Raw genomic sequence first — 144179 nt, forward strand, 5'->3', positions numbered from 1 at the left:
CTTTCTACACGAACTGCTGTGCAATTCTGCTAATTGCTTTACGACCTGCAGAGGAGTGCAGGGAGCGTGCCGGACAAGAGTAAAGCAATAAATCTTACTTAACAGGCTAGGCATCTTCCTGCCTGTGTGCTGAGTTTGTCTTAACTGACGGGGCTACTTTATGTTGGTTCTTGGGAGTTACATTGTATGTGTATTGAGTTAATTTCTTGCCTCCGTGGCTCTCTAACAGAGGGAGGTTTTAAATCCTCCATTTGAATTAAAGTGTCTAGTGCATTGCTGTAAGTGGCTGACTCATAAAGTGCTGAATGCGTAAAGAGAACGCTCTTATTGAAGTAAAAGCTGGGGATTGCTAATTTATAATTTAAAGTGCAGTCATTAGCTGCAGTTCAATTATCTCTCCTCATTTTAAAAGACTTAGCTTTCGGAGTGCAGGCTGTTAATTATAACTTGATGCTTTGGAAATACCCTGGGAATACAGTTTGGGGTTTTTTTGGGGGGGGGTTGGGGGGGGGTTGAGGCCAATTCTCTTATAATCCCTCTTGAAGGAGGGCTTTAAACCTCTGTTTTGAATTATTTTGGAGTGCATCGTGCATAAGTGTGTAGTAATTTATTTGGTAAAGTCTGACGTGCATGAGCAGAAGGAGTGCAGGGGTTTGAATTTTGTGCATGCTGCTTTGAAATTCAAAGTGCTCCTGTTTAACGCCTTGCCCATAAGGGCTTAGCATCTTATCAGGATAGTACCAGCTCTCTGGGGCACATAACATGCTCAGCGAATTTAATTACTGTGCTTTGTGGCCTAGATTTATAGTGTTTTTACTCATAAAGTGCATAGTACAGCATTAGGAAAGGTGCATGGTGGCATGAAATAAAGTGCTTGTGGCAATTAGTTAAATTCTGTTAGGTTTGAGTTAGAGTAACAAGACACGAACCCCAACAAGTAAATTTAGGTGAACCTTGAGCTGTTTTAAGGTTGGTGTGGTAAATACTGAGCTATAGTGTACCACTAGGGCATTAACTGATTTGAGTGGCAGCACACATAATTTCTGTGGTAACATGGCTAACAGGGGTAACCCACAAGCACCCTTTCCCAAAGGAGGTGGGTTTGGTGCGCAGGGCGGTTCGCAAACCCCTGCCATGCCTTGCAACCCACAGGCCTTTGCTCAATTCTTTTCCGCTTTTGAAACATTCTATCAACAATGCAGGCCAAGGGTCACAGGGTCCTCCCCACCAATGATAGGTATGCAGAATTGCATTCCAGACACCCTCCCTAACAATCAGGAGTGCCCGGGTACATCAGCCTCCTGTTTGAGTGCTGCGCAGCCTGGCAGCAGCACAGGTAGTCGCCCTCACACGCGCTCTCAGTCTTCGCGCTCCCAAAAGTCTATGCCCAGTTCCGCGGGTGGCAGGACACATTCCGCTAGGTCTAATCGCTCTATTCCACAGCAGCAGGTTACAGATGTTCCTAGTATATTCCAGGAGCCACCATCTTAGCCTACACCCACAGAAGGCAGATCAGAATCATCATCAGAGGAGGAGGCGCAGGCACAACAAGTAACACCCACAACCGCTGAGCCGACCCCGGATGTCAGTGAAGTGCAGGGGGGAAAGAGAAAGGCAAAGAAGAAACACACAGTGAAGAAGAGTAAGAAAAGTAAGCCTTCCGACACTGAGGATGAATCAGGTACTTCCTCATCAGATTCTTGTTGGGTTGAAATCACGACAGACGAATGGTGGGTGTCAAAGGAGAGGCGTCTGCCGGGGCAAGCCCCGGGAACTCTCTTTTATTGAATATTACAAACATTGCCACAGGTGTGCTTGTGGCTGATTGGTTGATACAAACACAAAGCATCTTGTTGCTGATTGGTTAACATAGGTACAAGGCGGGAATAACATATTACATTAATCACTGATAGTTCAAAGACTGGGAACGGAGCTGGAACTAGACAGGCATGAATCCTCCTAATTAAATTATAACTAAAGATTGATATTGAGAGAACATAACATGAAGGAATACAACAATCACGTCCCGTAAATGTGGTCAGCAATGCATTAAGAACAGGTCAGGATACACTGTTTCATGAACTCAATGGGAACTGTTCAGAACATTCTCAGACTTATGTGCAGAGGCAAAAACTTCCCAGAATGTAAGAGAGAAAAGAAGCAATAGTGCTAAAAGCAAGACTTTCCCAAAATGCCACAGTTATGTGCAGTAAGAGAAACTGCAGAAAGAAAACTTCCCTTCAGATTCTGACAGCGACGCCCCCTTGGATGGGTAATGGGGTCTGGGGGTGGAAATTTCCGGGCTTCTGTTATGGGTTCATGAGAGGAGGGCTAACTCCCATCGTAAAACTTTTAATGGGTCCTTGGAATAGAAGGGAGGTGCTTTAGTGGAGGACGTGAAAACCTCCACTAATGTATCCACTGATTTCATTTTGGGGAAAAATCTGTCCAAAAGGAAAAGAGCCAAGATTCTTAATGGGGATTATGGGGATATTTTTACCCTGCTTCCACCAGCTAAGGTGTCAGGGAAGGGGGAAAAGAAGCGTACTTCTGGGAAAAGAAGGTATAGGACACCACGGGCAGAACGCAATTTTGAGAACTGGCTGGACGGGTTTCAGGTCTTCATGGGCGTGATATGCGCATGTTACCCCAAATGCGCCATGCATCTATTAGCTTACATGGGCCACGTAAGAAGGGCCTTTGCTCTGGCTGGGGAGACAGCCGCCTTAACGTATGATGAAGATTTCCGCAGAAATGCTTCTTTACTGCTCACTACCCGCTGGGACCTGAGAGACCATAACTATTGGATGGAGCATGTGGGTCCATATGTGGAAAAGAAACCACAGGACCCATATAAGTCTGGGAAGGTCGAGCCAAAATGTCGTAGGCAGTGCTGGGAGTATAACAGAGGGACGTGTATGCGACCAAACTGTAAGTGCCTGCACGAATGTGAAAAGTGCCTAGGCAACCAGCCGGCCACATCTTGCTTTCAAAGGTTAGCAGCCCTTTCGGGGTGGCAGGGAGCACTTCCACCAGGGAAATCGAGGTGACCCCGGACCCTCCCAGGGTACGGCCGGAAACCGGTATTAATACAACCCTTCTCACTGATTAAACTCCAACCTCTAAAAATCCTCTTTGATTTATACCCAAACAAACTATCCACTAAGTACCTTTGGGAGGGGTTTTCCCGCGGTTTTAGAATCCCTGTTTCATTCACACCTAACTCCGGGAACATCCCAACCAGAAATCTGTAAAGGACATGCCAGATATAGCTAAAAAGAAAATACATAAGGAAATTATAGCTGGGGGGGTAGCTGGCCCCTTCATGGAACCTCCTTTCGAGGGTTTACACATTTCACCATTAGGTATTCTTTAAGAAGGCCCCGGGCGAATACCGCATGATACACAACCTTTCCGATCCAAGGGGGAGTTCAGTTAACGATGCAATACCACAGGAACTTTGTTCCGTGAAGTATGCCTCCTTTGACCAAGCGGTAAAGTTTATTCGTAGATTCGGTAGAGGAGCCCTGTTAGCTAAGTGTGACATCGAGTCTGCCTTTCGCCTCCTCCCAGTTCACCCGGACGACTTCCGTTGGCTGCGTTTTAAATTTGATGGAGCATATTTCATAGATAAAGCCATGCCCATGGGATGCTCGGTAGCATGTGCAGCCTTTGAGGCCTTTAGAACATTTCTGGACTGGGCTCTTTGCTTTAAAACTGGTTCCAAAGGGGTGGCACATTACCTTGATGACTTTAGTCTCGTTGCAAGTAATAGGCCCAAGTGCGCTGCATTGCTACAAGCATTTACATCCCTGGCAGAGGAGCTCGGCGTCCCTTTGGCTACGGATAAAATCGAAGGTCCAGTCACAACCATGACCTATTTGGGCATAGAGCTGGACACAGTCGTGCAGACATCTCGCCTACCGAAAGAAAAGCTAACTGCCCTTAAGGAATTAATTTTACAGCTGCTGCCCCTTAAGAAGGTCATTCTCAGGCAGATTCAATCGCTCCTGGGTCATCTTAACTTTGCTTGCCGGGTTGTGTCCCCTGGTCGCCCCTTTTGTGGGCGTTTGGCAAGGTTGTCAGCAGGACTGCGGGCTCCCCAACACAGGGAGTGCCTCTCAAAAGCGGTCAAGTCTGACTTGGACGTTTGGCTAAAGTTTTTGGACATGTACAATGGCATTTCTTTATGGCAGGATAATCTGTTTCTTCAGGCTGACTTTCAGGTACAGTCTGACGCGGCAGGTTCCTTAGGGTTCGGCGTCTATTTTAAAGGGCAGTGGTGTGCGCAACCTTGGCTGTCAGGGAGAGGAAAATGGGGAAAGATCTAAGGGGAGAAACCAGCACTTATAGAGAGCCGAAAGAGATCATTAGTAGTCTGTCGTCTGACAGCGAGCCAGAGGCAGGGAGGGGGGAGGATGAGCCCGGAACCAGTCATTCTGTAAACAGAGGAAGTCAGAGGCGTGGTTTCCGCAGATTTGCATGTTGGGCAAAAAAAAAGTAAAAAGAAATCAGACGCGGCAACTGTGCCGACAGGGTCAGACATGATTTGAAGCACTGGCGATGTACTTTTGAACTTTGTCAAGAAATCAAAGAGATTGTAACTGGCAGTGAGCCCGGAGTTTTATCTACGCCGGCTTGGCAGCACAAAGCCTCTGACAGCTTGCCGCGTCTCATTTTTTGCTGCTGGAAGGCTGGTGGAATAAGGAATAAGCCTCAGAATGGAAAAGGAGGTCTTGGAGCTGAAAAAGCGAAATGTCGCTCTGGAACAAAGAAGAAGCTAGGGCTGCTCAGAGAGGACCCACAGGTGGGCTATCGGCAGATGGGGGCAAGCCAGTGTGGGTGGAACGGTTCCATGGCGATCCGGAAAGTTACTTGGATTTCAAAACCAAGATGCGATATTTTTTAGAGCTTGAATCAGCCAAGTTTGGGAACGATGCCCAGAAAGTTGCTCACATAATTAGACACCTGGCGGGAGGGGCTAGAAGTTGGATCAGGCCGTTAATAGGCTCGGGGAATGAAGCCCTCCGAAATGAGGCCAAATTTTGGCAAGCTATGGACTTTATCTATGCAGATAAAAGTTTAATTGACAAGACGCAGGAGGAGCTGCTGGCGTTGAAACAAGGCAAATCCACGGTATGCAGTTACTGGTCAGAATTTGCTATGCTTGTGCAGAAACTGGGTTGGGATTTAGAGGTAGACCCTGTACAAGCTTTGTTTAAAAATGGACTTAACCCAGAAATTAAGGACGAGCTGGCAAGGGGTCCCCGACCTAAAAATATGGACGAATTAACGAAGGCTGCTCTTGGGGTGGGTTTGAGACAGGAAGCCAGGTGGTGGGAAAGGAAGCAAGGCAGAGAGCGGAGTTTCCATGGTGACCGCATTCTTGAGATGCCTGCAGCTGCCTCAGAACATCAACAAGAGCAGGAGCCCATGGAGATAGGCACAGCCCGGGCACGGGAGAGTTTGAAAGCCCAACGGTCGGGCGGGAAGGAGAAAAAAGACTGGCAAGCGGCAAAAAGATGTTTTGTGTGTCAGAAGACTGGGCACTTTGCCAGAGTGTGTCCAGAGCGTCGTAACTGGCAGGGAATGGTGGGGGCCACCCAGCAGACAGAGGCAGAGGAGCCCCAGCCTTCGGGAAACGAAGAAGCCTGGCTGGTGGTGAACCGGGGCAACAGCCAGGCGGGAGCAACACAGAAAGTCCTCGGCTTGGGCACCCCAAAGCAAGCATAGTGTTGAAGGTGGTGCTAGAACTCCCAAATGGCCAGGCAGTGGAGGAGTTGGCGCTCCTTGATTCTGGTGCGTCAGCATCCTTTTTTATCAAGGAGTTTGCAGCGCAGCACCAACTGAACCTGAGGCCTTTGGATTTTCTGCTGCAAGTGACCACAATTGATGGAAGAGAACTGCTGGGAGGTGAAGTGACGCATAGAACACCTCCAATGCGAATGCGGGTGGCTACCCACTCAGAGGTCATCACCTTTCACGTGGCCACACTGGCGGGGCCGCCTATCATATTGGGCATGAGCTGGTTGGCGTTGCACGATCCGATGGTTTCCTGGCAACAACGGTCCCTGACGTTCGGTTCGACGCACTGCATGGAGAACTGCCTGGCTCAAGGGCAACCTCGACAAAGTGAGGGCAGGAGGGCAGCAGCATGCAGAGCGGGGACGAGCGAGATTCCGTTGTGTTACAGGGATCTACAGGAGGTGTTCAGCAAGAAAGAGGCTGACGCGTTGCCGCCACATCGACCATATGACTGTCAGATCAACCTGGTCCCGGGGGCCACGTTGCCGGTGGGGAAGACCTATTCCATGTCGGAGGGAGAGCTCAAGGACCTAAAGGAGTTTATTGAGAAAAATCTAAGAAGGGGCTTCATCCAGGAGTCCAAGGCGGCAGGGGGGAGCCCAGTGTTCTTCGTGGACAAGAAGTCGACTAAAGAGAGGAGGCTTGTGGTGGACTTTAGAACCTTTAACAGCCTGACGGAACCGGTGGCTTTCCCTTTTTTTAAAAAAAAGATATTTATTAAGAGTTTACAAATTACAGAAAAAGAGAACAGGAAAAGAAAACAATAAAGAATTAGACAAAACAAAAAAATACCTTACAATACATCAAAGAAAAAATAAAACAATACAATAAAACAACAAAGAAAAATAGAACAAAAACATTTAAAAACACATCCAACCTTTCCATATCTTTACCTTTCATATACTTGTTTCATCGACCTCCTCACACCTCCCTTTTTTGTATTCTAGTTCAATTAGCTATTTCAGCAAGTCCTTTCCATCTTTCTCGATTTTCATTCTAAAATTTAACTTAAGACACTCTAACCTTAAATTTTCCACTTCGGTCCATTAACGATCTATTTTTACTTAGTTCTTTATAACATTTCTGCTAAAACCATATAACTTCATTCCAGCATCCTTCTAACATTCATTAATTTTGCAATATTTCTGTAAATATACTTTAATTTTTTTCCAATCTTCTTCCACCGACTCTTCTCCCTGGTCTCGAATTCTGCCAGTCATTTCCGCCAGTTCCATGTAGTCCATCAGCTTCATCTGCCATTCTTCCCTGGTGGGTAGATCTTGTGTCTTCCAATACTTTGCAATAAGTATTCTTGCTGCTGTTGTAGCGTACATAAAGAAAGTTCTATCTTTCTTTGGCACCAATTGGCTGACCATGCCCAGGAGAAAGGCCTGTGGTTTCTTCAGAAAGGTATATTTATATACCTTTTTCATTTCGTTATAGATCATCTCCCAGAATGCCTTAATCTTTGGGCATGTCCACCAAAGGTGAAAGAATGTACCTTCAGTTTCATTACATTTCCAACATTTATTATCAGGCAAATGATAGATTTTTGCAAGCTTGACTGGTGTTATGTACCACCTGTAAATCATTTTCATTAAATTCTCTTTTAAGGCATTGCATGCCGTAAACTTCATACCAGTGGTCCATAACTGTTCCCAGTCAGCCATCATAATATTATGTCCAACATCTTGTGCCCATTTAATCATAGCAGATTTCACCATTTCATCTTGAGTATTCCATTTCAACAGCAAGTTATACATTCTTGACAAATTCTTAACGTTAGGGTCTAACAATTCTGTTTCCAAGTTTGATTTTTCCATCTGAAAGCCAATTTTTTTATCCAAATTATACACCTCCATTATTTGATAATAATGGAGCCAATCTCGTACTCTATTTTTTAATTTATCAAAACTCTGCAGTTTTAATCTGTCACCCTCGTGTTCCAAAATTTCCCAATACTTCGGCCATTTGGCCTCCATATTGAGTTATTTCTGAGCCTTTGCTTCCATTGGTGACAACCATCTTGGGGTTTTATTTTCTAACAAATCCTTATATCTTATCCAGACATTAAACAGTGCTCTTCTTACTATATGGTTTTTAAACGCTTTATGTGCTTTAACCTTATCATACCACAAATATGCATGCCAACCAAATACATTATTGAAACCTTCCAAATCCAAAACATCCATGTTTTCAAGAAGCATCCATTCTCTCAGCCAGCAAAAAGTGGCTGATTCATAATAAAGTTTTAAGTCTGGCAGGGCAAATCCACCTCTTTCTTTAGCATCAGTTAATACCTTAAATTTTATACGAGGCTTCTTGCCCTGCCAGACAAATCTGGAGAACCGGTGGCTTTCCCAATGCCGAGGATCGACGACGTTCTGGCCCGGGTGCGGAAAGGGAAGATTTTCACCAAACTGGACCTCTGGGGGGCATACAACCTCATCCAAGTGCGAGAGGGGGATGAGTGGAAGACCACCATGTTCACCCCGATGGGGGCGTTTGAGTATTTAGTCATGCCCTTCGGTTTACAGTGCAGAAGTCACTGTTTCCAAGCCTTCATGCACCACGTACTAGGACCTTTGCTGTACAAGAACTATGTTTGCTTTTTGGACGACTTGCTCGTGTACTCAGAAGACGAGAAACAGCACGTGAAGGACGTACGTCAGGTACTGAGCAAACTTAAGGAGCATCGCTTGTGGGTCAAGCTGGAGAAATGTCAGTTCCACGCAAAGGAAGTCGAATTCCTGGGGTACCGGCTGTTGGACCAGGGGTTGGCCATGGATCCGGAGAAAGTGAAGGCGGTGGTGGAATGGGAGAGTCCCAAGACCAGGAAAGATGTTCAGCGTTTCCTGGGTTTCAGCAATTTCTACAGGAAATTCATCAAGAATTTCGCTAAATTGACGGCGCTCATAACGGACTGTCTCAGTGTCAAGAAGAGGTTTCAGTGGACGCAGGCAGCCCAAGAGGGGTTTGAGAAGCTTAAGAGGGCTTTCGCTTCGGAGGAGCAACTGATCCACGTCGAACCTGCTCAACCACTACGGGTGGAGACAGATGCGTCAGATCAGGCGATAGGGGCGGTGCTGCTGCAGCCAGATCGAAATGGGGAGTGGCGGCCGTGTGCTTTTTTTCCGCGGAAACTGAACAAATCAGAGCAGAACTACACTATCTATGATAAGGAATTGCTTTCGATCGTTGCTGCTTTCAAACAATGGAGGCACTTCCTGGTTGGGGCAAAGCACCAAATTTTGGTGTGCACTGACCACAAAAATTTGGAGTACTGGCGTACGGCACGGGTGTTGTGCCAGAGACAGATAAGATGGGTAGAGTTCTTTGCCAACTTCAACTTTAAGATCCAATATGCGCCGGGAGAGCAGAATGTAAGGGCGTATGCGCTTTCCCGGAAACCCGAGTATATGATGGGGGAAGGTCTGCCGGTGGCAAAACTGATGTTCCCTGAGAGCAAATGGATGTGCAGGGGACGTTAGTCAAGGACAACGCACTGATGCAACTGCTCAGAGACGATGACTTTGCCAGGCAAAAGATGGGGGAGTTAAGAGAAAAAGGGGGTGCCGAGGGGGGGTTTGAAGTGAAAGGGGGGTTACTGTAACATAAGGGGGCCTTGTATGTTCCAGGAGAAAACCTTCGGGGCAGAATTCTCAAGCAACTCCACGACAGCTGCACGGCAGGGCATTTTGGACAGCATAAGACCATGCTACTGGTCACACGGGAATTTTGGTGGCCAAGGGTGATAGAGGATGTAAAGGAATATGTGCGAGGGTGCAACACATGCCAGAGGGCCAAAGGGGAAAGGGCGGCACTAGCGGGGTTGCTGGAACCGTTGCCCACACCAGGAAAGCCATGGGAGGTGGTAGGGGTGGATTTTATCACTGATCTGCCCAGATGTAAGGGTAAGACCGCGATCATGGTGGTGGTGGATCACCTGACCAAAATGTGCCATTTCGTGCCCTGTTCGCACGCCATGACAGCGGAAGAAACAGCCAAGCTGTTCGTAGAGCATGTGTTTAGGTTGCATGGGGTACCTGCACAGGTGGTTTCGGACCGGGGGGCTCAATTCACCTCACGATTTTGGCGGAAACTCATGGGGCTGCTCCAGGTGGAAGTGAGCTTTACTACGGCTAGGCACCCCGAAACCAATGGGCAAGCGGAGAGGGCGAATGCTGTTTTACAACAGTATTTGCGGTGTTATGTAAGTCAGAAACAGAACGATTGGGTGGACAAACTAGCCCTGGCAGAGTTTGCTTACAATAACGCGGAGAATGTATCCACTGGGATGACTCCGTTCTTTGCCAATCATGGGCGGCATCCAAGGGCTTTCCCCGGGAGGGGGGAGGAGTCGTGGAGTGTCCCCGCAGCCGAACAGTTTGTGGAGGAGATGGAAGCGATCCACAGACAGCTGCAGTTGAACTTGGAAAGGGCTAAGGAGTCATACAAGAAGGAAGCCGACAAACATCGGCGACAGGGGGAGGTCATCAGGGTTGGGGACAAGGTGTGGTTGTCCACGCAAGGATTGCCTTGGAAAGGGGGCTGCAAGAAGCTCAAGCCCAGGAAGGTGGGGCCTTTTGAGGTTATCCAACAAATAAATCCGGTGGCGTTTAAGCTCAGGTTGCCAGAGAGCATGAGAATCCATCCGCTGTTCCATAGGTCACTGCTGTTCCCCTACAGGGAGGGGGGAAGGAGGCAGGGTAGTGGGGAAGGGGAAGGCCCACCACCCGAAATGGAGGAAAGGGAGCAGTGCAACGAGGTAATGGAAATACTGGACTCTCGTTGGAGAGGGGGGAATTTGGAATATTTGGTGGCTTGGGAAGGGACCCCGACATCAGAGAATACCTGGGTCCCAGAAGACAGTATCTCCGACAAGGGCCTGGTGGAGGAGTTCCACGGTTTTCCCCCTGACAAACCCCAAACCAGCGGTAGGTCCTTTCAGCAGGTGTTCGAAACAACAGACGACGAAGAGGAATTCGAAGGTTTCCCAGCATCGGACGAGGAGGAGGAAGAAGATGAAGTCGTAGACTGGGGAACACCAGGAATTGGGGGTTGGAGGGGGGTGTTCGAAGAGACGGATGAGGAAGAGGGTAATTTTGCTGGCTTCTCCCCTACCACACCAGAGGAAAGAGATATGGGTACAGTCGGGTCTCCTGAGCGGGAGGGGGCCTTTGAGGAGGGGGTGGATGTCAGGGAGAGGCAAACAATTTGAAGCACTGGAGATGTACTTTTGAACTTTGACAATAAATCAAAGAGATTGTAACTGGCAGTGAGCCCGGAGTTTTATCTACGCCGGCTTGGCAGCACAAAGCCTCTGACATTGGCCCTCTACCTGGCATGGAAAGCCTATAATGTGTGACCTCACCTTCCTATATATTTTTTTCGATCGTGGTCGCGGTGCACTTGTGGGCTGGGGAATTAAAAAATCACCGGGTATGCTTTTGGACAGATAATCAAGCTGTTGTCTCCATCCTATCTAAACAATCTTCGCGTTCCCCTGGGGTGGCAGCCCTGCTCCGATCCTTTGTCCTTTTATGCCTAAAGCTAAACATTTATTTCTCGGCTAAGTTTTTATCTGGAGTAAATGATGACATCGCGGATGCTCTATCTCATTTTCAGATGAACTGTTTCTGCTCGTTAACGCCAGAGGCACAGCAATTGCCACAACCGTTTCCGGAGCATCTTTGGAACCTTGGGAGCGAGAAGTCCTGAAGGGAGTATTGGCATCTGTAGCCCCATCAACACTTAAATCATATAAAAAGGCATTGGTCGGATTTTTTGGTGTTTCTTAATAAAATAAAAAATGTTAGGCTTGACACCCCTCCTACAAAGGCAGATGTGCTGCAATACCTGGTCCATTTAAGGGGACTGGGCCGTGCCCCAAAGACACTTAACATGCAGTCTTCAGCAATCTCCTTCTTTTGCAAGGCCGTTTACTCCACAGACCCTTGCACAGATTTCCTCGTGCGGAAGGCACTGGAGGGCTGGCGCAGGCTTCAGCCTCCCAGCACCGATGGTAGAAGACCCATAACCTTTGACATCCTATGTCAAATTCATAAAAAATTAAGGGCTATTTGTTAGTATGAAGTACGAAGTATGAAGCACGCCTATTTTTGGACGCTTACTCCATCACCTTTTTCGGCACCTTGCGCATAGGTGAGGTGGTCTGCGGCAACCAGCCGGATTCTGTCGCACGCGGGATCCTTTTAAAGGATGTGACCTTATCTCGCTCAGATTTAGTTCTGCATGTCTGGAGTTATAAAACTGATCAACTAGGTAAAGGGGCCCTGATTCGACTTATAGCTACTCAAAAAAGGGGGGCATGCCCAGTAAAAGACGCGAGATGATTTGGGTATTTGAGAACAAACATCCCCGGGCCCATTTTTCATACATGCAGATGGCTCCCGCCTTACAAGACATCAGTTTACACGTGTTATGCATAAGGCAATTGCTGCTTGCGGTTATCACCCGGCTGAATTCACAGCTCACTCATTTTGTATCAGGGCTGCCACTACAGCGGTGCATTTAGGCCTACCGGCAGAAAGGATAAAGGACTTGGATTGATGGAAGTCAGATGCATTTAAAGGGTACATTTGGAAAGCTTTATGATTGTTTTCATCATCACTGACCCCGGCTTGTTGCGCTCTTTTCTTTTAGGTGGCGTGGTGGTGCTCATTTGGATCACTGGATCACTGGCCACAGTATTGTCCGCAGGGCCAGAAACCGTGCTGTCAGCCGTGGCCTGGGGTGCGGGTTGGATCTGCCACAAAATGTTGAAGTTTCCTGGCTCACCCGCCGTGGAATGCGTTGGGCGGAATTTTTGCCGGCAGTGAAAGCCAGAGCCGCATTGGAAGGCCCTCCGAATGCCCTTGTCATTCAGCTGGGTGAAAATGATTTGGCCTACCGGAAAGGCATGGACTTAATGTGGAACATTTACAATGATTTCGACAATCTGATGACTTCATTTCCAAATTTAGCCATAATTTGGTCATCATTGTTGGAAAGGCGCACTTGGAGGGACTGCCGATGCCCTATCGCTATAAACAAGGCCAGAAAGATCCTGGAACGCTCAGTGGCTCGTAGAGTGGCAGCGCTGCGGGGGGGGGGGGGCAGGTCATTGACCACCCCAACAAGGTGGCCCTCTACTGTGAAAATGGCGTGCATCTTTCCGATGTGGGAAATGATGTTTGGTTGGCTGACATATCTACTGGGATTAGGGATTGGTTGCAGGTCTGAGGGTATTGGCGGCGAGCTTTGCTTGAATGGCAGTTAGGAATTGGTAGGGGTATTGTTATGTAGATGGATGGGGGGGGGAAATGCCATCACCTCCCCCGGATATTGAAGGCTAGTCTGATAAAGGATTCCGGGGGGCGTGGCCCTGTCCAAAACCTATGGGGGTGAGGGCCTAAGGCACACCCCCGATCGGTGACCCCGGGGGAGTTCCTAGTTGATGTGCATCAGCAGGGCTCCCCCTGCTGGTGTAAACCCTTCCCGGTCTTCAAGCAAACAGGCTGAAGCCGGATAGTCGGTTAGGACCAGTGCCTAAGCCAATACCACTCATTACCTGTAACCAATAAAGTTGTGGCCAATTTTAGCCCATTAACCTTAAATAACGGTGTCATGTGTCTTTATTCCTACTGGGGGGAGGCGGGAACTCGCCATGCAAATAAATGGGCATTTTACAGGAACTGGAAAGAAAGGGGGGACGCCAACCCTAACATACAAGCTTGAATGAACAGACTGTGTACATGGATAAAGATATGAAGAAGGAAGGCCTGACCGGGGGGGGGGGGGGGGTTGGAGCGGGTAGGGAGGGGGGGAGGTAAACCAGATGGTATTTTGAATTGATTTTGTTATGTAAGCCTTTTTTCAGAAACCATATATATTAATGTAATGTAGTTATGCATTGTAGTATGAATGAATTTTGTTTAGTATTCTTTGTTTTATAGAATATATATAATAATGTTATGTTACTAAGCAAATTTAATGAAACAGTAAAAAATAAATAAATCTCACCTTAACAGCCCCAAGAGGGTCCCAGAGTGGCTTATGAAAGGATTCCCACAGTAGGAATCACAGTCTGGTATCAGGCACACAACACAATGTGTGTCCCTGGGATGCCGGACAAGGCTGGAGACATTTCCTGCCCTCTTCCTTGATCTTACTCTTCCACCTCTGCCTAGTAGGCTCCAGGACCCATTGAGGTCGCCTGGGGCAAGGGATTGGGGCCAGGCAATAGAACTCACTCATCCCATGATGGAAGCAAGTTTTCCCTGGCTTGGGTCTGCTTCCATGTTCTCTTGCACCCATTATTTGGGGAGGGTTTAGGATCAGATCAGTCATCTGATCCAGTACTGCCTTTTCTTTTCTCTACCCCATGGTCTCGTCCCTCTGGAGCTGGCTCACTTCTGCCCCAAAGAAGGTAACACCCACAGCCTGGGAACATGGGACTCACTTTCCAGACTAAGGAGAGCCCACTCAGTAGCTGCAGCATCCTTGCTTGATGCAGACCTCCTGGGTCATGTGGCTATGAAATCCTGCCACAGGACAAAAATGGCTATTTCTCTCCAGGGCCAAACTGCAAGCTTGGAAGGAGTCGTTACCACCAAAGACAGGATCCATAAATAAAACCCCAACCCTGAAAGCCTCGTTGTAAGTATGGTTGAATGGGTGCCAGGTCAATTTGGTGAATCAGTAAATGTGGCATAAATTCATCTCTCTTCTCCTTCATTCTCTTCCAGATGACATAATACTTGATGTCGATTTCGATTACAGGGATAAGACACAAGTCTAAGTTTCAAGGCTCAGCAGTGATGGAGTGGCAATTTTTGCTTGCTGTTTAATTGTGTGTGTTGTTGCTAATTGTGATCATTGCTGTTGTTTTAGAATTCTTTCCTATGCAATATTACTTTTTTATTGCTTTTAAATTGTCCTTGTAAAGGAAAGTGTTCTGCTAATGTTGATTGTATTCTGAGTTGCTTCAAGAAGCCTCATAGCAATGAATAATATTAAGAGTAATAATTATTTTACCTGCCTTAATTATAATAATGCATTGACATGCATATTTTAAATTAGTGGTTAAGGTCTTAAACTACATATTTTAATTGTTTTACATCTGTATTATTTACTGTGTTCTAGCTTATAGATTTTAATTTTAACCTACATATATATCTACATGTTCTCTATCTCTGTATAAGTCCATATTGTGGTTTGTGACTGTAATAAATTGATTCGTTCATTCAATAAAGCTTCGGTGGTTTTGAAATTCAGTAAATTGTCTCTGCCTCCATTTTTTGGTATTGAGGGAAACGCTTTATAAAATAATCAGAAAACATCAGGGTTGTAGCAGTCAACACTAGTCCTTTCCACAGCAGACCTATTTAAATTGATGGGCACAAATTACATGGATGTGTTGATTTTGACGCATCTATTCTGAGTAAAACTCAGTTGACTACTCCTCACAGGATATCATGGAATTGTAGAGTTGGAAGGGACCACAAGAGTCATCTAGTCCACCCTCTGCAATGCAGGAATATTTTGCCCAACGTGGGGCTCGAACCCACGACCCTGAGATGAAGAGTCTCACACTCTACTGACTGAGCTATGGGCAGATATATTGTTTGATAAATTGTTTCTTTAAAACATTTTGGTTTTATCCTCTCTGCAGGAGTTGCTATGTCTGATAATTCCATCTAGTTCTGTCGAAAGGGAGGTGGGGGTTGTTTTCTGATTTCTTAATTGTGAATATTTTTTGGGGCAGGGAGGCATAGGTGGAAAGGAGATACTCAGATGGACCAGAGTGAAACTGGGCCGAGTGAAATTGGGGCTTCGGGATGGCTTGGGGAATTCTAAAAGTGTCACATCCAAACCAAAACTCTTGGTTGTTGGATGCCCCTGCCTTCTGTCATCATTTGAGTTTTCCTCTGTTTCCCTTTCAAGCTGCTGTCTGGAAGGAGGCCAAAGCCCACTTAAACATAAGAATGATTATAACAAAGCATTCATTCAACAGCCAGAGTTGAATGAAGACGATGTGCTAGGATGAGAATGAGATAATTAAACCATTCTGCAACACACACACACACACACACACACACACTGCAATCCGAACCCCAGTACTGTTATGAGGACAATGGTCACAACCACACATTTCAAGAACCATTGCATTAAGAGTCACAGATTCACCCAACACATCCTGGGAACCTCTGTTTGTTAAAGATCTAACATCTCTCAGCACCCTTAGCAAACTACAGTTCCCAGGATTCTTTAGGGAAAGCCTGGACTCTTTAAAGTGGTGTAAGAGCTTTAAATGTGTGGTGTGGAATTCCTCCAAAACAACTGGGGAACTGTGCAACCCTCTCTCTCTCAGGCTACGGTCCTGCCCCAGGCTCAGGAGGAGGAGGAGGAGGAGGAGGAGGAGGAGGAGGAGAGCTCTTTATTAGATTAAGTTTGTATCCTGCCTTTCTATTTTCATGCTCAAGGCAGCTAAACCATCAGAACTACATAAATCAATTATAATAATCAATACAATAAGAATAGCAATAAGAATTATTTACCAAATCTAAATAATCTGATAGAAAGTTGAGGGAGGTGTGATCTCTCCATCGGCTGCAGTCTTTGGACACAACATTTCAATGATCATTATTGTTGTTGTTATTATTATTATTAATTTCATTTCTATACCACTTTATATTTTCAAGAAAAATCTCCAAGCAGTTTACAGCATATTAAAACATAAGTAAAACAATCTGAAGAATGTCAAATATAGAGTATACAGTTAGAGCAGCATAGTTAACAAAAAACTAAAGTATTAAAGATTTCAAAATAAAACATTACAAAGGAGGTCAACTACAGAATACATATTTAACACAGTTAACAAAAACAAAACAAAAAACTTAAGCATTCCCCCCCGCCAAAAAAAGCCAACATTGCTAAGTAAAGTCAAATATAAAATGCACATTTTAAACAGCAGAATTCACAAGAGAATAAAATATTATCATAAGCATGACACGGCTGTTTAGCAGGCACAAAAAGATGGGGCAAAAGAATCCAATAGTTTGGGTTTCTTGTCAGGCAGAGCGATGTCCCTCTGGTCTCACCAGGAGCCTCTTTAGTAGAGCTGGTGTCTGGGCCCTGCCCCCCAGGCCAGGTGGAAAGGGCCTTGCAGGAAGCGGCCTTCACAACTCACAACCGGGCAAGGCCATCATGCTGACACACAGTTCAAAAGGAATTCAATTATGATTCCAATCATAAACAGGCAATGATGTTGCTAGGTGAAGTCAAATGCCCTGTTCTTCTGCTTACAGACTTCAGAAAGGCTTTCAAATTTTCAGTCTTGAGTTTGAGTGATACAGAGAGTCAGTTCCAGCATTGCAGTCTGCAGGCCACACTTGGTTTAGGTCTCCTATTTTTGCAAGATGACTTAGCTTCCTTTTGCTTGTAAGAGCTTTTCCTCAGTCAGCCACTTGGCTCTTAAAAAGTTAAGAAATGATGTCCTTTCAGAGACAGGGGTGCACACTGAGCATAGTCCCGAGGAGCTGACACCACAGGTGTGGGGTGGAGAGATGCAGGAGGTACATTCCTTCGTTATGTGCACACATGCACATGCAAATGCAAACACACAGAGGGAGTAAATAACTGTTCCCCACATCAAACAGGGGGCGCTTTTTGCACGGTCGCATGCAGCCCCCCATCCCATGCGGCTCCCAGCACTACAGCCTGGATTCCCCCCCCAGGCTGGACACCTGGAGGTAGCCGCCTACTTCTGCCAGTTACCCAATCCCAGCTGGGGAGGCGTTGCCAGGAGAGAGTTAGCCAGGGAAGGGGAGGGATCGCCCAGATCACACAATAGTGGGCGGAACTTACCTGGGAGTTCTCAGTCAGCTTCAGAGCTTCTTCCACCCTGCCCTCCCTCAGTTAAGCCTTCTTTTGCAGGTTAACCTTTTCTTCACAGGTATGCGGCCGCTGCTACGTTATGGTTGCTGTTAAAGGGCCAGAAAGGAATTTTCCTGCATTGGCAGGTTTTGCCTTCCCCGTAGCAAAACATCACAACTTTGGTGGTTTCAGGCCTTGGGCAGAATCCTTTAGCCTATCTTCCCTAAATGGGGGGAGGGGGCGGGAAACAGTGACCCACGCCCCCCCCCCATTGTGGTGATCCCAGGGTTCCCCAATTAAAGGGGTTGTTTTGAGGGGAGTCATTGGCCTCAAATGGGCGGCGGGCTCTCTGCTTGAACAGATGTTCTCCAGAGACAGCCCAATCCCCACACATTCTGTTCCCCTAACTCTCTCCTGGCAACGCCTCCCCAGCTGGGGACTGGGAGGGTTAAACGCCCAATGCCTAAGCCAAGGTCTCCCTACATCTGAAGTTTTAATAAAGTTGTGGCCAAGTTTTAATCCCATAACACGTTGTCTTGAGTCAGTATTCCACACGGGTGTCGCCCAGGGTTGGGGGGTCTCCGCCTGTCCGCGCAACAGTTTTTTTTGCAGTAGGAGCTGCTAACACAGCCATTTACTTCACCCCCAGAGGCACACTCACTTGTCCCTCGAGACAGACAGATGGCAGCAACTGTAACATCTCCTGCAAAGTAAATGGGGCATTGAATAAATATCATGAAAGAACAACAGCAAACTTGAGCAACAAATACACACTTTCTCAGGCTGCATGTTGAACATCTCTCTCTCTCTCTCTCTCTCTCTGTTACAATCCTGACCTTTTCCTCACTAATAATAGTGTTGAGGTTCTGGACAGTTTAGAGTTAACACTCCAAGAGGCGTTCTTATTCACTGGGTGCCTGCCCATATCATCCGGGGTTTTTCCTTTTGTTCTGAGAGTCTCTGAGAGTTGGTTTCGTTTTTGTGAGAGACAGAACGCTGCAAGCATGCAGCTTGATTCTGTCGGTTTCTTTTCTGTTTCTTTATGCTTCTGAATAAACACCTTTGGGAGAATAGAAGCACTGGTGTCAAGTTGATTTATTGGAGACACCACTTTGACACAGACCAAGCCATTTATGCTGCATACGAACTCTGCGACGGCCGACAACTGCGAAGTCCGGCAGCATGCTGAAGAAGCGGGCGGGTGGCCATAAACATCAAACCAGCTCATAAATAAGGCCAATTGTCGTGCCGGGCAGCAGACTCCGTGGGTCAAAGGATTTACCATCTACAAACTTTAACATGTGTTACCGGAAATTCCGAGGGCTCCGTTGGGTAAAAGCAAAGACACCAACCAGAGTAACTTGGAGCAAATCAGCAGCCTGTAGGCCTGGTCTTTATTGAAGAAAGACTGTCGTGACAGGACTCCCACCGCCCACAAGGTGAAGCAAAATGGAAGCCCAGAACAAAGGAAGACTCCCAACTTTTATTAGCTTCTAATCCCCTGTGTTACACCCCTAGAAATACATCATAGCTACATCATGACTACATTAAAAACAGGAGGAGTCAGGGGAGGGGTTGCACAGGTAATCTGAGTATCCTGACACCTGGCCGGAGCCCCTTCTTCCCCTCCCCATGAGTCATTTCCAGAAGACAAAAGGATGGGCGCAGTTTCCTGCCCCCTGAGGGGAATCCTATCACTGTCCCTTTGTCATAGTCCGTGTTTAATCCACTAGTGTATGCAGTTCGTTGTGTCCTTGATAGTCTTCTGTCTGAGCCCATCAAGATGACTATCAAGGTTGCCATGTCAACTGGGAAGGGCTGTAGAGTACGTGCCTGCTCAGTCAAGGGATTATGGCCAACTGGTATTAGGTCACCCACCTTTGATAGTCCTTGTGATATGAAGCAGAATAAAAGTGATCTGGTGAAGATCCGATGTACGGCTGATTTATAGTGAATTTATGAAGAAAACTGTCCTTGAAGTTCAAAGCGCTTTCGCTTTTCCGGAAGCTGGTTGCAACATTTTGATTAAATCAGTCACGGTCAATTGAACTCGGAAACTTTGTATTTGAGGGCTGTCAAAGTATAGAGAAGCGCGCCTTTGCCTGCAGTACCTGCGTGGCCGCCACAAGGTGCGCTGTTCGGTAACGCTGATTGGTTGAAGCGGCAGCCGATTGACCTCGAGTTCAGAGAGCTGGTCGACCCATTATAAGAATAGGGCGAGGTAGAGTTTCACGGTCTACTCAGGGAAAATGCATCAAAATAAAGGGGTTCCGTGCAGAGCTGTCAAGTTAGCGCTTCCTTATTTACGGAAGGCTTTCAGGGGATACCCTTCTAGAAGGGGCATCTCCAGGCTTAGGGAGGTGGGAGGTGTGTGTGGTGCTTGTGCATTACAGTGTCCTGCTACAGTTCCCCCCTTCGGAGATAAGATTGCGAAGGTGGACACCGCACAATCCTTTTCTCCGCACAAGCTAGTAAAAGTCTGACATGCCATACCCAGAATCCGGATTTCGCCGAGCTCCCAGGGGTCACATCTCGATGGAAGTTGAAGGGGTTCCTGGTGGGAACATCCTGTGAGAGGCAGGCGTGCGGGAGCGGAGAAGCGGAACGCAGGAGTCACACGTTTGACAGCAAAGCGGGAAACAATGGATAGCGCAGCAGAAGAAAGCAATGCAAATAGCTACGGTTATCAGAATCAGGAGTCCGTTTTCCAAGAGTTGTTTTATCCATCCGGATCCCGGTAGCCAGCTCCAAAATTGAGCATCGGATAGACCTTCATGTTGGATATCTCTAAGCTCGTCTGTCAGTTTGTGGATATTGTTGAGATGACCCGTAATGTTCAAGGTCTGATCAGAGATGTACGTACAGCACTCAGTTCCTACGAGGGCACATACGCCTCCAGTCGAAGCCAGAATATAGTCCAAAGCAAGACGATTCTGAATCGCCATCTGTCTGACCTCCATCAGCTCCGTTAGGATAGATTGGGTTGCCGCGTTAGATTCTTCCATAAAAGTTAATAGAATGTCTGTCAGTTTAAGAATGTCTACATGGTTGGAACCTGCTCCGTAGGCGGGGAAGAGGGCTCACCCATAGGTTTCCCCATTGGCTGACGCGTCGGAAAGTTCTGACAAGTCCTTTGCCCTCTTGTTGCGTCTCCTTCCAGGGGGGAGGTCTGGGGTGACCCTGATCCCAGGCAAGATTAGTCCAAGGTAGCAGGTGCCCCAGGAGTGGGGGCTGGCCCATACATAGCCACGATGGCCGCACACCCAAAACAATCCCTGTAGACAGGAGTCTATGCGGCCCATGAGGAAGGTACGGAAAAAGCACTGGGAAACGGGGGAGGGGTCCCAAGAATTAGGCAAATTCATCACTTGTTTCCAAGCAGACAACAGATCTGGATGAGTAGAGGGGGTGCCCTGTCACCACAAAGTGATTTTACCGGTCAGGGTGATGTCAATGATGTATTTACAGGTGCTTTCTCCAATCATCCTGTCATTGCCGCTGAACTTCCGACAGAGGTCGCTTTTCGTAGGTCCGGTTAGGTAGATGTACTGGTGAGTTAAGTTTACGGCAGTCAGGTTCCAGGACTGTACATCAGCAGAGAGGTGTTGTTGTAAGGTGAGGGGTACTCCAAGGAAAGGAATGCCACTGCGGAGGTGAGCACAGTCGTTGGCACAGATCCAACAGTCGTCGGTGGTCGTTTGCTTTGCAATTTCGGAGACCAGTTTCACGTAGGTGTTGGAATGCCAGGTGGATAACAGGTCGTGATTGGTAGGGGGTTCAGATATCGACAGTTCCCCCCTTTGTCGAGGTGCCGTGCCCGCGGGGTGGAGGGGGTCCTGTCGATGTAGGTAGGTGAGGTTTGTAGCCACACCTCCACATCTTTGGGGCCCAGTAGTATCCCACTCCGCGGGTGGGGTGGTGGAGTGATGCCAGCCCTCAAGGTACGCTCTGCCATCCCAGGTAGAGGCGAGGCCGATGTCCCAGACGCAGCAGTACCTTCGGAGGCAAACTCCCTGGAGGGTGGTGGGGCGAGGTACGGAGTCCACTCTCTGGCAGTAAAATCCATGAATCAGGCGGTCGGTCGGGTGATTTCGGTCAGTGTAGACTGATTCCCCACCGCCATTGTCCAAGATTGTCCAGTTTAGCGATTGTTGGGGCACACCGTCGGAAAATAGTGTATAGGAACCATTTATACAGCGGGCTCGGTTCCAGGGGCCATCTCGGCTTAGTATGAGTTTGCCGAGTGGGGTGTAAGTTGGAGAACGGATGAACAGTTCCCAAGTTTGGTGTGTGGTGAGGGTAGGTAGTATGGAATGGCGAAGGAGAACGCGGGTCTCCGGTACGCAGAAGTCAAAATCCCCTAGGCGGTCCAATGTCCCTCTTTTTACCATGTCCACAATTCCGAAATCAAGATATTGGTGCTCAATTTGTAATCCTGGGCATGAAACATGCGTGGTCATGATGGTCGTTGAGCAGGTCATGATAGTGGCAAAAATGGAAAGCATGAGTAGGACGGAGGAGGGAGGAGGGAGGGTACGTCTAGTGGAGGGCATGGTAGTCAGGAACAGGGTGGCGGTAAGCGGCAGGCTGTGAAAGGCAAACTGTCAAACGGCGAAGCTGTCAAAAGGCGGAGCTGTCAAAAGGCGAGCTGTCAAAAGGCGAGCTGTCAAACGCGAAGCTGTCAAAGGGCAAGCTGTCAAACGGCGTGAAGCGGTGCCTTAGGGAGTTGGAGGCGGATTGGGGGTTGCTCCCGGTTGTCCGTTGTAGTGACGATTTCAGAGGTCCAATGGGTCGGTGTTGGTGTTGAAGCAGGTCCGGTCTGTAGGGCCCGATTCGTGCCCCGATCTGGTCCGGTCTGTAGGGCCCGATTCGTGCCCCGATCTGGTCCGGGCTGTTGGGCTCGATGCGTGCCCCGATCTGGTCCGGTCTGTTGGGCTCGGTGCGTGCCCCGATCTGGTCCGGTCTGTTGGTTCGCCTCTGCGTCGGTGTCGTCATCTGCCGGTTGTGGGGGAGTAGAGTAGGGCGCGTTGTCAGTGGCGGAGTCGGGTGGAGAAGCAGGTTTGCAGCGGGTATGATGTAGCCAGGCCGACTTCTCTGCTACCTTGACAGAGGTTGGGGTAGTTAGAAGTACCTGGTAGGGTCCTTCCCAGGTGGGCTGTAGGGGTACCTTCTGGTAAGTCTTTGCCAGTACCCAGTCCCCTGGTTGGAACGGATGGATGTTCTCGTCTAGAGGTATGTTTTGACTCCCGGCCGCGTATCTGTGGAGAACAATCAGTTGCTTCTGGAGCTGTATTATATATTTGGTTAATTCAGACTCACCTACTTCTAGTTCTGATGGGGGAAATTGGGTGTTGTATACGGGGGAGGGTCTCCCAAAAAGTAATTCATAAGGAGATAAGTTCAGGTTCCCACGGGGGCATGCCCTGAGATTATGTAGGACCAAGGGGAGGGCATTGACCCATTTGATTCCAGAATCTTTGCAGAGTTTTCCCAGCTGAGACTTAAGCTGCTGGTTCATTCTTTCAACCTGCCCTGAGGATGGGGGGTGATATGGGGTGTGTAATTTCCATTTAACCCCTAGAGCTTTAGCTACTTGTTGCACTATGTCGGAGGTGAAGTGTGAGCCCCTGTCGCTGTCTATGTGTCTTGGAACCCCAAATCGTGGTATTATTTCATGCAGTAGAACTTTAGCGACTATTTGGGCAGTAGCTTAGCGAGTCGGGAAGCATTCCACCCATCCGGTCAATTGATCAATGATGACAAGGGCATGTTTGTAGCCCTGGCAAGGGGGTAGGTCTATGAAATCGACTTGTAGACTCTCAAATGGGACGAAAGCCCATGGTCTGGCTCCTGGTGGACATCTGGCGGTATGCTTAGGATTAAAGGTTTGGCAGGTGTGACAATTCCTCACTGTCGCTTTCGCAGCGAGAGCTAGTCCTGAGGCATACCAACAGCGTTGTACCGTGTCTATGAGCTTGTCCCTTCCCCAGTGGGTACACTGATGTAAGATCCTTAAGTGTTTGGGTACCCAGAGTCTGGGCATTAAGAGTCTCTTATCGGGAAGCTACCAAATGCCATTTTCTAAGAGAGCTCCTTGTTCCTCCTATCCCTTTATCTCCTCTGGGGTTGCAGTTTTGTAGATTTGTTCAAAGTCCACATCTGAAGGAACCTGAGGTCCCTGGAATTCATTGTCTGCAGATAGCGGCTATAGGGCTGCTTCCTGCGCTACGCGATCAGCACAACGGTTCCCTACTGAGATCGGGTCTTTCCCTTTGGTGTGAGCTTTACAATGCACTACCGCTATAGCTTCCGGGAGATGTATGGAATTCATGAGACGTTCCACTAGAGGCGCATGGGCTATTTGGGTGCCTGCAGCTGTCAAGAAGCCCCTTTGCAGCCAGATCTGTCCGGTGGCGTGAACCAACCCAAAGCAATATTTTGAATCTGTGTAAATGGTAATTCTTTGTCCCGCCCCCAGTTCGCAGGCTCGGATGAGAGCAATAAGTTCAGCAGCCTGCGCACTGTACTTGGCATGGACAGGGCATGCTTCTAAGATGTCGATGTCGCTGACAATAGCGTATCCGCTTTTCCGTTCCCCTCCCACTACCTTCGAGCTTCCGTCAGTATACAAGATGAGGTCGGGGTCCGCTAAGGGGAGATAGTCCAGGTCTTCCCATGGCTTTTCGGCATGGCGAACCACTTGGGAACAGTCGTGATGTGGGGTTCCATCGTCGGAGAGGGGTAAGAGAGTCACAGGGTTGAGAGAGTTTACTCTTTTTATGGTGACATTGGACGGACTGAGGAGGATAGCCTCGTACCTGTTCAGCCTTTGTATAGTGAAGCGTTGGCACCCTTGTAAGCTGAGAAGGGTAGCTACGGCATGAGGGACGTTTACAGTTAGATCATGTCCCAAAATAGTCTCTTGCGCCCTTTCTAGGAGTAATGCTGCAGCTGCCACCGCTCTAAGGCACCCCACGTTCCCCATTACAGTAGTGTCCAACTGGAGGCTGTAATAGGCGACAGGCCTATTCCTTCCCTGAAAGGGTTGTGTGAGGACACCAGACGCTACCGCTTTATTTTCATGGACGAATAAAGAGAAAGGCAGCCTATAGTCAGGGAGTCCGAGGGCAGGTGAAGATCTCAACTCCCGTTTGATAGATTCGAATGCTTCAAGGGCCTCCGCAGTCCATTGTAGTTGGTCTGGGGCATTGTCGTGGGTCATTGTAGTAAGGGGACGGGTGAATTCTCCGTACCGGGGGATCCAGGCGCAACAGAATCGGCTCATCCCGATGAAGCCCCTGAGCTGTCTTTTCGTTTTAGGAAGGGGTAGCTTAGTTATGGCCTCAATCCTATCTGTGGTTAGGGCACGGGTGCCTTCTCCCAGGATGTGGCCAAGGTATTTCACTTCCTTTTGGCAGTACTGTATCTTTTTTGGGGATACTTTGTGTCCCTTATGTGCCAGTATCGTCAGGAGAGCTATAGTGTCTGATCTGCAGGATTCTAAGTCCCGCCCACAAAGCAAGATATCATCAACGTAAAGCCTGAGGGTGGAGCCTCCCGGAAGGGCCACATCTAATAGGTCTTGATGTAATATGGAAGAGAAGATTGCCGGAGATTCTACATATCCTTGAGGCAACCGGGTCCATGTTAGTTGACCGGTTTGCCAGGTGAAAGCAAAGAGGAATTGGCTCTCTGGGTCCACGGGGATACTAAAGAAGGCAGAACATAAGTCGATGACGGAGTAAACTACAGTTCCCTCCGGAATGGTGCTCAAAAGGTGGTGGGGGTTAGCGACTACAGCGTGCCTGGGAATAACGAAAGAATTGACGAGTCTGAGGTCTTGCACCAAGCGCCATTTGACGGGGTTTGTGTTGGGCTTCTTGACAGGAAGGAGAGGGGTGTTACACGGAGAGGCACAAGGAACTAGAACTCCCATCTTTAGGAACTCGTCAATCATTGGAGTGAGTCCCTCTATTGCTTCCGGGGGTAGGGGGTATTGCTTGGTGCAAGGAAACGGTAGGTCCTTCCTATAGTTTACTTTTACTGGGGTTGCAGACTTTAGGAGTCCAACTGATGTCGATTCGGTTCCCCATAGCCAAGGGGGAACACTATTGAGAAGTTCGGGAGGAAGATCAATGGCTTTGCTGTTAGCTTCCTGAAGAATCCCTTGGAAATTGAAAATGGAGTCATTTGGCATGTGCAAATAAATTCATTCCTGGCCACATTGGATCGTAGCGTTCAGTTTGCAGAGCAGATCCCTCCCCAAGAGGTTGACGGGGATAGAGGTTAGTAAGAAGGTATGTTTGACCAATAGAGGTCCGACTGAGACTTTTGCAGGTTTGGAAAGGGGGCAGTTCCGGGGGATTCCATTGAGTCCCATCACAGTCCTAGTTTCTTCCCCCGGGGCCAAGTGGCTATTGGTAAGGGTGGAGTAAGTGGCCCCAGTGTCAAGGAGGCAGTCATAAGATTGTCCATCGATTTGCATAGTGCAGATGGGGTCAGAGGAGGATAGTTGTAAGACTGGGCAAAGAAAGGAAAAGGAGGCGGGATCTGCTTCTGATTGTCAATATTCATGATACTCTTCCATCACCATCTTGTGGGGTGTGTTGGTTGGTCGGTTAGCGTGATTGAAAGGGTTGTTGGTATGGTTAGGTGGGTTCCTTGGTCGTGGCAGAGGAGGGGGTCCCATAGGGGTTGCAGTAGATCCCCTTGCAGGTGGTGCTTGACTTTGAAAATGAGAAGATCTATACTGGGTGGTAGGATCATTGAGTTTGGGGTAGGTTGGTTCCCTGTATTCTGATTTAAAGGGTTTGTACTCCCTATAGTCCATTCTCCTAATTCCCTGATCTTGTGTGCGGGTAAGAAGGGGGCAGTTTCTTTTCATGTGCCCCGGCTCATTGCAGTGATAACAGAGGGGGCCTCCAGGGTGCTCGTGCCCTTTCCCTCTTGGCTTGTCTTTGGAAGGGAGTCCACTTGCATAAGCTAGTACCCGTGGGGAATCAGGCTTTGGATCTTTTCGCTTCCTTTCATCCCTTGAGTTGAAAACGGACTTTGCAATGGAAAGAATCTCATTCATTGTTTTCCCGTCATACCCTAGGTGCGAATTTAATGCTTTCCGTATGTCGGGTGTTGCCTGGTCCTTAAAGAACCCTTTAACGATGACCTTGTGCTGTGGGCTCTCCGGGTCAATCCCACCCCAAGTTTTAATCGCGGATACTAGCCGGGTGTAGTAGTCGGCGGGGTGTTCATCTGGTCCTTGAAGGACGGCTTGGACGTTCGTCCAATTCACAGTCCGCTGTCCTGCAGCTTTTATTCCATCCAAGATGGCTTTCTTAAAAATCTTTAAGCCCCAGATACCGTTATCAGTATTGTAGTCCCAGTCTGGGTCGTTAATTAAGTTCTGGGCGGTAAGTGGAGCCATTGAAGCGGGACGGCCTGGTTGGTAGTCTACCCGGGTTAAAGCCTCCCCCGCTTTCACCAGTATTTCCCTTTTTTCTGCCTCATTAAAAAGGGCCCCAAGTAGCATATGCACATCTGCCCAGGTGGGGTTGTGGGTGGAGAAGATGGTGGCCACTTGACGGTGGCATTTGTCAGGGTCATCCCGGAGAGAAGGCATTTTGTCCGACCAGTTCATTAAGTCCGCGGTAAGAAAGGGCTGGTGAGTGAATACCATGGGAGGTGGGTCTCCTGCCCTGGTCGGGGGTATGGGGAGTGCCCTGAGGGGAAAAGCGCCCTCCACCTCTCCGTTAGCCAAATTGTCCCTGTTCCGTGTTCTACTGGAAACCGGCCCGTCTCTTTCCCCATTAGACAGATCTTCATTTAGTGGCGCTCTCATATTTGGGTCGGTTTGGTCCTCCCCTGTTTCCCATGTGCCTTGGGGAAGGTTGAGCGACGATGGGACTGGTGTATTGAGTGAAGGGGTGGCAGCGGCGGCGGGATTTGTTAGGTTTTCCCCAGGTCTTGCATTTGTCCCAGCCCCTGCTCCTGCTCTATCTCCGGCCCCTGGTCTTGGCGGTGGAGGTGCCATCGGCTCAGGGTAATAGAAAGGGATAAGAGATCTATCCAGTTGCTCTTCTTGGGCTTTAATTTCATCATATGGGGGAGGTCCAGTTGTTTTTAAGACGGCCATCTGCCGGACAATTTGGGCTTGTTTGCGGTGAAATAGTTTGCGGGCTTCCACGAAGGCATTAAGATAATAAAGTTGTCGGGGCCTTTCGTCCGCTAGATAAGTTCTAAGTGCTTGCATCTTTGTGAGATTAAAGGAGCCATGAGGTGGCCATTGAGATGCTGGCTCCAGTTGGTGGGTGAAGGCTACCCACGAGAGATTGCAAAGGTCCCTCAGTTTAGACTTGGAGAGACCCTTCCTTCCTCTTAGTTCTTTCCAGTTTAAAAGGATGAACTCAATAGGAGTATTGGAGTCCTCCCTAGGGCGAAGAGGCTTCATAGAAGCCTGGTCACCGGGGGGTGTCCAGTCTGAGTGTTTAGAAGCGTGAGCTCCCATTTCAGTCTAATGCCAAGGAGTTGCTCAATATACAACGCTAGGGGTGGAAAAAGAGTACAAGAAAGGGACAAAGAAGGGGGGGTAGAGAAAAGAATAGGATATCAGTATTTGACTTTTCCTTCTTCTTCTAACTAAAGGCAACCCCTGCCTACCAGAAAACCACAGGTCTCTCTAGCCCAAACTACTACAGGCGACCTGCCTGAAAACCACGGATCCGTAATTTTTTTACCCAGCGCTGCTTACAAAACTAGCCCTAGTGTGGGGCCCCGGTTCGTGAACCTCCCTTTCTATCATCCACGACAGCCTCCTGCCTAGCCCTTGGGACTAAGTTCGGGATTCCCTACTGAACGCCTGCACAGTGCAGTGCCAGATCGGGGTCTGAGAAAGCAAAGTTTTGAAAGGAAGCAAATGACCTTGCGTTCTCACGTACACGGGTCATCCCCAACAAGGGTCGCCGAGCAGGAGGGGCGGCTTCATTTGCATGGACAGGGGGAGAGACAGAGAGAGAGAGAGAGAGAGAGAGAGAGAGAGAGAAAAGATTTGTCAGGACGCTTCCGGGCGACTCCGAAAGAAGACGTCAGAAAAGGATTATAAGGAGGGTTCCCGCGGTTTCCCCGGCCAGGCTCCGAGAGGGAAATCGGGGAGAGGAAGAGAGAGAGTTTAGGACGTTCCTGGTTGACTCCGAGGGGAGACGTCAGAGGTAGAAAGAAGAAAAGCCCAGCTGTCGTGGAGACGTTACCTTTCCACCCCCCTCCCAATGTATTTACTTCAAACCATGCTCACATTCATAGATGTCCCTCGTGGATCCTGGGATCCTTTCTCTTTAGCCAGCTTGACCTTGCCTTTGTTCCCCCTGGCTGGGCTTTTGGTGATGATTGATTACCGCCCGCAAAGAGGAGGCAGGGAGAGGAAAAAATGATCCCCAGGCCAAGGTTGCCCAGTGGCGCCCAATCCCCTCTATCTCCCTCCTCACCTTCTCAGGAGAACCAAGTGTCCCTGAGCACGGTCGCCAAAACTGTTACCGGAAATTCCGAGGGCTCCGTTGGGTAAAAGCAGACACCAACCAGAGTAACTTGGAGCAAATCAGCAGCCTATAGGCCTGGTCTTTATTGAAGAAAGACTGTCGCGACAGGACTCCCACCGCCCACAAGGTGAAGCAAAATGGAAGCCCAGAACAAAGGAAGACTCCCAACTTTTATTAGCTTCTAATCCCCTGTGTTACACCCCTAGAAATACATCATAACTACATCATGACTACATTAAAAACAGGAGGAGTCAGGGGAGGGGTTGCACAGGTAATCTGAGTATCCTGACACCTGGCCGGAGCTCCTTCTCCCCCTCCCCAAGAGTCATTTTCAGAAGACAAAGGGATAGGTGCAGTTTCCTGCCCCCTGAGGGGAATCCTATCACTGTCCCTTTGTCATAGTCCGTGTTTAATCCACTAGTGTATGCAGTTCGTTGTGTCCTTGATAGTCTTCTGTCTGAGCCCATCAAGATGACTATCAAGGTTGCCATGTCAACTGGGAAGGGCTGTAGAGTACGTGCCTGCTCGGTCAAGGGATTATGGCCAACTGGTATCAGGTCACCCCCCTTTGATAGTCCTTGTGATATGAAGCAGAATAAAAGTGGTCCGGTGAAGATCCGATGTACTGCTGATTTATAGTGAATTTATGAAGAAAACTGTCCTTGAAGTTCAAAGCGTTTTCGTTTTTCCGGAAGCCGGTTGCAACATTCTGATTAAATCAGTCACGGTCAATTGAACTCGGAAACTTTGTATTTGAGGGCTGTCAAAGTATAGAGAAGCGTGCCTTTGCCTGCAGTACCCGCGTGGCCACCACAAGGGGCTCTGTTCGGTAACGCTGATTGGTTGAAGCGGCAGCCGATTGACCTCGAGTTCGGAGAGGTGGTCGACCCATTATAAGAATAGGGCGAGGTAGAGTTTCACAGTCTACTCAGGGAAAATGCACCAAAATAAAGGGGTTCCGTGCAGAGCTGTCAAGTTAGCGCTTCCTTATTTACGGAAGGCTTTCAGGGGATACCCTTCTAGAAGGGGCATCTCCAGGCTCAGGGAGGTGGGAGGGGTGTGTGGTGCTTGTGCATTACAGTGTAATGAAGGGGTGTGTGTCTCCTGCTACACATGTTATGGCCAAGATAGCAACGTGTTAATGGCAGCGTGTCCTGAGGTGATTGATGGCCAGGACGGGACGTCTGTGTGTCTGTTGCAGCCAGCAGCTTAAAAGTCTGGCTAGAGGCCTGTTTTGTGCCATGCCTGGAGGCACAGAGCAGTAGAAACTCGCTGGTGAAAGCAAGCCATTTTCCAGAGCTGGGAGCTGAGAGCTGGTACTTGTATCTAGAACCCAGGTGGGCCTGAGACGGCTGCTTGCAAAATTAAGTTCTTATTGCACGAGGAATGCTTTATCTATAAACTATGATAAGACGCAGGTCATTGTATTTGGGAAGCGTTCTAAAAAGCATGTTTGGCACCTGGATGAACACATCATAAACCAAGAAATACGTTTAAATATCTGGGATTGATTTATTCAGAAACGGCATCTTGGAATACACAGCTATCCAATATTAAATTGCAAGCCTTTAAATCAGCAAAAGGTATTCTGAAATTTGCTGCCTGTAATGGTGGAAATCTGGTCAACCCAGCTCTATCTGTGTATAAAGCAAAAACAATGGCCCAGATTTTATATGGTGCAGAGGTTTGGGGTACCTCAAAGGTCTCGGGTTTGGAACCCCCACAGAATTATTTTTTAAGAGTTCTTTTAGGTTTACCCAAAGACGTGCAATCTGCCATGGTCAGGTTGGAAACTCGCATGTTGAGCATAGAGAGCCAAATAGATAAAAGAATTCTCTGTTACTGGTTTAGAGTTCAACAGATGGACAACACTAGGCTACCAAAAAAATGCCTGATTGAGCTCTTGTAATGGTTCTAGGGGTTGCTCGTGCGTAAATCGGCGCCCCACCTGGCTGGGTTGCCTGAGTGAACCTTTTCTGTCCGGACAGCCACTCGCCCGTGGCTGTCTCAATCGCTGGCAGAATCCGTCAGTGGGCGTTTCTTGAACTTCTTCCAGCACAGAAGTTCTTTGACGCCTAATCTCCGCCTAGTCTCCCTGCGCGGAAGCCTTCTGCGCAGGGAGGGTGTGGGCAGCGGAGGACCCATGCTCTCCCCGCTGGTCCCCGGCGAAGAGTCATGGAGCCACCTCGCCGATTCCCCCATCTGCCCCCCTTCTCCACTGTTGCTACGCTGATTTCCTTCCCCAGAAGATGTGCTGCTTCTCTCCCTCCCGGGACGCTCTCCGGAATCCCTCTGGAGCCCTCCCTCTCCCCCTGGCTCTGATGGCAGTTCCCTGACATCCACCTCCTCCCCAGGACCCCCTCCACCCCGGCGCGATTTTCCGATATAACCTCGTCTCTTTCCTCGGCCGACGATGCGGGGAATCCCCTGAAGGAGCTGTCACCATCCTCCGAGGACTCAAAACCAACCTCCCACCCGCTCAGATCTCTCCCCTCAGGGTGGACCTCCCAGTCTGATTCTTCTCCCCCTGACACCTCTCCTCCCTCCTCTTCGGAGGCAGGAAAACCCACAAAGTCCCCTTCGTCGTCTGTGGTTCCAAATTCTTCCTCCCAGAAACTCGCTAGTGGTTTTGGCTTTTCCGGGAACAAACTGTGGAATTCTTCCACCAGATACCCCTCATTGATTGACTCAGCGGGGACCCACGTGTTTTCTGACCTGGGTTCTCCTTCCCAAGCTACCAAGTACTCCACCTGGCGACCTCGCCACCTTGAATCGAGTATTTCCGTGGCTTGGTTGTGGTGTTCCCTCTCCTCTACCTGCGGGTGGGTGGTGACTCCTCCCTCCCGCCCCGGAAATTCCCGCCCCTCCCTGTACGGTGAAAGTAGGGACCTATGGAACACCGGATGTATCTTCATGCTGTCCGGCAACTTGAGTTTGAATGCCACAGGGTTCACCTGCTGTGTTACCTCAAAGGGTCCCAGCCGCCTTGGCTGCAACTTCTTGCACCCTCCCTTTAGGGGTAACCCTTGGGTTGACAACCACACCCAGTCTCCCACCCTTATGGCCTCCCCCTCCCGACGGTGTTTGTCCGCCTGCCTCTTGTAAACTTCCTTGGCCCACTCCAAGTTCATCTTGAGTTGCTGGTGCAAAGCCTCCATTTCTTCTATAAACTGCTCGGCCGCGGGTACACTCCATGCTTCCTCCCCCCTCCCCGGGAAGGCCCTGGGGTGACACCCATAATTGGCCATAAACAGGCTCATTCCCGTGGACACATGTTCAGCGTGATTGTACGCAAATTCAGCCAAGCCTAGTTTCTCTACCCAATCGTTCTGTCTGTCGCTGACGTAGCAGCGTAGGTATTGCTGGGGTATACTGTTCGCTCTTTCTGCTTGTCCGTTGGTTTCTGGGTGTCTCGCCGTCGAGAAGCTCACCTCGACCTGTAGCAAGCTCATGAGCTTCCTCCAGAACCTGGAAGTAAATTGTTTCCCGCGATCCGAGATGACCCTCGAGGGAGCCCCATGCAGTCTGAAAATGTGAACCACAAACAACCTGGCTGTCTCCTCCGCCGTCACCGCGTGTGAGCAAGCTATGAAATGGCACATTTTTGTCAGTAGACCGACTACTACCATGACCGCTGTCTTTCCCCTTGACTTGGGCAAATCTGTCATAAAATCAATGGACACCACCTCCCAGGGCCTTCCCGGTGTGGGTAAGGGTTCCAGTAGCCCTTCAGGGGCAGCCCTCTCCCCTTTGCCCTCTGGCATCGGTCGCATCCCCGTACATATTCCCATACGTCTTCCCTCACCTTTGGCCACCAGAACTGCCTGGTGACGAGCAGCATGGTTTTGTGCTGTCCAAAGTGACCAGCTGTTGGGTTGTCATGGAGTTGTTTAAGTACCTTCCCCCTCAAGGTCTCCCCCGGTACATACAGTGCACCCTTATAATACAGTAGCCCTTCCTTTTCCTCAAACCCTCCATGGTCTTCCCTTCCGTCCCGGAGTTCCCTGATTTTTGCTTGAACGAACGCGTCGTCTCTAGTAAGCCCTGCCAGTTCTCGTTTCCCAACCAACGTTCCCCCACACACCCACCGGTCCTTGGGAAACACATGTCGGATCTCTGGTGGTCCCTCTCCCTCCAGGTACTCCGGTTTCCGGGAGAGAGCATCTGCTCTTACGTTTTCCTCTCCCGGCACGTATCTGATCTCGAAGGAAAACTTGGCAAACTCCTGGGCCCATCGAATCTGTCTCTGGTTGAGCACCCGCGCGGTCCGCCAGTATTCCAAGTTCTTGTGGTCAGTACAAACCTGGATTCTGTGCCGCGCCCCTATCAACAGATGTCTCCATTGCCGAAACGCCGCATAGATCGCAAGCAGTTCTCGGTCATACACTGTGTAGTTTTGTTCTGACTTGCTCAGCTTCCTTGAGAAAAAGGCACACGGCCTCCAGTCCTGCTTGGCCCCGGGCTGCAAAAGGACCGCTCCAACAGCTCGGTCGGACGCGTCCATCTACAGTCTCATGGGCTTCTCCAGATCCACGTGCAGGAGCTGCTCTTCCGAAGCGAACGCCTTCTTCAGCTTTTCAAAGGATTGCTGGGCACTTTCTGTCCACGCGAACTTCTTTTTGCTACTGAGACAATCTGTTATGGGCGCTGTCAAGTGAGCGAAGTTCTTTATGAACTTCCTGTAGAAGTTGCTGAACCCTAAGAACCTCTGCACATCCTTCCGGGTTTTGGGGGCTTTCCATTCCAGCACTGCCTTCACCTTGCCTGGGTCCATAGCTAGGCCCTTGTCTGACAACTTGTACCCCAGAAACTCGACCTCCCTGGCGTGAAATTGGCATTTTTCCAGCTTGACCCACAACTGATGCTTCTGCAGTCTCTGTAGCACTTCCCTGACGTCTTTGACGTGTTGCTTCTCATTGTCCGAATAGATTAAGACGTCATCCAAAAAGGCTACGCAATTCTTGTACAGCAGGGGCCCCAACATGTGGTGCATGAATGCTTGAAAGCAGGCGGAGCCCGATTGTAATCCAAATGGCATAACTAAGTACTCGAAGGCCCCCAGGGGGGTGAACATGGTAGTTTTCCATTCGTCCCCCTCCCTTATCCTGATTAAATTGTATGCCCCCCTGAGGTCCAGCTTGGTAAAAATCTTCCCCTGCCTCACCCATGTTAAAATGTCGTCAATCCTTGGCATTGGGAAGGTCACGGGTTCTGACACCAGGTTCAACCTCCTATAATCCACAATCAATCTAGGCTGATTAGTCCTTTTTTTGTCCACAAAGAACACCGGACTGCCCCCCACCGCCTTGGATTCCTTTATGAACCCCCTCTTCAGGTTCTTGTCAATAAACTGCCGCAACTCCTGCATCTCCCGGTCGGACATGGCATACAGCTTACCCACCGGCAACTGAGCCCCTGGGAGTAGGTTGATTTGGCAGTCAAAGGGCCTGTGGGGGGGTAGTCTATCTGCCTCCTTCTCGCTGAAGACCTCTTTCAGGTCAGCATATTGTGGTGGCACCTCCCCCTTTTGTTCCACGGCGAGCCCAGCCACCCTGGCCACCGTCATTCTTGGGTTCTCCTCTCCCAGACAGTGTCCTAAGCAGTAAGCTGAACTAAAGGTGACTGACCGCTGATGCCATGACACTACGGGATCATGCAGCGCCAACCAGCTCTTTCCCAGTATTATTGGCGGTCCTGCCAGTGTGGCCACGTGAAAGGCAATGGTCTCCGTGTGCCTGGAAACCCTCATTCGCATTGGCGGGGTCTGGTGTGTCACTTCCCCTCCCAGAAGTTCCCTGCCATCAATGGTTGTCACCTGCAAGGGAAAATCTAGAGGCAACAGGTGGAGTTGGTGCTCTAGAGTGAAGTCTCTGCTGAAGAAATTACACGAGCTGCCCGAATCCAGCAGTCCCTTAATTTTGACAGGGTGCCCATTCGGGAGTTCTAGCACCACTTCTATGGCTATAGCTGCCTTGGGAGGGTCAGGCTGGGGCACTTCTATTGGTTGGTGGCCTTACTGCTGCCCCTGCTGGTTGGCAGCCAGGCGTTGTCGTTTCCCTGCGCCTGCCCTTCCTCCCCCTTCTCGTCGAGGCCTGCAGCCCCCACCATCCCTTGCCAGGCCTTTCGTTGAGGGCAGACCTTAGCAAAATGTCCTGGTCGTTGACAGAGGAAACACTTCTTAGTAGTTTTCCACCCCTTTTCCTCCCTTTTTCGACCTTCACCGGAGTTTGAAACCTCGCACGCGCACGCGCCATCAATTTCCATTGATGGCTCCCTCGGTATCTCTGGAATGCGGTAGTCATGGAAACGCTCCTCTCTCATTTCCCGCTTCTCCTGCGCCCGCGCTTCTTGGCGTACACCTATCGCGAGCACAGCCTTTGTGAGCTCGTCCATCGCCCGTGGCCGGGGTGTTCGGGACAACTCGTCTTTCACTTCGGGGGACAGACCCGCCTCAAACAACATTTGTATCGGTTCAGAGTCCAGATCCCACCCGAGCCGGTGGACTAACATCGCAAAACGCGACCAGTAGTTTCTGACGGACTGGCTCCCCTGCTTGCACCCCATCAGTTCCCGCCTTGTCACGCTTTGCTCCACCTCGCTGGAAAACATTGCGTCCATTGCCTGAAAGTATTTCTTAAGGTCCTTCAGGGCATCATTTTGCGTCGCCATTAGGGGCCTGATCCATTCGCGCGCCCCATCCTGCAGATGCCCCACAATGTAAGCCACCCTTTCCCCATCATCAGCAAAGTCATTTTTCTGCAGCTCCAAAGCGTACTGCACTTCTGTTCGGAAAGCATTGTAGTCTTGGGGCTTTCCACCAAACTTGTGTACCAGCCCCGGTACTTTCCTTGCGATGGGGGTGGTTCTGACCTGTGCATCCTGAGCCCGTCTTTCCTCCAGCCGCGCCATCAGGATAGCTACATGCGTCTCCAAGTCTCGGTTCCTTTCTACCAGACTCCGCACCGCAGCTGGCTGCTCCGTCTCTCCGGCTGTCCCTGTTTGGCTCATCGTGCTGCCTTTCAGGGGCTGCGCACAAGCAACGTCAGTGACTGACGGATTGCTGTGGTGGTTCTAGGGGTTGCTCGTGCATAAATCGGCGCCCCACCTGGCTGGGTTGCCTGAGTGAACCTTTTCTGTCCGGACAGCCACTCGCCTGTGGCTGTCTCAATCGCTGGCAGAATCCGTCAGTGGGCGTTTCTTGAACTTCTTCCAGCAAAGAAGTTCTTTGACGCCTAGTCTCCCTGCGCGGAAGCCTTCTGCGCAGGGAGGGTGTGGGCAGCGGAGGACCCATGCTCTCCCCGCTGGTCCCCGGCGAAGAGTCATGGAGCCACCTCGCCGATTCCCCCATCTGCCCCCCTTCTCCACTGTTGCTACGCTGATTTCCTTCCCCAGAAGATGTGCTGCTTCTCTCCCTCCCGGGACGCTCTCCGGAATCCCTCTGGAGCCCTCCCTCTCCCCCTGGCTCCGATGGCAGTTCCCTGACAGCTCTCGAATGGATTACCCCTTAAAAACTGGGTACATCATGCTGCCCAACTGATGGGCAAATATGACCTCTCAGTGACTGAGATTAAAGAACTTCCCTTATATTCCCAGAAAAATATCTTTAAACGAACCATAAGGGCAGTGGCAACTAAAAACGATCTAAACTCTATGTGCACATCTACATGCGCCCCATTGTATTTTAAACTTAGAGAGGCCAATGAACACATATCTTATTTTAATGAATTGACCTTTGCACAACTTCGAAAAGCTTTTACAGAGCTACGACTAAATACAATAAGCTCTGCTTATAGAGATGGAGAGATGGAGATGGAGATTGCATACCGGTAACCTCCTCTGGCTGATATCCAGACAGACCAGGGAGATTTTGATAGGCGACTGTAATGGTTCTAGGGGTTGCTCGTGAGCCCGTCTCTCCTCCAGCCGCGCAGACAGGGTAGCGACATGCGCCTCCAGGTCTCGGTTCCTCTCGACCAGACCTCGCACTATGGCTTCTTGCTCTGTCTCTCCGGCCGGCCCCGTTTGGCTCATTGTGTTGCCTCTCCGGTGCTGCGCACAAGCAATGTCAGGGACTGACGGATTGCTGTAATGGTTCTAGGGGTTGTTCGTGCGTAAGCCGGTGCAAACACCTGGCTGGATTGCCTGAGTGAACCTTTTCTGTCCGGACAGCCACTCACCCGTGGCTGTCTCAATCGCTGGCAGAATCCGTCAGTGGGCGTTTCTTAAACTTCTTCCAGCAAAGAAGCTCTTTGACGCCTAGTCTCCTCCTACTTTCTCTGCACGAAAGCCTTCTGCGCAAGGAGGGTGTAGGCAGCGGAGGAGCTCTACTATCCCTGCTGGTCCCCGGCAAGGAGTCATGGGACCGCCTCGCCGCTTCCCCCATCTGCCCCCCTTCTCCACTGGTGCTACGCTGATTCTCTTCCCCAGAAGATTGGCTGCCTCTCCCAATCCCGGGACGCTCTCCGGAATCCCTCTGGATTTTGCTCTCTCCCTCCGGCACTGATGGCAGTCCCCTGACAGTGACATTTTCCCAAGCGTGGGTAAAATGCACAACCCCTCTCTCCTGCTTCCGCAGGGGAAAGAAAATAAGTCAGAAATCTATTTACATGATGTTTATTTCTGACATTACAGCACTAGAGAAAAACACGTCCTTTCAGTTCAATTCTTCTAGCAAGTCTGACAAACTTCTTGAACATGCGCAGTTGGAAGGTTTCAAGTTACACTCTTCACAAAGACTTATCCAGCCTGTGAACGTCCTGGGAACTTCTTCTTTCCCACAGATAGGCGCATCATGTGATGTCAACAATCTGGGTGTCTGCAGCTGTGATGTTTCCATATACTGACAGTATTGTCCTAGCCAGGAAAACCTTGCTGATGGATTTACAAAATCCTTGAGTTTTCTTTTTTTTCTTTTTTTTAAAAAAAAGATATTTATTGAGAATTTTAAAATTACAAAGAAACAAAGGGAAAAAAGGAAAAAACAAGTAACATTTAAACAATACAAATCAATAAAAAAACAAGGTCAAAAAGAGAAAAAACAAAACACATAATACATCAAAATCAAAAAGCAAAAATAAACAAAAAATTTAAAAACAGATCCAATATTCCCAAATCATTAACTGTCATTACCTTGTTTCATCGACCTCCTCACACCTCCCTTTTTTGTATTCTAGTTGTTAATTATCTCAGCAAATCCTTTCCATCTTTCATAGTATTCTGTTATTAAATTACCTTAATCTATTTTAACCTTATCTTACCATAAAAAGCCCTAAAACTTAAAACTTAAATCTTATTTATATCAAGTTCTCTTAACCATGACATATTCTTACATAATTCTTTTTAACATTTCTGCTAAAGCCAAATAATTTCATTCCAACATTTTTCTAATACTCTTTACTTTTACAAGATTTTCCTAAATAAATTGTTTAAAACTTTCTTCCAATCTTCATCCAGCGTCTCTTCCTCCTGGTCTCGGGTTTTGTCAGTCCTTTCTATCCCATCCATCTAGTCCATCAACCTGGTAACCTTATGTCCGAGGCCCTTAGATCTCTTCCATGTCCCATCCGCAGATCTTCTTCATATTTATACCTGTACTTTACTTTGTCTTCTGCTCCTTTCACTCAGGGAGACTCCAGCTTGACAATATTTTTGTCCCTTCTCGACAGATCAGCCCCTTTTCCATAGTCAACACTGAACTCCATGTGGTATTTAAAAACATGTTTCAAGGTCCCTTCAAAGTTAAGGGCCCCCACAACTCCGAACTCCTCCCAGCCCAAAGCCAGACTTGAAAGGTCAAAACATCCCTGCATAGGGGGGTCTATCCAGCCCCCCATCTCCAAGCCAAACAAAACTCTATCTCTCCAAGTCTGGCTTTTTCCAGGTTCATTCGTCAAGTCCAACAACTCATGTTCCTGCTGGGCCACAGTTCCCTCCATCTCTGCCTCACGAGGTCCAGCAACAACCTCCTCCCTCATCTGATCTGTCAAAGCACACTCCTGAATTAATTCCTGAGTGGGTTCTATATAGGTACCCACTGCCTGTCCAAAATTTCCGATCCCAACAGTCATCAAATCCATCTTCTCATGTAACTGTTCCAATAAAGCACTTGTCTTGCAAAAGGCAAGCACCAGAGCCTCCGAGTACATTCTTGTTGAAGGTCAGAGTCTGGTCCCACGCTCTTAATCTATTGCAGCTGCAAAGCTCCCCAGTTCGGATTTAATACAAGCTCCCTCTAGGGGAAAAAGCTTCTATTTGTATCCATCTCTTTTCTTTTTTAAAAAAAGCAGATCTAACAACAAAGTTTCCTTTTTCAGATATTTTGTCAATATTTTGTTCCTTTTAGATGCGAAGGGGAACAATGGAATCAATATGTTTCTCTTCTTTTAACTATCTGTCAAAAACGTTTGTCTATAGTCAATGAACTTCCTGAGGACGTCTGTCCTGACACCCCGCTCCCAGGTTCAGGACGGTGGAGAATTGCTTTTCTTTACTTTGTCTTCTGCAGGTTTAAACAGTCCAGAAAAAGTTCCCCCCTTTTCTCCTGCTTCCAAGGGGGGTTCGGTAATTTTAAATGATGAAAATTGATCCTTTACAGACGATTTTCTAAACTCTAGCTTGCCGTGTCTTTGCTTCAGTCTATTTACAAAAAGCGGAAGGCAGACTTCCTGTTTAGACCTTCCCGCTTCAGTGCCAAATTAAAATAAATTTCTTATTCCAATTTTCCGTTCTACTCACGGACAGTTATTTAAACTCCAATTGTCCACAGGAAAAAGTCAGCGCTCTCCGGCAACAGCAATGCGGCTTCACTCCGTGAAAGAAGCAGTCGATTCAAAGCACCGTGCCACTCACCCCACGTCGCTCCGGATCCCCGAAACCGGGTTTCCCCGCGAGTAGGGGGGGTGCAAAGGTGCCGGCCGAATCCCACGTCCACAGGCTTCTCCCGCCTGTGGTTTTTGATGGGTCTCCGCCTCGCCGTGGCGGTTCAGACCCTGTTTTCAACGGAGCGGATTCCTCCCGATCGGAGGAAATCCGCCATTGCCAGAGGCGCCAACCCGGAAGTCCAAAATCCTTGAGTTTTCAGAGACACAGAGAGTTCTGTGATGTTTAAACATGGGTTAAGCTGTTTGTATATTCGCACCCAGGTCATTGTGAACAAGAGGGGGTGTTGTGGTTCTGGACAGTTAAGAGTTAACACTCCAGAAGGCGTTCTTAATCACTGGGTGCCTGCCCATATCATCCGGGGTTTTTCCTTTTGTTCTGAGAGTCTCTGAGAGTTGGTTTCGTTTTTGTGAGAGACAGAACACTGCAAGCATGCAGCTTGATTCTGTCGGTTTCTTTTCTGTTTCTTTATGCTTCTGAATAAACACCTTTGGGAGAATAGAAGCACTGGTGTCAAGTTGATTTATTGGAGACACCACTTTGACACAGACCAAGCCATTTATGCTGTGTACGAACTCTGCAACGGCCGACAACTGCGAAGTGCGGCAGCATGCTGAAGAAGCGGGCAGGCAGCCATAAACGTCAGAGCAGCTCATAAATCAGGCCAATTGCCGTGCCGGGCAGCAGACTCCGTGGTTCAAAGGATTTACCATCTACAAACTTTAACAAATAGCAACACCTCTTTCATCCTCCAAAATAAAAAACACACTGAGGATAGCCAAACAGGCAGGAGACACCTCAGGCCAACCCAGGCACCAGCAGGCGTGTAACAGGCAAACTGCAGCTGCCATTTGTGCACTTGTCATGTCTCCCCTACTGTTTGTTTTTTTAAAAATAAAATAAAGCCAATAAAAGGAAACAATATGGAGGATGGGCCGCAAACAGCACAGACGAAGACTAGGCTAGGCAGGAGCAGGTAACAGGTGAGTCGTGGCAGTCAATTTTGCAAACCATTTTTACCCTCCTCCAATAAATGTTTTTTTAAAAAACAAAATTGAGGGAGAATGTACCAACCAGGCCTGGGCTTCATGGGACAGGTTAGATGCCTGCCATTTTCACTCCTGACCACTCGTTTTCAGCCATGAATCTCTTGCAGCAGAGACTTCATGAGAAGATCCAAGAAATCTCTGGCCAGGTAAGATCAGCACCCTCCTTTAAAAAACAGTTGTCAAAATGTGGAGAAAGCCTGGGGAATCCAAAGCCAATTTTAGGCTGTAGGGATATGCCAGCTTAATTTGGGAGCAAGCCTTCTTTAGGGCATTGGAACTTGCTCCTGATTGCACTGTTAGATGTGTGGTGGAAATATTCCTATGCCTCTACTATTCTGGTTCCAGTTGATATCATACTGGCTTCTGCTCTACCTTGATTTGAACTAAAACAGTTCACCCATCTTTGGAGGCCAGATTTTGGAGGATGTGATGGGGGGTGGTTGATGTATAATAGGGGTGGGGAACCTATGGCTCTCCAGATGTTGAACAGCCAGCTCCCATCAGCCCCAGCCAGCGTTGCCAGTGGTCAGGGATGGTTAGAAACATCTGAAGGGCTACAGGTTCCCCATCCTGAGTGTATAAATATAACACACTCTTCAGTCAGGCCTGTTTATACTTTGTGATTCTATTCAAACATAGCATGGGTGAGAAATATTTGGGTGGAAAAAACCCAGCTTTTTAATAATCTTAGCTTTACTGTTTTCACTCTAAAAAGCAAGTTTCTAGATCACATGGCCAGGGGAAAAAACAATGCTATCCAGGGTTGTAAAGACTGCAGAGAGAATAATTGGGTGCACTCTTCCCACCTTGGATCAAATCTATGCTGCCAGGTGCCATAAGAAAGCAGCAGAGATAGCGCAGGATAGTACACACCCCGGAAATGATCTCTTTCAGCTTCTGCCTTCTGGAAGAAGGTATAGGGTTATAAAGGCCAGGACTAGCCGCCTGAGAAACAGTTTCTACGCAAATGCAATTCTGGTTCTAAACGCAGCATAAGGGGTCTCTATAGTATAGTGTATTATTTAGTATAGTGTATTTTATAGTATAGTATAGTATAGTATAGTATAGTGAATTTTAAAATAGGGTTTCAGAGTTTTTAGGGGTTTTTATAGTATAGTATAGTATAGTATAGTATAGTATAGTATAGTATAGTATAGTGTATTTTAAAATGGGGTTTCAGAGTTTTTAGGGGTTTTTGAATGTTTTATGTAGTTTTTCAATTTCATTGTTCTGTATGGGACAATGACAATAAAGATATTGTATCGTATATAAGCTTATAGTACATAAGCAAGGCATTCTAAGCTTCCAGTGTCCTATGCACCTTACCCCTCCCCATGAGAAAGATAGGCAGTGATCCTAAGGATAAGCATGAGCCTAAGTATGCAAATGAAGAACCTTTCTGTTGGTTCAAGGAGAGAGACAGAAAGGTATATAAAAATGAGAATTCCTGGAAACCATGAGCCAAGTTTGGGGCAAGTACTCTGTGGCATGAGAATACCAGCAGAGATTTGAAATAGCAAAATACACAGCAAAGTACAGTTGTACCTCGGGTTAAGAACTTAATTCGTTCTGGAGGTCTGTTCTTAACCTGAAACTGTTCTTAACCTGAAGCACCACTTTAGCTAATGGGGCCTCCCACTGCTGCCGCGCCGCCGGAGCAGGATTTCAGTTCTCAACCTGAAGCAAAGTTCTTAACCCGAGGTACTATTTCTGGGTCAGTGGAGTCTGTAACCTGAAGCGCCTGTAACCTGAAGCGTATGTAACCCGAGGTACCAGTGTAAGGTATGGAAATAAAGGTTTTTAGACTTTTAAAATATGCCACTTAAAGTGAGTTCCAAAGTTCCCCTGTCAGTAGCTTAGAAAAAGAACACATTTGGCAAATTAAAAAGTTTACTTACAAGCTCTCCAAATGTCAGATTCATGTGCCTTTCCATACAGCATTCAGAAAAAGCTGCACAGGCAGTAAAATGTGGCTTAATTACAGTGGTGCAAATGTTAGGATATTTCCGTTCCACCTTAAAAGGGAGCAGGCTTTGTGAGTCACAGAGTCTGCGTATTTCCTGTTCACAGGAAGTTTATGTTGTGTCTTTGCTTTCATTTCTCTCTCTGTGTGTCAGAGACACTGAAGCTGGCAGTCATGTTTTCTTTGTTCTGATCAACGCTGAATAAAACTTGTAAATAATGCTCTCCTGCGTGCATCTTTCGCTGTGCATTATCTGCTGATAGAGCGTGCATGAGCTCTGGACTGTGGCAAGCTATTTCTGGAAGCTCGTGTCGCTAATTGAATGATACTGCGTGTCTACGGGAGATCGATGTGTTGGGAAAAAGCACCAAGGCAAAAGCCAGCTCCAGATGGCTGGAATGCAAAACAGTGCAGATGTACTGTTGGAGAAAAGGTGGAGCCTATTCTCTGTACTGAGCACCGGATGTTAGCTCAGTGTGTCATCTGATCTGTACTGGAAGTACAGGGGAGGAGTGTGAGACTCTTCTGATGGAGTCTGAAGGGAACAGTCACATTTCTATGTACTGTTGAGTGACAGGAATAAAACATGTAGAGAGGACTCCTGTCTGTCTCATTTCTCCTCCCTGGGGAGAATGCAGGGAGGGAGGAAGGAGGAGGGTGTGTTCTTCTCACGTTTGAGGAGGATCGCCGGTTTGTTTACCTAGCCTGCCGGAGGTCGCAGACGGACGGTAAACAACAGTATCTCGCTCAATTGCCTCGGGGGAGGCCAGGTACCTCTGCCTGTGAGCTGATGAAGATACTGACATATGGCAGCCTTCGGATGGTTGCGATTCATCGGACATCTGCATGAGAGGCTGGTGGATTGTCCTCCTCTGCTCCAAGGGAGAAAGAGAAGCGTCTGAGAACAGCCAGAGGCTCAACAGACGGCTGGTGGAAAGAAGAGGTGTTTTCCAGAGCAACAAAGTTCAAGGTATGCTGCATTTCGGGCTAAAAGTGTGAACGCAGTCTGATTAATTCACTGGTTCACGGAGCTGCGTTTCAAAGAAAACAAAAGCTCCGGGAGGAAGAGGCCTGCAGCTTGAAGGAAGAGGCCTGCATTCCACAAATTCTTGTGGTAGATAAGAAGTCCCATTGAAATGCATTGTTGCTAGGTAACGGAAAGTTGTAAAGTTACTAGCAAAGGGGCTGGACTGTGAATGTCAGCCTGGGAAAGCGAAACAAAACCAGAGAGTGTTTTGGCTACAAAGTTTGAGTGCCCTTGGAAGGGACTTTTCGTAGCAGCCAGAGTTTAGCTGCCAGGTGCAAAAGACCGTAAACAACAAGCAGTTTTGCCTGCCTGAGAAAGGAAAAAACAACTGTTGGATTTTACAGCTTGTTTGAAAGTGAGAGAGGCTTGGATTCAAAATGGATGCCAAGAAGGGGGAGACTTGCCTGTTCATCTCCCCTGACCAGAGACAGTTATTCATCAGGGTCTGGATGGATAACTACCCCAGAAGGGGTGAGCTAAGATGATGCTGGCCAAGTTCCTAAGAGCTCAACGAAAGCTGAGGAGAGCTTTGACCCCAGAGGGGAGAGTGCAGGAACTGTGGCTGTTGGAACTGTTGGTGTTCCTGAACAAGGTGCAATGGGTGTTGCTGACAGGGGGAGGGAAGAACAGAGTTCTAATTCCCCCACTGCTGATGCTACTAGGAAGCATGGTGTAGCATTGAGTGCTGTCCGATGCTACAATTGTGGACAGACTGGGCATCTACAGCGAAACTGTAAGAAGCCGCGCCAGTCAAGAGGAGCAAAGAGCAGCTCTACGAAGCCTGAGGCGTCAGGCAAAAGCCGTACCAAGTGCCAGGTGAAACCTGCAAAGGCTATGATGGCGAAAGGAACCACGCCAGATGTTGGGAACTCGTTCATAATTGACACGGGCGCCACGGTTCATATGTGCCCGCACAGAGGACTATTTTCGACGTTGAGGAAGCAAAGCTTCACTGTGAAACAGGCCAACGGTCAGGAGTTGGAAGCGACTGGAATTGGGACTGTGTATCTTGAGAGTCTGAACTTGACTATAAGTGATGTTTACCTGATTCCAGAACTGAGATTTAATCTGCTGAGCGTGTCGCAGATTGCAAAGAAAGGACTGAAACTGTCCTATGATGCTAAAAGCTGCAAGATCTACAAAGATGGAGAACTGTTTCTTACTGCCAAAGAGAAAGATGGACTGTATTTGTTGACTTTTGATCAAAGTGATTACATGAAATGTAATTCTTCTGGTTCTAACCAAATCTCTCTTGCAGGAGTGACCAGTCTGAGCACCAGGAAGGTGACGAAGAAGGTCGACAGAGCATTTCAGCGGGTGTATGCTGATGTGATTGGTCCTCTAGAGCCATCTAGAGGCGGTGCACGATTTTACCTTGTGTGTGTGGATTGTTTCACTAATTATTCTTGGGTTTATATGATGGAGAAACCGCAAGAAACTTTAGAAAAGTTTCAGGAGTTTTGTGACAAGGTTAAAGATATGCATGATGCTAACATTGATTGTCTTTTCACAGATGACAAGCGAGTTTTTCTGTTACAAAAGTTTCAGAAGTTCCTGGATGGAAAAGGGATAGACCACAAAGTGGCTGTTTCGCAAGAAGCGTGGAACAGGGGGGTCTGTGTGAGAGTGAACAAAGAATTGCAAAAGGGGATGAATGCGCAATTGCTGAGTTCACATTTGTCACATGAATATTGGGCCGAATCGCTAGCGTCCTATCTTCATGTGTGGTTGAGAAAGGTCTCAACAGAGTTGGGATGTTCTCCTTTTGAGAAGCTGTTCAACAGAAAACCTTTTGTTGCCTATTTTAAGGTTTTCGGGTCTCATGTGAGAACAGAAGCTCCAGGTGGAGTAAAGAATGCCAGAGGCATTTTTGTGGGATATGAAAAGGGTCTCTACAGAGTAATTTTGTCTGAATCTGGTCAGGTGATTCTCACGAAGTTTCTAGAGAGTGCTCCAGAGCAAGAGCGGATTGTAGAACACACATTTCCCACAGGAAACGACTCAGATGATGATGATGATTTTTCTGATGTCACAGATTACAGTGGTACTGATGATGATGACAGTGATAGCTCAGAGAGTTCAGTTGTAACAGTCATTGGGAGGAAATCTCACACAATGGATAGACCTTCACAGATGAAGGAAGAACCACTGATAGCTACTGGTTCTCAACAAAGTCCAAAGGTTGAACCAGTGAGCACAGAGGATCAGAACCTCATACGCAGGTCTGAGAGAGTTACAAAGGGTGTACCACCAAAGAGGTACTCAAAAGAGTTTGCTAACTTAGCTGTTGCATGTGTTGCTATTGTTAACAACTCAAAGCAGGTTGAAGCAGTGTCTAAGTCAGAGACAAAGACACAACAGAGGGTAGCTAGCCAAGGTAATGCAGAAGCACTCATTCCTTGGAAGCCAGACAACCAGAGAGGTACACTGGTGAAACCAGTGGTGGGGAGTTCCAAGGGTGGAACTGAAACAACAGGGGACTGTTATATGTATAACAACTGTTTGTTCTCTTCTCTGGATCATGTTTTGCCAATTGATGCTTTTGGGGGAGGATGTTGGGAAAAAGCACCAAGGCAAAAGCCAGCTCCAGATGGCTGGAATGCAAAACAGTGCAGATGTACTGTTGGAGAAAAGGTGGAGCCTATTCTCTGTACTGAGCACCGGATGTTAGCTCAGTGTGTCATCTGATCTGTACTGGAAGTACAGGGGAGGAGTGTGAGACTCTTCTGATGGAGTCTGAAGGGAACAGTCACATTTCTATGTACTGTTGAGTGACAGGAATAAAACATGTAGAGAGGACTCCTGTCTGTCTCATTTCTCCTCCCTGGGGAGAATGCAGGGAGGGAGGAAGGAGGAGGGTGTGTTCTTCTCACGTTTGAGGAGGATCGCCGGTTTGTTTACCTAGCCTGCCGGAGGTCGCAGACGGACAGTAAACAACAGTATCTCGCTCAATTGCCTCGGGGGAGGCCAGGTACCTCTGCCTGTGAGCTGATGAAGATACTGACACGATGGACGTCCGGAGGCGGCTTGGGGGCCATGATGGACTTTGTCTCCCTGGCAGTATCCCAACAATAGGTTATGGGCCCAGATTCACGGCACTTACAGGAGAGTAAGACTGCGAAAGAGACTGTGAAGGTATGTGTGGGAAAAGCGAAAGCAAATGAGGCTTTTCTGATGCCGCGGAAGTCTCTTTGAACTCCAGCAGACTAATTGGTCTGGGAGTTGAGCCAAGCAGGCTTCAAGATTTATGAGCTGCCGAGACAAGGAGCCTCTGAAGTGAATAAGGCTCACGGCTCAAGTGAAGAGCTGGAATGGAGTTTTTCCAAGCTTCTGAAGCTGCTGAGTGCCCAAAGTTAAATCGGCACAATTATGAGACCTGGGCAAAATGGTGTGAAAGTTTGTTCTGACAGTTTGGAGTGTGGCATACTGTGTGTGAAGCCCCTCCAGTTCCTCTGATAGATAGATGGAGGGCCCAAAATTCGAAGGCCATAGACGTAATAGTCTTGTCTGTCTCTCTGGAGGAAATTAAAACGCTAGCTGGCAACACGACTGCACGTAAGATGTGGAATGCTTTGAAGATAGCCCATCTGCCAGTCATCCCAGCCCAGAATTTGACTGCATCGGAGGTCCTGGCTGTTTCCCAGAATGCGAGTGAATGCAGGGATGCCGAGGGCACCGGTTGCAAGCTGCAGGGGGAGCTGACTGTGATGTCATCCCAGGCAGCATTCCAGCCCCAAGGGGGAGCCAAGGAGTCGGCAGCTGAGAGCTCTGTTTCTCGTGGGAGCCAAGGTCATCCTCACAGAGGCCGGAAGGCCAGAGGTAAACAGAGACCGATGCCTGCAGATGGCCCGAAGCAGAAGGGGGGTGAAGAGCCCACGCCAGTGGAAAACAAGGCTTTGTTTGCTGGCACAGCTTCACCAAAGGCTAAAGGCAAGTCTGATGGCCAGGAGCAGGGGGGCAAGCAGCAAAAGCCCACGCCGGTGGAAAACAAGGTTTTGCTTGCTGCAAAAGCTGCTCCAAAGGCCAAGGCCAGATTTATTGTAGATTCTGGATGCACCCGCCATTTGGCAAAAGACCGGCATCTCTTTATCTCCTTCAAACCTCAAGACGGAGAGATCCACCTGGCTGATGGAAAGACGTTGCGAATCGCAGGAGAAGGGACTGTGAGACTGGCAAGTCTGCACACAAACATCAAAGGTGTACTTTATGTTCCAGGTGCTGCAGACAATTTGCTCAGTGTCCCACAGCTGACTGGGCGTGGCTTTCAGATTTCCTTTAAGAGGAGCGTCTGTGTCATCAGGAAAGGCAAAGAGGACATTTTGCATGCAAAGTTTATAGATGGCTTGTTCTGTATAACTTATGATGACAACGGTGCTGTTGTGTCTAATGTTGATTCTTGTTGTGTTGCACAAACTAACAAAGTTCTTCATGCAGGATGCATTCATGATGCACATCGAAGATTTTGTCACATGTCTTGGCAAGCGCTGGCCAAGTTGCCTGCATTGGTTCAGGGTTTGAACATCAAACCCTGTAAGTTTCACATGAAATGTGTATCTTGTGCAGAGAACAAGGTGAAGGTTGCTCCAAAAGGCAAGGAGTCTAGCAGGCAGGCTTCCAAACCCTATCAGCTAGTCCACGCAGACCTGGTTGGTCCACTTGCGCCCTCTTTGGGTGGAGCAAGGTACTTCATGGTTCTAATTGATTCTTTTTCCAGGTACATTCATGTGTTTATGCTCGAGCAGAAATCGCAAGCGTTTCCTAAGTTCAAGGCATTCTGTGCTTGGTTGGAGAATGTTCACAGTAAACGTATCGGCTGTCTCTTTACTGATCGGGGCGGGGAGTTCACTTCTCAGCAGTTTGAAGCTTTCCTGACTGAGAAGGGAATCCAGCATAGCCTCTCAAGTCCTGGATCTCCATGGGAGGTTTGTGAGCAAGCAAATCAAACGTTGCTTCAAGGCATGAAAACCTTGTTGCATGATGCCAATCTCCCTGATAAGTATTGGGGGGAGGCTCTGTCGACTTTTGTTTACACTTTTAACAGGAGACTGTCATCACCTATTGGTTGTACCCCCTATGAGAAGATGTTTGGTAAGAAACCTTGCGTTAAGCACATGAGAATCTTTGGTTCTGACATATGGGTACACACCCCACAGAGCAACAAGCTTGGGAAGCGTGGGGCACATGGTTTGTTCATGGGGTACGAAAAAGGTGCATACAGGGTATGGATGACTGACTCTAAATCCATTAAGTTCACAAAGAGTGTTGAGTACAATCCTAAGTGGGGGGAAAATGTGGGAATTTTCCAGAGTTACCCAGAGGAGGATGAAGGTGATGTGAAAAAAGCAGATGGTGTTGAGGAAGAAGAAGAAGCTGAAGATGACGATGATGATCAGAGTTCGGATTCCAGTTCAGTGGGCGTCGCTGCTGCTGATGTCAGCGACAGTGATGACACAGCAGACTACAAAAGCGCGAAGGCCTCAGTCAGACCATCTGATGCGTCTGACAATGAACTGGAAGAACCACTGTTCACCATTGGTCACTTTTCTCCTAAGAAGGAGGAGATGAGTCCAGAAGACTTGCGTCTAGTACGCAGATCTGAAAGGGCAACCAAAGGCAGACCTCCAAAGAGATTTGCTGATGAGTTTGCTAAGACAGCAACTGCTGTTCTTAGTAGCTCAGAGAAGGTGTGGGAACCTTCAAGCTTCAAAGAGGTTCAGGAGTTAACCTCTAAAGATGCTGAGCCTTGGCTTAATGCCATGAAGGCTGAAGTTGATTCCTTGAACAGGAACCAAACTTGGGAACTGGTACCGGTAGTCTCAGGAATGAGACTGGTTGGCAGCAAATGGGTCTTCAAGGCCAAGACAGACCAGAATGGCAAGGTTGTCAGACACAAAGCCAGATTGGTTGCCAGAGGTTTTTCACAGGTACCAGGACAGGATTACCACAAGACCTACTCACCCACCGTCAAGTATGAGAGCATTCGACTGATGCTCAAGATTGCTGCAGAGGAGAAACTGCATGTTTCCCATCATGACATTAATACAGTTTTTTTTGTACAGGGTTTTGGGGGAGGAGCTGTTTATGCTTCCTCCTGATGGAATGCAGATACAGAAGGGAATGGTCTGTAAACTGCGGAAATCCTTATATGGTCTCAAGCAGAGTGCCAGGTGTTGGAACACAAAGCTCACTGAGACATTGCTTTCTCTAGGTTTTCACCAGGGCAAAGCTGATCCATGTGTGTTTGTCAAGGAGGAGGGGCAAAACAAACTGCATTGTTTATGTTTTGTTGATGATCTTCTGATGTTTTGGAAGAATCAGGCTTTGTACCAAAGCACCCTAGCTCAGCTGAAGGAGCACTTTGACATGAAGGATCTTGGTGAGGTATCCAACTATCTTTCTCTGCAGGTGGAGAGGGACCAAGCAGGTAATTTTCTGGTACACCAAACACAGAAAATTGCTGATGTATTAACCAGGTTGAATTTGGTTGATGCAAACCCAGCAGACACACCGATGGTGACAGGTTACCAGGTAGATAGTACTGCTGAAGCGTTTTCTGACACAACGCTGTACAGATGCATTCTAGGCAAGCTGAATTTCATTGCTAGATGTTCAAGACCTGACATAGCTGTAAGCACTAACCTGCTTAGCAGACATGCCAACAATCCTACTGTTCAGGATCGGAAAGCTCTGAAGCGCATAGCCCGCTATTTGAAGGGGACTTTGCACTACAGGGTGAGGTTCACCAGTCAGAAGACTGGAGGTCTTGAAATCTTTGCAGATGCTAGTTTTGGAAGTGACACCACGGATGGTACAAGCACTTCTGGAGTATGCTACATGTACAACCACTGTCTGTTTGACTGGCTGTGCAAGAAGCAGACGACAGTGAGCCTAAGTTCCTGTGAAGCAGAACTCAATGCTCTGTCATTTTCACTCATGGATTGTGAATGGTTGATGCAACTGTTTAAGGACATCAGAGTTTCTGTGAAATGTCCTATACAAGTGTATCAAGACAATAGATCCTGTTTGGCTTTGCTGAACTCAGAGACTTGCAAGCAAAGAACCAAGTAGTTGCAGATTAAGCTACATCATGCAAGAGAGTGTATTCGGAAAGGACTCATTCAGGTGTCCTACATGGCAGGAAATGAAATTCCTGCTGATCTGTTGTCTAAGGTTGTTAACAGAGAACAACTTAAGGTTTACGTACAGAGGTTGCAATTGGGTTGAACCACAGGTACTACAGGTTACACGGAAAGGGGGAGGATGTTAGGATATTTCCGTTCCTCCTTAAAAGGGAGCAGGCTTTGTGAGTCACAGAGTCTGCGTATTTCCTGTTCACAGGGAGTTTATGTTGTGTCTTTGCTTTCGTTTCTCTCTCTCTGTGTCAGAGACACTGAAGCTGGCAGTCATGTTTTCTTTGTTCTGATCAACGCTGAATAAAACTTGTAAATAATGCTCTCCTGCGTGCATCTTTCGCTGTGCATTATCTGCTGATAGAGCGTGCATGAGCTCTGGACTGTGGCAAGCTATTTCTGGAAGCTCGTGTCGCTAATTGAATGATACTGCGTGTCTACGGGAGATCGATGGACGTCCGGAGGCGGCTTGGGGGCCATGATGGACTTTGTCTCCCTGGCAGTATCCCAACAGCAAGTTCCTAAATCATTGGTATAGGAACTGAAGAGTGACTTGTGAAAGCTGAGCAACCACCACATCCTCTTACACCTCAGCTGCTCAGGTAAACTGGGAGAGAACAAAGCCTTGATTATCCAGTCTCTCCCAAAGTGAGCTAAGCACATTGATTATATGAGGCTAGTTATCCCATAGTTCCAATAACCTTTGCAGTATTTAGGGTTTTTCTGTAAACATGTGTAATATAGAGATACTGTGTGTGTGTGTGTGTGTGTGTGTGTGTGTGTGTGTTTTGAAATTGAGATAGATCCCAACACTGTTTAGTTAATAAATAGTGACAATTCTAAGAGTACTCAGGATGGGGAAAAAATAAGAGATGTGACATATACAAATTATCCCTTTAAAATTATTATTATTTTTAGCTAGATAGAAATTAGCAGAGCGGTTCTATAATACTGTCTTCAGAGTATGTCCCACTGAGTTCAATGTGGCCTACTCTCGGGTAAGTAGGTTCAGAATTGCAGCCTAAATTTTGTTTTCCAGATTAAGTCCACAGGGTATCAGGGTCTTGAGTCTGTGCATCCTCCTGCTATTAAGATGGATTTTATGGTTGTTCTGTAGGAATAAGTTGGACAGGTTGAAGCAGCTTCCATTTGGGGGGTCAATAGTGATTTCTAAATCATGCCTAAAAGTCTTGTGTTTCCCCCCCTAATATTATGATTGTGGCATCCAGTAATGTATAATTACCGGTACATTGTTAGTCTTCCAGCTGAAATTCTCTTGAAGGAAATAATCCTTGCCGGCTTTCCTGCTTTTAAATGTAATGGTAAAAATAATACAGTGACCAGATTTACAATGATATACATGTTAGTGCTCTATTCTAGGCACTGTCTTTTTAGCTTAAAAAGTTCACTTTGCTCTTCTGAACGATGAAAATGCAGCAGTGGCAAGGCAAGAACCTCCAGAAGAAAAAGATGGCCAAGGTGGAGAGGAAGAAAGCCAAGGCTCTCAAAAAGGGTCGCATCCTGCCCGAGGACCTGGACAAAGCCAAATTTAAATGAATCAGGCTAGTGGACCATTGGAACCCACTCCAGGGCAGGTGCTCACAGGGCTCATTAATAAAAACTATTTTGTAGTGGAACCTCTACCCGGACACTGAGGTCCAGCACCGAGAGCCTTCTGGCGGTTCCCTCACTGCGAGAAGCCAAGTTACAGGGAACCAGGCAGAGGGCCTTCTCGGTAGTGGCGCCCTCCCTGTGGAACGCCCTCCCACCAGATGTCAAAGAGAACAACAACTACCAGACTTTTAGAAGACATCTGAAGGCAGCCCTGTTTAGGGAAGCTTTTGTTTGATGTATTACAGTATTTTAATATTTTTTTGGAAGCCGCCCAGAGTGGCTGGGGAAGCCCAGCCAGATGGGCAGGGTATAAATAATAAATTATTATTATTATTATTATTATTATTATTATTATTATTATTATTATCATCATCATCATCATCATCATCATCATCATCATCATCATCTAAATCTCCTTGTTTGTGAGATGACTTGGAGTTATCAGGCTGTGCAGCTAGACCAAGAAGAGGGAGCTCCTACACTTGAGATGCAAAAGAGATATATTTCCACAAGACTGTTTCTGTGGTCATACAACCCTTAACTATGCCATTTGATCAAGTGGATTTTTTCATCCCTCTCCCTGAGTTAGGATAAGGGAACTTTCAGTCTGGGTGCTAAATGTGGCCTTCAAAACCTATCTTCCAGGCGCCCTGGCACAGCTTAACACCCTCCTTGAATATTTTCTACCTCTAACTGTGCTATAATGTCTTTTTCCCCCTTGGGTAAAAAGTGTATTCATTGCTCCCCTCCATTTTTGCTTTTGCCCTGCCCATCAACTGGCATGCAGCCCCTTGAAAATTTCCCAGAAGGGAACACAGCCCTAAGGCTGACAAATGTATTTTTTGTGAAGAAATTTCACAAAAACTCATCAACAGGAGCTCAGGAAGGAAGCAAATGAATTTAATATCATAACAATAATGGAATAAATTAAAAGAAAATATGGGATTATTTTTAATTACTTTATATTAGCGCAACATAAAAATACTATGTATTAGTTTACATATAATTTCCAGAAGATAAAGAACAAATATTTACAGCTGTTTGCAGAGATGCACAAAAGTTGAATGTTATCATGAAAATACTAATTCCAGAAGTTAATAAACAGTACCACTTTTCCATAAACCAGTCAATTTGAGACTGTTCCAAAAGTGGCTTATATAAGAACAGACACCAAAAGTGGGCATAAGATCTTTCAACTGATCATAAGATTTTAATCTAAATTGGTCCCCTACTTCCATCAAAATATCATTATACTTCAACCACGTGGCTTTCATATTCAACCTTTTATGGGTCTTCGCTTCCAATGGTGATATCCACCTGGGTGTTTTCCTTTCTAACAAATCCTTATATATTATCCAAACATTATACAAAGATTTTCTAATTATATGATTTTTAAATCCTTTGTGAGCTTTTATCTTTTCATACCATAAATATGCATGACAACCAAATACATTATCAAAACCTTCCAAATCTAAAACATCTGTATCCTCCAACAAAAATCATTCTTTCAGCCAGCAAAAGGCTGCTACTTCAAAGTAGATCCTTAAATCTGGCAGGGAGAACACCCCCCCCCTTCACATCTGTTAATAATTTAAACTTTTAGCCTTATCTGAGGAGATAAATTCCAGGCCTAATTTTTTATTTTGCAGAATTTTCCTGTGGGTTCTTATTACATGAGTTTCTTGTAAACATATCACATCTAAATTCTGTTTTATCAGCACATGTTGAATTTTATTTCTTTTAGGCCATGAATTAATTCCGTTAACATTCCAAGATAAAATTCTTAATGCCATGTTATCTCAGTCCAAATCTGGAGGTCCGACTCCTGCCCCAATTCCTAATCCTGATCCTGAAACTGCACCTGTGGCTGATCCAACTCCTGCTCCTGTGTCAAATCCAAAATCACTAGCGTTCTTTTCTAAAAATCTTCTCTTTTCTTCAGTTGACCTGATTCAATGTTTCCTTTGCTGATATTTAAATGAAAGGCCTTGCAGAAATTCCCATCGAAAGAAGATATTTTTTCTTCTCAAAGCACTTGTAAGATCCAAATAGTTATTTCTTTTTGCCAAGAAAATTTTTGGGATTTCTTTAGATAAAACAATTAAATGTTGTTGTACTTCAAAATTCTTCTTGTAATGCAATCCCAAAATGTTATCTCTTTGATCCTTTGTTTGAAAGACTACCATACAATCACTTAAAATTTTTGAGTCCTTTTTTCCTCTAGGTCCAAATCTATAGGCCTTTACAATTGTAGATTCCACGTCTTCCTTTGTTAGGTCCCAAAAGGACACAAATTCCTGGACCAAACACTCTTTCAAATTTCCTTGTTCAATATCTGGTAGGCCTCTCAAACGAAGATATGTCTCTCTTTCCTTAAGTTGTAAAAAAGCTATTGCTGATTGGGCCTCTTCCTGTGATCTTTCTATGTCCAAAAGTTTAACAGTTTCAATCTCTGATACTCTTTTCTGTAAACCTACAACTTCTGATCTCTTGGAGATCTTTGCACAGAATTCCAAAGTCTTTTTAAAATTCTTGTAGACAGAGAGTATTAGCTCTGACCTCTGTTGCAAGACTCTGCAAACCCTGCTTATTATCTTTCATAAACTCCAATATTTGCTCTTGGAAAGCCTGGTCTTTAGATTCTCTTCTTGTTTGTGGCTTTTTCCCAGGCTCACCAGCCATAACTCCGCTAGTAACTCAGATTTCCAAGCTCAAAGATACTTTTATTTCAAAACAGTCAGGAGTAATGAGCTGGAAGTCAGACAACAGCTCCAGTTTACGGGACAAGGCAGTTAAAATACAGTCCCAATTTTTCCAGCCTGCCGTTCTTACTTATTTTCCTTTTTCATTCCTCAAGCAATTCAAATAAGGATATGTTGCCAGTTTTCACTTGAAGGGTTAAAATGTTTCAGCTCAGACCGCTGCAGAACTTCAAAGTAACCAAGTAGGAAATGAAAGTAACAACATTCCTTCTATTGTTACCTCACAATGGCTGCTCGCTGCTCTGACTGGGTCACCGTTTCCAGAGAGTCAAGCAGCTTTTAAAAGTCCCTTTTAAAAGCTTTCGTGGGTATTTCAGTAATGTTAAATTCTCTCCCCCCCTTCACCTGCTTTTGGAGGGTTAATAAATTCAGTCTTTGGAAATTTAAAAGTCTCTAAATCTTTTCTCTTGGCTTCGGAAACGTCTCTGCTTTCCCAATCTGTCAGCAGGTAGGGACTGGCTTCCGTTTTTAAATTCCCTTACCCATCTCCAAATTGTTCCAAAATTTAATCCAAATGTAAAAAGTACTCACGGTACAGTCCTTAAATGATTTTAGTGTTGGAAGAATTGACCGCTAATGCCTCAAGGTCTCGCAGCTTCCTACCATCAAAGGAAGTGTTCTATCCGATGCGTCGCAGCTCCAACCCCCTCGCTCTAGGAGCTCAAAACAGAGCTTACTGGGGAGGGGGGGAGCCCGCTTTTGACGCCTGCCGGATCCCATGTCCTCAAAATGCTCGATTTGAGGTTTTTCCTGGGGGTCCGCTGTGCTGGAGCGGTTTCCCCCGCCTTTGATGTACCGAGGTCTCCTCCGACGAAGAGACCTCCTACTGTGATGGCGCGTGCGATCAACCGGAAGGACAAGAAGCTTTTCTTATCTGCATCTGTAAGTTCACAATCAAGGCATTAAAGAAGTACCCTTCTCCTGTTGCTTGTCCTCAGTTCCTGGTGTGGATAGACTGCCTCTGAAAATGGAGTTTTGATTTTGCCGCCAGCCAGGGTCTGTGATCTCATTTTATAAGGGAATGCAAAACAATTTCTCCCTAGTTACCCAAGCAAATCCCCTCCATAAACTCTGGATGCACACCTGTGTCCTGACAAAAACACGTGTATACTAATGAAATCAGCCAGACAGCTTTGTGGCTGGTGCGTGGTGATTTTTGCTACTTCCCAACTTTTTAAAAACAACACGTTTTTACAACCTCTCCCCCCCCCCAAAAAAACACGGAAAGGTGGTAACCTTCAATGCAGGGAATCTTGCATTGAAAAGCAGGATTCAAAATGCGGAAGCATCTTGACATTATTCTAAGTTTAAAAAGGATTCAAGTCGGAAAGACTCTGTACATGCTCGGACTCTTATTTGCCGCGCAATATTCTGGTGGGGGGAATTATGGAGGAAAACAACTATAACAACTAGTCCTCTATAAAACACTGTTATCGCTGTTTCTAACATGATTACTGTATAAGTGACCAGGACACAATGACGAACTCGTAAGACAAAAACAAGCCCCTGCCACCCATAAATTAAAAAAACCGCTTTCCACATCTCTATGGCAACAACTCGTCGCCAGAGCAGCCATGATGAATCCCGTTGAGTTCCGCGAGAGAGTAACACACACTTTCTCCATTCCTTCCTCTTCCCTGCTCTTGATAGTCACCATGGCAACCAAAAGACGCTGTTCTTGGCCTAGCTGCCTTGAGGCAGCTTTTAGGACTGGCTTTCCAAGGGTTCCTCAGGTAAGGTTCGCTGTCAGGTGAGAGAGGGGCAACTGCGGGAAGGCAGGAAGAGATGTTGAAGAGGAGAGGGGCCCTCCCATACGTTGCAATGAGTTGCATTCCTTTCCTTTGCCCTAAGGGGGAAAGCAGCCACACGCCCTGCTAAGCATTCTGGGAGAGCAGCACATGGTACGAATCCGTCCCTCCCATCACATTTAGTTTGGATCTCAAATGTATCCCTCATGGCAGGACCTGATGCGAGCCACAAAAGCCATTTTTCTCTTCTCCCCAACTATCAGCACAGGACTTGGGGAGGGGGAGGGGACCCCACTCTTGGTTATTGCTTAATTGCATTTGATGATTTGCATAAATAAGTGCTGTAAATAAATTTGCACAATTAAATGCAATCATTAATTGTATAAATAAATGACAATTTTATTTAAAATTGCTCAGGGCACTGGCACCCAGATAGGTAAATAATAATAATAATAATAATAATAATAATAAATTTTATTTATACCCCACCCTCCCCAGCCAAGACCAGGCTCAGGGCGGCTAACAACCAATAATAAAAACAAGTTGATTAAAATACAATTTCAGTTAAAAAGTGGTTTATAAAATATTATAATAAGCTATATAAAGCAGGAAATGAGACAGAGGATGAAATAAAAGAGTATTTATGTGGAAAGGACATACCTAAAATTAAGAAAGAAAAGATTCAAGACTTAAACTCCCCAATAACCACGACAGAGCTTCATCAAGCGATAATTAAGATGAAACTGGGAAAATCCCCAGGTCCAGATGGTCTTACCGCAATACATTACAAAAAATTAGAGGAACCATTATTATCACCTATGAAGACACTCTTAAATAGAATACTAGAAGATGGGAAGATTCCCAACACCTGGAAACAGGCTCACATAGTAGTAATTCCAAAACAAGGACGTAATAAAGAGTTTATAACCAATTATAGACCAATATCATTACTAAATAATGATTACAAGATCTATGCACAAATATTGGCAATAAGATTAAAGAGAGTTTTGCAGGATTGCATAAATAAAGAGCAGGCAGGGTTCTTGCCGGGCAGGAAAATGACTGATAATATAAGAACAGTGATTGATATGATTGAGTATTTAGACATGAAACCGAGTAAGAAGGTAGCCTTTGTTTTTGTGGACGCGGAAAAGGCGTTTGACAAAGTATCATGGAAATTTCTAAAAATATTATTAGACCAGATGGACATGGGAGACCAAATTACAAGAGGGCTAAAAGCAATTTATGAACAACAAGAAGCAAATATAATAATAAATAATGACACGACTGATTATTTTAAAATACAGAAGGGCACCAGACAAGGGTGCCCACTTTCACCATTATTATTCATTTTGGTTTTGGAAATATTAAATCAAGAAATCAGACTGGATCAAGAAATAAATGGAATATCCCTAGGAGAGAAAATATACAAAATAAGGGCATTTGCAGATGATTTAGTCTTAATGGTGGAAAACCCAAAGGAAAGCATAGCAAAGGCTCTAGAAAAAATAGGAAACTTTGGAAGGGTCTCAGGTTTTGCTTTGAATAAAGAAAAAACGAAACTAATGGTAAAAAACATGGGAGATCAAGAGAAAAAGGAACTGGTAGAAAAATTTGGATTACAAATTGTAAAAAAAGTGAAATATTTAGGAATACAAATAACAATGAAAAATATAAATTTGTTTGAAGATAATTATAAAAAAATTTGGGAAGAAACAAAAAGAGAAATGGAAACTTGGACAAGATTGAATTTAACACTCTGGGGTAGAATTTCGGCTATTAAAATGAATATTTTACCAAAACTCTTGTTCCTTTTTCAAATGATTCCCATAATAGGTAAAGATGATTGTTTTAAAAAATGGAAAACGGACCTAACAAAGTTTATTTGGCAAGGCAAAAAGCCACGGATCAAACATAAATTATTAACCGACATAAAAGAGCGGGGAGGTTTCGGACTCCCAGACCTGAGACTATATCACGATGTGGCATGCTTTACTTGGATCAAGGAATGGATCAAATTGGATAACAGTGACATTTTGGACTTGGAGGGATGGAACAACAGATATGGTTGGCATGCCTATCTAATTTATAACAAAGTGGCAGTACATAAAGAATTTCTAAACCACGCAATTAGAAATGCATTATACAAGGTCTGGGTGAGATATAGAAGGTTGTTAGAACCGAAAACCCCATGGTGGGTCTCACCGTTAGAAGTAATATCGGTTAAAAAGAAAAATACTATAGGAAGAATGGCGACATACCAGCAGCTCCTAAAGGAAGAACAGGGCCAATTAAAATTAAGACCATATGAAGAGGTGACCCAATACTGTACGACATGGTTACAATATCACCAAATTGTACAAATATTTAATCAGGATAAAATAATAGGATTTGAAAAAGAGGAATCAAAATTACAAAAAGTATTATTACAAAACTCAAAAAAGAATATATCCAAAATGTACAATTTATTATTAGAATGGGAATTAAAGGATGAAGAAGTAAAAGAAGTTATGATTAAATGGGCACGTGATATAGGATATGTGATTTGTCTGGAACAATGGGAGAAATTATGGAAATATGATATTAAGTTCACGGCATGTTATACAATAAGAGAAAATTTTATGAAAATGGTGTACCAATGGTACTTAACTCCGGTAAAATTGGCTAAAATTTACAAATTAAAATCGAATACCTGTTGGAGATGTAAAAAAGAAATAGGAACAATGTTTCACATGTGGTGGGAATGCCGACCTATTAAACAATTCTGGAACGAAATTTACGAAGAACTCAAAAAGATGTTTAAAATATCTTTCAGTAAAAAACCGGAGGCATTCCTTTTAGGTTTAATTACAAATGATATTCCCGGAAATCAAAGGAAAGTATTCCTTTATGCAACAACAGCTGCCAGGATGCTTATAGCAAAAAACTGGAAAGGGAGGAAAATTCCATCAGTGAAAGATTGGCAAATTAAATTTTGTGAATACATAAATCTGGCAAGACTCACAGCATTCATAAGGCGACAATCGGACCAGAAATTATTAAAAGAATGGGGTTGTGCTAAAGAGTATATGAAAAAACATTGTTCTGGAGTAAGTATATCGGTATGTAATGAATGATGCTTTACAGGGTTAAAGAAAAAAAAATGGTGTAAAAAAAAAAAAAAAGGACAAAGATGGAAGTAATCTAACCAGACACAACAATATAGTAAGAGTAAATTTTCTGAGGTCTTAGAACAAAGAAAGGAAGTCAATATGTGTAAATGTACTTAATGATATGGTTTCTTTCTGTAGATGTGTGTTTTTTCGTTTTTGTTTAGTTTTGTTTTGTTTCCTTTGCTTTTTTCTTTTTCTTTTCTGTTTTTTTTTTTTTTTTTTTTTGTATGTTCCGTTTTGTTTGTTTGTATAGTATTATTTTGGATTCAATGTTTGTAATTTTTGTTATGATTCTGCATGGAAAATAAATAAATAAACTAATAAAAAATAAAAAATAAAATGCAATACAATTTCAAAAACAAGATTAAAATACAACATTAAAACATTAATGGCAGATAATGGGGAGGGAGTCCACAGTTGCAAATAAGACTGCAGCTATAATATCATAAAACCCCACTGAAATACACTGGCATTTACTGCTGATATATGAGTCAGTTCGAGGTGCCATGCAATTACAAAAAAGTCTTGTTCACAGCAGTTTCTTCCCCACTCGCCATTCCCAACATCACTCAAGGAATGACACCAAACCATTCAATTCTTTCTTTCTTTCTCTTTCGCTGCATTTTCCTTTTTCTCAGCTAACCCAAGAAAAAGTTCAGCTGCAAACCAATCAAGCGCCTAGGAAAAGTCTGCAACATGACTCTAGTGAGGGTGTCCTGTGTCGTCCCCAGTGGGAAAGTCTACAGACAGATCTTTGATGATGAGGTATGGCAATGACAGAAGCTAGAAGACCTGGGGTTTTTTTTGGGGGGGGGGATAGCATCACTTGAAGCAGGGATGGGGAACCTCAGGTACAGAACTCTTCCCGGGCTACACATCCTCTCCCTAGGCCACACCCCTATCCAGCTTTGGTTAGTAGATCTGCAGATTAGTAGATCTGCAGGTTCTAGTAAAACACAGACACACACATAGAGACACAGTAGATCCTGCAAGCCTTTGGTTTGCCCACCACTAGACTTAAACTCCGGCAGAGGCAGTTGCAAAGTTGGGTTAGAGCAGCCTTTGAAAACCTAGTGCTCTCCAGGTGTTTTGGACTAAAGTTCTCATCAGTCCTAGCCAGCACAGGGTGAAGGCTGCGTGAGATTTGTGTCCTAATTCTTTGTGGGATATCTTGCATAGGATCACTTGGGGAGTATCTTGTTCATTATGGTCTGTATCAACCATTTTCAGATAATACCCTCAGACCCATGTGAAAACATCTGGAGAGACTTCAAGTCCATGAACTTGTTCTAAGTAATGGTTCTAATTTCATGCTGCTATTAGACTTTTCCCAATAAATGACAGGCTACCTGCTATTGTTGTAGTTCATTGTATTTTAAATTACATGTAAAAGCAATAAAACATATTCTAAAAGAAGAAGACGACTTAACACATTTAAGCTTTTAGGGTGTGAAACAGGGCTGTGTTCTCACCCAAACTCTCTTTGGCATATTCTTCTCCCTGCTGGTCTCATGAATTCAGCTTGACTGAAGACAGTGTATACTTTCATTCGAGGAGCGACAGGGTTTGTTCAACCTGACACATCTCTGTACCAAGGCAAAAATGTGGCAAGTCCTTATCTGAGAGATGTTTGCAGATGACGCAGCCTTGACAGTTCTCTCCAAGGAAGCTCCACAAAGACACATCAACTCTTTTGTCCAAGCCTGCATGGAATTTGGCCATACCACCAGTCTGATGAAGACCAACATCCTGGGTGAGAACTGTCAGCATCGCCCTTGAGCCGGTGCCACCAACTGGACCCATCCACCCCAGCCCCGACTGGGCTAGGCAAGCTGGGCAGCACTTCCAGAGACCACCCCCTGGACAGGAACAGGTCAAAGTGCTGTGGACTCACAGCTTAGAGTTGTGCGCACCGGATTCACTTCCACAAGAAGACAGTCATCGCACAGCGGAGTACAGCAGAATCTAGCAGAGTATATAAACAACTCGGAGAGCAGCTCTGTAGAATATCTTCTTTATTCTATCTACAACTATTATACAACTATATACAGAGCTAAATAGGTCTAAGCATAAATGAATGCTGCACTGCACTGAGTGTCTGCAGCTGCTCTTAGCAGCAACCTTATCTCTACACACGATCTCTAACACTCAGTCTCTCTCTCTCTCTCTCCGACACTGACTGACTGACTGACTTGGCGCTGGAGCAGAATAAGTAGAAAGCAGAACACGCCTCCTCCTCTCTGGAGAATCAGCAGACTCCTCAGGAGATTCTTGGATATGGGAGGGGTGAAATCTCCTCCATGCATCAGCACTGGTGACCACACACTTGAGGCGGTAGGCGATTTTTTCTACCTGGGCTCCACCATAACCAGCAACCTTTCCATTAATGCTGAGCTGGACAAGCATATTGGCAAGGCAGCTTTGGCAATGGCTTGCCTCTCCAAAGGGTATGGGGGAATGTGATGCTAACATCTACAGTGGTACCTCTGGATATGAACGGGATCCGTTCCAGAGCCCCATTCACATCCTGAAGCAAAAGCAACCCGTGTCTGTGCATGCGTGGGTCGCGATTCGCCGTTTCTATGCATGCGTGTGACGTCATTTTGACCGTCTGAGCGTGTGCGAGTGGCGAAACCTGGAAGTAACGTGTTCCGTTACTTCCGGGTCGCCGCGGAGCGCAACCCTAAAGTGCTCAACCTGAAGCAACTTCAACCCGAGGTATGACTGTAATACCAAGATGAAGGTCGTCTACCAGGTTTGCGTGTTGAGCACGCTGCTATTGCACACTGTGTGTTGACTTGTGGACAACTTACAACTGCCAGGAGAAGCGCCTCAAAGCCTCTCACATGTGCTGCATCAGGAAGATTCTGCGCATCACATGGCAAGACAGAGTTTCAAACAAAGATGTGCTCTCCCAGGCCTGCAATCCCAGCATGTTCACACTCCTGTCTCAGCAACATCTACACTGGCTTGGTCATGTTCACAGAATGGAAGACGGAAGAATCCCCAAGGACAGTGGTGTCCAAACTTTTTTCAAAGAGAGCCAGATTTGAAGTGAAGGGCCGTGAGGGCCAAAGGGCCAACCAAAGTTGTTGACCTTTTTTTAAGATTGAAATTGCTGAGCTTTTTTAGGGTTCACGTGGTTGAAGGTTTTTTAGAATTTTACCCCAGGAAATAAACTGCCACAGGGGCTGGATTAAACTGACCAGCGGTCATGCCTGCCCAAGGGTGTGCTCTACAGGGGGATGGTTTCATGAACCAGGCTTGTTGGCAGACCAACTCTGTGTTACAAAAATGTCTGCAAATGTGACAAGAAGGCTGGCAACATCAGCCCTGTTGTGTGGGAATTCCTTGCACATGATTGTAGTACCTGGAGACAGTCAATGTGGTCATGGGAAGAATGACCACTTGAAGGAGCGCAGAGGGAAGAAACACCATAGTGCTTCTACAGCGGCACAACTAGGCATCTTCATCTGCCCCAGCTGCAACAAATACAGTTTGCTTTGCCCCTCCTCTTTGACAAACACACATGGCTCAGCTTTGCCTTGGTGAAAACCTAGAGAAAGCAATTTCTCAGTGTGTTTTGTGTTCCAACACCTGGCACTCTGCTTGAGACCATATAGGGATTTCTGTAGCTTACAGACCATTCCCTTCTTTACCTGCACTCCATCAGGTGGAAGCATATACAGCTCCTCTTGCAAAATCCCGTACAAAAAAGCTGTACTCACATCGTAATGAGAAATGTGATGTTTCTCCTCTGCAGCAATCTGGAGCATTAGCCTAATGCTCTCATACTTGACGGTGGGTGAGTAGGTCTCGTGGTAATCCTGTCCTGGTACCTGTGAAAAACCTCTGGCGACCAATCTGGCTTTGTGCCTTACAACCTTGCCAGTCTGGTCTGTCAGATGGCTGTCAGGTGGCAAGGGTGGTTGCTCACGAGTAACCAGGCAGGACTCCGACCTGTCTTTTACAGGTTTTATTTGGTGCAAAACAATTTACAGTGCAGAACCCCATGTCTGCCTCAGTCGCTAGCAGAGTCTGGGAGTGGTTGTTTCCTGGACCTCCCCCAACATAAAAATCTTGTTACTCCCAGCCTTTTCCTTCCCTCTTTGCCCTTTAGACTTCTGCGCAGGGTGGGCGACAGAAGAGATGTGCTTCCCTCCTGGCCGGCTTGGACAGGAGCGGTGCTGAGGCTCCCACCAGCATCCTCTGGTCCTTTTATCTCTTCCCCACTGGAGGTGGGGCTTTTCTCATCACCGGAAGAGGAACTGCTTCGCAAGATTTTTGGAGGCCCCCTGTAACACAACTGCCCTTCTGTTATGGGGAAAACCTATGAAAGAATCGTCCTCCTCCTCTGTGAATTCAAAAACTGTAACAGCGCAAGTACTGCTGCAAAATGGCGTTCGCTCTCTCGGCCTGTCCGTTGGTTTCTGGGTGTCTTGCTGTCGAGAATTTCACCTCTACCTGCAACAAGCTCATGAGTTTGCGCCAGAAACACGAGGTGAACTGCCTTCTGTGGTCGGAGATTACCCTCGAGGGGACCCCATGCAGTCGAAAGATGTGATCCACCAACAGCTTCGCAGTTTCCTCAGCTGTTACTGCATGAGAAAATGCCACAAAGTGACACATCTTTGACAGCAGATCTACCACCACCATGACTGCTGTCTTACCTCGTGACCTGGGCAGATCCGTCATGAAATCTATGGACACCACCTCCTAGGGTCTCCCCGGTGTCGGTAAGGGTTCTAGTAACCCCGCCGGTGCTGCCCTTTCCCCCTTGGCTCTCTGACACCTGTCGCACCCCCGGACATATTCCCGTACATCCCCCCTTACCTTGGGCTACCAGAACTGCCTTGTGACTAACAACATGGTCTTATGTTGCCCAAAATGCTCAGCTGTGGGGTTGTCATTGGAGCTGTTTGAGGACTTTGGCCTCAAAGTGCCCCTTTGTAGAACAACAGCCCCCCTTTCTCCTCAAAGCCCCCATTTGCTCCCAGACCTTCCTTGAGCTCCCTCATTTTAGTTTGAGCAAACTCATCATGTCTGGTGAGTCCAACCAGTTCTGCCTCCCCTGCCAGTGCTCCCCCACAAGTCCATTTGTCCTCCTGGAACATTTGTCTGGCCATGGGGGGCCCTTCCTCTTCCATGTACTCGGGCTTCCTGGAGAGCACATCCACCCCACGTTCTGCTCCCCTGGTACATATTGGATCTTAAAGTTAAAATTAGCAAAATACTGTGCCCAACGGATCTGCCTCTGACAGAGCACGCGCGCTGTCCGCCAATATTCCAGGTTCTTGTGGTCTGTCCACACCTGGATCTGCTGCTGCGCCCCAATCAGAAAGTGTCTCCACTGCTTAAAAGCCGCATAAATGGCCAACAATTCCTTGTCATAAATGGTGTAATTTTGCTCCGATTTGCTCAGCTTCCGAGAGAAAAAGGCACAAGGCCTCCAATCCTCCCCTGGACCTCGTTGCAACAGTACTGCTCCGATGGCCTGATCTGAAGCATCCGTCTCCACCCTCAAAGGTTTGTCAGGATCCGGCAGCGTTAAAAAAGGGAACTCGTTGAAGTCCGTGTCCCATCTAGGAGGCGAGGTGACAGAGGGAGCCTAGACGCGAGGGCACGAGCAATCCTCATCAGCAAGCCTCAAAACCCCAAACGGTAAGAACAGCGGTAAAATTTCCAAATTCCTCAATACCCTTAACTAAGGACTAAACAAATAAGGAGAGATTAAGGAGAAAAGGGTCTGCTGGATTTATATCAAGAAAGTGAACTGCCTAGTACTTTAAAGAGACCCTGAAAGATCAGTGCATAAGGAGCAAAGATCAGGAGACTATATTTTAAATACATTGGAAATCCTTCTCATTATACTTAAATAACAACGCAGGAATTTCCAGCAAATATCAGCAAGAAAAAGAAAACAGCTTCATGCTTTACTCTGCAGAGGTGTTAGCCCCAGGGAAGAAGCTGAATTAAAAGACTTAATCTGTCTTTTGTTCTCACTTGAAAGCGGCTTTTGTTCTCACTTGGAAGCGGCGTGAGCCCAGTGAAAGAAACTGAATTAAAATACCTAAGTTGTCAGCACAGCTAGAGGAGGGAAAGCGAAAGACACAGGAAAATCAAGGAAATAAGAGAAGGCGATAATTTTTAACTTTTAACTTCGAACTTACATAAAACACTAACTTATAAGGATGGCAAATATGGTGTAGCGTTGTTCAGGAGAAGGGAGGGACTAATTAAAAAATCAGGAAGAGAAGAGAAGAAAAGCAGCGAAAGGAGAGACGGAACTAGGAAAAAGGAGAAGGACTATAAAGTTAAAGTTACAGATAGGTAGCCGTGTTGGTCTGCCATAGTCAAAATAAAAAAATCCTTCCAGTAGCACCTTTAAGACCAACTAAGTTAGTTCTTGGTATGAGCTTTCGTGTGCAAGCACACTTCTTCAGATACACTGAAACAGAAGTTGCCAGATCCTTCTATATAGTGAGAAGGTGGGGAGGGGTATTACTCAGAAGGGTGGTGGGAATGGGAGATTGGCAGATAGCTGAGATGAGCCTGCTGACGACTCTTAACGACTGTAATAGGTCTTACAGGAAAAGGCAAGGGGTGAGAAGGTGAGAAATGGCTTAGTCATGTATAATGGGATAAGAATCCAATGTCTTTGTTCCTTCCGAGTAATACCCCTCCCCACCTTCTCACTATATAGAAGGATCTGGCAACTTCTGTTTCAGTGTATCTGAAGAAGTGTGCTTGCACACGAAAGCTCATACCAAGAACTAACTTAGTTGGTCTTAAAGGTGCTACTGGAAGGATTTTTTTATTTTGACTATGGCAGACCAACACGGCTACCTATCTGTAACTGGAACCATGGAAAGCACCACATTGAGCCGCATGAAATGGAAGTCCATCAACCTCACCAAGAAACTTGCACAGGTACAGACTGATATCTTCTTTCTTACTAAATGCAAGAACCTGGACATTATACCCAAGGGTCTTAGAATTAAGAACCCTCTACAATCCACGTATCCCACTGAATATGCAAGAAAACTATGCAACACTTTCTCTAAGAAGCTGCTCAAACATCTGATCAGCGTTCTCTACTCTAAACAGAAGCTAATAAAGGAGGAACTCCTTGTATTAGACAACTCTATCAGGAACCACCAAGCTTGGCAAGAGTTCCAAAAGGAAAAACAAAACATTTACCACTCTCAACTGGAGCTACTGAAAAAACAGAAAAACAAGAAACTCTCTAACCTCTCCAACCTACAGGCTACTAATCAAAACAAGATCAACAATATTGTCAATCTCTCACAGCAAGCACTCAGCCCAGCCGAGGAATCAGTCCTTTCACGTGGACTGTCATTCTGCCCTGCCAAATCCCCACACATGATTCAGTTCTACGGGGACTTGGAAGCATTTTTCCGCCGTTTACGCCTGAAGGAGTATTTTCAACACACACAACAACAAGACAAATCAGAACAAACAACAACTTCACAACACAACACCTCTCAACCCACTGGAGAACAACAACCACCCTCCCAACAGAACACTGACCACCAACTACCTCCGAAAAAGTGTTACACAAAAAGGGACTCCACATGGACCCCTCCTGATGGACGCAATACCACACTGGACTTGTACATTGACTGCTTCCGCCACAGAATCCAAACAGATGTGACCAGAAAACACCATCGCTTACAACAAAATCTAAACCATGCTGAAAGGAGAGCCATAGATAATCTCAGAAACAACCCAGACATTATAATTAAAGAAGCAGACAAAGGTGGAGCTGTCGTCATCATGAACAAAACTGACTACATTCAGGAGGCTCACAGACAACTTTCCAATACCGCCTTTTACACAAAATTGGACTCAGACCCCACACAAGAATACAAGAAAGAACTGAACAAGATTGTTAAGGAGCTACCCCCACACATCCAAGAACAGATCCTCACCAACACACCAACAGAACCTCGACCAGGAACTTTCTATCTTCTACCTAAAATACACAAACCAGGAAATCCAGGACGCCCCATCATTTCAGGTATTGGCACTATTACAGTGGGTGTCTCCGGTTATATGGACTCTGTTCTGAAACCATATGCCATCAGTGCTCCCAGCTATGTACGTGACACCACAGATTTTCTGAGGAAAATACAATCTTTAAATAATCTTCCCAACAATACTATACTAGCTACTATGGATGTGGAATCTCTGTATACCAACATCCCACACAACGATGGTTTACAAGCTATAAGGAACACCATTTCAGATAAAACCACAGCGGACCTTGCCACCAAACTCTGCCAATTTGTCCTTACCCACAACAACTTCAAATTCGGTGATGACCTGTTCCTTCAGATCAGCGGCACAGCAATGGGCACCCGCATGGCCCCACAGTATGCCAACATCTTCATGGCAGATTTAGAACAACGTTTCCTAAACTCCTACCCACTCAAACCTCTCTTGTACCTGCGATACTTTGACGATATTTTTATCATCTGGACACATGGTCAACAGACCCTGGACACCTTTCACCAGAAATTTAATGATTTTCACCCCACAATCAACCTTACAATGAATCAATCTATGCAAGAAATACATTTTTTGGACACTACTATAAAAATACAGGTTGGGCGCATAGACACCACCTTATACCGTAAACCAACTGACCGACAAACATATCTACATGCCTCTAGCTACCATCCCAAACATACCAAACAGTCCATTGTATATAGCCAGGCACTACGTTACAGCCGCATCTGTTCCAATTCTACAGACAGAGACTCTCACCTAAGAGATCTACAGCAAACCTTTTCAGAACTAAAATACCCAGCAGATGAAGTTAGACAACAGATCAACAGAGCCAGACTTATACCCAGAGAGAACTTGCTGCAAGACAGACCCAAAAAAGAAAATAACAGAACACCTCTAGTCATCACATACAGCTCCCTAGTTAAAACAGTACAACGCATCATCAGAGATCTACAACCTATCCTGGATAATGACAGTTCTCTTTCTCAAGCTCTGGGAGGAAGACCTTTCATTGCCTACAGACAGCCACCCAATCTTAAACAACTCCTAACCCACAATAATACTACAACCAGACTTAACACGGACACTGGCACCAGAGCCTGCAATAAACCCAGATGCCAACTTTGCTGCCACATACACCCGGACAACACCATTACTGGCCCCAACAACATCACACATACCATCTCGGGACTATTCAATTGCTCATCATCTAACATTGTGTATGGCATCAAATGCCAACAGTGTCCTTCAGCTCTCTATATTGGACAAACAGGCCAAACCTTACGCCAAAGAATAAATGGACATAAATCTGACATCAAGAATCACAAAACAGAGAAACCAGTAGGAGAACACTTCAATCTCCCAGGACATTCTATACAAGATCTCAAAGTAGCTGTTTTACTACAAAGGAATTTCAGAAATAGACTGGAAAGAGAAGCTGCTGAATTGCAACTCATTACCAAACTTAAAACCATGGAGAGACCTGGTTTGAACAAAGACATTGGATTCTTATCCCATTATACATGACTAAGCCATTTCTCACCTTCTCACCCCTTGCCTTTTCCTGTAAGACCTATTACAGTCGTTAAGAGTCGTCAGCAGGCTCATCTCAGCTATCTGCCAATCTCCCATTCCCACCACCCTTCTGAGTAATACCCCTCCCCACCTTCTCACTATATAGAAGGATCTGGCAACTTCTGTTTCAGTGTATCTGAAGAAGTGTGCTTGCACACGAAAGCTCATACCAAGAACTAACTTAGTTGGTCTTAAAGGTGCTACTGGAAGGATTTTTTTATATAAAGTTAAAGACAGACAGCTCTCCACAAAGACTCCAGAAAACAGACAGCGGCACCAAGTGGTGAACATTAGAAAATCATCCAATTTTTACGAAATTAAAAAGAGACAGCTTTTTATGAAAACCCCAGATAAGAGACAGCGACACCAAGAGGTGAATAGCAGAAAATCACCCAACTTTATTGAACTGTAACTTTGCTTGAATAATTATTTATTGTAAGAGCGTAAAATAGATGGTTCTCTTTGGTATAATATTAATAAGGAATTGGTGGATAAGAATAAAGGAAAATTCAGAATAAAATACAGAAGTGAAAAAAGGGGAAGTAAGAACCTTCAGATTAATAACAATTAGAAAAGTATAATAAGGACAAAAAAAATTCTATAGAAAGAAATTGGAAATATAACAGACAGATCTTTTCTGTTTCTTATGAAGAAATAATTGAAAGTGAATATAGTAAGAAGGATTTGGTGGACAACAGTAAAGGAAAATTTGACGTTTGTATTAATTGAATTTAGAATAAAATATAAAGGGGAAGGAAAGGATTAACGTAATTAGAAGGGTATAATATATAAAACAAAAATTTGACAGGAAAATATTTGAATAAGAAATATTAGATCTTGGCTTTCTTCTAATCTTGTTTTTGTTTTTGGTTCCTCTTTTCGCTTTGTTTTTTGTTTTCCTTTTTTTTTAATATATATAAATTTTTATTGGTTTTACAATATTTTTAAAACAATACAAACATATAAAAAGACATACAAACACGTATAGTTTCATGACCTTTTTTTCATAAACCTTCTTTCTCGGACTCCCCCATACCTCCCCTTTCTGCATCCCAATGTCCAAAATTTTCCAGCAACTTCTAAATAGTTCTGTCAAACATATGTCTTCTTAATCTTTCCTTCAGTCTAATCTTATATCGCTGTAACCCTTTCTTTCTCAAAACCTCGACATTCTAACATTCATCAAGTTTATAATAGTCCTTAAGATAGATTTTAAATTTCTTCCATTCTTCTTCCGCCGTCTCCTTCCCCTGATCGCGGATTCTGCCAGTCATCTCAGCCAATGTCATATAGTCCATCACTTTCATCTGCCATTCTTCCAGAGTGGGTAAGTCTTGTGTCTTCCAATACTTTGCGATGAGTATTCTTGCTGCTGTCGTAGCATACATAAAAAAGATTCTATCTTTCTTTGACACCAATTGGCTGACAATGCCCAAGAGAAAGGCTTCTGGTTTCTTCGGGAAAGTACATTTAAGTACCTTTTTCATTTCATTATATATCATTTCCCAGAAAGCCTTAATCTTCGGGCACGTCCACCAAAGGTGATAAAAAGTACCTTCAGTTTCTTTACACTTCCAACACTTATTATCAGGCAAATGATAAATTTTTGCTAGCTTGACTGGGGTCATGTACCACCTATAGATCATTTTCATAATATTTTCCTTTAAGGCATTACATGCCGTAAATTTTGTACCGGTGTTCCACAACCATTCCCAGTCAGCAAACATAATGTTATGACCAATGTCCTGTGCCCACTTAATCATAGCCGATTTAACTGTTTCATCTTGTGTATTCCATTTCAGCAGCAAATTATACATTCTTGATAAGTTCTTGGTATTGGGTTCTAACAATTCAGTTTCTAATTTTGATTTCTCCACCTGGAAGCCAATTTTCCTATCTTGTTTGTAGACCTCCATTATTTGATAATAATGGAGCCAGTCTCGCACTTTAGGTTTCAATTTCTCATGACTCTGTAATCTCAATTTGTCTCCATCTTGTTCCAAGATTTCCCAATACTTTGGCCATTCGGCCTCCATATTGAGTTTCTTCAATGCCTTAGCCTCTAAGGGTGACAACCATCTAGGGGTTTTGTTTTCCAACAAGTCTTTATATCTTATCCAAACATTAAATAACGCTTTTCTGACAATGTGATTTTTAAAGGCCCTATGCACTTTGATTTTATCATACCATAGATATGCATGCCAACCACATGTATTATTGAAACCTTCTAAATCCAAGATATCTGTGTCCTCGAGGAGCATCCACTCTTTCAGCCAGCAAAACGCTGCTGCTTCATAATACAGTTTTAAGTCCGGCAGGGCAAATCCCCCTCTTTCTTTTGCATCTGTAAGTACTTTAAATTTTATTCTGGGCTTTTTGCCCTGCCAGACAAATTTCGCAATGTCTTTCTGCCACCTCTTGAAACAGTCCATCTTGTCAAGGATCTGCAAAGTTTGAAACAAAAATAACATTCTAGGCAATACATTCATCTTAATAACTGCAATTCGGCCTAACATTGACAATTTCAAATTTGACCATAATTCTAGATCTTTTTTAATTTCTGACCAACACTTTTCATAATTGTCTTTATACAAGTTCAAATTTTTAGATGTCAAGTAAACCCCTAGGTATTTCACCTTCTTAACCACTGTCAAACCTGTCTCTTCTTGAAATTTCTCCTTCTCCATGACTGTTAGATTTTTTTTCTAAGACTTTAGTCTTCTGTTTGTTCAGTTTAAATCCGGCTACCTGGCCAAATTGTTGAATTATCTCCAACACCCTTTTCGTACTAGTGTCTGGCTCTTGTAAGGTCAATACTAAGTCATCTGCAAAGGCCCTTAACTTGTAATGTTTGGCTCCGACCTGTACACCTTTAACCTGCTGGTCATTTCTAATCATATTTAGCAACACCTCCAGAACAGAAATGAAAAGCAATGGGGAAATTGGGCACCCCTGTCGTGTTCCTTTTTCTATCTTAAGTTCCTCAGTTATCACATTATTTACAATCAGCTTAGCTTTTTGTTCAGAATATATCGCACCCATACCATTCTCAAAACCTTGACCTACCCCCATCCCATGAAGATTCTTTTTCATAAAACTCCAAGAAATATTGTCAAAGGCTTTCTCCGCGTCCACAAAGATCAACACTGCTTTGGTGTTTAAGTTCACCTCTAGTAGTTCCAAAATGTCTATTATATTCCTTACATTGTCTGATAAATGCCTTTTTGGGAGAAAGCCTGCTTGGTCCTTATGAATCTTCTCCATCAACACTCTTTTAAATCTTTTTGCCAAAATGTCTGCAAAAATTTTATAATCCACATTAAGTAATGATATTGGGCGGTAGTTCTTAAGTTGAGTCTTTTCAGTCTCTGTCTTTGGTATGAGTGTAATATAAGCTTCTTTCCACGACTCTGGTGCCTTTTTCCCCTCTAAAATCTCGTTACAGACTTCCTTTAACGGTTGAACCAACCACTCCTTCAAGGCTTTGTAATATTTGGAAGTCAGTCCATCTGGTCCTGGAGATTTGCCCAGTTGCATGTCCTGAATGGCACCCTCTATCTCTTGTTCTGTTATTCTCTGGTTTAAATCCACCTTACTTTGATGAGAGATTTTTTGTAATCCATATTTATTAAGGAATTCATCTATGTCCTTTTCATTTTGTGGCCCTTGAGAATATAGTTTTTTAAAATAGCTCAAGAAACAGTTTCTAATCTCGTTAGGTTTAGATATATTCTTTCCATCCACTTCTAGGCTTGTAACTGTATTTAATTTCTGCCTTTTCTTCAATTGCCAAGCCAGAAGTTTGCCACATTTATCTGCCGATTCAAATGTCTTTTGTTTCATTTGCTTTATCTTCCATTCAATCTCTTGATTCATCAATTCCATATATTGTGTTTGATATAACTTGATCTCTCTCAAAATCTCCTGGGACTTTGGTTTTGATCTTAATTTTTTCTCTCCTTCTTTTATCTTTTCCAAAATCTTTTCCTTCTTCTCATTCTGCTTTCTCTTTTTTATTGAATTTTGTTGAATCAGAAATCCTCGCATCACAACTTTGCTTGCGTCCCAGATCACTCTTTTTTCCACATCGGCCTTTAGATTTATTTCAAAGTAGTCCTTTAAAGTTTTTTGGGCCTTCATGTGGATCTCCTCATCTCGAAACAGGGTGTCATTCATCCTCCATCTAAATTGACCAGTTGTTGTAAGTTTCATTTCCATCTTCACGGCGTTATGGTCGGAGCAAGTTTTTGGGCAGATTTCTACCTTCTTAATCTTTGGAGCCATCCCACTAGTAATCCAAATTTGATCAATTCTGGTCCAGGTCATCATTGCTTGAGAGAAAAAAGTTCCCTCTCTCTCAAGAGGGTTCCTCGTTCTCCATATATCTATTAGGTCCATATTTTCAGTCATTTCAAAGAAGGTCTTCGGAAGTCTCCCTTCCTTGGAGATTGTCAGTCTTTGTGCCTTGTCCATATTTGTAGAGACCACACCATTCATATCTCCCATAATTATTACATTGTAATCCAAATAATCCATCAGAGTTTCATGAAGCTTCTTAAAGAATTCCGCCTTGCCTTCATTTGGTGCATAAACTCCAACTATTAAAATTTTTTCTCCTTGTACTTGTATTTCAACTGCCAGGTATCTTCCTTGTTCATCTTTAAACATCATTTTTGGGGTCCATTTCTCTTTTACATAAATCACAACTCCTCTTTTCTTGACTTTGTCCGATGAGATAAATTCTTGTCCTAATCTTTTATTTATAAGTAGTTTCCTGTGTACCCTGGTTACATGAGTTTCTTGTAGACAAATCAAATCCAATTGTTCTTTTTTCAAAATATGAAACACCTGTCGTCTCTTCAAAGGCATGTTCAGCCCATTGCAATTCCAACTGAGGAGTTGCAGGGCCATCTTATTGTTTCTCCGTTACTCCTCCTACTGCTCCAAGTTGTTGCTCTTCCTCTGATGGCGGTGGTTTAAGTCCAAACGATAGGTTCAAAATATCTAACACTCTCCTTTGTTCTAGAATTGGATCCACCGTTCCCTTCTGTAAGTCCTCGTTATTTCTCTCCAAGAACTTCTCTTTGTCTTGGATTGTCTTTATTTTCACCTTCTTTCCCTTGTAGTTAAAGGACAGTCCTTGTGGGAACTCCCACCTAAAGAGGATGTTGTTCTTCTTCAGCAGGTAGACCAAATCCTTATAGAAGGTTCTCACCTCCAAGATATATTTAGGGATGTCTTTAAAGATTTGTATAGGTGAATTTTCAATTTCCAAGGCCTTTTGGTAATGTAGTTTTAATATTTTGTCTCTTTCTTCCGTGGATCTAAAAGTAATCAGACAATCCCTCGGGGTCTTTCTGTTCTGTCTCCTGCCCAATCTAAATGCTGTTATTATCTTAAATTCTTCCTCCTCCAAATCCTCCTGCCAAAAGTCAGCAAATGCTTGTGTTAGGAACTCCACGAGGCTGTCCCCTTCACTCTCGGGAATTGATCTTAATTTCAGGTTTCTCTCCTTTCTCTGTAATTCCATCAAAGACAGGGTCGCATCATGCTCATATACCTTCTTAGCAATCGGTTCTAATTTCTCCTGTGCCTCTCCAGCAATTTTTCTGGCGTCCTCTGCAATTTTACGTGTTGCCGAGTTTTCTTCAATCAGCTTATTTATAGATTCTGTATTGGATGTCACACTTTTCGTGTTCAAGTCCAATCTCGCTGTTAGTTCTGTTAGTTTTTGTGAGTTTTCTGTACTCTGCTTTGTCAAAGTCTCCAAAGATTGGTTTATCTTAAGTAATGCCTGTGTCACTGACTCCATGGAGGCAGCTGTCACTTTTTCTTGCCCAGCTGCTCCTATAGGAGTTAGACTAGAAATTGAGCCTCTTTTCTTTTGTTGCAGTTGTTGCTGTTTAGCTTTAGCTCTGGTAGTTATCTCTTCTGCCGGGCCACTCATGTCCCAAGGACGTTCCCACAAAGACAGTTCCCTGATGGAAAATCCCACTGTCTTAAACCGTTGCAACTAATACTTTCAGCCCTCTAGAGGGAGCAGAACAAAATGTCCAAGTGAGGGAAACAAAGAAGTTAAAAACAAATATATCAGGAGGCTTGAATATATAAACTGCAACACTTTTTTCCTGTAGATACTTTTTCAACACACTCCAGTATACTGTAGCAATAAAGTCCCAAAACTTTGTATCAAGCAAAACTTTAACCATGTAACTTTCCCACAAGTTTCTAAAGACAGTTCAGTGCCCTAATATCTTGTTTGGCAGTCCGTTTCAGTGGATTAAGACAGCGGAAGGCTTTTTTTTTTTCCCCTTTAAATAGATCATGCAGGATTCTAATGTCCCTTTTCCTCCCCTCTGCCTTGCTTGCTAGAGGGGAATCTATATTCAATGTCAGGTTTAAACAGTTCTGAATTGCTTCCTGCGGATGCAGCTTTAAAACTCCGTTGCTTTAACTGTCATGCAGTCGGGGGAAGGCAGACTTCCTTAATTTTCACCTTCCCCGTTTTCAGCCAAATTTCAAGTTTAAATCTTTAGTTCCAGATAGACATCCAATCTTACTCACGGGTTTTTCAGTCCAAAATTTACAGGAAGGAATCGGCGCTCTCCGTCAATGGCGACGCGGCTTCACCCTGCGGGCTGGGTAACGACTCTCAGCACCGCGCTCTCCCGATGCCGTTCCGGAGCCTTTAAAAAGGCTCTTTCGCAGTAAGGGGGGGCGCTTCTGGTGCCCACCGAGTCTCCTTGTTCACAGACTTCCGCGCCTGTGATTTTAGGGGTCCCCCGCTTGCCGTAGCGGGTCAGACCCGAACTCGCAGAGCAGTCCTCCTCCGGAGCTCGGAAAGAGGACCGCCATTAACGCTGGCGCCGACCGGAAGTCTCCTTGTTTTTTTTGTTTTCCTCCCTTCTTTTTACTCAAGAGACAACAGACAGTGATAAGAATTGGTATATAAAGAATTTGGAACTATTTTACAGATTAATAGATTTAATCAATAGCTCAGGGGGAATAGTGGAAGGTAGCGAGGAGGTTGACTTGTAGTTCTGCATTTTTATGTGTTAATTGATGTTTTGATGTGCTGTGTAAAAAACTTGGTGGGGAAGAGGAAATTGGTTGTGTAAATTTGTAATTTCATATGTTAATTGTCATCTGGGGCAAAATACCTCATCTAAAGGAAAAATAGATAACCAAACAATCAAATTTAAATTCAAAACCCTATAAGATCCAAAGGGAAAAAAGAAAACCTCATGTCATCAAACAAAAAATATAATATTGGCCCCATTTACAATCAGCAAGGCAGAAGGAATTCTGGACTCGAACAAGAAATGGATATGAAAGATCTCATATTAAGTTTGAAGAACGATATAGGGGAAATGAAGAAAAAATTTAATGACCTTAAGTTGGAAATGAATAGCAAAGTGAAAGGATTAGATGACAAATTAGACAGGATGGGGGGGGGGATAGATGAGAACACCAAATCAATTAGAGAATTAAAAGGACAAGTAAAGGAATTTGCAGAGGAAAAGAAAGAGCTAACAAAAACTGTTCAGGAACTTAAAACAAAAACACAACATTTAGAAGAATTTTCTAAGAAATCATCCAAAGATCTAAGGGAAGGTAAAAAAGAATGGGATAAGGTTAAAAAGGAAAATGATGACTTCAAAGTCACTCAGGAAGCAACATGGGATGCACTACCCATCCTTCAAATGCAAACTAAAGAAAGAACTGTGAGGATACGTGGTGTCTCAGAGAATCCGAAAGAGAATGTACAAAACAGTATTATAAAAGAATTAGGCAACTGGTTAGAAATAAAACAAAATGAAATTGCAGAAAGTACAGAAAGCATATTTAGATTAAACTCTAGGAAAGCAAAGATGAATAAATGACCAGGGGACTGTCTAATTACGTTTACATCAAATATGCTAAGGAACAGGATACTATTGCAAAAAAGGAAAAAACTGTTCAAAATTGGAGGAGAGGAAATTATAATTTTGAAAGAGATCCCTCCTCATTTGCTGAAAAAAAAGAGAAAAATACCAATTCCTGACAAGAGCCCTAAAAATGAAATCAATATTTTTCAAATGGGAGATTCCGGAAGGAATCTCCTTCAACTTTAAATTAATCGTCAGGAGGCGATTCCGAAGATGAGCCTTATCAGCTCGGTCGAACGGAGATTCTGACATTTTTGGTTATGCGCCTAGACAGAAGAACGGCAGAAGAACGGAATGCAGCTTATCTTCTCTGTGTGTCAAGAAGATTGATGAGAGGTATGTGCTCTTGCCCTGGGAAGCCTGCCAGTCCCTAATTAAAGGCAATAAGGAGTGGACTTTGGACTTCAAGCCAAAGCTCTGATCGGCTGCGGCAGAAGGCCTCAAGTAGTGTGCTTTTGGAATGCAGCTGGTAAATAGACGCAGCTTGCTTTAAAAGACACAGACATGGCTAGTCCAAGAGTAACAGAGGCTCTTGAGAACACGTTTGGATTTCCAAAGCTCCAAAAATCTAATTATCACAACTGGGTGCAGTATGCAGAGGCTCTGCTATGAAAAGAGGGTCTGTTTAATGTGATAACAGATGCCCCCCCAGCTCCAGTAACTGAAGAATGGAAAGCTAAGGATTCCAAAGCAAGGGGAACTCTGACGCTTATTGTGTCTCCTGAAGAGCTATGTCTTTTGCGTGACAAGGCCTCAGCCAGAGAGATGTGGGCCAGTGTGCAAGAGTCACATTTAAGAACAGAAGTGGGTGCTTCTTTGTTCTTTTATGCCAAGTTTAAGAGAGTTTGTGTACTGGTCCAGTAAACGCTTCCGCTGCGCCACCAGCAACAGCTCTCTTTGCAGAGTATTAATTAAGTCCAGTGCAGAGATTCTTGTTGCAGTACAAGCTTCAGAGTCTCAGCAGCAAAGAAATAACGACACAGGGAAGCCTGTCTTTCCAAAGACAGGTTTATTGCAGAAAGATAACAGAAATACCTCCGGAGCTTTCAGACATTTTTGCTTCACGCCCCACAGGCAGAGAAAACAAACACTCTTTATATACTGAGCAACTTAACAACTTAACGAGCTTGACTACTTAAAGTCACATGACATTGCTAACTTGCCAGCGTCTTAGGTTTCACACCCTAACACCCCCTCTCGCTGGCAATACAAAAAACAAAATTACTTCAGACCCATTTCTTCACAAAAGTTTTCATGCCGCTGAAACCCAAGTGGTTTTGTAAAACCATCAGCTTGATTTTCATGACTGGGACAGTAATTTAATTTAACAATTCCTGCTTTTACCGTTTGACAAACATTTTGAAAGCGGATATCCAAATGTTTTGTACGACCTTTAAACTGCCCATTTTGTGCTAACTTAAGACACGGTTGATTATCACCCCATACAGTGATTGGAGTGATGGCCTTTTCATACATCTCTTGTGCCAAGCATTTGTAAAATTCTAGATCTCTACATAACTCAGATAAGGCACAGAACTCAGCTTCTGTTGACGACAAAGCAATTAGGTTCTGTTTCTTGGATCTCCACCCAATCAGAGAGTTACCAAATTTTATTACACAGCCAGACACTGATTTTCTATCCTTTAAATTTGCCCAATCACTATCTGCCCAACAAGTAATCTGTGCTTGTCCTTCCGAAAACAATTCAAGGCAAAAATCTTTGGTGTATTGTAAATATCTTAACACTCTTTGAATTCCTTTCCATGCATTTACACTAGGTTTCGAAGCTTCTCTGCTGAGTAAGTTAACAGCGTAAGCAATATCTGGTCTACTCCATTGCGAAAGATGAAGTAAGCTTCCCAGTGCTGACTGAAAGATTTCAGCACGCTTGAATTCAGCACTATCCTTGAACTCATTGTCTTTTACAAAACCCATTTCCATTGGTGTTCTAACACCTGCACACTCCGTCATGTTAAACTTTTTCAACATTTGCAATATCTTGCCTTTTTGATTCAGTAGAAAACTGCCATTTTTGGTCCTATCTATCTGAACACCAAGATAGACCTTCACATCACCAAGATTCTTAACTTTGAAGTGTTTATTTAACTCTTTGGCTAGTTTTTTTACTTGTTCTTGTGTCTTTGAAGTATAAATCAGGTCATCTACATAAACAAGCAAAGATTCTTGAGCATCTCCTGAACTTCTGAAATATAAGCAATTGTCAGCCTTGCTCCTGCTAAAACCAATGCCTACCAAAACGTCATTCAAACATTCATTCCAATTATGAGCAGATTGCTTGAGTCCATAAATAGATTTATGTAGTTTCCATACCTGATTTGATTTACCAACTTTCAATCCTGGCGGTAGCTCCATATAGAGCTCTTCAGCCAAGTCTGAATGAAGATAAGCTGTAGAGACATCAAATTGATTCACTTTGAACCCTTTCTGAGCAGCAACTGCTAATAGTGCCCGTAGGGTTTCACTCCTTGAAGTGGGTGCATAGACTTCGGAATAATGTAACCCCTTTCTTTGCGTAAAACCTCGAGCTACAAGCCTTGCTTTGTACTCTGGTTTCCCCATCGCTGTTGTCTTTCTCCTATACACCCACCTACAACTTACTGCTTTGGTACCTTCTGGCAGTTTGGTGATGGAAAACACACCCAGTTCTTTCATAGAATTCAACTCCTTTTGCATGGCCTCACGCCACCTACTGGCCTCCTCCTGGGGTAATTGTTCAACCTCCTCAAAACTTTCAGGTTCGCAATTTGCCAAACCAGCCCAAACACTAATAGCTTGGTACCTTTCAGGAGGTTTACCTTTGTTGGTACGCTTAGAACGCCTTAACAGTTCCTGCGATGTTCCTTCAGTTTCCCCCTCTGACCCAGAATCACTAGTCGTCACCTGTTTGTCACTAGTAGTTGTAGAACTTTCTGATTCTGACTTTACACATCTCTCTTGCTGTACAGGTGAACTTTTAGAACTAGAAGATTCTGACTTTACAGACTTGGGTGAACTAGGTGATTTCTCACCCTTATCCTCAGACTCAAATTCCTCAGTCTGTTCTGGAACTAATACCTGCCCTGGGGCCTGAGTTTCATTGCTGTTCACCACATCAAATAGTATGTCAGGATTTCCATGAATTTTATTCCAACCATCCTGTTCACAAAATTCTGCACTTCTGCTGATTGTGATTTTCGTTTGATTGCCTTCTACATTCACAAATCTCCAACCTTTTGTGTTTGCTTGATAACCACAGAAAAACATTTCTTTAGACCTAGGATCGCCTTTCCTACGTTGTGCCCTAGGCACCAGCACATAAGCACGACATCCAAAAACTCTTAGATGATCAATTTTTGGTTTTTTTCCCAAATAGCATGAAGTAAGGAGTGTTGCATACTGTGCTATTGTACACTCTGTTAAAAGTATAATTCGCATACAGTGCAGCCTCAGCCCAAAAACGCTGTGGAAGTCCAGAATCAAACAGCAAAGCAGCAATGGCTTCCTGTAATGTTCGAAATTTTCTTTCAGCAACTGCATTCTCCTGTAGTGAATAGGGATTGGTAAGTCTATGAACTATACCTTTCCTTTTTAACCACGTCTCCAGCGTGTGGTTCACATATTCCCCACCACGATCTGATTGTATTTTACGTACCCTGGTGTCAAATTTACATTCGACTTCTTCAATCCAATCCATCAGGATGGAAGCTGCTTGTGATTTTTCTTTCAGAAAGAAAACCCAACTAGCCCTTGAAAAATCATCCACCAAAATTTGCATAAATCTCGCACCTCCAAGCGATTTGACTGGCATAGGGCCACACACGTCTGTGTGCACAAGTTCAAAGGGTTTCTTGCTTACTCTATCAGATCTAGGATAGTTACATGTCTTAACCTTAGCATGTTTACAAGCACAACAATCCAGAAAATTTGGACAGGGTTTAATGTTACACTCCTCAGCTAAATCTGGCATCTTGCTTACATACTTAAAGCATATATGAGCTAACCTTCTGTGTAGTAGATGTGCACAACCTGTATGAGGAGCCTTATTTACACACTTAGCTTGCGCTTCACCTGTTGAACATCTACCTGCTGCTAACTGCTCTTCATCCAAAACAAAAAGCCCATCCTCACAGGGAATTTTAACTAGCTCCTTCCCCTGTTTCGAAATGGTGCACACATCATTTTCAAACTCAACCTTAAAACCACTTTTTACCAGGCATGACACACTCAAAAGTCCATTCTTCATTCCTGGAAGAACAAAAACAGGAAGGTTAGTTTGCAAACAGTTAACATAAATTGTGCCTTTAAGGTTCATTTCTCGTTTACTATTGTCTGCTATAGTTACGGTTTTTGCAACTGGCAATGTCTTGCAGTTCATCAAGCGGCCACTAGATGTCGCTGGAACTAAACTGTGACTTGCTCCACTGTCAATTATCCACTTCAAGGTTTGTTGGCTCCTTTTAGGACTCTTTTGTGCTGCCATTGCAGATAGTCCCTTATCAGCACCTGCTCCCCCTCTGGATCGTTGATTCTTGTAGTTCTCACGTCGTCTTCCCCTGTAGCTCCGGAAACTGGCCCTGGACTGTTGAAATTCCTGTTGCTTTTCTGGACACTTTGCTATCAAATGAAACCTGCTGCCACATCGAAAACATGACTTGCTGGCCATAGCAGACACTTGTGAGGCTTCCTTACAGCTCTGCCTGCTAGTTTCCCCACGCTGGGAATTATCTGAACATCCAACCCTTGGGGTATTTGAATTATCAATACGTTTTCGATGATGTTGATATTCTTGCTCACACAATCTACCAGTCACATAATTCATATTCAGCTGGTCCTCTGGCAAAACTTGTAAAGTTAGTACTAAGTTTTCAAACCCTGCATGCAGGCTGCTAAGCAGAGTATAAACTTTAATATTTTCAGGAAAATTCACACCTAAAGATGACAGTCGGTTGAAATACTCAGTCATCTGTGACGTGTGTTCAACCACACTATCCCCTGGCTTCAGTTTCAACTCATACAAAGCACGTATAATGTTCACCTTCTCTCCGGGCGTGGCTCTATGGTGAATTCGCCTAAGAGCTTCCCAAATTTCAAATGCAGACCTTAAATTTTCCACATGAGGTAATTGGGAATCGTCTATCGATACCATCAACATGCATCTAGCTTTAGTGTCCATTTTATCATGTTCCCTATTCTGAGCATGTGCAGCAGCCTGTTGCTCTGCTGTGGCATCTGCTGCAACAGCCACAAACGGCTTTCGCCTCTGGACATAGTCAGCCCACACTTCTTTGGCTTCCAACCAGACTTGAGCCCTCTTAGACCACTGCACGTAATTAGCAGAGTTCAACTTTGTAAAGGGAACCTGGAAATTTTCCACTGCCATTCTTGGGGTCTGCTGCTACTCCCTCTGTGTGCCCTTTCTTCTTTTTCCCCTTGGGATTTGTTTTACTCACTTTTCAGACGCCTCCAGCCTCCTCTGAAGCCTTTAAGAGCTGGATTTACGACCAAGTCGGTCTTCTCTCATCCGAAAGCTGCTTTCACTTTCTCTGCACACAATACAGCTGTAGAAACGTAGAAGGATCCATAACCTAAGAGAGTTTGTGTACTGGTCCAGTAAACGCTTCCGCTGCGCCACCAGCAACAGCTCTCTTTGCAGAGTATTAATTAAGTCCAGTGCAGAGATTCTTGTTGCAGTACAAGCTTCAGAGTCTCAGCAGCAAAGAAATAACGACACAGGGAAGCCTGTCTTTCCAAAGACAGGTTTATTGCAGAAAGATAACAGAAATACCTCCGGAGCTTTCAGACATTTTTGCTTCACGCCCCACAGGCAGAGAAAACAAACACTCTTTATATACTGAGCAACTTAACAACTTAACGAGCTTGACTACTTAAAGTCACATGACATTGCTAACTTGCCAGCGTCTTAGGTTTCACACCCTAACAAAGTTGCATGGTATGGCACTTGCTGAAGGAGCAGGCATACGTGCTCACCTCATGGAAATGCAGAATCTAAGGCATGAGTTGCAAGAGCGTGGAATCACCTTTCCAGAGGCTGTGCATTCCTTCATGATTCTTCATTCTTTGGGTTCAAGTTGGGAAGCGATTGCCAGACAGCTTGCTGTTTTGCCTACTGCTCAGCTAACGGTGGCACATGTTACTGCTGTGGTGTTGAATGAAGCAGATCGGCGTACTGCATCACCAAGGGGGAGTCCTCACAGACGTCATCCCAGAATGCAGTGGAACCACTAGATGGCGCCAAAGCTTTGAAGGCAGTGAAATGCTACTCGTGTGGACATCTAGGCCATGTGAAAAGGGAATGCAAACATCCCAAGGCCAAGGCAAGAGAGCAGCACAGTGAAAGCTCAACGCGTGGAAAAGGCAAAGGCAAAGGTCCGATGTCCAGGACAATGCAACACAAGGCCATGGTCTCACGCTTCACTCCAAAGGTCCAGAAGACGTCTAGATCTTTCTTCATTGTAGACTCGGGAGCGACCAGGCACGTTTGTTGGGACAAACACCTGTTCGTGTCCTTTACTCCGCAGGAAGGTGCGATTCACCAAGCGGATGACCACACGATCTCCAGTCATGGCTATGGAATGGTTGTTCTTCACAGCTTGGATGCATTGATACGCAACGTTCTTTTTGTTCCAGATGCTGCACACAACCTGTTGAGTGTCTCGCAGCTGACTGAACAGGACATAGACGTTTCCTTCAAGAAGAGGAAGTGCACCATCACCAAGAAAGATGACTTTGTATTGCATGCTGATTATATTGATCATTTGTTTGTATTGCATTATGATGATTCTGTTGATGTTGTGCAGGATGAAACTTGTTGTATTGCAGATACTAACAAGGTATTGCATGCAGGATGTATTCATGATTATCACAGGAAACTTGGTCATTTAAACTTTGAGGCAGTTTCCAAAATGCCTGCCTTAGTTGAAGGTATGACTATTAAGCCCTGCAGGTACCACATGAAGTGCAATGCATGTGCAGCAAACAAGGTCAAAATGGCTGCAAAAGGTAAGGTGTCTAGTAGACAAGCTACAGAACCATACCAGGTAGTGCATGCTGATCTCGTTGGTCCACTATCACCCTCTTTGGGTGGAGCCAGGTACTTCATGGTTCTCATTGATTCATTTTCCAGGTATATTTATGTGTTCAATCTCAAGCAGAAATCAGAAGCATTTCCTAGGTTCAAGGAATTCTGTGCTTGGCTGAAAAATGTGCATGGTAAACAGGTGAAATGTTTGTTTACAGATCGAGGGAAAGAATTCACTTCTCAGCAGTTTGAAGCTTTTCTGACTGAGAAAGGAATTCAACATGACCTTTCAAGTCCACGGTCTCCTTGGATGAATGGACTTTGTGAAAGGGCAAGCCAAACTTTGTTTCAAGGCTTGAAAACCTTGCTGTATGATGCCAATCTTCCAGAGAGTTATTGGGCAGAATCGCTCAGCTGTTTTGTTTACACTTATAATCACAGATTATCATCACCGATTGGTTGTACCCCCTATGAAAAGATGTTTGGCAAGAAACCATAGATCAAGCACATGAGAATTTTTGGTTCTCACATGTGGGTTCACACACAACAAAGCTCCAAGTTAGGCAAACGTGGTTTGAATGGTATCTTTCTAGGATATCAGAAAGGTTCTTTTTTTAAAAAAAAAAATAATCTTTATTGCTTTTAAAACTTACAAGAAAAGAAAAAAGAAGAAAATAGGCGAGAGAAAAAGACAAAATAAAGCAGAGAAGAAAAAAAAAGAGAAAGAAAAGAAAAAACAATACAATAAACAATGCAAAACACAACCTTAACACACTAAACTAAACAAAACAAAAGAACAACAATTTAAAAACATATACCATACCATTTCATTACTCTATCTTTCATTCCCTTATTTCATCGACCTCCTCTCACCTCCCTTTTTGTATTCCACTTCTATTACTTATTTCAGCAATTCCTTTCCATCTTTCTCTATTTTTATCATTATGAATATCTTAACATATTTTGTACCTTATTTTCCATTAATACTGAAATACTTATTTATACCTAACTCCTTATAACATTTCTGCTAAAGCCATAAAGTTTCAATCCAACAATTTTCTAACACTCATTAAATTTACAATATTTCTATATATAAACTTTAAACTTCCCAATCTTCTACCACCATCTCTTCTCCCTGGTCTCGGATTCTGCCAGTCATTTTCGTCCATTCCATATAGTTCATCAACCTGGAGATCTTCTGTCCGAGGCTCTTAAATCTTTTCCAAGTCCCTTCTGCAGTTTTTCTTCATATTCTCTGATGCTGAGGGTGCTGAAGTGCAGGTCTTGGGGGGGGGCCCGACCCAACCATGCCCACATTCCCTCTTGACAGACCAACCAACTCTCCACAGCTAAAACCAGTGTCCATACAATATCTCAAATCATGTTTCAAGGCTCCTCCAGATCCAAAGGCCCCCACAACTCCAATCACCTCCTGACCCAGATTCAGGACCCAAAGGTCAGTAAATCTCTGCATGAAAGAGTCTATCCAACCTTCCTTCTTCAATCCAAGCAGGGCTCCAATCTTCAAATTCTGACTTTTTCTATATTCATTCATAAAAAGCCTCCACTTATAGTCCTCAGTTTGCCTCTGTAAGACTGGGGCTTCCACTTGTGTTATTTTAGGTTTAACAACACCAACATTCTCCTTCGTCTTCTCCCCAGTTTGTCCTGTCAAGGTAGGTTCCTGTGTCAAATCCTGAACAATTTCTGTATTAATGGTCACTTTTTGTTCCAAATTAATCACTTTTTGTCCCAAGTTCTCAAGTTTGGTATTCATAGCGTCCGTCTTCTTGTGGAGCTGTTCCAACGAATAGCTTATCTTACATAATACAGTCACTAAGGCTCCTTCTGTCAACATTCTTAAAGTCCAAGGTCAGTCTCTATTTCACACAGTTCTTATCTTGCAACTGGAAAACCCCCAGCTCCACTCTTGTAACAGTTTCAAAAGCTCCCTCTAGAGGGAAACAGTCTCCACTTGTATCAATCCTTTCAAACACAATTTAAACTATAAAGTTAGTTTCTTTTCCTACTTTTTAAACGCAGATGAGTACAATGGAACCAATATATTTCTCTTATTTAGCTAGCTGTCAAAAAACGTCACTCTTTCTGGCAGCCCGTTTCCAGGTTCAGAGCAGTGGTAATTTGGTTTTTCACTCTCTCCTGCAGGCTCACTAGGTTCAAAATTTCCCCCCTCTTCTCCTGCTTCCAAGGGGGGTTTAATAGTTTTAACCGATGGAGATTTAATCCTTTACAAAAATAGACTTTCCAAGGCTTTCACTTGCAACTTCTTTGCTTCAGTCTGTTTACAAAAAAGGAAGGCAGACTTCCTCTTTAGAACCTTCCCGTTTCGATGCCAAATTAATGAATTTAAGGATATACTTTTCCGTTCTACTCACGGGTAGTTGTTTAAAATCCAATTGTCCACAGGAAAAAGTCAGCGCTCTCCGGCAACAGCGATGCGGCTTCACTCCGTGAAAGAAGCAGTCAATTCGAAGCACCGCGCCACTCACCCCACTTCGCTCCGGATCCCCAAATCAGGGTTTCCCCGCGAGTAGGGGAGGCACAAAGGGTGCCAGCCGAATCCCAAGTTCACAGGCTTCTCCCGCCTGTGATTTCAGTGGGTCTCCACCTTTGCCGTGGCGGTCCAGACCCTAATTTCCGCGGAGCAAATTCCTCCCGATCGGAGGAACTCCGCCATTGCCTGGAGGCGCCAACCCGGAAGTCCTCTATCAGAAAGGTTCTTACAGAGTAATGATGACTGACTCTAACACAGTTAGGCTCACTAGAAGCGTTGAGTACAATGTCAAGTGGGGGGAGAATGTGGGAATTTTCCAACGTTTTCCTGATGACAGTGAAGAGTCTGAGGATAAAGAGCAGCAAAACCCCACACCCACTGATGAAGGTTCTGATTCTGAATCTGAAACTGAATCAGATGGTTCAGAGGATTTCAAGAGTGCTAAGACCTCTCTGCGACCCTCTGAAGGCTCTGATCGAGAATTGGAGGAACCATTGTTCACTATAGGCCACTTTTCTCCTAAGAAAGAAGAGGAGAGCGTTGAAGACTTACATCTAATTCGCAGGTCTGAAAGAGCCACGAAAGGTAGACCTCCAAAGAGATTTGCTGATGAATTTGCTAAAGCAGCAAAAGCTGTAACTGCTGTTAATAGCTCCAAGAAGGTATTTGAACCTTCAAGTTTCCAAGAGATCTAGGCTTTGGACTCGAAGGATGCTGAGCCATGGTTAACTGCCATGAAGGCTGAGCTTGATTCCTTAGAGAGGAACAAAACATGGGAGCTAGTTCCAACAGTTCCAGGGATGAAACTGCTTGACATCAAATGGGTCTTCAAAGCGAAGACAGATCAAAATGGCAAAATGGCAAGATAGTCAGACACAAAGCCAGATTGGTAGCCAGAGGTTTTTCACAGGTACCAGGAGAAGACTATCATGAGACCTACTCACCCACCGTGAGATATGAGATATGAGAGCTTATGCTCAAATTTGCTGCAGAAAAGAATCTACACGTTTCATATCACAATGTGAATACAGCATTTTTTGTACGGAACCTTAGGTGAATCACTTTATAATAATAGTAATAATAATAAAAAAATATTTATATCCTGCCCTCCCCAGCCGAAGCCGGGCTCAGAGCGACTAACATCAAATGTATAACACATTAACATAAAATCAGACAATCAATTAAAATACACCCTCAAATCAGATCAGGATCAGAATAAAATCCAATCAGATGGCAACCCACAGATTAGGGTTGGGGACCTTAAATGCTCACCAGGCCCAACTGTTTGTGCTGAACTTATATGGGCCTGTGAGAAAAATTGGGAGGCCACTTTCATGCAAGTTCTTATGAAAGGGGAGAGGGAGTCAGACTGAACCCCGACCAAAGGCCTGGCAGAACAGCTCTGTCTTGCAGGCCCTGCGGAAAGATGTCAAGTCCTGCAGGGCCCTAGTCTCTTGTGACAGAGCGTTCCACCAGATTGGAGCCACAGCCGAAAAAGCCCTGGCTCTAGTTGAGGCCAGCCTAACCTCTCTGTGACCTGGGACCTTCAGGATGTTTTTATTTGCAGACCGTAAGTTACTATGTGGGACATATCAGGAGAGGCGGTCCCGTAGTGTCAGGGAACTGACATCGGAGCTAGAGGTGGAGGGGAGGCTCTCTAATGATGCTGGAGAAGGGCCCAGCAGGGAGAGAGGCAGCTCAGCAGATGGGGAAGCAATTCAGTGCAACACCAGGAATAAGGAGGGGCAGGTGGGGGAATCGGAGAGAGGGCTCCCAGACTCTTCACCGGACACCAGCAGGGAGAGCACTGGTCCTCCGCTACCCACGCCCTCCCTGCGCAGAAGACTTCCGCGCAGAGAAAGTAGGAGGAGACTGGGTGTCAAACAACTTTTATGTTGGAAAAGGTTTAAGAAACGCCCACTGACGGATTCTGCTAGCGACTGAGGCAGCCACGAATTGAAGGGCTGTCCAGACAGAAAGGTTTAACAAGGCAACATAGCCAGGAGAGGCGACAACTTATGCACGAGCAACCCCATACCATTATAGCAATCCGTCAGTCCCTGACGTTGCTTGTGCACAGCGGCAGGCAGCATCATGAGCAAAACCGGAGAAGCTGGCGCCACGGAGGGAGCAGCAGGAGTGCAAAATCTGGTGGAGAGGAACCGAGATTTGGAGCAGCATGTGGCTCTTCTGACGGCGCGGCTGGATGAAAGGCGGGCTCAAGATGCACAGGTCAGACCCACCCCCGTAGCAAGGAAGGTACCGGGACTGCTACACAAATTTGGAGGGAAGCCTCAGGACTATAGTGCGTTCCGGACGGAAATAGAGTACGCTTTGGAACTGCAGCAGAATGATTTTGCAGACGACGGGGAGCGGGTGGCTTATATTGTTGGGCATCTGCAGGATGGGGCCAGGGAATGGATCAGGCCCCTAATGGCAACGCAGAATGCCGCCTTGAAGGACCTGAGGAAATTTTTTCAGGGGATGGACGCAATGTACTCCAGTGATGTGCAGCAAAGTGTGACTCGGCGGGAACTGATGAACTGTAAACAGGGGCACCAGTCAGTTAGAGACTACTGGTCACGCTTTGCCATGTTAGTTCACCGGCTCGGTGGGAACTGGACTCTGAACCCATTCAAATGTTGTTCGAGGAGGGGTTGTCCCCAACGGTGAAGGACGAGCTTTCCCGCGCACCCCGCCCGCAGTCAATGGATCAGCTGACCAAGGCTGTGCTTGCGATTGGTGTAAGGCAGGAAGCGCGGGCTCAGGAGAAGCGGGAAGGGAGAGAGCAACGTTACCATGACTACCGCATTCCTGAAATACCAAGGCAGCCTTCCCCGCCGGCGGAGCCAATGGAAATAGAGGGGGCGCGCGCACGGGAGGTTTCAAATTCCAGCGACGGTCGCAAGAAGGAGGGAAAGGATTGGAAAACTAATAAGAAGTGTTTCCTCTGCCAGCGGCCAGGACATTTTGCCAGGGTCTGCCCTCAAAGAAAGTCCTGGCAAGGAATGGTGGGAGCTGCAGGGGGTGAGGAGGAGGTGGAAAAAGCAAAGGAGCCGGGAAACGACAACGCTTGGCTGCCACTCAGAGGGCACAGCAGCCAGGAAAGCAACCAATAGAAGTGCCCCAACCAGACCCCCCCAGGGCGTCTATAGCCATAGAAGTGGTGCTAGAACTCCCGAATGGGCACCCAGTCAAGGTGAAAGGGCTGTTGGATTCAGGCAGTTCCTGCAATTTCTTCAGCAAGGACTTTGCACTAGAGCACCAGCTCCACCTGCTGCCCTTAGATTTCCCCTTGCAAGTAACCACCATTGATGGCAGAGAGCTACTGGGAGGGGAAGTGACACACCAGACCCCACCAATGAGAATGAGGGTTTCCAGGCACTCGGAGACCATCGCCTTTCACGTAGCCTCACTGGCAGGGCCCCCAATAATATTAGGGATGAGCTGGCTAGCACAACATGATCCAGTGGTGGCGTGGCATCAGAGGACGGTCACCTTTGGGTCCGCTTACTGTTTGGAACACTGTCTGGGGGGGAACCCCAAGAATGACCGTGGCCAGGGTGGCTGGGATAGGTGTGGAGCAGAAAGGGGAGGTGCCACCAATATATGCTGACCTGCAGGAGGTCTTCAGCGAGAAGGAGGCGGATAGACTACCCCCCCCATAGGCCCTTTGACTGCCAAATCAACTTGCTCCCAGGGGCGCAGCTGCCGGTGGGTAAACTGTATGCCATGTCGGACAGGGAGATGAAGGAGTTGCGGGAATTTATTGACAAGAACCTGAAAAGAGGCTTCATAAGAGAATCGAAAGCAGTGGGGGGCAGTCCGGTGTTCTTTGTGGACAAAAAGGACACAAATAAACCCAGGTTCGTTGTGGACTATAGGGCCGTCAATTTGGTGTCGGAACCCGTGACCTTCCCGATGCCCAGGATTGATGACATTTTAACACGGGTGAGGCAAGGGAAAATTTTTACCAAGCTGGACCTCAGGGGAGCATACAATTTGATTAGGATGAGGGAAGGGGACGAATGGAAGACCACAATGTTCACACCCCTAGGGGCCTTTGAGTACCTAGTTATGCCTTTTGGATTACAGTCGGGCTCCGCCTGTTTTCAAGCATTCATGCACCACGTGCTGGGGTCCCTGCTGTACAAGAACTGCGTAGCCATCTTGGACGACGTCTTAATCTATTCGGACAATGAGGAGCAACATGTCAGGGACGTCAGGGAAGTGCTAAAACGACTGCAGAAGCACCAGTTGTGGGTTAAACTGGAAAAATGTCAGTTTCACGCCAGAGAAGTCGAGTTTCTGGGGTACAGGTTGTCAGACAAGGGCCTAGCGATGGACCCAAGCAAGGTGCAGGCAGTGCTGGAGTGGAAGGCTCCCAAAACCCGGAAGGACGTGCAGAGGTTCCTAGGGTTCAGCAACTTCTACAGGAAGTTCATCAAGAACTTCGCCCACTTGACAGCGCCCATCACAGATTGTCTCAGTAGCAAAAGGAAGTTCGCCTGGACAGAGGGAGCCCAGCAGACCTTTGAAAGACTGAAGAAGGCGTTCGCATCGGAAGAGCAGCTCCTGCACGTGGATCTGGAGAAACCCATGAGGCTAGAGACCGACGCGTCCGACAGAGCCATTGGGGCGGTTCTTTTGCAGCCAGGAAGGAGCAAGCAGGAATGGAAGCCGTGTGCCTTTTTCTCGCGAAAGCTGAGCAAATCGGAGCAAAACTATACTGTGTATGACCATGAACTGCTTGCGATCTATGCGGCGTTTCGTTGATGGCGCCATCTTCTAATAGGGGCGCAGCACAAGATCCAGGTTTGTACAGATCACAAGAACTTGGAATACTGGAGGACCGCACGAGTACTCAACCAGAGACAGATTCGATGGGCACAGGAGTTCTCCAAGTTTTCCTTCGAAATCCGATACGTACCTGGGGAGGAAAACGTGAGAGCAGATGCGCTCTCCAGGAAGCCAGAGAACTGGGAAGGAGAGGGGCCGCCGGAGATACGACACGTGATCCCCGAGGACCGGTGTGTGTGGGGGGGAATCTTGGTGGGGAAACGAGAACTGGCCGGACTCACTAGAAACGACGTGTTCGCACAAACTAAAATCTGGGAAATCCGAGATGGAAGAGAAACCCAGGGAGGGTTTGAGGAGAAGGAAGGGGTGCTGTACTATAAGGGGGCGCTGTATGTACCGGGGGAGACCCTGAGGGGGAAGGTACTCAAACAACTCCACGACAATCCCACAGCTGGACACTTTGGACAGCACAAAACCATGATGCTTGTCACCAGGCAGTTCTGGTGGCCCAGGGTGAGGGAGGATGTACGGGAATATGTACGGGGTTGCGACCGCTGCCAAAGGGCAAAGGGGGAGTGCGCTGCCCCCGCAGGATTACTGGAACCCTTACCCACGCCGGGAAAACCCTGGGATGTGGTGTCCATTGATTTTATGACCGATCTGCCCAGGTCCCGGGGAAAGACAGCGGTCATGGTAGTGGTCGACTTACTGACAAAAATGTGCCATTTTATAGCCTGCTTGCATGCGGTTACGGCAGAGGAAACAGCCAGGTTGTTTGTAGATCACATCTTCAGGTTGCATGGGGATCCCTCGAGGGTTATCTCCGACCGCGGGAAACAATTTACTTCCCGGTTCTGGAGGAAGCTCATGAGCTTGCTACAGGTCGAAGTGGGCTTCTCGATGGCGAGACACCCGGAAACCAACGGGGAAGCAGAAAGAGCGAACAGTATACTCCAGCAATATCTACGCTGTTACGTCAGCGAGAGGCAGAACGATTGGGTGGAGAAACTAGCGCTGGCTGAATTTGCGTACAATAACGCTGAACATGTGTCCACGGGAATGAGCCCGTTCATGGCCAATCATGGGTGTCACCCCAGGGCCTTCCCGGGGAGTGGGGAGGAAAGTTGGAGCGTGCCTGCGGCAGAGCAGTTTGTGGAAGAAATGGAGGCCCTGCACCAGCAACTTAAGATGAACTTGGAGCGGGCCAAGGAAATTTACAAGAGGCAGGCAGACAAGCACCGTAGGGAAGGGGAAACCATACGGGTGGGGGACGGAGTGTGGTTGTCAACCCAAGGGTTACCCTTTAAGGGGGGGTGCAAGAAGTTGCAGCCCAGGCGGCTGGGACCGTTTGAAGTAACACAGCTGGTGAACCCCATGGCATTCAAGCTCAAGTTGCCTGACAGCATGTAAATATACCCGGTGTTCCATAGGTCCCTACTCTCACCGTACAGGGAGGGGCGGGAATTCCCGGGGCGAGAGGGAGAACTCACCACACACCCGCAGGTAGAAGAGAGGGAGCACCACAACTTGGCCACGGAAATACTTGATTCAAGGTGGCGAGGACGCCAGGTGGAGTACTTGGTAGCTTGGGAGGGAGAACCCGGGTCGGAAAACACGTGGGTTCCCGCGGAGGCAATTGATGACGGGTATCTGGTGGAGGAATTCCACCGCCTGTTCCCGGGCAAACCCAAACCACTGGCGAGATTCTGGGAGGAGCAATTTGGAACCACAGACGATGAAGAGGATTTTGTGGGGTTTCCTGCCTCCGAGGAGGAGGGAGGAGAGGTTTCAGAGGAAGAAGAATCAGACTGGGAGGCCCACCCCGCGGGAAGGGATCAGAACGGGTGGGAAGCGGGCTTCGAATCCTCTGAGGATGACGACAGCTCCTTCCGGGGGTTCCCCACATCGTCGGCCGAAGAAGGGGACGAAGTTGGATCAACAGGTTGGGCTGGGGGTGGAGGGGGTCCGGGGGGGAGGTGGATGTCAGGGAACTGACATTGGAGCTAGAGGTGGAGGGAAGGCTCTCAAATGATGCTGGAGAAGGGCCCAGCAGGGAGAGAGGCAGCTCAGCAGATGGGGAAGCAATTCAGTGCAACACCAGGAATAAGGAGGGGCAGATGGGGGAATCAGAGAGAGGGCTCCCAGACTCTTCACCAGACACCAGCGGGGAGAGCACTGGTCCTCCGCTACCCACGCCCTCCCTGCGCAGAAGACTTCCGCGCAGAGAAAGTAGGAGGAGACTGGGTGTCAAACAACTTTTATGTTGGAAAAGGTTTAAGAAACGCCCACTGACGGATTCTGCTAGCGACTGAGGCAGCCACGAATTGAAGGGCTGTCCAGATAGAAAGGTTTAACAAGGCAACATAGCCAGGAGAGGCGGCAACTTACGCACGAGCAACCCCATACCATTATACGTAGGTACGAGGGTCCTAGGCCGTGTAGGGCTTTAAAGGTTAAAACCAGCACCTTAAACCTGATCCTGTACTCCACCGGGAGCCAGTGCAGCTGGTATAGAACCGGATGAATGTGATCTCGCAGTGAAGACCCCATAAGGAGTCTCGCCGCGGCATTCTGCACCCGCTGGAGTTTCTGGGTTAGTCTCAAGGGCAGCCCCACGTAGAGCGAGTTACAATAATCCAGTCTGGAGGTGACCGTCGCGTGGATCACAGTGGCTAGGTCAGGGCGAGAGAGATAAGGAGCCAACTGCTTAGCTTGGCGGAGATGGAAAAATGCCGCCTTTGTTGTAGCTGCAATCTGCGCCTCCATGGAAAGGGAGGTGTCGAAGATTACACCCAAACTCTTAACGGACGGTGCTGGCACTAATTGCACCCCGGCAAGAGATGGGAGTTGCCCCCCCAGTCCCATATCGTCCCTTCCCAGCCAGAGGACCTCTGTCTTCAAAGGATTTAACTTCAACCGGCTCCCACGTAACCATCCAGCCATAGCTTCCAAACATCTGGTCAGTGTGTCTGGGGCTGAGTGAGGATGGCCATCCATCAACAGATAGAGTTGGGTGTCATCAGCATACTGATGGCAGCCCAGCCCAAAACTCCAGACAAGCTGGGTGAGGGGGCGCATAAAGATGATGAAAAGCATCGGGGAGAGTATTGCACCCTGAGGCACTCCACACACCAAGGAGTGGTGGGATGACAGTTCCCCCCCAAGCAGCACCCTCTGTCCCCGACCAGAGAGAAACGAGCGCAGCCATTGAAGGACTGTGCCCTGGATCCCCACGTCGGCAACGCGCTGGTCCAGGAGTTCGAGGGGTCTCCAGTTCCTTTATTGTATCCAAATTGGCAGGGAGGTCATGGCGGAGCAACAGGACCTTCTCCGCAAAAAAGCTCGCAAATGCCTCACAGCTGTTTGTCAAATTATTATATAAATTTCGCTGTCCCTCAAGGGACGTTAAAGACCTAATTATACGAAATAATTGCGCCAGGCGAGAGCTAGCGGATGCAATGGAGGCCGAGAAGGAAGACTTCTTAGCAGCCTTCACTGCCATCTCATAGGTTTTCATAAAAACCCTATAAGATGTTCTTGAGGCTCCGTCACGGGCACCCCGCCGTACTCGCTCTAGCCGTCTGAGGTCCCGCTTCATTTTCCGGAGCTCCTCGGTAAATCAGGGAGCCCGGTTTCTGCGGGGTCGCAGAGGACGCTTAGGTGCGATCTCATCGATGGCTGCCAGGAGCTGGGTATTCTAGCCCTCAACAAGCTCAGTCAATGAGTCGCCAGGGGGAGCAAGGTCCCGCAAGGCTTGGCGGAATCTATCACGGTCCATCAGCCTCTGCGGGCGAGCCCAAATCGGCTCGCCACCTAAGCAGGGTGGGGGTGGAAAGTCAATCCTGGCTTTCAGAGCGTAGTGATCAGACCATGGCACCTTCATCGAAGGACACATGACCACATCTATACCTACACCAAAGATCAAATCCAGCGTGTGGCCTGCTTGATGTGTGGGGCCCGAAACAAACTGGGAGAACCCTAGTGTCGCCATGGAAGACACCAGGTCCAGAGCCTGTGAGGAGGGAGTGGCATCAGCATGGATGTTGAAGTCCCCCAATACCAATAGGTTAGGGAACTCCAAGGCCCAGCCGGCCACCGCCTCCAGTAAGCCTGACAGGGTGGCTGCTGGTGCACTAGGTGGCCGGTACACCAGCCAGACAGCCAAGCTCACCTCGGACCCCCACACTAGGCCAACACATTCAATGCTGGGAATCGATGGCAATGGTAGAGCCCTGTAAGAACAATCTTCCCGGATTAATAATGCCACCCCTCCCCCCCCGGCTGACAGTCCGCGACTGGTGGAGGACAGAGAAACCCGGGGGCACCATCTCTCGTAGGGTAACTGTTTCCCCTTCGCGCACCCAGGTCTCCGTCACACAAGCCAGGTCGACCCCCTGCGAGGTAAAGAAATCTCGCAGGGTGGCGGTCTTATTGCCTATAGACCTGGCATTGCACAGCACCAGTGACGGAGGCGAGTAATCCTTGCTCACCCTACCCTCGTCCCTCGGGATGGGGCGCAGATTGGAAGGGGTACAAGCATATCCGTATCACGATCCCCTTCCCTATGACATCTGCCCCCACCGCCATACCTCCCTCACCCCTCCACGGTAGCAATCCCAAGCCTCATACTAGCCTCCATTTACAAATAGAAAAGCAAAACAAAACCAATCCCCACCCCACTCAACATCCATCCCACCCCAAACCAAAATAAAACAAACCAAAATAAAAATACATGAATAAAAACCACCGTTCACAGTGGTACAACAAAGTAAAAAGTAAAAACACTTTTAAAACACTTTAAAATATATAAAAACATTTTTGACATTTGCTGCAGCAGCACCAGTGTTCTTAAAGCTGTGGTGATGGTGAGTCTGGGCCCCGCCCCCTAGGCCTGGTGGAATTGGCCTGCAGGAGGGAGCGGCCTTCCCCAGCACTCACGGTGGCAGCAGCAGCAGCAGTGTCCCAGTGCCTCAATGAGGCCTCTTAAAGCTGTGGCGGTGGTGAGTCTGGGCCCCGCCCCCTAGGCCTGGTGGAATGGGCCTGCAGGAGGGAGCGGCCTTCCCCAGCACTCACGGTGGCGGCAGCAGCGGTGTCCCAGTGCCTAAATGAGGCCTCTTAAAGCTGTGGCGGTGGTGAGTCTGGGCCCCGCCCCCAGGGCCTGGTGGAGTTGGCCTCCGGAGGGAGCGGCCTTCCCCAGCGCTCATGGTGGCGGCAGCAGCGGAATTATATGCTTCTACCTGATGGCGTACAGGTAAAACAGGGATTTGTTTGTTCTCTGAAGAAGTCCCTATATGGGCTCAAGCAAAGTGCACGATGCTGGCACTCTAAACTCACTGAAGTGTTGCTTTCTCTAGGTTTTCATCAAGGTAAAGCTGATCCATGTGTATTTGTCAAGGAGGAAGTTCAAAAGAAGCTGTATTGCTTGTTTTATGTTGATGATATACTTTTCTTTTGGAAGGATGTCAAAATGTACAATAGCGCCCTAGCTCAACTGAAGGAGCACTTTGGCATGAAAGATCTTGGTGAGGTAACCAACTACCTATCTCTGGAAATAGAGAGAGACCAAGATGGTCATATTTTAGTACACCAGTCACAGAAAAATGCTGATGTGTTAGCCAAACTAAACCTGATGGATGCTAACCCTGTAGACACACCTGACAACAGGTTATCAGGTAGATGATACTGAAGGAGGATTTTCTGATACGACACTGTACAGAAGTGTGCTAGGCAAACTAAACTTCATTACCAGATGTTCAAGACCGGACATTGCAGTTAGCTGTAATTTGCTAAGCAGACAAGTCAACAATCCTACTGTTAAGGATTGGAAAGCTCTGAGACGCATAGCACGCTATTTGAAAGGCACTATGCACTACAGACTGAGATTTAACAATCAGAAGTCTGGTGGTCTTGAGATATTTGCTGATGCGAGTTTTGGAAGTGGCACTACAGACAGGAAAAGCACGTCTGGAGTTTGCTATATGTACAATCAGGGTCTATTTGGTTGTGCAAGAAGCAAACAACAGTAAGTTCTGGGCACCACAGTTCAAGAAGGACACTGACAAACTGGAACGTGTCCAGAGGAGGGCAACCAAAATGGTCAAAGGCCTGGAAACGATGCCTTATGAGGAACGGCTAAGGGAGCTGGGCATGTTTAGCCTGGAGAAGAGGAGGTTAAGGGGTGATATGATAGCCATGTTCAAATATATAAAAAGATGTCACATAGAGGAGGGAGAAAGGTTGTTTTCTGCTGCTCCAGAGAAGCGGACACGGAGCAATGGATCCAAACTACAAGAAAGAAGATTCCACCTAAACATTAGGAAGAACTTCCTGACAGTAAGAGCTGTTCGACAGTGGAATTTGCTGCCAAGGAGTGTGGTGGAGTCTCCTTCTTTGGAGGTCTTTAAGCAGAGGCTTGACAACCATATGTCAGGAGTGCTCTGATGGTGTTTCCTGCTTGGCAGGGGGTTGGACTCGATGACCCTTGTGGTCTCTTCCAACTCTATGATTCTATGATTCTATGATTCTATGATTCTAAGTTTAAGTACTTGTGAAGCTGAACTGAATGCACTGTCTTATTCACTTGTGGATTGTGAATGGTTGCTACAATTGTGTAAAGACATGAGAATTCCTGTCAAATGTCCAATCCAGGTTTATCAGGACAACAAAGCATGTTTGACTTTGCTGACTTCTGAAGGTTGTAAGCAAAGCACGAAGCACTTGCAATTGAAGCTGCAACATGCTAGGGAATGTGTTCAGAAAGGACTCGTAACGATGTCCTACATGCCAGGTAATGAAATTCCTGCTGATTTACTGTCCAAGGTTGTTCTGAAGGATCAACACTGTACCTATGTACAGAAATTGGGTTTGTACTGAGATTGTACTAACACGCTGCCCAGTGGTGTTCACAGAAAGGGGAAGGATGTTAATTTCTGTTCTTATCACTGAGCAGCTGCGTGGAGTCACAGGACTCTGTTTACATTCCAGAGACAGTCCAGACTCTTGGATGTCTCACGGGAGGGGAGACGGGATGTGACGTTAGTGGTTTCCTGTTTCCTTTGTTCCTTTGTTCAGTTGCTCTTCTCTCACAGGGAGAGGATGTATATTTCTTTGCTCTCTGCATAGCTAGAAAATAAAGCATAGCAATGTAGCTCATACTATCTCATCCTTCCACATGCTGTTTTGGGAACTCTGCTAGGACCACATGCCTGAGGCGTTATCAAAGGATCAGGTCGTCAATTAATCGCCGGGAGGCGATTCCGAAGATGAGCCTTATCAGCTCGGTCGAACGGAGATTCCGACAAAAGCAACATATTGAATTGCCAAAAATAAAAATTGTAAATAAACTTTTTGTGATAACACATTTTAACGAATAAAGATGAACTTTAAAATTTTGTCTTGGAATGTTAATGGATTAAATGAAAAAAAAAAGAGAGAAACAAAATAGCACATATTTTGACCAAACAAAAAAAAATGTTGTTACTTGTCTGCAGGAAACACATGTCACAAAAGAGCATAGAAGAGTATTAATCAGCCCCAAATTAGGAAAAGAATTCATTGCTGCAGATAATGTAAAAAAGAAAGAGTAGTGATTTATGTCAGACCTGTGTTAGAGTCAGAGTTGTTATTTTCTGACCCTAAAGGGAGAATAGTGATTGTAAAGATTAAAAGTCAAGGAGAAAACATCAAAATAGTAGGGATATATGCGCCGAATGGGGAAAAATCAGTATTTTATAAGAAACTAGAAAAAAAGCTGTTGGAATATGTAAAAGATAAATTAATACTGCTTGGAGATCTTAATGAAGTAACAGACTCACAGATAGACAGATCGGAAGGAAGTAAAGGACAAGGAAAATTGCCTTCTACATTTGCGAAGATGATAGAAATTCTAGATCTAAAGGACTCATGGAGGTACAAACCTAGATTTGAGAGAGAATACACGTACTTCTCTGAACCAAACAAAACAGCTCGTAGGATAGCTGCCATCTGGCTTTCGTTAGATTTGCTTAGAAAGATTGAAGAATCACAGATTTTACCAAAAATAATTTCAGATCACAATACAGTTCTGTTAAAACTACAACCAGACTGGAAATCAGGAATATGTAGATGGAAATTGAATGAATCATTACTGAAAGAGGGAAAAATATTAGAGAGAGCTAAAAATGCACTAAAAGAATACTTTGAATTGAATAAAAACCAAGTTGATAATGTAAGAATACTCTGGGATGCTGGTAAAGCAGTGATCAGGGGATACTTTATAAAACAAGGTGTAAGAATAAAAAAGGAAAGCGAAAAGAAAAAAAATAGAATTAATGAAGGAAATAAGGAAAAAAGAAAAAGAGCAAATCAAACAACCAAATAATGATACAATTGAGAAAGAGATTAAGTTATTACAGGCAGAATATATGTCCAAAATAGAACAGGAAATAGAGTGGAATGTGGAAATGTGGAAACAAAATAATTTTGAGTTTGTCAACAAGCCCAGAAGATATCTGGCGTGGCAATTGAAAAAGAGGCAAAACCAAAGACAAATAAACAGAATAAAAATAGAAGAGAAAAATATAGATGATCCAAAAGTAATAATACAAAAATTTAAAAAATATTATGAAAATCTATATAAAAAAGACAAAGATGCAAACTCTTGGATTATGCCGGACAAGAGTGTAAACAGAGGCATAACATGGAGCCTGGCACACTTCCCATTCGCACCTTGCAAACTGTCCGTGCCGAAACAAAAAGTCCTCCTCTCCCTCTTTCTCTTTCCGGTAGCAGAGCGAACACAGCGGTGAGAAGCAAATTGCAGCACGTGTGTAATAATTCAAAACAGACACAAGGCAGTCCTTATCTTCTCTTGCCTTTAATCATGAAGAATAACACCATAAATTCAGACCTGGCGAGAACTGACACATTCTCCCTCTCGCATAGCGTCCCAGAGGCAGACTGAAACACTCGGAGTCAAACCCCTCCCTTAAGTGTTTCTAACCACGCCTCAGGAAAGAGACGTCACCAGAACTCTTTAACTCTGTGAGTTCTGAAACCATTAACACCCCCTCTCGTCACGAATCCTGAGGGAAACTGTGAACCCCTATTTACAGACCTCTTTGAGTTCAACTCACCTCCCATTGCCTTTTGCCTCCCACTGGCATCTATCCCAGGCAATTGTTGAATCCCTTCCACACTCCCAGAATCACACCGTGCGAAACCAACCCACGCACTGGTGACCTGAAACCTCTCAGGTGGAACCCCCTTTGTGGTCCGAGTTGACCGCCGGAGCACAACCTCGGGCGCTCCTCCTGACCCACTGGGGTCAGCAAGTGTGTCTCCCAGCACAGAGGACTCCCCCTCTGACTTGCTGCGTCTTCGGGCCTCCTGCACTTGGCTAACAGGAGATGAAGGCTCACTCTTGGGTTCCCTCTTAACCTGTGGAGAAACCCACCCCTGTGCTTGACCATCATCAGCAACCTGGTCTTCAGCAACAGGCTCCGCCTCTGCCTCTCCTTCCTCCCTTTCTTCCTCCCTTTCCTCCCCCTCAGAATCGGACAAGCATTCTGAGAGAAAATCAGAACCAACCCTAGGCTGTGACCAACCACCCTGCTCAAATAACTCAGCATGCTTGCTGACCAGCAGCTTGGTCTGATCACCCTCTGGGTATGCAAACTTCCACCCATTTGTTGCAGGATCATACCCACAGAAGATCATGTCCTGGTACCTAGGACCACCCTCCTTCCGTTGCGCTGTTGGTATTGGCACTGAAGCCTTGGAACCAAACGAACGGAAGAAATTCACCTGTGGCTTCCTCTTGTGCAACAGAAAATACGGTGTGTCACCTACATCGTGATTGTAGGACCTGTTAAAAACAAAGCTGGCAAACTTCCAAGCCTCACTCCAAAAGCCCTGAGGCAGCCCAGAGTCACACAGTAAAACCCTGACAGCTTCAGCCAGTGCTTCACTCCTGTGCTCTGCCACGCCTCTCTCTTGAGGAGACTTTGCACCCGTCACCTGGTGACGAATTCCCTTTTCCTTGAAGAACTCCTTCAGAGCAGACCCAGTGAACTGTGACCCACGGTCGCTCCTGAACTCTTGCACCTTGGTGGAGAACCTTAGTTCCACCTCCGCAACCCAATCCTGGATGAGTTGCGCCGCTTCCCTCTGCGTCCTGAGAGAGAAAGACCATAAATTCTGAGAAAAATCATCTGCCACTGTTAGCAAATACCTGGCCCCACCCAGACTCTCACACTTCATTCGCCCTGTAAGGTCTGTGTGAACCAACTCAAAAGGTTTTGTGGTTACCCTCTTTACCCCGGGAAACCTGCACCTTTGAACCTTGCTGCATGCCCTGCACACTAGGGATCCCTCACATGGCGTGATTTTACAACCTTTGGTGCAGCCTGGCAACCTCTTAACATCTTCCAAACAAGCATGAGACATTCTCTTGTGCCATACATGAACACATGAATCATGGCTGGGAACACTAGCACACTGCGCCTGTGCTTTCCCTGCATTCCCCCCACCCTCCAGAGGTGTTTCCAGAACAAAGAGATTGTCCTTGCTTTCCACGTTGACAAGTTGTCTCCCCCCTCTGAAAATGGAACAGTTATCATTTTCAAAACAAATTTTGTATCCCTGCTTCGCCAGAGCAGAAATCGATAACAGGCAACACTTCATCCCTGGTACAATGAAGCACTCCAGCTCCGCCTGCAAAACAGAAACATAGACATTTGCTGCTTTAGAAACATTCTTTTTTGTCCCGTCAGCTAATGTAACAATCATTCCAGCTGAAACAGCTCTGCAATTCCGCAGCTCCCCAGCAGATGGCGTTATCAGGTGATGACTCGCTCCTGAGTCCAACACCCACTTCACAGCTGTGTCCCTGCTGGCATTGCTCTGTAGCGTTGCCATGCCAACAAACATCTGGCTGCACCTGTCCTTGGCAGCGTCCGTAACCGCAACATCCGGCGTTGCTCTGAAGACTGGACTTATCTCAGAGTTCCCAGACAACTCTGCAGCACGTATCTCCCTCTGCAGCAGATGGCTGGCCTTGAAGCCTTTAGCTCTGTCCTGTTTCCCAGGCTTCGACTCACGACGCAAACAACTCTTGGCAGCCTTTGGAAAAAGAGGCTTCTCTGAGCTTTTACTGCTCACCGCCCCCCCACTGCTCACAGGGCTCCCAGGACGCTTTCCTGCACCCCCAGTGATGGGTAAAGGGCCCCCAGCAGCTTGCCTCTCTCCAAGCTCCTCACGCAGACATGTTGCATCACCCACGCAGCTTTTAGACTCTGCTAAACCAGCAGCAACAGCAGCAGTGGCAATAGTCCCTTCGCCCCCCTCAGGGGTCCCACAGCCTTTCCCAGCTGTGCACCGGCTTTCACGAAGGTGATCCGTGCTCTCTTGCCTTTCCTGTCCTGATGCCGCCATCTCCCGGCCCTTGCTTCCGCCCCCAGCTTTACACGCTTCCTGGAGAGCTACCCAAGCGACCTCAGGCTTCCTTGCATCCAGAACAATAGGCCTCAAATCAGCACTCACGTTCTCAGCCAGAAAAGTAAGCACACGCTCCTCAGCTTCACGTTGGCTTGCAACCGCCCCAGCTGACGTAGACATCGGCGTGACTGTTTCCCAGAGCTTGGCTCCGACTAGGGACAACTCTGCTAAATAACTCCACTCCAACCACGATTTAATGGTTAACTTCGCACATGGCAGCTTAAGCTCAAAGCCATGTTCCTGGGATTGAGCCATCTCCTCCCCCGGGGGCTAAGCTTACTCACGTCTCGGCAGTAGCTTCCTCCGCCTCCCGGCTCCGGCAGATCGGCTTCTCCTCCCAGCGAGCTCCTTCCAGCTTCAGAGACACAGCTCCAGAGCTCCAGCTGGACCCAGCAACTTTTCAGCTAGCTTGCTGGCTTCCCCCACACGTGGGACGTTCCTGCAATGCTTCAAAGCGTTGGCAAGCATCCATAACCTCTTGGATTATGCCGGACAAGAGTGTAAACAGAGGCATAACATGGAGCCTGGCACACTTCCCATTCGCACCTTGCAAACTGTCCGTGCCGAAACAAAAAGTCCTCCTCTCCCTCTTTCTCTTTCCGGTAGCAGAGCGAACACAGCGGTGAGAAGCAAATTGCAGCACGTGTGTAATAATTCAAAACAGACACAAGGCAGTCCTTATCTTCTCTTGCCTTTAATCATGAAGAATAACACCATAAATTCAGACCTGGCGAGAACTGACACATTCTCCCTCTCGCATAGCGTCCCAGAGGCAGACTGAAACACTCGGAGTCAAACCCCTCCCTTAAGTGTTTCTAACCACGCCTCAGGAAAGAGACGTCACCAGAACTCTTTAACTCTGTGAGTTCTGAAACCATTAACACAAACGAAGAAGTAGACAACTACCTACACCAACAGAAAATCCCAGCGATAAATAAAGAAAAAATACAAATGCTCGACTCCTCGATAACAACATTAGAAATTAGGAACACAATCAAGAAAATTAAATCAGGAAAAACACCTGGCCCAGGAGGTCTCCCAGCAGAATTCTATTTTAAAAAATGGAGGAAATCCTAACAGCTCCAGTGGTTGAAGCAATGAACAACATTCTTAATAAAGGAAAGATTCCAGACTCATGGAAGGAAGCCTGCGTAACATTAATACCTAAACAGGGAGGAGACCCAGAGTGAATATCTAACTATAGGCCAATATCGCTATTAAATTGCGATTACAAACTTTTTGCCAGTATACTGGCAAATAGACTTAAAGAGGCCATCAGTGAAATTATACACCCAAATCAGTCCGGGTTCCTCCCAGGAAGACAAATCTCGGCCAATACTACAAACATTATAGACATTTTAGAATATTTAGAAGCCAAAAATAATAAAAAGCTGCCTTATTATTACTCGACGCAGAAAAGGCATTCAGCAATGTTTCGTGGCATTATATGAATAAACAATTGGAGGTTATGGGTCTAGGAACAAAATTCAGAAAAGGAATAGAGACAATATATGAACAACAAAAAGCAAGGTTAATAATAAATGGTAATCTAACAGACAATTGTTGGCTATTTTCAGTTTAGTTGCGCTGCAGAAAGCTTGCTGGGGAGACCACACATTACAAGGAACTCAAAAATAACTTTATCAAGGTTTTTTGTTGTACTTACCTGTCAGGGAACTGCCATCGGAGCTAGAGGCGGAGGGAAGGCTCCAGAGGGATGGCAGAGAGGGTCCCAGTAGGGAGAGAGGGAGCCCGTATGCTGGGGAAGGAAATCAGCGTAACACCAGTAGAAAAGGGGGGCAGATGGGGGAATCGGAGAGGAGACTCCAAGACTCCTCGCCGGAGACCAGCGGAGAGAGTACAGGTACTCCGCTGCCCACACCCTCCCTGCGCAGAAGACTTCCGCACAGGGAGAGTAGGAGGAGACTTGGCGTCAAAGAACTTTTGTGCTGGAAGAAGTTCAAGAAACGCCCACTGACGGATTCTGCCAGCGACTGAGACAGTCACGATGCTGGAGGCTGTTCAGTCAGAAAGGGTTTAACCAGGTAACCTCGCCAGCAGTGGCGGCAACTTACGCACGAGCAACCCCTAAATCCATTACATTACCTTTATTGTAAGACTGTATTTTAAACCAATAAAGATGTATTAAAAACAAAACAAAACAAAAAAACAAAGGTTTGCCAGGATCCACGTGCAGGAACTGCTCCTCGGAGGCAAAGACCTTCTTTAAGCTTTCAAAGGCCTGCTGCGCCTCCTTTGTCCACAAAAACTTCTTCTTCCCACTGAGACAATCAGTGATGGGCGCCGACAGATGCGCAAAGTTCTTGATAAACTTTCGGTAGAAGTTGCTGAAGCCAAGGAACTGCTGCACATCCTTCTTTGTCTTGGGGCTTTTCCAGTCTAACACTGCCTTCACCTTCTCCGGATCCATGGCAAGCCCTCTATCTGACAGCCGGTACCCCAGGAACTCGACCTCCCGAGCATGAAACTGGCATTTCTCCAGCTTGACCCATAACTTATGCTCCTTTAGCTTCTCCAACACTTGCCGAACATCCCTCATGTGCTGTTCCTCATTCTCAGAAAAGATCAAGATGTCATCCCAAAAGCAAACGCAGTTCCGGTACAGTAGGGGACCCAGTACGTGGCGCATGAAGGCCTGGAAACATGGACTGCCGCCTTGTAATCCAAAGGGCATAACGAGATATTCAAATGCCCCAAGGGGGGGGGGGTGAAAATGGTCATCTTTCATTCGTCTCCCTCGTGCACCCTGATGAGGTTGTACACTCCTCAGAGATCAAGCTTGGTAAAAATTCTGTCCCGCCTGACTCTCGCCACAACATCGTCAATTCTGGGCATGGGGGAGGCCAGGGGTTCCATCAGACTGTTCACGATTCTGTAATTCACTACCAGATGGCGCTCTTCTGTCCCCCTCTTGTCCACAAAGAACACTGGACTACCCCCTACTGCCTTGGATTCCCTTATGAAATCCCTTTTCAAGTTCTTCTCAATAAACTCCTTCAAATCTTGTATTTCTTGGTCGGACATTGAGTACAGCTTACCCGCCTGCAGCTTGGCCCCAGGAAAAAATTCATCTGGCAATCAGATGGTCGGGTAAGCTGTACTCAATGTCCGATCCTTTCCCTCCTTTTTCTTGGGGATGTCAGTGTTTGAAATCTCCCGTTTGCAGGCTACATCGATTTCCATGGGCTCTGCTTGCGGCAGTCTGTGTGAAGCCCCCACTGGCGTTTCAGGAAAGCGGTTGCCATGGAAATGCTCCTGCCTTTCCTGTGCGTGCGCCTCTTACCCCACCCCAATGGCTAACGCTGCCTTGGTTAGCTCATCCATTGATCATGGCCGAGGACCTCTGGAGAGCTCATCTTTCATGTCTGAACTTAAGCCCGCCTTGAAAAGTGCTTGCATGGGTTCAGACGACAAATCTCAGCCCAACTTGTGCACTAGCATTGCAAAGCGCTACCAATAGCTCCAGACAGTCAGAGACCCCTGCTTAAGTGACAGTAATTCCTGCTGAGCGACATCCCCCTGAATCTCTCTGGAAAACATTGCATCCATCACCCGATAAAATTTTGCTAAGTCCTGAAGGGCATCGTTCCACGCTGCTATCAGGGGCCTCACCCATTCCCTCGCCGAGCCTTCCAAGTGTCCAATTACAAATGCCACCCTCTCCTCATCATTTTCAAACTCCCTTTTTTTTGCAAGTCCAACATGTATTTAATCTCAGTCTTAAACACCAGGTAGTCTTGGGGGTTCCCTCCAAACTTGCTCACCAGCAATGGTACTTTTTTCCCAAATGGAGTGGTTCTGACCTGCTGGTCCTGTGCTTTGCACTCCTCAAGCCTAGCTGCAAGCTCGGCGATGTGCACCTCCAGCTCCCTGTTCCTCTGTGCCAGGGATGCTACATTCTGTGCCTCCTCATCCTCAGCGCCTCCGCCTGCAGATCCCTTCTAAGTATGACTCATCGTATCTTTCCGTGCTGCTACCCACGAGCAACCTCTTTTTTTTAAAATGATATTTATTGAGAATTTAAAATTACAGAAAAAGAAAGGAAAAAACAAGAAAAAAGAAAAGAAAAAAAGGTAGACAAAAAGAGAGATTAAACAATATAAGTCAATAAAAACAAAAGTCAAAAAACAAAAAAACAAAACACACAATACATCAGAATCAAAAAACAAAAATAAACAAAAAAATTAAAAAGCAAATCCAATATTCCCAAATCTCTATCTTTCATTAACTTGTTTCATCGACCTCCTCACACCTCCCTTTTTTGTATTCTAGTTATTAATTATCTCAGCAAATCCTTTCCATCTTTCACAATATTCTGTCATTAAATTACCTTAATCTATTTTAACCTTATCTTACCATAAAAAACCCTAAAGCTTAAAACTTAAATCTTATTTATACCTAATTCTTTTTAACAAAACGTATTTATACATAATTCTTTTTAACATTTCTACTAAAGCCAAATAGTTTCATTCCAACATTTTTCTAATACTCATTAATTTTACAATGATTTTCTAGATGAATTTTTAAAACTTTCTTCCAATCTTCATCCGTCGTCTCTTCTTCCTGGTCTCGGGTTTTGTCAGTCCTTTCTGTCCCATCCATCTAGTCCATCAACCTGGTGACCTTCTATCCGAGGCTCTTAAGTCTTTTCCATGTCCCTAATGCAGGTCTTCTTCATGTTTATACCTGCACTTTACTTTATCTTCTGCTGATCTTATTCTTAATTTCCTTCCTTTCTCTCGGGGAGACTCCAACTTGACAATATCTTTATCCCTTCTCAACAAGTCAGCCCATTCTCCATAGTCGACACTGAAATCCAAAAGATATTTGAAGGCATGTTTCAAAGTCCCTCCAAGGTTAAGGGCCCCCACAACTCCAAACTCCCCCTGGCCCAAAGCCAGATCCGAAAAGTCAAAACATCCCTGCATAGGGGAATCTATCCAACTTCCCATCTCCAGACCAAACAGTACTCCATCTCTCCAAATCTGACTTTCTCCAGATTCAGTCGTCAAAAACAGCAACTTATGTTCCTGCAAGGACGCAGCTCTCTCGATTTCTGGTACTTGAGGTTCAGCAACTACCTCCTCCTTCATCTTTTTCACCACTTGCTCTGCCAAAGCACATTCCTGGATTAATTCCAGAGTGGTTTCTATATAAGTATTCACTGTTTGTCCAAAATTTCAAACTGCAACAGTCATCAAATCCATCTTCTCATGTAGCTGTTCCAGTAAAGCACTTGTCTTGCAAAAAGCAAGCACTAAAGCTTCTTCTGGGCACATTCTTGTTCAAGGTCGGTGTCTAGTTCCCACGATCTTTTATCTCTACAGCTGTAGAATTCCCCAGATCGACTCCAGCAACAGTTTCACAAGCTCCCTCTAGAGGAAACAATTTCTATTTCTATCCGTCTTTTTAAAAGCAGATCTAGCAACAAAGTTCCTTTCGTTTTCCAGATATTTTGTTCCTTTTAAGTGCAAAAGGGAACATTGGAATCAATATGTTTCTCTTTTTTAACTATCTGTCAAAAACGTTTTATCCACAGTCAATGAACTTCCCCAAAGTGTCTGTCTCTGGCACCCCGATCCCAGGATCAAGACGATGGAAATTTATCTTTCTTTACTCTCTCTTCTGCAGGTTTAAACAGTCTGAAAAGATTCCCCCCTCTTCTCCTGCTTCCAAGGGGGGTTTAGTGATTTTAGCTGATGGAAATTTAGTCCTTTACAAACGATTTTCCAGACTCTAGCTTGCAATGTCTTTGCTTCAATCTATTTACAAAAGCGGAAGGCGGACTTCCTGTTTAGACCTTCCCGCTTCGGTGCCAAATTAAAAAGTTTCTTAATCCAATTTTCCGTTCTACTCACGGGCAGTTGTTTAAAATCCAATTGTCCACAGGAAAAAGTCAGCGCTCTCCGGCAACAGCAATGCGGCTTCACTCCGTGAAAAGAGCAGTCGATTCGAAGCACCGCACCATTCACCCCACGTCGCTCCGGATCCCCGAAACCGGGTTTCCCTGCGAGTAGGGGAGGCGCAAAAGGTGCCAGCCGAATCCCACGTCCACAGGCTTCTCCCGCCTGTGGTTTTTAGTGGGTCTCTGCCTCGCCGCGGCGGTCCAGACCCTAGTTCTCGCGAAGCGGATTCCTCCTGGTCAGAGGAAATCCGCCATTGCCGGAGGCGCTAACCCGGAAGTCCTACCCAAGAGCAACCTCAAAGGCTCCCAGATTGCTGTCAGATGGCAAGGGTGGTTGCTCTTTTACAGGTTTTATTTGGTGCAAAACGATTTACAGTGCAGAACCCCAAAGTTCATGTCTGCCTCAATCTCTAGCAGAATCCGGGAGTTGTTGTTTCCTGGACCTCCCCCAACATAAAAGTCTCGTTACTCCCAGCTTTTTCCTTCCCTCTTTGCGCTTTAGACTTCTGCACAGGGTGGGCTTGGCCAGGAGCGGTGCTGAGGCTCTCACCAGCATCCTCTGGTCCTTTTACCTCTTCCGCACTGGAGGTGGGGCTTTCCTCATCACCGGAAGAGGAATTGCTTCACAAGATTTTTGGAGGCTCCTTGTAACACAACTGCCCCTCTGTTTCCTGCCCCTGTTCCGATGGCAGTTCCCTGACAGTGGCCCTTTCAGATCTGCGTACTAGACGCAAGCCTTCAGCACTCATGTCCTCTTTCTTAGGAGAAAAGTGTCCAATGGTGAACAGTGGTTCTTCTAGTTCAGTGTCAGACCCATCAGATGGTCTGAGTGAGGCCTTAGCTCTCTTGTAGTCTCATCGCTGTTGCTGACATCAGCAGCAGCACTGCCCACTGAACTGGAATCCGAACTCTGATCATCATCCTCACCTTCCTCTGCTACCTCATCATCTTCTTCTTCTGAGTGACTCTGGATAATTCCTACATCCCCCCCCCCCCAACTTTGGATTGTACTCAACACTCTTTGTGACCCGAATGGTCTTAGAGTCAGTCATGCTGCTCTGTGGAGTGTGGACCCACATGTCAGAACCAAAGATTCTCATGTGCTTGACATAAGGTTTCTTACTAAATACCAAACATCTTCTCATCGGGAATACAGTCAATAGGTGAAGACAGTCTCCTATTATAGGAATAAACAAAACACGATAAAGATTCAGCCCAATATTGCTCAGGGAGACTGGCATCATGCAACAAGGTTTTTAGGCCTTGCAACAAAGTCTGGTTCGCCCGTTGACAAAGTCCATTCTCCCATGGAGATCTGGGGCTTGAGAGGTCCTGCTGGATTCCCTTCTCAGTCAGAAAAGCTTCAAACTGCTGAGAAGTGAATTCGCCGCCTCGGTCAGAAAACAAACAACCAATGTGTTTATTGTGGGCATTTTCCAACCAAGCACAGAACGCTTTGAACCTAGGAAACGCTTGACTTCTGCTTGAGCACAAACACATGAATGAACCTGGAAAAAGAATCAATTAAAACCACGAAGTACCTTGATCCACCCAAAGAAGGTGCAAGTGGACCAACCAGGTCTGTGTGGACTAGCTGATAGGGTTTGGAAGCCTGTCTGCTAGACACTTTGCCTTTGGGAACAACCTTCACTTTGTTTTCTGCACAAGAGACACATTTCATGTGATACCTGCAGGTCTTGATGGTTAACCCTGGAACCATCTCTGGCATCTTGGCGAGCACCTGCCATGCCATGTGACCAAATCTTCTGTGCTGTTCATGAATACATTCCGAATGAAGAACTTTGTTAGTTTGTGTGACACAACAAGATTCAACATTAGACACATCAACAGCAGAGTCATCATGTGTTATCAAGAACAAACCATCTACAAACTTAGCATGCAAGGTGTCCTCATTGTTCTTCTTGATAATGTAGATCCCCATCTTGAAGCAAATCTCAAAGCCTTGTCAGTCAGCTGTGGGATGCTGAGCAAATTGTCTGCTGAATCAGGAACATACAGTACCATGCTGATGGTGGTGTGCAGACTGGCCAATTTCACTGTCCCAACTCCTGCAATTCGCAAAGTCTTACCATCAGCCTGTTGAATTACTCCATCCCATGGAGTAAAAGAGATAAACAAGTGTTTGTCCTTCAAAATGTGCTGCGATGCTCCCGAATCAACAACAAACCTGCCCTTGGCCTTTGGAGCAGCAGTGCTAGCAATCAAAGCTTTGTTTTGCACTGGTTTGGGCTTTTGGCCCCCCTTCTTCCAGCCATCTGTAGGCTTCTTCCTTTGTTTACCTTTAGCCTTTGGGCAGTCACGCTGTATGTGGCCTTGGATTCCACAGACTCAGCACTTCACAGCTGCCAACTCCTTGGCTCCCCCTGGTGGCTGGAATGCTGTCCCAGATGATGTCACAGCATGCTGCCCCTGAAGCACACAATCTGGTTCCTCTGCGTTCCTCCTATCATACCCATTTTGGAGGGTATCCAAAACCTTTGTGGCAGACAGGTCTTGTGCAGGTAGAGTTGCCAGCTGACTTGCCACAGCGTGGTAACTCTTATCCAAGGAATCCAAAATTAGGATTGCAAACAAAGACTCAGGCATAGTGAAACTTCTTTGCACGCCCCAAACTTCTTTGGGGAGCTTCAGTAAGAGTGTGTTGGGATACTGCCAGGGAGACGGAGGCATCAGGCAGGCCCACAGTCGTCTCCGGACAATCACCGGTCTCCTGTGGAACAGCATCAGTCAATTAGCGACACGAGCCTCAGAGACATTCCAAGGCCCGTGCACACCCTTTCAGCAGAGTCTTCCCCAACGAAAGGATGCAGACAGGAGAACATATTTACAGCTTTATTCAACGTAGTTCAGAACAAAGGAAAAACATGACTGCTTGCCTCCGTGTCCAGGAAAACAGCCAGAACAAAAGCTATATACAAAACGGAAGTTCCCAGCGAGCAGTGCTGGGAGTAAACAGGCATGTGATACACAACAATCATGCCTGACCCTTTTAAGGTGGAACGGAACTATCCTAACATCCTCCCCCTTTCCGTGTAACCTGTAATACCTGTGGTTCAACCCAATTGCAACCTCTGTACATAAACTTTAAGTTGTTCTCTGTTAACAACCTTAGACAACAGATCTGGAGGAATTTCATTTCCTGGCATGTAGGACACTTGAATGAGTCCTTTCTGAATACACTCTCTTGTACGATGTAACTTAATCTGCAAGTATTTGGTTCTTTGCTTGCAACTCTCTGAGTTCAGCAAAGCCAAACAGGATCTATTGTCTTGATACACTTGTATAGGACATTTCACAGAAACTCTGATGTCGTGAAACAGTTGCATCAACCATTCACAATCCATGAGTGAAAACGACAGGGCATTGAGTTCTGCTTCACAGGAATTTAGGCTTACTGTCGTCTGTTTCCTGCACAACCAGTCAAACAGACAGTGGTTGTACATGTAGCATACTCCAGAAGTCCTTATACCATCCGTGGTGTCACTTCCCAAACTAGCATCTGCAAAGATTTCAAGACCTCCAGTCTCCTGACTGGTGAACCTCACCCTGTAGTGCAAAGTCCCCTTCAAATAGCGGGCTATGCGCTTCAGAGCTTTCCAATCCTGAACAGTAGGATTGTTGGCATGTCTGCTAAGCAGGTTTTTGCTTACAGCTATGTCAGGTCTTGAACATCTAGCAATGAAATTCAGCTTGCCTAGAATGCCTCTGTACAGTGTGGTGTCAGAAAATGCTTCAGCAGTACTATCTACCTGGTAACCTGTCACCATTGGTGTGTCTGCTGGGTTTGCATCAACCAAATTCAACCTGGTTAATACATCAGCAATTTTCTGTGTTTGGTGTACCAGAAAATTACCTGCTTGGTCCCTCTCCACCTGCAGAGAAAGATAGTTGGATACCTCACCAATATCCTTCATGTCAAAGTGCTCCTTCAGCTGAGCTAGGGTGCTTTGGTACAAAGCCTGATTCTTCCAAAACATCAGAAGATCATCAATGCTCTCATACTTGACGGTGGGTGAGTAGGTCTCGTGGTAATCCTGTCCTGCTACCTGTGAAAAACCTCTGGCGACCAATCTGGCTTTGTGTCTTACAACCTTGCCCGTCTGGTCTGTCTTTGCTTTGAAGACCCATTTCCTGCCAACCAGTCTCATTCCTGGGACTACTGGCACTAGCTCCCAGGTTTGGTTCCTATTCAAGGAATCGACTTCAGCCTTCATGGAATTAAGCCATGAATTAAGCCATGGAATTAAACCAGAATTAATTCCTGAAACTCTTTGAAGCTTGAAGGTTCCCACACCTTCTCTGAGCTACTAAGAACAGCAGTTGCTGTCTTAGGAAACTCATCAGCAAATCTCTTTGGGGGTTTGCCTTTTAGGGCCCTTTCAGATCTGCATACTAGACGCAAGTCTTCTGGACTCACCTCCTCTTTCTTAGGAGAAAAGTGGCCAATGGTGAACAGTGGTTCTTCCAATTCAGTGTCAGACGCATCAGATGGTCTGACTGAGGCCTTTGCGCTCTTGTAGTCTGCTGTGTCATCACTGTCGCTGACACCAGCAGCAGCGCTGCCCACTGACCTGGAATCCAAACTCTGATCATCATCCTCAGCTTCCTCTTCTGCCTCATCATCTTTTTCTTCTTCCACATCATCTTCATCCTCCTCTGAGTGACTCTGGAAAATTCCCACACACACCCCCTCCTTAGGATTGTACTCAACACTCTTTGTGAACCTAAGGGACTTTGAGTCAGTCATGAATACCCTGTATGCACCTTTTTGGTACCCCATGAACAAACCATGTGCCCCACACTTCCCAAGCTTGCTGCTCTGTGTTGTATGTACCCACATGTGAGAACCAAACACTCACATGTGTTTGACGTAAGGTTTCTTACCAAACATCTGCTCATAGGTAGTACAACCAATAGGTGATGACAGTCTCGTGTTATAGGAATAAAGGAAACACGATAAAGCTTCAGCCCAATATTTCTCAGGGAGATTGGCATCATGCAACAAGGTTTTTAGGCCTTGGAGCAAAGTATGGTTTGCTCGCTCGCAAAGTCCATTCTCCCATGGAGATCTGGGACTTGAGAGGCCGTGCTGGATTCTCTTCTCAGTCAGAAAAGCTTCAGACTTCTGAGAAGTGAATTCACCGCCTTGATCAGAAAATAAACAGCCAATGCGTTTATTGTGAGCATTCTGCAACCAAGCACAGAACGCCTTGAACTTAGGAAACGCTTCTGACTTCTGCTGGAGCATAAACACATGAATGTACCTGGAAAAAGAATCAATTAAAACCATGAAGTACCATGCTCCACCCAAAGAGGGTGCAAGTGGACCAACCAGGTCTGCATGGACTAGCTGGTAGGGTTTGGAAGCCTGACTGCTAGACACCTTGCCTTTCGGAGCAACCTTCACTTTGTTTTCTGCACAAGATACACATTTCATGTGAAACTTACAGGGCTTGTAGTTCAAACCCTGAACCAACCCAGGCATCTTGGCCAGTGCCTGCCAAGACATGTGACCAAATTTTTGGTGCGCCTCGTGAATACATCCTGCATGAAGAACTTTGTTAGTTTGTGCAACACAACAAGATTCAACATTAGACACATCAACAGCATTGTCATCATAAGTTATCAAGAACAAGCCATCTATAAACTTCACATGCAAAATGTCCTCTTTGCTCTTCCTGATGACACAGACTCTCTTCTTGAAGGAAATCTCAAAGCCTCACCCAGTCAGCTGTGGGACACTGAGGAAATTGTCTGCAGAATTTGGAACAAAAAGTACTTCGCTGATGGTTGTGTGCAGACTTGCCAGTTTCACTGTCCCGACTCCTGCAATTCTCAACGTCTTTCCATCAGCCTGTTGGATTTCTCCATCTTGAGGTGTGAAGGAAATAAACAAGTGCTGATTCTTCATAAGGTGCCTCGTTGCTCCAGAATCCACGATAAATCTGCCTTTGGCCTTTGGAGAAGCAGTGCCAGCAAACAAAGTCTTGTTTTTCACTGGCCTGGGTTTCCCTCCCCCCCTTCTGCTTCTGGGCATCTGCAGGCTTCTTCTTTCATTTAGCTTCAGCCTTTGGGCAACATCTCTGAATATGACCTTGCTTTCCACAGTTCCAGCACTTCACAGCTGCCAACGCCTTGGCTCCCCCTGGAGGCTGGAATGCTGTCCCACACTGCTCCCCCTGAAGCACACAAGCTGACTCAGCTGCATTCCTCCTATCATATTTGTTTTGCAAGGTCACCAAAACTTTTGTAGCAGTGAGGTCCTGCGCAGGAAGAGTTGCCAGCTGGCTTGCCACAGCATGATAGCTTTCATCCAGGGAGTCCAGGATAAGGATTGCAAACAGAGACTCAGGCATATTGAAACCTCTATGAGTCAATTCCTGTCTGAGATGCTGCAAACGCAAAACATGGGCTCTAAGGTCTTCCCCTGGCTCCAAACACTTCCTGTGCAGCTTTCTGAAGTAAAGCAACACAGACCCAGACTCTTGTCGGAGATGACAGGCCTGAAGCCCTTCCCACATCTCACGCCAACTGGCCTTGCCAGCCAGGGTGATTAACTCTTCAGGAGCTACTGAGAGCAAAATTATTCCCATGGCTCTTGAATCCTGTGCCACCCATTCATCTGTCAAAGGTGCTGGGAGGGTCCTCAGAAACAGTGTGCCACACACCAAGCCTTCTCATCTGGCCCTCGCAGTACCTTGCCCAGGTCTGATAGTTGTGGCCATTAAACTTTGGGCACGGAGCCCCAACTGAGGCTTGTAAAAGATCCATTTCAGCTCTTTACTTCAGCCATAAGCCTTATTCCCTTCAAAGGCTCCTTATCTTTGGCAGTCGTAAATTACGAGGCCTGCTTGCTCTCTGCTGGCCTAATTAGTTGGCTCGGACTTCAAAGACTCTCTGCCGCGGCACAGAAAAGCCTTGCTTTTCTGCACATACCTCTTGCAGTCTTCAGCAGTCTTACTCTCCTGTAAGCGCTGTGAATCTGGGCCCATAACCTATTGTTGGGATACTGCCAGGGAGACGGAGGCATCAGGCAGGCCCCCAGTCGTCTTCGGACGATCACCGGTCTCCCGTGGAACAGCATCAGTCAATTAGCGACACGAGCCTCAGAGACATTCCAAGGCCCGTGCACACCCTTTCAGCAGAGTCTCCACAATGAAAGGATGCAGACAGAAGAGCATATTTACAGCTTTATTCAACGTAGTTCAGAACAAAGGAAAAACATGACTGCTTGCCTCCGTGTCCAGGAAAACAGCCAGAACAAAAGCTATATACAAAACGGAAGTTCCCAGCGAGCAGTGCTGGGAGTAAACAGGCATGTGATACACAACAATCATGCCTGACCCTTTTAAGGTGGAACGGAACTATCCTAACACAGTGTACCACACTGCAAGCTTTCACAGTTGACCCTCGCAGTACCTTGCCCAGGTCTGATAATTGTGTCCATTAAGACGTGGACACAGGGTCCCATCTGACGTTGCCTGTAAGAGATCCATTCCTGCTTTTTACTATAGCCAGGAACTGAATTCTCTTCACAGTCGCTTTATCTAAGCAAGTCATAAATCACACGGCCTGCTTCTCTCCAGCCTTAATTGCTTGGCTCGGACATCAAAAGCCCTCTAGCCTCGGCCAGGAATGCTTGGCTCCACATACCTCTCTCCATGCTGGGTCGACACAGCAGTCATCAGCAGCCTTACTCTCGTGTAAGCACTGTGGATCTGGGCCCATAACCCTATTGTTGGGATGTGTCCAAGGGATCGGGGGCAATTTGCAGGCCCCCAGCTGGCTCTGGCCCACTGGCCGGTAGCCGGGCAATCTCCGGTCCTTGGCTCAGCATCAAACAGCGACCCACAGCTTCAGAAGCCTTCAGAAGCTGGAGCACACTCTAATCAGCAGAGTAAATAACACACAACAGAAGTGGCAGATAGAGGCTGTGTAAAGCATATTTACAAGCAGTTTATTTAGCATACAGCAGGACAAAGGAAAAACACGTCTTCTCCCTTTCGTGTCCAAGTGCAAGCAGCATAAGCAAAAGCTATACACAAACGGAAGTTCCCAGCAAGCTGTGCTGGAGTGTAAACAGACATGTGACATACAAAAATTCCACATGTCTGTAAAGGTGGAACGGAATATTGTAACAAACCTGTCTCTCCCATATTGGTCTCTACAGTCATAGCAGGCACTGTAACCTTCCAAAAGTTTGACTTCACCCACAAAGGCACACTCCCCTATTGTCTCCTAAGACAGATGAATGCCAACACAAGCTTTTGGGGACTCATGCTCACTTCATCACATAGGTGAATTGAAATCTTAGTATACATGTTTGTAAGGGAGAAAATTGTAATTTGGAAGTTGTATGGAAAAACCTTTCCCCTTATTTTTTGCCTCTCATTACCATTCAAACCCTGCCTTACAATTTTCTCCTTTATTCACTTGCCAACTTTCACTTCATTAACCTTCAACAAGATGCTTTAATTCTAGCTATTAAAAAATGACAACAAAATATTACGAAGAATTAAATCAGGGTGGGACCCATAAGTACTTAACTTTGCTTGGCAAGTGCACTCTGTTTCTGGTGAATATAAGCATGCCCTCTTTCACTTTAAAGGACGATGTCTAATTATTTTGGCTTTGGCTTTGGCTAGATAAACCTTGTGCGCACTCTGGGAGAGGCGAGAAGCAAGATAGCCCAGCACAAGCTCCCGCAGATCCCAGGAACAATTCCGGTGGTGAGGGATGTGGAAACCTGCTCAGGCAATGGGTTTTTATCACATCGTCAGCAGATGTGGGTTGAGGGAATGCCCAATGATGACATCACTGAAAATCCAGTGCAATACAAGTAAGGAACAGAGTTGTGATGTTATTCTGTGCTGTCAGGCCTGTTGGCCAAATGTGGCCTCTCTACTTGACCCTTGGAACTTTTTCCAGGCCACACCCCTCACTCACCCTTACTTCAAATCCCAAGTGTCTCTTGCTTCAAGTTTCTCCCACTCTGTTTCTATTCCAGAGAGGCTGCAACACTGGCATTTTTAAAGGCTCAAGAAAGTGAAAATGTTATTGCTGCCCGGGAAGTCCGAGGCCTTGCTGAAGTCATAAGTAAATGTTTACCAATTTAATTCTGGCACCATAATCAGTGTTTTTAGCAAATGTGTTATCTTTCATTTATGCAGACTACCAGCTATACTACTGCAAAGTACTCTGCTTGGGGCTTCCTTTGAAGACAGCTCAGTAACTGCAGCCAGTGCAGAACACCACTGCTCAGTTTTTGGACAATACCTTGCCAGTTGCACTGGTAGCCACTGCATTCTCACACTCAGTTCAACCTGATGGTGATAGTCTTTAAAACCCAAAATTGTTTTGCCGATAGTAACACCTTGAACTTAGGCTGTTACCAAATGGGCCACCAGTGCAGTTATCTGAGCAGAAGTGTTATATGCTGACAGGGCCTCCTGTCAACAACCATGCTGCAGCATTCTGCACTAACTTTAGTTTCAAACCCACACAGAGTTGACTGCAATAATCCAATCTTGAAGTCACCAATGCCTGAACTATTGTGGTCAAGCCCTCCCTTTTTATTGTCTGTAAGCCACTTTTATTTAAGTAACTGTAATAAAACATATAAGAATGAGTAACTATGAACTTGTGCATAAAACTGAAGACGGAACTAAAATCTGGCAGGCTTCTTTAGCAGCATGGGAATGTCAGCTAACCCAGTGGTTTTATAAAAACAACAACACATTACTATTTTTTAATGTAGAAGGGATTGTAATCTCTCTCTTTATGCTAGCCTGGCATGAGTTCTACAGCTGTGCATACAGTCTAATCTCTCTCCCTCCCTCCCAGTTCCTGAGAATAAAAACAGTGACATTGTGGAACGTATCTCAGAGAGCAGAAGGTGCCGTTACGAAGAGATGGTGGTGACAATACGGCAGGAATTGGCACGCGTTGGGAAGGTAGGCAGCCCTCTTCACTACTTTCGTGCATCACTATTGATAGTACTAGGGATGGGATAATCTGTCCATTTGCAATGTGAAGCCAATGTGGTGTAGTGGCTTGAGTGCTGGCCTAGGACCTGGAAGACTAGGGTTCAAAATTATCCACTTGGCCATGGAGGTCTCTGAGTGACCTTGGGCCAGCCACTCACTCTCAGCGTAACGTAACTCACAGGGTTGTTGCAGTGAAGATAAAATGGGGAGAAGGAGAACCATGTACACCACATTGAGCTTCTTGGAGGAAAGGTGGGATGTAAATGTAATAAAGAAATAAAGCTCAGTTCTCTCCGTTTCTCATTTCTTCCTATCTTAAATTCAGTTTTCCACTTTTTGCAACAATTTGTGAGTTTTTGCTTTAAATCCTCATGAAAATATGTTACTGCTTTAGTACAGATCTCTCTAAATGTTTTGTGTTCAGTTTTGACTATAGTTTTATGCAAGAAATTCCCCCTTATGTGCGTTTTCATTTTATTTTCCACTTATGTGACACATTTTTCTAATACATACATATTGATGCACATTGGCAAGTGTTACCCACCAGATGGCAAGTGTTACCCATCAGATCATCTTCTCTGTTCAGGAAATGGAGCTGTGTTTCTTGGAGCCTGGGAAGCTATTTCTGACCAAGCTGTCAGAATCCGATCGCACCATTGAGTCCCTTTTCCAAGTTTCCGCTGAGAACCTCCACTTGGAGACTTACACCATGAAGGTGAGGGAATGCCTCGCAACTCAAACTCAAACAGGGTTTGAAGGCTGCCTGCCACCTTTTCTTGCCCCTCTGGCTGATACTTCTGGTGACCCTAGATCCTCACTGCTTAGCAACAGGGATGAAGGGCCTGGCAGTCACTGTGGGTAGCAGAATAAGGCATGCTGGAGATAGGAAGATAGGAAGCTGACATACAGGTGAAACTCGGAAAATTAGAATATCATGGAAAATCAACACAGACTGTGGAAACTTCACAGTGGACTTCAAGCATCTGGCATTGTGTTCCTCCCCATTCTTCCTCCAGACTCTGGGTCCTTGGTTTCCAAATGATATCTGTCAGAGTTGCTTCCAGATCCTAGCTCACAGAGGATCACGCTAGCCAGCGATCATTAAATAAAAGTCTTTATTGAGTTACAGTTTCCATTCTCAAGCTGCTGCGTGCAACCCTACGTCTAATGGTTAGATCGGCGAAGCCCCATCTGAGTCTCCGCCCCTTGTACACCAACTTAATATCCTAGCCTTGCTCCACCTTTTCCGCCTGACTGTTCTTCTCTGGGTCCCTCTGCCCCCCGGGGTCTCTTCCTTCCGGGATTCCTCTGACGCTGACGCTGACCCCCCTGACTCTTCTCCCTCCTTTCGGCGGGCTTTAGGACCTGGCTCCCTTTCCGGGCTGCCTACTGCGCCACCTTCCTGTGCATTTGAACTTGTCGCGCGCGCCCAACCTTCCACCTTCCGTCTGACCGTTTCTTCGCTCCCCGATGGAGGTGTGGCCACTCCTGACTCGTGCCCTCCCCCCTGTTGTGAGCTGCCAGCGCTTGATCCCTGGCGCCCTTCCTCTTCCCTGCTCTCTGGCGGTGACGCTGGTCCCGATTTCCAACTGCTCCCCTCTGAGTCCCCTCTGGCTCTATCTTCCTGGGGTGTCCCCCTAGGCTCCCCCCTTGCCCTGGCCACTGGTGCTCCTTTCTGTGAATCTTCTGATTCACTGGAAAGACTCGGAGATCTCGGGTCGTCGTCATCACTCATCTTTTCTTCTGCCTCCTCCCCCTCGCTCTCTGTTTCCTCCCTTGCCCTTGCCTCTGCTCCTGAACCCCTGACATCCATCCCCCCCTCGAAGCCCCCTCTTCCCCCCTCCCCTCCTTCCGGTGCGGGATCTGGGTGCTGCTGTGTCAGGGGGACGAATGTCGGATACAGTTCGCTTCCCGTGGCGGGCCGCCATCCGAAGTCTTCCGGTTCTTCCTCCCTGCTCTCGTTGACGACGGTCACTTCCGCTTCCATCTCTGTGCCGCCGTGCTCGAAACCCGGGTCGTCCCCGAAAACGTCCATGTCCGTCTCTCCCTCGTTGCCTTCTGGAGACGTTGCTCGTCCTGGACCCTCCAGCCACCTTCTGCGGAACTGCTCCTCTGGTCGATCATCCCACCAATACGAGGGTTCTGAAGCAGATCCCGAGGGTGACCCCTCTGGGGAACGGGCGCCTCGTGTCGGTTCCTCGTCCGAGTCGAACCCCCGGAACGTGCTGGCTGAAAGCGTGGGCGTGAAAAGCCAGTCGTCGAAAAAGTCTGCTGGCATTGGCCTGTGTGGGAAGAGGGCATGAAACTCTTCTTTGAGCAGAGGTTCGTCCAAAGCGTAGCCCGGCACCCAGCTGTTGGCACTGGCCGGGGTGCCCTCCTTGGCGAGAAGGTATTCTACCCCCTCTTCCCCCCATCTGGAGTCCAAAATCTCCGTGACTTCGTTGATGCGCTCCTCCTGTGCCACTCCCCCTTGCCCGGTTCTCTCTCGGAGCGGACCCGGTGCCGTTCCTGGTTCCTGAAACCTGTGAGGTGCCTTGTAGGGAGTGAGCACCGATCTGTGGAACACCGGATGCATTCTGGAACCCTCCGGAAGAGCCAGCCTGAAAGCCACCGGGTTGACCTGTTCTTCAACTTGGTAGGGCCCCAGTTGTTTATGCCCTAGTTTCTTCTTCGCCAACGACCTGGCCGGCACTGCGTGGGCTGCTAACCAGACCCAGTCTCCCACATGGATCTCTTCGCCAACCCTTCTGTGTTTGTCCGCTTGTACCTTGTATGCGTGTTTAGCCAGCTCCAGGTGCCGCCGCAGCTGATCGTGGACCTCCTGCAACTCCGACGCGAACGCATCTGCTGTCTGCGGCTCCCCCTCCCCCATTCTTTCCAGTCCCGGGAAGGTTCTGGGGTGCCTCCCGTTGTTGGCGAAGAACGGCGTGACCCCCGTGGACACGTGCTTCGTGTTGTTGTAGGCGAACTCGGCGAGAGGCAGGTAATCCACCCACGTCGCAGGCTGTTGATTCGCATAACATCTCAGGTACTGCTGCATGATGGCATTGACCCGCTCCGCTTGCCCGTTGGTCTGCGGGTGTCTAGCCGACGCCAGGTTGATCTTGACGTTCAGGAAGCCCATCAGCCTCTGCCAGAAGTTCGAGATGAACTGTCGCCCTCGGTCGGACAGAATAGACCGCGGCAGACCGTGAACCTTGAACACGTGGTCTATGAACAGTTTGGCGGTTTGTTCCGCCGTGGCCACCTTCGCACACGGAATGAAATGTGCCATCTTGGAGAACAAGTCCACCACCACCAGCACAGCCGTCTTGCCCCTCGAGCTGGGCAGATCCGTGACAAAGTCCAGGGCCACTCTCTCCCATGGTTCGAACGGAGTTTGCAGCGGTTCCAGCAGTCCGGCCGGCGGTCTGTGCACTGGTTTGGCCCTCTGGCAGGTGTCACACCTCGCCACGTAGTCCGCGACTTCCCCTCTCATTCCGGGCCACCAGAAGTCTCTGGCTACTAATTCCACCGTCTTCTCCTTGCCAAAGTGCCCGGCAGTGGGCGCGTCGTGCAGCTGCCGCAGTACCTTGGCGCTAAGTTCGTCTCCCGGCACGTAGATGGCCCCTTTACGGATGAGCAAACCATCTCGCAGCTGGAACTCGTCGGTCGCTGCCGTGCCCCTGTGCACCTCTGCCATCTTTGCTTGCGCGAAGGAGTCATCCTGCAACGCTCGTCGCACCGCATCCAGGTCAACTGTTGCCGCCGCGCACGCCCACACTGTCGGTGCGAAGATGTGCATGGCGGCCGCTGGCGTTGCCTCCTCCAGATACTGTGGCTTACGGGAGAGAGCATCCGCCATGATGTTGGTGTCCCCCGGGACATATTCTATTCGGAAGTCGAAATTCGCAAAGAACTCAGCCCAACGTATCTGCCTCTGGTTCAGGAACTGTGCCGTGCGCCAGTGCTCTAGATTCTTGTGGTCCGTGCAGACCTGCACCGTGTGCTTGGCGCCGATCAGGAAGTGCCTCCACGCTTTGAACGCTGCATGAATGGCCAGCAACTCCCTGTCCCAGATGGTGTAGTTCTGTTCGGACTTGCTGAGCTTCCTTGAGTAAAACGCTCCCGGCCTCCAAACCCCCTGCGGGTCTTTCTGCAGCAGGACTGCTCCCACGGCTCTGTCTGAAGCGTCTGTCTCCACCCTCATCGGCCTGCTGGGGTTGACATGAAGCAGCTGCTCTTCCGACGCGAAGAGACGCTTGAGTGCCTGAAAGGACTGCTCCGCCTGCTCTGTCCAGATGAACTTCTTTTTCTTGGAGCTGAGCGTGTCCGTGATGGCCGCTGTCTGCATCGCAAAGCCTTTGATAAACTTGCGATAGAAGTTCGCGAAGCCGACAAACCGTTGGACCTCCTTCCGGTTGCGTGGGCTTTTCCAATCCAACACTGCTCGGACCTTGGCGCTGTCCATGGCGAGCCCTTTATCAGACAACTTGTAGCCCAGGAAATCCACCTCCGTCACGTCGAATTGGCACTTCTCCAGCTTGGCGTAAAGCCTATGTTGCTGTAGCCTGCTCAGCACTTCCTTGACGTGTCTGTCATGCTCCTGCTGCGATTCCGAAAAGATCAGGATGTCATCCAAGAAACAGACGCACGTCTTGTAGAGGAGCCCCGCCAACACGTGATGCATGAAAGCTTGAAAAACGTGGGAGCCATTTTGCAATCCAAAAGGCATAACTCTATATTCGTAGGTGCCCAGGGGCGTGAACATGGCTGTCTTCCACTCATCTCCCTCCCGCATGCGAATGAGGTTGTATGCCCCTCGCAGGTCCAACTTGGTGAACACTCTGCCCTTCCGTACCTTTGCGAGGAGGTCGTCGATTCGGGGCATGGGGAAGTCCGATGGCTTGGTCACACTGTTCAAGATGCGAAAGTCCACTACAAGTCTTTTTTGGGGCGTGTCCCTCTTCTTAACAAAGAATACCGGACTGCCCCCCGCTGCCTTGGACTCTCGGATGAAACCGCGCTCCAAATTATGATCTATGAACTCTTTGAGTTCCTGCAGTTCGTCCTCAGACATGGAATACAGCTTCCCTTTGGGCAGCGCCGCCCCCGGCAGCAGGTCAATTTTGCAGTCATATGGTCTGTGGGGGGGTAGCCTGTCTGCCTCCTTCTCGCAGAAAACCTCCAAAAATTCTGCGTACTTGTGGGGAACCGCTTGCAGCGTGCCTAGCTGCAGCTGTGACTCCTCTTCCTCTCCTTCCTGCCTGGGCACGATGCAGTGTTCAGCGCAAAAGGAAGAGCCGAAGGTCAGCTGCCTCTGGTACCAAGCCAGCGTCGGGCTGTGCTTGTCCAGCCAACTCATGCCCAATACAATGGGCGTGTCCGATAGTTGAGTGACATTGAAGCTGATGATTTCCCTGTGATTCCCAAGTCGCATCACCATTGGTGGCGTCTGCTTCACCACTTGCCCCCCTAGCAGCTCCCTGCCATCCACCGTGACAACCTGCAGGGGCAGCGTGGCAGGCAGCAACTGTATAGCGTGCCGGTCGACAAAGTCCTGCCCTATAAAGTCCGCATTGCTTCCGGAGTCAATGGTGATTGGCACGTCCATGGTGATTCCATTGGGCAGCTGGAGCGACGCGGTGAGCCTCACTACCGGTTTGGGCGGGAGGGGGTCCATGGGCTGTAAAATCTCTGGGGACTGCTTCACTGACACGTCTGGCTGGGCCCCAGTGCCTCTTCCAACCAGACTCCGTCGTTTCCCTGCTGTGGTTGTCCTTGCTGCGTTGCTGCAGTTACCATTGCTGAGGCTGCAGTGTGCTTGTGGAGCCTCTGGGGACACTCTTTCGCCATATGCTGTGGATCATCGCAGATGTAACACTTCCTGTTCCCTCTAGGAGGCTTCGCTTTCACTGCTGCCGGTGCTAGGGCTCTGGCTGCTGACTGAGCCCTTGCACCTCCAACCTCCATAGGTTCCGCTCCTCCTCCTGGCGGAGGCGTGGATTGCGCACGCGCTGCTTCTCTGGGAAGGAAGGAGGAGCCCCTGGCTGGTTCGCGCCCTCCACGCCCTTCGCCACTGCTCCACGGACGTCCTTCCAGCCGCACCCCCACCGCCAGCGCCCTCTGAACGATCTCCTGCGTGGTCCGGGGTCTCTCCCCCCTCGCAATTTCATCTTTAACCGAGCCGTGCAATCCCTCCCAAAACAGGTCTCTTACAGGAGCCGAATCTCTGTCCCATTCCAGAGCACTGACCAAAGCGAAAAAGCGGGCATGGTACTGCCTTACGCTGGCCCTCCCTTGCTTCAGTCCATGTATCTGCTGCCGAGCAAGATCCACGTCAATGCTTGACAAAAAGCACCCATCCATCGCTTTAATAAAGGCATCCGCATTTTGGAGCGCTGGATCATTATCTCTCCACAAATTGCGCAGCCATGCTTTAGCATCTCCATGCAAATGGGACATGATGAATCCCACCTTCTCTTGCTCATCTCTAAAGTCTTTGTTCAGCAGTTGCAGTGCACACATTACATCTGCTCTAAAGTTGGGGTACTGTTGCAAATTCCCATCGAAGTGAGAGACCAGACCGCCTGTTCGTCTCCCCAACCCAATCCCCTCCGGTTTGGGTGTCAGTTGCCCTTGCTTCGTAAGCACTTCCAACCTGACCTGGAGATCCCTGTAGGCGGCAGCTGCGTCCTCCTCTCTCTTCCTGGATGCAAGAGCCTCGGCATTCAGGCGCGACACTGCTTCTCTGAGTTCCACTATCTGCTGTTCGGCCGTCATGTTGTCTGCCGTTCGTGAGCTCGCTAGTAGGCACCCGCTTTCTCTCCTCTCCGCGAGGCTGTAGATGCCCACAATTTAAGGGATGGGGCTTACTGTCAGAGTTGCTTCCAGATCCTAGCTCACAGAGGATCACGCTAGCCAGCGATCATTAAATAAAAGTCTTTATTGAGTTACAGTTTCCATTCTCAAGCTGCTGCGTGCAACCCTACGTCTAATGGTTAGATCGGCGAAGCCCCATCTGAGTCTCCGCCCCTTGTACACCAACTTAATATCCTAGCCTTGCTCCACCTTTTCCGCCTGACTGTTCTTCTCTGGGTCCCTCTGCCCCCCGGGGTCTCTTCCTTCCGGGATTCCTCTGACGCTGACGCTGACCCCCCTGACTCTTCTCCCTCCTTTCGGCGGGCTTTAGGACCTGGCTCCCTTTCCGGGCTGCCTACTGCGCCACCTTCCTGTGCATTTGAACTTGTCGCGCGCGCCCAACCTTCCACCTTCCGTCTGACCGTTTCTTCACTCCCCGATGGAGGTGTGGCCACTCCTGACTCGTGCCCTCCCCCCTGTTGTGAGCTGCCAGCGCTTGATCCCTGGCGCCCTTCCTCTTCCCTGCTCTCTGGCGGTGACGCTGGTCCCGATTTCCAACTGCTCCCCTCTGAGTCCCCTCTGGCTCTATCTTCCTGGGGTGTCCCCCTAGGCTCCCCCCTTGCCCTGGCCACTGGTGCTCCTTTCTGTGAATCTTCTGATTCACTGGAAAGACTCGGAGATCTCGGGTCGTCGTCATCACTCATCTTTTCTTCTGCCTCCTCCCCCTCGCTCTCTGTTTCCTCCCTTGCCCTTGCCTCTGCTCCTGAACCCCTGACAATATCCAAAAGCTGCTCTCATCAGAAAAGAGATTTGGGGAGCCATGTCATCAGCTGGTGTTGGTCCACTGTGCTTCATTAAGTCCAGGGTCAACGCAGCCGTCTACCAGGAGATTTTGGAGCACTTCATGCTTCCTTCCGCAGACGAGCTTTATGGGGATGCTGACTTCATTTTCCAGCAGGACTTGGCACCTGCCCACACTGCCAAAAGTACCAAAACCTGGTTCAATGCCCATGGGATTACTGTGCTTGATTGGCCAGCAAACTCACCTGACCTGAACCCCATAGAGAATCTGTGGGGCACTGCCAAGAGAAAGATGAGAGACATGAGACCGAGGAATGCGAAAGAGTTGAACGCTGCTATTGAAGCATCCTGGTCTTCCATAACACCTCAGCAGTGCCACAGGCTGATTGCATCCATGCCACGCTGCATTGAGGCAGTAATTGATGCAAAAGGGGCCCAAACCAAGTACTGAGTACATATGCATGCTTCTACTTCTCAGAGGTCCAATATTGCTCTATTTGCAGTCCTTGTTTTGCTGATTTCATTTAATATTCTAATTTTCTGAGATTATTACTTTGGGGCTTTCACCAGCTGTACACCATGATCATCACAATTATAACAAATATAGGCTTGACATATCTCGCTTTGTATATCATGAGTCTGTCTCATATATTAGTTTCACCTTTTAAGTTGAATTACTGAAATAAATGAACTTTTCCATGATATTCTAATTTTCCGAGTTTCACCTGTACTGCGTCATCCCATTGACTCATTTAGCTCAGTATTGTCTACACTGGCTGGCAGCGGCTTTCCACGGTTTCAAGTTGAAAGTCTCTCCCAAACTTACCTGGAGATCCCAGGGCTTGAACCTAGGAACATGGAGAACTTCTTTATACTGAATCAGAACTATGTGTCTTTCTACCTCAGTATTGTCTACACTGACTGGCAGCAGCTCTCCAGAAAGTCAGGCAAGGGATATTCCCAGCCGTACCTGGAGATGCCAGGGATCAAACCTGGAGCCTTCCGCATGCAAAACAGATGGGCTGCCGCTCAGCTCCAGCGCTTTCCAGGAACACAGAAAGCTGCCTTATACAGAGTCAGACCATTGGTCCATTTAGCTCAGTATTGTCTACACTGACTGACAGCAGCTTTCCAAGGTTTCAAGCAGGGGCATTACCAGCCCTACCTGGAGATGCCAGCAATTGACCCTGGGACCTCCTGCATGCAAAGCAGATGCTCTACTAAGCTACAGCCCTTCCCTCCAAAGGCTGTGACACATGGGTGTAGCCAGGGTGGGCAGAGGGGCAGCTGGCACCCTAAATCAATACAAATCAGTACAAATATGAGGTTCTTCCCCCCCAACAAAAGCCTGCCTCCCCAACAAAAATCCTGGCTACGCCCATGGCAGTGAACAGAACAGTGGGATGGGTTGAAAGGATCTGGCATGCCAACAAAGATCATAGAACAGACTTCATCTGGACTTCCAGTGAGGCATCATGGCGGATGCCATGGCAGCGAGCAGCTCCTGAAGCCAGCCAGAACCAATTGGGCTACCTGGCTGGCTCCCGGACCACTGGGACTGCTGCTGCTGCCGCCACAAATGACAGGGAACCAGTGGTGCCCAGTGTGCCAACTGAGGGAGGTGCCAACCCCTCCCCCCAGGCCAAGCTGGGAATGAAAGCGAGGACACCCAGCCACCCGGCCGACTGCCCAGCGACGATCTGGGACCAAGAAGATCCCGAAGCCGGCACAGGGGAGAAGAGGAGAGAGGAGAGAGAAAAAGACACGGAGCCCCGACCTTGCTGCTGCTAACGCCAATGCTGCCGCTGAGAAGGGAAAAGAGGAGAGGTAGGAAAGAGCACCGGGAGGGCAAGGGAAGCCGTGAAAAGACACGCGGCTGAGCCTGGCATGAGCCTACCCCCCCCAACTGTGGCTAGCACGTCAAAAGCAGGCAGAGGAAGCAAGAGGAAGGCTGCGCAAACCCCTGTTGCTGCCGCCGTGCCAAGGAAAAGGAGGAGAGGGACACCCTGCCACCCAGGGCTCCGGGGCCGGAGGGACCCAGGAACAAGCATGGAGGGGGAAAGGGGAAGCCCTGACCCTGCTGCCGTCACCATTGCGCGGCCACCGCCGAGGGAAAGGAGGAGAGGTAAACACATGGCTGAACCCAAGCTCAGCCCGAGCCCACTTCCATGATGGTGAGTGCGCTAAATGCAAGCCGGAGGCCAAAGAGAAGCCCACTGGAATAGACCTCGCTTCCTTCTATTTTCAATTTTTAAGAAAAGAAGGAGGAGGAGGAGGAGGAGGAGGAGGAAGGAACTTTTTTGTATATATACGTGTGCGTGTGTGTGTGTGTGTGTGTGTGTGTGTATAGTTGAATGGTCTCTTTAAATTTGAAGGTTCATTATCATTCCACAAGATGTGTAATTCTTTAAGGGCCAGAGCAAATAACATGACCTAGTTTTACAGCTGTGAAGCAGTATAGCAGGTGCTGTTAAGTTGTGTTAATTAAGCTGTGTCAGCAATTGGGTATAATATATAAAGAGCAGCACCTAGCTCTCTCAGTACTCTGGTGGTTAGGTCATGCTTGTTGATATACTTAGTGTAAAAGGAGTTTTTGTTTTTGTTATTAAAACCTAGCTAAAGTTATTTTGAGTTCCTTGTAATGTGTGGTCTCCCCAACAAGCTCTCTGCAGCGCAACTAATCTGCAATTAACCAACATCTTTGGTTATGGGCCCAGCTGCTGAGTGGATGACTGCACATTTTTGGACTTTGAGAAAGGTTTGAAAACTCCTTCTCCTGTTGGCGTGGTACTGTGGGTCTGGAAGAGTTCCAGGAAGGTTGACTGGGTTCCAGAAGCCGAGAAGGCTCTGATGTTCCCACAGCTGACAGATGAGAACTATAGTTCATGGTCGTTTCGGGTGGAGGCTCTTTTGACCTCTTGGGAAATGTGGACCTATGTAACTGATGACCCTCCTGACCCTGTGACTAATGCTTGGTCAAAAGGAGATGCAAAAGTCAGGGCTATAATTAATTTGGCAGTCAGTGACCAGCAAGTAGTCTATATGAGGAATAAGAAAACTGCCAAAGAAATGTGGGACAGTCTTGCAGCAGTACATATTAGAAAAGAGTCCCTTAATGAGGACTTTGATGGTGTAGCTAGCCAGATATTTGCCGTTCCACCAGCACAATTAACTGTGGAAGGGGTAACGGCAAGATTAATGGGCGAGTTGGACAGAAGGGAGGTTTGCGCGACAAGCACTCCTATTTCCAGAAATAATGAGGAACGCCATATGCAAACTTGTGGTGATACGACTGCCTTTAAAGCTGCCAAGTGTTGTTGGTTCTGCAATAAACAAGGACATTTTGCAAAGGACTGCAGATCCAAAAGAAAGCAAAGTACTCCCAGGTCTGTTTCTGTTTGTCAATCATGGTTGTCAGCCCAGCAGCCGACATCATATCGTAAAGACAGAAAAGAGCCGTGAGCTTTTCACGCTCTGACAACAGATCGTAAAAGAATTAAAGGTGCCAAGTAGAATTATTTTATTGTGGATTCTGGAGCATCCCAGCATATTTGCAATGATCGAAGCTTGTTTATTTCTTTTGAAGAGGAAATTGGTAATGTACATTTAGCCAATTCACAAGTCTTGCAGTCGCTTGGCAGGGGTACCTACGGGACCGCCTCTCCTGGTATGTCCCACAGAGGAACTTACGGTCTTCAAACGAAAACTTTCTGAAGGTCCCAGTGTGGGAGCCAGTGTGGCGTAGTGGTTAAGAGCGGTGAATTTGTAATCTGGTGAACCGGGTTCGTGCCTCCGCTCCTCCACATGCAGCTGCTGGGTGACCTTGAGCTAGTCACACTTCTTTGAAGTCTCTCAGCCCCACTCACCTCACAGAGTGTTTGTTGTGGGGGAGGAAGGGAAAGGAGAATGTTAGCCGCTTTGAGACTCCTTCAGGTAGTGATAAAGCGGGATATCAAATCCAAACTCTTCTTCCCAGGCCACAGAGAGGTTAGGCTGGCCTCAACTAGAGCCAGGGCTTTTTCGGCTGTGGCTCCAATCTGGTGGAACGCTCTGTCACAAGAGACTAGGGCCCTGCGGGACTTGACATCTTTCCGCAGGGCCTGCAAGATGGAGCTGTTCCACCAGGCCTTTGGTCAGGGCACAGCCTGACTCCCTCCTTTGCCAATCTTCACAGAACTTTAGCCTAATGGTTGCCATCAATTTGAGTTGAATTAATTTTATAATGAAATGATTTTAGAATGTTGTACTATTTTATTGTTAGCCGCCTTGAGCCTGGCTTTAGCTGGGGAGGGCGGGATATAAATAAAAATTATTATTATTATTATTATTATTATTATTATTATTACCATTAAACTTGACTCTTTAAACATTACGATAGCAAACTGCATTTACTGCCCATCAGTAGATAATTTATTGTCAGTAAGGTGCTTTGCTCCTCAAGGCATAACCGTGCGTTTCTTAAAGTCAATGTGTGAGTTTTTCGATGGGAACAAACGTCTATTGGATGCCCGGGACTCTGATGGTTTATATGGACTGTATTTTTGCAGCTACTCACAATCACCTATAAATTGAAGAGCAGCACAGTCAAGCCAGGGGTTGAGGAATGTAAGGCCACATTCTGGATGTGTCCATGAAGCACACAGACTTTTAGGACATCTGAATTTTTCTGATGTAATTAAGACAAAGAATATTGTTAATGGCCTCAACTTAAAACCATGTAAATTCTTTATGCAATGTCTATCCTGTTGCAAGAATAAGATTAAGGTTGCACGCAAGGGTAGGTGCTCAGATAGGAAAGTAACTGAGCCATTTGAGCATGTACATTGTGATTTAGTTGGGCCACTCCCACCATCATTAGGAGGTTCTAAGTACTGGCTTACCCTGATAGACCAGTATAGTAGATATTGTTGGACTTATGCAATAGCTGAAAAGTCTCAAGCATTTGAGAAGTACAAAGTTTTTTGCAGCTGAGTAAAAACGCATTTTAACAAACCTATTAAGAACCTGTTTTCTGACTGGGGCGGGGAATTTGTTTCTGAGTATTTTGAGAATTTCCTGGAAGCGCAGGGGACTACTCATGATTAAATTGCCCCCGAAGTCCTTGGCAAAATGGGCTTGTTGAAGTTGTGCAGTGTGACTTGCAGGCGGGGATTAAAATTTATCTGCACAATGCTAATCTGCCCAAAGTTTTTTGGGCTGAAGCACTCAATGCTTTTTGCTATGTTAAGAATCGTAGTTATCATTCTGGTTTAGATGTCACCCCCTATGAGACGTTGTTTTAAAAATGCCCTAATCTGAAATACCTACGCATTTGGGTTTCAGATGTAATTATGCATTATCCTGCTAAGCAGAAATTGGGTGAGCGTAGTGTTCAGGGGAAATTAATGGGCTACCAGCAGGGGGTGTACAGAATTTACGTACCAGCAACTGGCAAATTTCATATTACCAGAAGCATGATACAAACTGTAAATTGGAACGGAGTTGCTGTTTTCCAAGATACTAACGGTATAGATAATACTGAGGAAGAAGCAGCAGCAGGGAATAATAGTGATTCTGAATTAATGGAAGAAGATGAAAAGCCTGTTGAATCTGGTAATTTGTTTGATGATTTAAAGTTACAGGCACCCGAGGGCAGGTTAGATTCTCTTGAGTTTTCTGACCGTGAGCTTAGCCTACGGGCATCTCTTCAGTCTGACAATAATGATTTACAACCTGAAACTAGTAGTTTACTGAGTCCCATTAAGTCTGAGGAGTCTGACTCTCCTTCCAGACTGAGACGTTCAGATAGAAAGAGACAGAAGCCACAACGTTTTGCAGATGAACATTTTAATACTGTGTATGCCAATAAGGTGGTTTTTGAGCCAAAAAGCTACAATGATGTTCGGAATTTACCTAAGCACCAAGCTGCAAATTGGTATGAACTATGAACTCTGAGATATTTGCTTTAAAAGAGCATAACACTTGGTCTCTTGTACCACAGACCCCAGATATGAGACTTATTGATTCAAAATGGGTTTATAGAGTTAAAATGAATGACAAAAATGAAGTTGTAAGGTACAAGGCTAGATTAGCTACTAGGGGTTTTCAACAAATTCCAGGCGAAGATTATGATTGGAGGAAACGCCTACACCCGTGCACCCAGCATCTCCAACAAGAAAGGATCAAGTACCATTGGGACTTCCCCTTCTGCCTCATTGTAACAACCAATATAACACAACACACGGCTACCAACATACCTGATGCCCTACAACTACGGAAGAACCTCGAACTCAACCTTCCACCGGAATGGAAACCGACAGATTTCCGGTCAGCTGTGTGGGCCATTTTGGATGCAGTTTTAGCCTCTCGGAGAAAATCTGAGCTCAACAGGAGATTGGAGCTTCACAAAGGCGCCGTGAGCTCTGGAAAAAACCCCCAAAAGGGAGTTTTGGGTGCTGGGGACCCAGCGGCACCCCTGGCATATCTCCCCAGAGGCGAACGATCCTGTAAAAAGGTTTGGAAGCCTGAGGGGATGGAGGCACGGGTGCAAAGGGGGTCTACTCACTACTGCTGTTGAGCGAAGCCTCTGGTTTCGATGGCAAAAGGCAGCTGATTTCCCGATACAAAAATATAACCCGAAAATAAGCAAAAATAAATTTGGAATTATTTGGTGAAGATTGAATTCGGAGAGAGAGGGGGACATAAACAGGGAGTCTGTCCCACTGCTGGCGTGAAAATGGCGCAGTAAGTTTTTTTACTACAAAACCGAAAGTATGTGAGCTTTCTGCTACAAACGGACAAAAGCCTATGTAAACGGCTAATTTTCCCTAGCCCCTTGGGGAAGGGAGAAAATAGAAACTTAAAGATACTTACTGATACAATATTTGCTTCGGTGTTGCACTCTTAAAAGTTAAGATAGATTGGGCAAGAGATGTGGGACATATTATGTTTGAGGATTGGGAAAGACTGTGGAAGAAAGGGGTAAAGTTCACTGCATGTACTGTTCTAAAAGAAAACATAATGAAAATGATTGTCAGAGCTGCTTCCAGATCCTAGCTCACAGAGGATCACGCTAGCCAGCGATCATTAAATAAAAGTCTTTATTGAGTTACAGTTTCCATTCTCAAGCTGCTGCGTGCAACTCTACGTCTCATGGTTAGATCGGCGAAGCCCCATCTGAGTCTCCGCCCCTTGTACACCAACTTAATATCCTAGCCTTGCTCCACCTTTTCCGCCTGACTGTTCTTCTCTGGGTCCCTCTGCCCCCCGGGGTCTCTTCCTTCCTGGATTCCTCTGACGCTGACGCTGACCCCCCTGACTCTTCTCCCTCCTTTCGGCGGGCTTTAGGACCTGGCTCCCTTTCCGGGCTGCCTACTGCCCCACCTTCCTGTGCATTTGAACTTGGCACGCGCGCCCAACCTTCCACCTTCCGTCTGACCGTTTCTTCGCTCCCCGATGGAGGTGTGGCCACTCCTGACTCGTGCCCTCCCCCCTGTTGTGAGCTGCCAGCGCTTGATCCCTGGCGCCCTTCCTCTTCCCTGCTCTCTGGCGGTGACGCTGGTCCTGATTTCCAACTGCTCCCCTCTGAGTCCCCTCTGGCTCTATCTTCCTGGGGTGTCCCCCTAGGCTCCCCCCTTGCCCTGGCCACTGGTGCTCCTTTCTGTGAATCTTCTGATTCACTGGAAAGACTCGGAGATCTCGGGTCGTCGTCATCACTCATCTTTTCTTCTGCCTCCTCTCCCTCGCTCTCTGTTTCCTCCCTTGCCCTTGCCTCTGCTCCTGAACCCCTGACATCCATCCCCCCCTCGAAGCCCCCTCTTCCCCCCTCCCCTCCTTCCGGTGCGGGATCTGGGTGCTGCCGTGTCAGGGGGACGAATGTCGGATACAGTTCGCTTCCCGTGGCGGGCCGCCATCCGAAGTCTTCCGGTTCTTCCTCCCTGCTCTCGTTGACGACGGTCACCTCCGCTTCCATCTCTGTGCCGCCGTGCTCGAAACCCGGGTCGTCCCCGAAAACGTCCATGTCCGTCTCTCCCTCGTTGCCTCCTGGAGACGTTGCTCGTCCTGGACCCTCCAGCCACCTTCTGCGGAACTGCTCCTCTGGTCGATCATCCCACCAATACGAGGGTTCTGAAGCAGATCCCGAGGGTGACCCCTCTGGGGAACGGGCGTCTCGTGTCGGTTCCTCGTCCGAGTCGAACCCCCGGAACGTGCTGGCTGAAAGCGTGGGCGTGAAAAGCCAGTCGTCGAAAAAGTCTGCTGGCATTGGCCTATGTGGGAAGAGGGCATGAAACTCTTCTTTGAGCAGAGGTTCGTCTAAAGCGTAGCCCGGCACCCAGCTGTTGGCACTGGCCGGGGTGCCCTCCTTGGCGAGAAGGTATTCTACCCCCTCTTCCCCCCATCTGGAGTCCAAAATCTCCGTGACTTCGTTGATGCGCTCCTCCTGTGCCACTCCCCCTTGCCCGGTTCTCTCTCGGAGCGGACCCGGTGCCGTTCCTGGTTCCTGAAACCTGTGAGGTGCCTTGTAGGGAGTGAGCACCGATCTGTGGAACACCGGATGCATTCTGGAACCCTCCGGAAGAGCCAGCCTGAAAGCCACCGGGTTGACCTGTTCGTCGACTTGGTAGGGCCCCAGTTGTTTATGCCCTAGTTTCTTCTTCGCCAACGACCTGGCCGGCACTGCGTGTGCTGCTAACCAGACCCAGTCTCCCACATGGATCTCTTCGCCAACCCTTCTGTGTTTGTCCGCTTGTACCTTGTATGCGTGTTTAGCCAGCTCCAGGTGCCGCCGCAGCTGATCGTGGACCTCCTGCAACTCCGACGCGAACGCATCTGCTGTCTGCGGCTCCCCCTCCCCCATTCTTTCCAGTCCCGGGAAGGTTCTAGGGTGCCTCCCGTTGTTGGCGAAGAACGGCGTGACCCCCGTGGACACGTGCTTCGTGTTGTTGTAGGCGAACTCGGCGAGAGGCAGGTAATCCACCCACGTCGCAGGCTGTTGATTCGCATAACATCTCAGGTACTGCTGCATGATGGCATTGACCCGCTCCGCTTGCCCGTTGGTCTGCGGGTGTCTAGCCGACGCCAGGTTGATCTTGACGTTCAGGAAGCCCATCAGCCTCTGCCAGAAGTTCGAGATGAACTGTCGCCCTCGGTCGGACAGAATAGACCGCGGCAGACCGTGAACCTTGAACACGTGGTCTATGAACAGCTTGGCGGTTTGTTCCGCCGTGGCCACCTTCGCACACGGAATGAAATGTGCCATCTTGGAGAACAAATCCACCACCACCAGCACAGCCGTCTTGCCCCTCGAGCTGGGCAGATCCGTGACAAAGTCCAGGGCCACTCTCTCCCATGGCTCGAACGGAGTTTGCAGCGGTTCCAGCAGTCCGGCCGGCGGTCTGTGCACTGGTTTGGACCTCTGGCAGGTGTCACACCTCGCCACGTAGTCCGCGACTTCCCCTCTCATTCCGGGCCACCAGAAGTCTCTGGCTACTAATTCCACCGTCTTCTCCTTGCCAAAGTGCCCGGCAGTGGGCGCGTCGTGCAGCTGCTGCAGTACCTTGGCGCGAAGTTCGTCTCCCGGCACGTAGATGGCCCCTTTACGGATGAGCAAACCATCTCGCAGCTGGAACTCGTCGGTCGCTGCCGTGCCCCTGTGCACCTCTGCCATCTTTGCTTGCGCGAAGGAGTCATCCTGCAACGCTCGTCGCACCGCATCCAGGTCAACTGTTGCCGCCGCGCACGCCCACACTGTCGGTGCGAAGATGTGCATGGCGGCCGCTGGCGTTGCCTCCTCCAGATACTGTGGCTTACGGGAGAGAGCATCCGCCATGATGTTGGTGTCCCCCGGGACATACTCTATTCGGAAGTCGAAATTCGCAAAGAACTCAGCCCAACGTATCTGCCTCTGGTTCAGGAACTGTGCCGTGCGCCAGTGCTCTAGATTCTTGTGGTCCGTGCAGACCTGCACCGTGTGCTTGGCGCCGATCAGGAAGTGCCTCCACGCTTTGAACGCTGCATGAATGGCCAGCAACTCCCTGTCCCAGATGGTGTAGTTCTGTTCGGACTTGCTGAGCTTCCTTGAGTAAAACGCTCCCGGCCTCCAAACCCCCTGCGGGTCTTTCTGCAGCAGGACTGCTCCCACGGCTCTGTCCGAAGCGTCTGTCTCCACCCTCATCGGCCTGCTGGGGTTGACATGAAGCAGCTGCTCTTCCGACGCGAAGAGACGCTTGAGTGCCTGAAAGGACTGCTCCGCCTGCTCTGTCCAGATGAACTTCTTTTTCTTGGAGCTGAGCGTGTCCGTGATGGCCGCTGTCTGCATCGCAAAGCCTTTGATAAACTTGCGATAGAAGTTCGCGAAGCCGACAAACCGTTGGACCTCCTTCCGGTTGCGTGGGCTTTTCCAATCCAACACTGCTCGGACCTTGGCGCTGTCCATGGCGAGCCCTTTATCAGACAACTTGTAGCCCAGGAAATCCACCTCGGTCACGTCGAATTGGCACTTCTCCAGCTTGGCGTAAAGCCTATGTTGCTGTAGCCTGCTCAGCACTTCCTTGACGTGTCTGTCATGCTCCTGCTGCGATTCCGAAAAGATCAGGATGTCATCCAAGAAACAGACGCACGTCTTGTAGAGGAGCCCCGCCAACACGTGATGCATGAAAGCTTGAAAAACGTGGGAGCCATTTTGCAATCCAAAAGGCATAACTCTATATTCGTAGGTGCCCAGGGGCGTGAACATGGCTGTCTTCCACTCATCTCCCTCCCGCATGCGAATGAGGTTGTATGCCCCTCGCAGGTCCAACTTGGTGAACACTCTGCCCTTCCGTACCTTTGCGAGGAGGTCGTCGATTCGGGGCATGGGGAAGTCCGATGGCTTGGTCACACTGTTCAAGATGCGAAAGTCCACTACAAGTCTTTTTTGGGGCGTGTCCCGCTTCTTAACAAAGAATACCGGACTGCCCCCCACTGCCTTGGACTCTCGGATGAAACCGCGCTCCAAATTATGATCTATGAACTCTTTGAGTTCCTGCAGTTCGTCCTCAGACATGGAATACAGCTTCCCTTTGGGCAGCGCCGCCCCCGGCAGCAGGTCAATTTTGCAGTCATATGGTCTGTGGGGGGGTAGCCTGTCTGCCTCTTTCTCGCAGAAAACCTCCAAAAATTCTGCGTACTTGTGGGGAACCGCTTGCAGCGTGCCTAGCTGCAGCTGTGACTCCTCTTCCCCTCCTTCCTGCCTGGGCACGATGCAGTGTTCAGCGCAAAAGGAAGAGCCGAAGGTCAGCTGCCTCTGGTACCAAGCCAGCGTCGGGCTGTGCTTGTCCAGCCAACTCATGCCCAATACAATGGGCGTGTCCGATAGTTGAGTGACATTGAAGCTGATGATTTCCCTGTGATTCCCAAGTCGCATCACCATTGGTGGCGTCTGCTTCACCACTTGCCCCCCTAGCAGCTCCCTGCCATCCACCGTGACAACCTGCAGGGGCAGCGTGGCAGGCAGCAACTGTATAGCATGCCGGTCGACAAAGTCCTGCCCTATAAAGTCCGCATTGCTTCCGGAGTCAATGGTGATTGGCACGTCCATGGTGATTCCATTGGGCAGCTGGAGCGACGCGGTGAGCTTCACTACCGGTTTGGGCGGGAGGGGGTCCATGGGCTGTAAAATCTCTGGGGACTGCTTCACTGACACGTCTGGCTGGGCCCCAGTGCCTCTTCTTCCAACCAGACTCCTTCGTTTCCCTGCTGTGGTTGTCCTTGCTGCGTTGCTGCAGTTACCATTGCTGAGGCTGCAGTGTGCTTGTGGAGCCTCTGGGGACACTCTTTCGCCATATGCTGTGGATCATCGCAGATGTAACACTTCCTGTTCCCTCTAGGAGGCTTCGCTTTCACTGCTGCCGGTGCTAGGGCTCTGGCTGCTGACTGAGCCCTTGCACCTCCAACCTCCATAGGTTCCGCTCCTCCTCCTGGCGGAGGCGTGGATTGCGCACGCGCTGCTTCTCTGGGAAGGAAGGAGGAGCCCCTGGCTGGTTCGCGCCCTCCACGCCCTTCGTCCCTGCTCCACGGACGTCCTTCCAGCCGCACCCCCACCGCCAGCGCCCTCTGAACGATCTCCTGCGTGGTCCGGGGTCTCTCCCCCCTCGCAATTTCATCTTTAACCGAGCCGTGCAATCCCTCCCAAAACAGGTCTCTTACAGGAGCCGAATCTCTGTCCCATTCCAGGGCACTGACCAAAGCGAAAAAGCGGGCATGGTACTGCCGTACGCTGGCCCTCCCTTGCTTCAGTCCATGTATCTCCTGCCGAGCAAGATCCACGTCAATGCTTGATAAAAAGCACCCATCCATCGCTTTAATAAAGGCATCCGCATTTTGGAGCGCCGGATCCTTATCTCTCCACAAATTGCGCAGCCATGCTTTAGCATCTCCATGCAAATGGGACATGATGAATCCCACCTTCTCTTGCTCATCTCTAAAGTCTTTGTTCAGCAGTTGCAGTGCACACATTACATCTGCTCTAAAGTTGGGGTACTGTTGCAAATTCCCATCGAAGTGAGAGACCAGACCGCCTGTTCGTCTCCCCAACCCAATCCCCTCCGGTTTGGGTGTCAGTTGCCCTTGCTTCGTAAGCACTTCCAACCTGACCTGGAGATCCCTGTAGGCGGCAGCTGCGTCCTCCTCTCTCTTCCTGGATGCAAGAGCCTCGGCATTCAGTCGTGTCACTGCTTCTCTGAGTTCCACTATCTGCTGTTCGGCCGTCATGTTGTCTGCCGTTCGTGAGCTCGCTAGTAGGCACCCTCTTTCTCTCCTCTCCGCGAGGACGTAGATGCCCACAATTAGGAGATGGGGCTTACTGTCAGAGCTGCTTCCAGATCCTAGCTCACAGAGGATCACGCTAGCCAGCGATCATTAAATAAAAGTCTTTATTGAGTTACAGTTTCCATTCTCAAGCTGCTGCGTGCAACTCTACGTCTCATGGTTAGATCGGCGAAGCCCCATCTGAGTCTCCGCCCCTTGTACACCAACTTAATATCCTAGCCTTGCTCCACCTTTTCCGCCTGACTGTTCTTCTCTGGGTCCCTCTGCCCCCCGGGGTCTCTTCCTTCCTGGATTCCTCTGACGCTGACGCTGACCCCCCTGACTCTTCTCCCTCCTTTCGGCGGGCTTTAGGACCTGGCTCCCTTTCCGGGCTGCCTACTGCCCCACCTTCCTGTGCATTTGAACTTGGCACGCGCGCCCAACCTTCCACCTTCCGTCTGACCGTTTCTTCGCTCCCCGATGGAGGTGTGGCCACTCCTGACTCGTGCCCTCCCCCCTGTTGTGAGCTGCCAGCGCTTGATCCCTGGCGCCCTTCCTCTTCCCTGCTCTCTGGCGGTGACGCTGGTCCTGATTTCCAACTGCTCCCCTCTGAGTCCCCTCTGGCTCTATCTTCCTGGGGTGTCCCCCTAGGCTCCCCCCTTGCCCTGGCCACTGGTGCTCCTTTCTGTGAATCTTCTGATTCACTGGAAAGACTCGGAGATCTCGGGTCGTCGTCATCACTCATCTTTTCTTCTGCCTCCTCTCCCTCGCTCTCTGTTTCCTCCCTTGCCCTTGCCTCTGCTCCTGAACCCCTGACAATGATATATAGATGGTACCTGACCCCTGTTAAATTAGCAAAGATTTATCACAATTCTGATAATCAATGCTGGACATGTAAAGAAAGAGAAGGTACCTTCTATCATATGTGGTGGACCTGCCCCAAGGTGAAAGACTTCTGGGAAAAGATTTACAATGAATTGGTCCGCCCCCGCTACTTAATAGATCCAAATGGTTTCCCGAGAGTGGTAGGGGATGTTTTATCCCAAGTTGATGGCCTCTCAGCTGATTCCCTGGTGGCCCACTGGAATGCGGAGTTAACCAGGGCTATTGACTGTCTGGCTCCGAAGCACCCTCTCCGATTGCATGGAGATTTTCCCTGAAGCTGAGGGTGATGAAACAATCGTTGAGACGGCTAGAACGCCGGTGGCGGAAAACTCACTCTGAATCAGACCGAACACGGGCTAGAGCTCAACGTCGAGCCTACCAAGTGGCAATGGCGACGGCGAAGAGGGTCTCCTTCGCCGCCTCCATTGTATCTGCAGAAAACAGCAGCAGGAGACTTTTTCAGGTGGTTCACAATCTATCGGAACCACCTGCACAACCGGGGCCTGGTAGGGACCCCAAGGTCTCCTGCAATTTTTTTTGCAGATAAAGTCGCTCAGATTCAGAAGGAGGTAGACTCCACCGTGGGAGCAGGGCCAGGGCGGGAGAGTGCTAGATTTCTGTCTAGTCCTGTTATATGGGATCAATTCCAACCTGTTACCTCCGAGGATGTGGACAGGCTGCTTGGACAAGTGAAACTGACCACCTGTCTCCTTGATCCTTGCCTATCATGGCTGATAAAAGCGAGCCGGGAAGGGCTGGGCGATGGGCTCTGTGGGGTGGTGAATGCTTCCCTCTGTGAGGGAGCCTTCCCAGACCCGCTGAAAGAGGCGGTCATTAAACCGCTTCTTAAAAAAACATCTTTAGACCCAGCCAATTTGGCTAACTATCGCCCAGTCTCAAATTTACCATTCTTGGGCAAGGTGATTGAGCGGGTGGTTGCCGAACAACTCCAAGCACACCTGGAGGATGCGGACCATTTGGATCCCTTCCAATCGGGAGTCAGGCCTCACCATGGGACTGAAACTGCCTTGGTTGCGCTGGTTGACTATCTCCGGAGGGCTACATACCCCTTTTCTTTCAGATCTTTTTTGAACATTTCATTTACTTGAAAATAATGCAACCAATCATATACATGATCTTTAACTTGTTCAAATGGTTTGTTTCCATTTTCTTCCTTCTTTAATTACCAATTCACCATATGTACTCCATTTACCTCTCATATTAATTTTCTTAACACTGATTACCTCCAGCGGAGACAACCAATGTGGGACTTTTGGTTCCAATATATTTTTGTATCTATCCCATACTTCTATTAAAGAACTCTTGAAGATGTGGTTTCCAAAGCCCTTATGAACTTTCTTCTTGTCACACCATAAATACGCGTGCCAACCAAATCTGTTATCAAAACCTTCGAGATCTAATAATTCCTTGTTTTCTAATTTTATCCATTCTTTTAACCAACATAGGCAAGCTGCTTCGTAATATAATTTCAAATCTGGCAGGGCGAAGCCACCTCTTTCTTTTACATCCGTCAATAACTTGAATTTTATTCTTGGCTTCTTCCCCTGCCAGATATACCTTGAAATCACTCTTTGCCATTCTTTAAAGATTCCTATACCCTTTATAATGGGTATAGTCTGAAATAAAAATAACATCTTTGGCAGTACGCTCATCTTTATCATAGATATTCTTCCCCAAAATGACAGTTTCATTCTGCCCCACACCTCCAGATCCTTCTTTATTCCCTTCCAAACCGGAATATAGTTGTTTTGGTTCATCGAAGACTGGGGAAAGTTCGTAGATTATCTGAAAAATATATGTGGCATGAACACAACGCTAGTGGGATTTCAAGAGGCACTGTAAAAATAGAGAAGTATTGTTAATATGAAACAGTGGGAGAAGGGAAGTATAATGGCAATACGAAAGAAGGGAATGTGTAACTAAAGTTATAAATACGGATGATTGTCAGAGACGCTGAAGGAAGTTCAAAAAAGAGACAATTGGATGTATTTTGGATAAAAATGTATAATTGCATGGAAAATCAATAAAATTTATTATAAAAAAAATTAAAAAAAAGGAAAGGAAAGGAAAAGAAGAGACCATATTTAGGTGGAGGATGAATGATGGTTTATTGGATAATCAAGAAATACTGAAAAAGGCACAAAAGACATTGAAGGATAACTTTGAGCTCAATTTGAATAAAGGAGTGGACATAAATACAGTATGGGAGGCCTCAAAGATGATTTTGGATACAACAGAACTCAATTCAAAAAAGATTAAGAGAGAGGAAAAAGGAAGAGATATTAAAACAAATAATATGTAATGAACAGAAATTGGCAAGTAATCCTAAGGATACTCAAGCAAAAAATAATATAAAAATGCTACAGACACAATTTTTGATACTGATTATTCGAAATTGAATGGAAAATCAAATTTTTAAACCAAAGGAGTTTTGAGTTCGCAAACAAATCAGGAAAATTGCTAGCCTGGCAATTAAGGAAGAGACAAAAACAGAATACGATAACAAAACTTATGGTAGAAGGGAAAATAGTAGAAAACCCAAGTGAAATAAGGAAGAACTTTCAAAGATTTTATAAATAATTATACAAAAAAAAGAGAAGGAAGACGAGGGGAAAATAGAAGAATTTCTGAAACTAAACAGGTTGCAGGAAATTCCCAATGAGAAGAAAAGCGAACTCAACACCAATATAACAGTGGATGAGGTAAAAATTGCAATAAAGCAAGCAATAATTGGAAAGGCACCAGGGACAGATGGCTTGACAGCCAAATATTATACGAAATGCTTGGAACAACTGTCAGCCCCTTTCATGGAAGTGATGAATAATATCTTAGGTGGAAATAAAATTCCGGAGTCTTGGAGAGAGGCCCATATCACATTAATACCAAAACAAGACACAGACTTAATGCAAGTTAAAAATTATAGACCAATCTCACTCCTAAATAATGACTATAAACTATTTGCTAGCATTTTAGCCAAAAGGCTCAAAGAAGTATTGGGAGAGGAGATTGGAAAGAACCAAACTGGTTTCTTACCTGGT

General features: G+C 46.9%; 1 protein-coding gene across 1 annotated transcript; it reads left to right on the top strand.

Moving 5' to 3' along the window:
- Window positions 1-57281: 57281 nt before the first annotated feature.
- LOC308467629 (coiled-coil domain-containing protein 180-like) lies at window positions 57282-120654 on the top strand (the record flags this gene model as incomplete). Its single annotated transcript, XM_080989365.1, has 7 exons — window positions 57282-57366; window positions 61172-61298; window positions 118489-118682; window positions 118851-118939; window positions 119687-119796; window positions 120416-120544; window positions 120640-120654. Exons 2-7 carry the CDS (start codon window positions 61230-61232, stop codon window positions 120652-120654), a joined length of 606 nt encoding a protein of 201 aa, XP_080845491.1. The 5' UTR covers window positions 57282-57366; window positions 61172-61229.
- Window positions 120655-144179: the final 23525 nt, after the last annotated feature.

This window comes from Podarcis pityusensis (genome assembly GCF_964106645.2).
Source record: "Podarcis pityusensis genome assembly, chromosome: W".
NCBI lineage: Eukaryota > Metazoa > Chordata > Lepidosauria > Squamata > Lacertidae > Podarcis > Podarcis pityusensis.